Here is a 124,900-nt window from a genome sequence, read left to right as displayed (position 1 = left end):
TGCTGCTTCTGAAAGCTGTGAATCATGTACTAAGATACCAAAACTGCACAAACCAAAAGGCCCCTGATTTGCACTTAAATATCAGTTCCGTGCTTTACACAATGATTAGTCACCTGAAACTACTATTATATGGAAGATAGCGTATTTTTAAAATGTGAGCATATTATAGCATTCTATATATAGAACATTGAATTTGAAGCATCAGGATGAATGATTTGACTGTAGCCATTTTATCATCTATTTATTATTGGGGCTATGGTGTTAAAACTCCCAACACTATGGATTTAAACAGCACATTTTAAAAGGTTCTCTAAATTAGTTTATAACAGTAAACTCGGGAAGATCTCAATTTTAAACAACAGGGAAATTGAAGTCCAGGATGCTTCACTTCTGTGACTTGCTCAAATTAATAGTCAAAGGCATTGTAAATTTTGGGTACAGATAAATTCCACTTGTCATATTCACTAAGTAGGTGAATAAAATCTGTGTATCTAAGAAAATTACTCTCCCATTTATTGCAACACAAAGAATACTTCTTTATAACAGGCTGCACATACACCTTACAGTCACCTCTGTGAAAATTATGGAATGCTGATAACTCCAGTTTTTTTGTGCAGGAGCACAGCCTGCCCTGCTTTCTTTCTAGGATACACTTAGTCATCAGATACCTGGTACCCAAGCAAAATTCTTTCAATCCTGTATCACATTATGAAACTGCTGATATGCTGGAAGAGGATATCATGTTTTATTCATCAAAAACACCTTAAAGGAACATACTCTATAGTGGGAACACTGGGACTTTCTGATATTCAGTAGTAGAAACATCCAAATTTGTAACAATTTTTAGGATGAAGTATCAGTTATTCTACAGATGTAAAAAAAGCCAATATCTGCTATCTAATAAAACACCTGTTGCCTACCCTTTTTTTAGCTGTGCTACTTTCAATTCATCTTAGTTTCCTAGTATAAGTAGTATTTTAGTAGCATATGACCTCATTCATGCTAAAATGGTGTTTCACAGATTGCCAGTCAGTATTTAAAAATACACTTTAAATATTCTAGCATATGGAAGATGTTCCAAGATAAAATTTTAAAAAAATAAAAATGCTTTGCCTAAAACTGCACACCGAGCAAAAGCTTCATTTTATAGATTCCTCTAAGTACAAACAGAATCCCATTTTTGACAATTTTGATGAACTTGTTTCTGCAGTAAAATTTGTTAAAAATTCCACTGTGGGAGGAATTTGGTCCCCTTTACTGACATTGGGGCTGATCAGCGTGAAGCTGATCCATGCTACAGAGAATTGATTTTGAAAGCATAAACGTTGGTGAGTCACATCCTTTAACTCCACTTTACCTGTAGAATTTCCAATACCACTTGGATTGCATGGCTCAGAATTTGCCAAATATTAAAAGCTAGATGGCATATTCCATTTGTTTGCCGTGGTAATTGAATAAGTGCCCTCACACCAGCCACAGAAATAGAATTTCTTTGTTGACCTGATCTCTTCTGGCAGTCCATAAGGAGAACCATTGCAAGTCTGCATGGAACTGGATAGAGAAGTGTTTTTTTCTACAGCAGCAGTTATCCTAGGTGCGATCAGAAGAACATCCGATAGAATGTAATCAAATCACAATTTTCCCAGCCAGAAATCCAGAACCAGAGAAGAATACTTCTTTCCTGTCTTTCAGATAATGGAAAGGTATAGATCAAATATACATTATTTAGTCTTGTTGCGCCTCACTCACAACATAACATCCCAAGTCCTGACAAGTGAAGCAGCCAACAGAGCACTTCATTACTGTTCTTAGATACTACCTCCAGTCTCCTTGCCTAGGTAGTATTTTAACACAGGTAAAATAACGTAATTTCCCCCAAGCTCTACACTCACAGATGGCTGAACACTATCAGATTAAACTAAGTTATTAAAACCAGCATGAAACATACATTGAGCACTGGCTTAAAAAATAGCACATAAGAAACTTTATAAATAATGGCAAAATGATATGCAATAGCTGAATTCAGTTATACAGATCATACAGATCTAATGAAGGAGATTGTTGCAGAGAAATTAAAAAATTGGGTCAGTCAAGGTATTGTGGATTTACAGGAGTTGACTCAACAATTTTTACACCTGCCTTAAGAACATCGGGAAATAACTGCATCTTGAATCATTTGAAAATCCAGCTGGTGAAAAACTCCATCGCTTCCACAGCAAACTCTAGACAGAAATCATGGGAAGCTAATTCCACTGAGAGGAGGAAAACTGAAGCCTTTGAGATATGATGCTGCCAAAGACCGTTGTGTATCTCTTGCATGGAAAACAAGATGAAAGCTGAAGTTAGAAATATTACTGGAAAAGCCTTGCTATTGTCAGAAATCAACAGGTGCAAACTTATACGCTTCACTCACATCAGTGCAGAGATGGAAATAACCTTTAGAAACTAATTATGGGAAGAATAATGGTGGGTCATCTCAACAGGGAATGGTGAAGGAGGATATGGATAGACAGTGTGCAGCAATTCACTAGATCAGCAGCAGAATGTTCAAAGCTAGCATTGGCTAGCACTGGCTAACTGGAAACACCAGCACTTACTTGCAAGCACTTAAACACAAATGCATCAATTTTGCTTACCAACTGTACCACTAAAACATATCCAACTGTCCTAGGATAGAAAGATAATTCTCTCATACCCATGTAAAAGTGGAGTAATCACTCCATTTCAACTGGACTTGCCATTCCATAAAGGAATGCTTAGCTTACCTTACTTAAGAACTTACCTGAAGAGGATACTACAAGACATTACAGCCTCACTTGTTGATGATGGCTGAGGTCATCATGCTCTCATGGATACACACAAAAGACTTTCAAGTCAACACAATATTTCATGAAGCTTTGCTGCTCTAAGGAAGAAATCAGCATCCAGAAGCATGTGGCAAAATCCCCAGCAGCAGCTGGTATTTTGCCCTTACTTGAAACCTCACTGCTGGTTCAGCACCAAAACTGCCTTAGTTAATAGTGCCAGCTGCAAACATAAAGGAGAAGTTTAGAAACAATAAATGCTAGAATATTTATTAGCAAAAAATTGCCGTTAGTAAATGCAGCTTATAATAGTCCAGGAAATCTTCACACCTCCTCTAGATATTTATCTTCCCTCCCTTCCTGAAGAGAAAACATATGATATTATAACCAGCAAAAGCAGAGCAGACAGTTCAGCAGTGCGGTAGATGTATCAGGCACATGACTATCACACAATGACAGAATGTGTGTACATTAATTTATCTTGTTCTGTAGAATGAACTACATTAAACAAGAAATCATTATGGTTACAAAGTAAAAAACTGTCAGACTTATGACCTGCCTCCCTATTTACAGTTGGTTTGGAACCCTTGTGCATCTCTGATACGGTCTTTAATGATGGATGCTCATGCCACTTTCCCCCATGAACCCAAATTCAGCCAAAATTGCTTGTTCCAATGAAAGATATTATATTTTTATAAACCCAAAGATATTATCTTTTTATAGAGGCACACTAGGAAAAAAAAAAAGACTTTGGCAGATAAAGTATACAAGACAATTTCAAAGGCCATCTTACCGAGGGAGAGCTCCTGCCCAGGAAACAAGACTCTACCAATTTTCTGTTGGGACACTGACAAGACAAAGTAGGGTAAGGACAGTAAACTGCTTCTTTTTCAGAGGGGAAGAAGAGCACTTGAACTTTGTTCTTCCTAAATGATTACCCATGCCCCTGAAGCTGACTGCAAGTGAAGGACCAAGCACTACCATTTTGTCATTATTAATGTCACACTCTTCCTCTTATCACAGGACTTTAATAAGGAAGAAGCGGATATTCACGTGATCTAGTATACAGGACTAAGCCAGTGATATTAATACTCCAGAATATTCCCATATTAAGTCACCCACACAATACTGTTTAAGTGCAATACTGACAGGAAAGACTTGATATTATCTAACTAGCATTAGTTAAGATGACATATTGCTTCTAGAAACGACATAATATTGATATTTCTCACCAGAAAGAAAAGCAAAGAGGCTCTGCCATCAGTTTCTCACTAAAAAAAACCCTAACAAAATACCCAAGTTTTTTGTATGATTTTGAGTACTCCTCAGGGGAGAATTCCAATGGTTTTATCACTTAAACTGAAACATGTCTGCTACAGAATTTTTGACAGATTGGCAGTAATGACTCTCAAACATTTTGGTTACCTTTGAAAACCCGTAATTCCAGACAACAGCGAATAAGCACTAATTTGTTAGTCACACCTACTCCATATCATGAATAGAAGCAGACGCTTACAAAGAAACCTGCTCTTCAATGCTGCCCCTTAGAGGACACATTTGAGAAATTCATCCATCTCATGTCAGCCTTTGAAGACAGAACAAGAACTGGATCAAAATAGTATAATGTTGCACCATGTGCAACCTATTGACTATTTTGATACTGACTCTTCACCAGTATGGCATATTAATGTAAAACTCCCTAATCACTTTAAGAAATTGCTTTTGCTACAGCAATTTTTGTCAAAAAACAACCTTGTTTCCCCATATCACGTTTATGCAAGCCCCTAATGACATCCTGGTTTCGATTCTATGATTTTCCTTATGTGGTCATCCACAATTATCCAAGAACAAAATCAGATCTCCAAACTAAACCTGTACTGAATCTTTTTAAATGTCTTTTTTTTTTCTTTCTTTTAAAGCTCTGTTGGCAATACCAGCTAATTGTTTTAACACCATAAACTATATGCAGGCTGCTGTAGCTCCTGCTTAGGCTCTCTAAATCCTGATTCTTATGTGAGAGTGACAGGAATGCCACCTTCACAGAGAGGCAGCAGGGAATACTGATCTTTAAATTATCTGAACTACAGGCTCCTGATAAAAATGTTTAAGATTCTCATCTTGTAAAATACATCATCTCTATCTGTCTGTGAAGCTTCATCATACCCTGAATACCTTTCCTTTAGATAAGCAGTTAGATCTTAATGTCTGGTGACTGTCCATTTCGGATGAAATGTTATGAAACATAAGACTGCAGTCTCAAGTAGCCATCGATGGCATCATAAGAAAAGCTGTAAGATATGTGGGGCAGCACATACATTTTTTGGGGAAAATTGTACATTCCAGGTTACTGTTTAGATCATCAACTTGTCTGCTACTTGAGTATTACAAGTCTTCAAACACTGTGCAAAAGTAGAAAATTACTATTGAAATACCTAAAATGAAAATTACTCCCATTCCATTCACTTAGTTTCTACAGTTTTACAGCCATAAATAAATTGACAGTGGTTTAAAATGAACAAAACTAGCTATTAATAAAGCCACAATTCTTGAAATGTTAAATGCAGTAATACAGTGCTGCTTACTAGAACTGGATTGTTTGTATTGCCACAGCTTAGTGGTTGATGACATTTCAATTTTAAAGCATTGCTTTCAAAAGTTACAAAACCCATGGCATATAGACATGACGGACTGCTTTTGAATTTTAAAAATGCAAAAAAGTATGAAAAAGAAAACTGTTTCAAATATTTGTTCTCTTAAAACTTTTTTGCAAGCCATAATTTGCCATAATGATTACAAAACAGTGAAAATTGAGAAACATTGTCTAATTTCACTTGCTGATGAAACACCTTTTTTTAAAGTTCTGAATATCCAAATATAAGGTTTTTTCTATTCATCTTTACACTACCACTCACAGATTTCACCATAACCTCACTTAAGCCTCCTGAACCCAAAAAACAGACACAAAAAGTTAAAGCAGAAGGTTCCTATGAGACTGTAAGTTGTTATGCAGAGGATTCATTCTTTTCTCCAAGACTTCAGGGAGGAACACTGAAAGCACATATCTAGAATCCTTTAACACAGGCAACTAGAGATAGATGCACAACTGAAAACAACCTTTTCTTTAGAAGTGCTGAGAAGTCTGCAGGAGAGCTCCTGGGGCATTTGGAACCTTTTGGAACCACATATCATACAACAGGAAAAAAACTGTAATCCCACTTGTTTTAAAAGTTCTCTTATTTTCACCCTGTTGACAGTCCTGGAATAATTTATTAGAATTACTAAGTCTGACCATTGATTAGCTGAATAAGCCACACCATTACTAGTAACTTAACCTACATCATCAGTGGGTAAAATAATAAGAATTTAATTTTTTTTTTTTTTACAGTAAAAATACTGTACATGGCACCCTTAAAAGCATACATTCTGTATTTCACTGTTTCAGATCGGACTGTGATTCTAGTATGTAAAATCTATTATTAGCTCTCAAATTTGTAATCCTTTTTAAGTCTCATCAGATCAGAGCATTTTCTTTTGTAGTTCTCCTGTACGTGCCAGTGGTAACAGAAATTCAAGACTGCAGACAAATTGCTGGTTAGACTGTATCGTAGACGATTGGAGTCATGGAGGCACAATGAAGTACCCCACTAAGTGTGAGAGTTCAAATTTCAGGGATACTGAAGTCTTGAAAAGCAGGTATCAAACCACTGATGAGAGCAAAGGGAGTTACACTTGTGTTTTCAAAAGCATTATAAATGGAATCACACACTGCTGAATGACTGCTTTGGGTTTCCTGTCTTTCCCAAAGATATCTTTCTGAACCCTATTCCACTGTATTTTTTTGAGTTTGTGCACAAAGCAAGTCTAATTGTCACATGTCTGCTTTTATTAATAAAGCAAATTAAGTTCAAATGAAGCAAAACCACAGCAGTATGGTTTGGAATGCTGTACACTCTGCCTTCCACCACTCCTTTCTGTGAAGGTGGTGTCTTCTGGGCCAACCTATCCAAAGCCTTTGTAAGTGATTAAACAAGACAGCTGCTCTCTCTGTTTCTGCAGGTGCTGGGAACATAGAAGATCCCCTCCTAAACCCACAACATCCTGATGTTCAAAGTAAGAGAGTGGTGATATGGCTTGCTGCCACATATTGTCCCACTTCAAGCACTGGTTTAATGTCTTCTGCTGTCTCTTCGCCAGCTGGCTGACAACAAGGACATCTGTTAGTGGATCAGAATAACTGATGTGATGCTGTAATATGTGTTTTGGACCATTTTCATGCAAGCAAATGATTAGTAGAGAATCTGTCGTGAATCTCACACATGGCTTACTGATGCCCATATTTTAGTCAATAGAACTCAGAACCTGAACCATAAAGATGCATAACAAACATTTAGACATTCAATTCACTGCACTATGTTAAAAAAAAAAAAAGATAGAAACGAAGAAGCTCAAATACAACACAGATAAAATCTATTCTTTGCTAAGCAATGAACGCCTAGCCTGCAGAGTTGGTAAGATAAGCAGTACCATCAATGAAAAAGTTGGGACAATTATCCTTCAAAAGCAAAAAAGGCAGAGATTTCTTTACTGCTCAATTACTGTTTCAAGAATCTTAACCCCAATACAGGGTTTGGAATTAAATCTGGCTGATAGCCGACAATGAAAATTACTGATACTTCACCTTGGAACTTCGATGTCTGGTAACATCCTTTTGCTTCCCTCAGCCTAGTTCTCTCATTTTGGTTTCACTCATTCGTTGTGTAGTATGGAAAGCATTGGAGATCAAATACTTAGCAAATACACGCAAATCTGAGTGAACAAAGTAATACTGTATTTCGGTAGCTTTACATATTGTCGTAGCACAGCACAAACATTAGTTCCTCCTGATTAAATGTACATTGGGGTGATTTTCTTATTAAATAAACCTCCAGGACATTAACTTTCCCTTTGTTGTATGTATTACAACACCAGTACATTCATAATTACCTGTTTTAAAGTTGTTTATTACAAAATGTTCTCTGCTTATTCTTTATATGTAAAGTGTGCTGCATGCTTAAATGATACTTTGGTAAATGTCCATAATTATTTTATTCATATATATATGTTACTTTATTTTTCTCTACTGTGGAATTTAAATAGCAATGGTACAGTCTTCAACTTCACAGGTTTTTTAGGCAGTAGGTGATGTGTCTACTGTTCAGACACAAGAACATACTTTTGGGATTTAGCATGCAATACTGGGAACAAGTCCTGTGCGATCGTCCCAACTTTTGGCATGAATCCATCCTATGGCCTTTGGCTCTTATTACACTGTGGCATGGTTCCCTTATTTGTACAGTGTGGTATAGTATCTCCTGCTTTGCAGAGGTGCACAGCATTTATTCTTTAACATTTCTTTAAACACTTCAAGAATCACATAGGAAAGACTATGCATTACTGTGCGAGCTATGATCCTTAGTTACAGCTAGGAAGGTTATGTAGTGCAGAAATGAGGGGTGCAAAGGTGTCTTTGGAATTCTTTTGATTCACAACCAAGCACGGATTCAGGCCAATTTCCAAGCTGCTGGCAGATATATGGGGCTGATAGAGTAGCCAGGAAATAATAGGACACACAGAAGTTCCCCAGGTCATGCTGGTGGGTCATGCTCTGTGCTGGCAGGAGAGTGCTCTGCAGACCCTGGGCCTGATTCAGTGACAGGTGGGCCACAAAACTCCCACTGACCTGAATTCTGGAGAATTAATGGATTTCTTAACAGGTATATTCAGATGACACATGATTAAGAACCCTAAAATTAATCCCCAAATAAGAATGGGGACAATGTGAGAAACAAAATTTGTAGTTCCTTGGACAAGGTCTTTAAAATTATTTGGGTAGAGAAACAAAGTATTAAAAATTGGCAAAACCTCTGTCTTTGTCCTGAAGATCTAGTACTGGTTTAGACCATTCTTAGAAAATTGCAGATTGGGCATCCACATCAAGGCATGGCACAGTGAAGAAAGAAGACCACAGATCTCAATGGCCCAGGTGCCAACCAACGTAAGTTGTGGTCTTGATCTCAGAACCCTACCTTTTAGCCACAATTTTTTCTTTTTAGTGTCTGCAGAGCTGAAAGAAGTGCAAATGAGGTGTGGTAGCAGCTTTTTTTCCAGGAGTCTGCAGATAGTTGTTATTTATTTTACTCTTCATGACTTCCTTTGGGTGCTATTTCTGCAGAAGTCTTCATCTCTTCAATGCTGAGCCTGCCACCCTCTTCCACCTTTCTAATTACAGCCTAAAATTCCTATTTCCTTCACTCAGCAGTTTGATGTTCTCCTAGTTTCCACATCCATATAGGTACTGATAAATTCTTCCCACCCCAACAAGAACAGACGAATTTTCAAAAGCAGTTGGCTTGTATTTGCAGGCTCCTGTGCACTCCACTGGAAAAAAGTTCCCATATGACCACTTTGAAAACTGAAGACAGATGTTTCTCTAGCCCTTATCTGATACTGGATTTGACCTCATGTAAAACAGAACTCACCATCTAGAAGACATGCCATTTTTGCCCAATTATGCTTACTTTCTTATGACATCAAAAACCAGAAAGACCTCAACAATTTTGCTTTCTCTCATGAAGTAGAGGCTCTTGAATTGTATTTTGGTCTGTACTGTACCAGTGTCACAGCATGATTTTATACCTTGATTGTATTTGCAATACAAAATCAATACAAACAGCATCGATTCCTTTCTGAGACTATCATCTTTTCCAATCTTGTTTGTTCAGAGGAACCTCTGAACTCTTGCCACTTGTGCAGTTAGAATCAAACATAATGGATCCTTAACTGAGCTGGGGACTGTCACCACTATTTTAATATGTCAACATTTTCAAACAATTTAATCTACTGATCCCATGCAAAGGCAATAGTGCTCTAAAATCCCCAGAAGTGCTTTCCAGTGACTCGAGCTAACTGGATTACCTATAGCAGAAAGCACATACACTGAGGTAAGAATACACAAATGGTAAGAAAATCTTGCTTTCCTGTCTGGTTTGCAATCCTCTGCACCAGCAAGTGAGATAAGCCTGGGATGAGGGTAGCATTTAACCCAGGAGCTGTGGACCAATGACCTAAGAAGTACTTAGTTGATTAGAAGTACTCCATTTGATGAGAGTGCTCCTTCTCATTATGTCACAAGTGAGATAAGCACAATCTGGGAAAAGCTGATGTAACTGCTGCTGCTGTTACTAAGAGAATTATGTTCACCCTGAATGTTCAGCCCTATGTGGTTCACAATTCTCCGTTTCAGGTATAAGCATGATTCTCTGCAAACTAGGTATGGTCCTCAGGCTTCCCTCAAGATGCCACTCACTTTTTTTCATTGGCCAGATGCCAGTGCTGTTGGACAAACACAGTCAGATGTTACACTCACAACTTCAAGCAGATGACACTTTTCTATCCCTTCTTTTCCAATTGCTCAGGTTCCCACTGCTGAATAAGCAAACAGAAATTAACATTCTGTCCTTTTTATGAACTTCTGAAGATCTTATTAAAATTTTGCCATCCTAGAATTTGACAAACATGTGCCTACAGATAAGATGGGGATTTCCACGTGTACAGTAATAGATTTTGGCTGGTGAAAGGGCAGCCAACTGCCAATAGCCAACCCTCTGACCTTTGGATGGTCTTTTAGGATGGCAATGTCTGTGCAGAATTTAAATGGTGTAGACGAGTAGCTAAAAAAAGATCAAGGCCAAGTCAAAGTCATGATTAGCCAGTGAGTACCAAGTAACTCCTGATTATAACAGAAAGAGATGTTTTAGTGACTGTTTAATACAGATTAATATATATGCATATTGTATATATTCATAATCACAAATATACATATGTATTTTAGCTTTAGTGGTATTCTGACTTTAAAAAATGTAGCTAGCATAAGCTTCAATAAAAGCACTGTACCAACAGGGCAGTTTCAGCAATATCTGAAGATACCATAAGGCAGCACTGCCACACAGAGACTGCTGCCCTGTCTCCCTTCATCTTTCCTTGTGCCAGGCCAAGATTTTGCACAACCATGTAGTGAGCTGGAAAGCTGAAAGCTGGCCAGGCTTCTTTTGGGTTAATCTTAATGCAGATCTCTTCCCTAATCTGGTTCATCGCACAGGCGCACAAATGTTTGGCAAGAGAGGATTTGAGAGAAGGGGAAGGAGAATGCATAGGTGAAACAAGCAGCCAGAGATGGGACTGCCTTTGTGGCCACTGTCCTTGATTAAAATACTGGACCTGGAGTGTGGAATTGAGCAACACTGACTTTATGACTCTGCAATATTATGAGTAGAAACAAAATGGGTAAATTTACTTCTCCAAGCAAAATCAACACTTAGGAAGAAGCCTAAACTGGAGTGAACCGGACAGCTGAAGTGCTGAATAAGAAAGGTTGAATCTTTCACCCCCAAATTCCTTATTTTACTCAAACAGAGTTCACTTAACAAGAAGCACCATGCAATGCTGCAATGGTTACTGTTGGCCTGTGTGAGCTGACTTTTCTTTTTGCTGCAGTTCCAACATTATGCCAGCTACATTTCCTGTATATAATCACTTGAGAGATTAATTAAATAACAGCATTTTAATTATTGAAGACTCAGAACAGGAATGTCACCTTCTTAGTAGGATGAATGCTCACAAGGTTAACACACCACATTGCCAGGCAATAATAACCCTTGATGTAATTTCTGAGCTAACATTTACTAAGTTTCTGATGAAGCGAGTGCTTTGGAGAGGCCATCCCTGAAAAATCAGAGAACAGAGTTCAGAAGTTATGAAAAGATAAAAATTCAGCCTTTCTTATTATGGAAAGGTTATAATGAATGTAAACTTGAGAAGTGTTTGTAATAGCAAAATTCCATTTCTTTAGCATTCTACATACTATTGCCTTGATTCTTCTGTTATTTGTCTTGGTGAAAATCAAGAAAGGAGAATAATACCAATGTATACCAATGAGCTCAGAAACATTTTTTAATACAAATCAATACTATTTGCGGCATCATAATTTAAGTCCAGGTTGGCAAGCCACCTAGACAAGTGATAGGATCCTACAGGAAAAGAGCCATGGGCTTCCTAGTTGAAGACTGCAAAATTTCCAGGAAGCCATTTCATCATTTAACCATTCTATTTCCCATCTGGAAAAAAATGTACTCATGTTAAGTCCTGCAACGAGGTAGCTACATCCAGGTGATGGCATTGAGAATGCAAAATATACGGTAAAAAAATGACAAAACTTTTAAGTGTTGATGAATCACTATAGACTTGACTGAGGTCATGCAGGGTGTTAGTCACAGAGAGTTGAAACGCATCCTGCAGTGACTGATCAGCAGTCTAACCACTTGAACCATCTTTCCTTTCTGCCCTAAAATGAGTGTCTCTGACTAGAATGTATTCAACTATTGATATACTGCCCATGACTTCATGCTCATGACTATGAAAAGTCTTCTGCATTTACTTGGGAGTAAGTACCTCCTTTGATGTCTGTGGCTAACAATAGATTACAGAAGTTGCTTTATAAAATACAGTTTCTGGTGTCTTGGCTGTAGAACAAGATGAACATTTCCTTCTTTCCTAGCTGCACTGTGGTGCAGATACATTGGAAGAGAGAAGAGAAGGATAAATGGTGTTATGCCCCTACGCCAAACCCCAGCACTTCCATTTGGAAGTGCCCACACTCTTGGTCATGATAGTCAGGGCTGAATAGGTTCCGTCTTCTGCTGCAGGTGGCATCTGCCTCTAAGTACTTCTAGCAAAAGTGCATACAGTTTTTTTGAAGTTCATTCACATGTAGCTTTTCTTTCTATCACCACTCTTTTTTACACTGCCATGATGTGTTACAAGTTAAAACTGATTGAATTTTAAGAATTATAGGATGGTAAAACTAAACCAAGTGTGTCCTCTTGAGGTTGCTTAAGCAACACATATTAAGTGATTTAATTAACCTTGCAGGCGGCCTATCTGTGATGCAGAGGTGGAGCAGCTCAGCCTCTGCTGGGTTACAGGCTCAGATACTGCGTGGCCTAAATGCAGCAGTATTATTTCTAGGGCCTTGAAGTTCTTGTCTTGAATCAGTATGTTTGATTTTGTGTGGCACAGAAGCAAAGTTAATAAAATTTACCAAACCTAAAGCAGCTCCATATAAAAGCAGCTCCACTGTCTCCTGGCTGGATCCTGAGCTGATCTCTCTCAGCTGCTTGTAGAGATGTCAAGGTGAACCTCCAAAGTACTCTTCAGCATGTCCTGTAGCATGCGTATTACTTGAGATTACCCTGGATAATGAGGACTTGACTGTACTTAGTCTTCCTATCAGTACATCTTGCTTCCATTTGAACAAGTCAGGTATGTGCTAAATGCAATACCCAACTGGAGTCTGCCAAGTTTTATGACCAGTTTTTGCCATCCGTGGCAATGAAGGCTCTTCACTGTTTCCGGGACATGTATCACTAAATGTACTCAGAGAAATGCCTGGGAGACAGAATGCTGAACTTGACAGTGAAAGAAAGACTCTGAAGGAGTCAACATCAGCCACCGCCACAATACCGCTCATCACTTTACCACATGGACAACAACTCCTAGGAAAGGCCACCACCACTCAGCACCCCTGACAAAAAGAGGTGGTGAGTTGCACATAGTACAATGAATCAAGTAATGCTATCTTACCCCCTTCAGAAAAACATGAACTGGGCTCTTTTCCTTTTAAATAAATTACATAAATGTTACATAAATACTGTAAAAGTGAGATGAACCATCGACTTTGGTTGGTTTCGTTTACCTAAAGCAAAACACACAGCCACAGGACAAGCCAGTCACCCCTCAAGCTAGCAGTCTCTAAATGCTTCCCGTTCTATCAATCTTCACTCTCTTTTAGAAACTCAGAGGCCTTTACCCGGCGGTCAGGCTGCCGGCTAGGCGGTCTGCTGGCGGGCTCAGCCGGGACTGCGGGGAGAGGAAGATGTCAGGCGAGATGGTGTTTTACGCGACCCGGCTTTCAGGAAACCCTCCCGGCTGAAGAGCGGGGCTCCGCCGGAGCCGAAGTCCGCGCGCCTCCCGCCGCTCGTTCTGAGGAGAAGCAGGAACACCGACCGGCCGCCTTTTCCCTCCGCCGCGCCCCGCTATCGACCTTCCCTGGGCGCAACTCGTCTAGCCTGCGGCCAGCTCGGCTGCCTCATCGCGCCTGCGCGCCCCCCCCCCCCTTCCCGTCGTCCCCGGCGCAGCGCGGCGCGGTGCGGTGCTTGGCCGGTGCGGAGCGGAGTGGAGTGGAGATGGCGCTGCACGTCCCCAAGGCTCCGGGCTTCGCCCAGATGCTCAAGGAGGGGGCGAAGGTGAGCGTGGCGCCGGGCAGATGCTCTTGCCTCCGGATGATGGGGTGGGGAGGGGGGAAGTCTCAGCGCGGTGGCTCGGGGAAGGTTCTGGAAGGCGGCCGGGGCCGGGGGGAGCCTCACGCTCCCTGCTCCCCGCCCCCCGGCTTTGGTTCCCCCCGGCTTTTGGCCGTTGCGGGGCGGGGATCCGCCCCGCGCCGCCGCTCAGCGCGCGGGCACGGGGCGGCGGAGGGAGGAGGGCGGCGCCTGGCGCACGCGGCCTTCGAGAAGGCTCCGCCGGGGCCGGCGCCCCCGCTGCCCGCGGCCGTCGGCGCAGCCCCCGGTTCTCGCCGGCGCGGGGGTGCTGCGTGGGTTCCCGGGGGCGGTGCTCGCTCCCGAGCTGTGTGCCCGGCTCGTGCCTCGGCTGTGGAGGCGATGTCAGGAAGGCGTTTCGTTCGGAGAGCTTCTGTAGGCCGTGGTCCGCAAAATGCGACCGGGCCCTGTAGGTTTAGCTGTTCAGATGTGCGTCCCCCGCTTGTTCTGTACGTTCCTTGACGCCTTCTCTGCTGCCGTGCACGTAAGAAGAGTGCCTCGGCCAGCGCTGCAGAGTAACGTACTATTTTCCATACATTTCCTTTCCATAAATCCGTTTTCATTGTATTTCACATTAACGTAATGAAGATTTTGATAGTAGGCAAGGGCTGTGCGTGATAGAAGCTTTCTTTGAAAAAGTGGACAGAAAGCAAGCAAGGCAGTTTTTTTTTTTAATTGCATGGGAAAATAAATGGAAGAAAATTTCTGATTGCTGCTACTTAATAGAAAGGACAGTGAAGTTAGCAACTCGGAAAGCCCTCTATTTTTTTTTTTTTTCAGAATCTTTCTTGGAGACAAGGAGTGGCACATGTCAGGGGCAGGGGGAGAGCAGGGAAACAAAGCGGCCTAGATGCTGGTTTTCTAGTAGAGAATTCAAGGCTAGAATAGCAAGAGCAGACTTTTACAAAACAAGGCAGCAGGTGGCATTTTGAGATGTTTGTTTTGTCTTTAGAGACTATGTATTGTTAGAGAGTACTTTTGTTCGTTCTCTTATGGGCCACACAGTACGTTTTACCCTGCCCTTTCTGGGGATCCCTACTTTTCTTAAGGCTTCCAAACTGAAGCCAGGCTGATCAGCTTCTCAAACAATATTTTATGAATCGTTCTGCTTCTGAATTTTCAAATCGCACATGTTTGAACGTACAAGTGAGTTAAATGAATTTTGTGGAATACAGAGTTGTGAATAAAGAAGCTTGTACAAAAAAGCATGCTTACAAAACCCTTGCCTCTCTTCAATCTGGTATTGGTTATTTTCTGTTTCCCTTTGGCATGCCACTACATTTTTGGAAGACTTAAGGGATGCAAACTATATTGAAAATTGAGTCACACTTCAGATTTTCTGTTCAGAAGCTTATTGTGCCTGCTGAGCTGCCTAGTTGAGAAGGAGTACACAGTAGTTCTTTTCTCACTGTCTTTGGGTAAGGTTTAGTTTCTGTTTAAACTTTAAGTGAAATACCAAATCTAAATTAATCAAAAACTTTCATGGACTCAGTAGATTATTCATGCTTTGATGAGAAATGACTAGTTTATCCCTTTCTTTTTTGTTAGAAAGCCTAATTCTGAGCAGAACATTTTTCTTTTTAGCATTATTCAGGACTAGAAGAAGCTGTCTATAGGAACATCCAGGCATGCAAAGAACTTGCTCAAACCACCCGTACAGCTTATGGACCAAATGGTAAATAAATCCTAAAATTATTGTAGTGTTTTTGAGCAAAATGTTATGTTTGAAGACTAAACCTACCTTGACTGTTTGTTTGAAGAAGCAATGGTTTGTTTCTTGAGGAGATACATTGGACTTGCTCTAGAACTCTAAATATAGTCTTTGTGGCTATACAGATCAGACTTTGTTTGGTTAGCTCTTGAGTTATGCACAATGTACCTGCCTTTGCCAGGTTTTTGTACTAGTTACTGTGTCCTCTTTGCTGTCTTACTGCTATATGGAAGACCCACAAAAATTAAGGGAAAGAAAATAACTTGGTAGATAGTCATAACAAACATAACCATACCATGTCTGGTCAGATATACCAAAACAAAAGGTGTTCTCCAGCATCAATTAATTAAATGATGTATTAATATTTTTGAAGAGAAAACTGCTTATTCAGAAACTATTGATTTCTCCTTAATGTAACAGGCTCCAAAGTGTCATTTTGTAAAAATCTTTTAGGTTCTTAAATTATAAATAGGGCTAGTGTTTTAACGTGTGAGATATACCTGAAAGTTATGAAACGGTGTCTGTGTACAAAGTGATGTTTGCCTAATGAATGATTTTTAATTTTTTTTTGTTCCCCTTGTTAGGAATGAACAAAATGGTTATCAATCACCTGGAGAAGCTTTTTGTTACAAATGATGCTGCTACTATCTTGAGAGAGCTGGAGGTAAGTTTTCTTGCTCCAGAAGATGTCGGTTGTGAACTAGTGTTTCTGTTCATGGGCTGCTATGGTTCTGAATGTTAATAAAGAAATACATGTCACCCTGTCAGATAATTTACATATGTCATTTTGTAAATCATTTACATTTTTCACTGCATTTGAGTAAAGTCAATGAGCTATATCCACAGTGAGGAGTAGAAATCTTTTGTAAAGCAACATTAAGTAGTTGCAGGAGATGCTTAATAATTGCCTACTTTTTTTTCTGCCCAAACCACTGTAGATTTAGAAGAGGGTATGTCTAGACAATACAGTGTTTGGAAAACTCTGAAATAGCTGTTGTGTTAATCTCGCAGTGTTGGTGGTTGCCACTTTCTCCTGTCTGCTTAGAATAAATTAACTGGATTTAAGAAGCTTGAGGATATAGCAGCATCGTCCTGTGAATACAGTAAAAGTGTGGAAAGACTGACCTGTCCTAACTTTTCCATCAAATTCATATTTGTATCACAACACAAATAATATTTTACTGAATTCTATAGTTACTGATAGAAATAATGTAACTATTTCCTTACTTAATGCATTGTGTTAGTGTTTGGTATAAGTAGAATAATGGTGGAAGTCTCAGTTCTGTTTTTAAAAAATAATCTGCGGACTAGTTACTTAATCTGATGAGTTTTGCGTGTTACTTTCTGGGATAAAATGACAGTCGCTTTAGTTATATGCAAGAATACAGCATTTTTATTGCATTTCTTTTGAAAGAAAGGGAAAGCAGTGCAATTTTTAAGCAGAAAAAACACTAGAATTAAACTGTGATTTAGACGTCTATTTTGCATGTTACGCATATGAATTCAGCTTGGAGATCTAAACTTCAGGCAGCTTTCCTGTTGCAGAGCTTGATTATGAAGCCACTACATCCTGTAAAAATGGCACAGAACCAGTATCAAGGATGCCTAATTCATGTTGTAGGGGGAATGTTCAGTTCTCTGAGTTTATTTTATTTTTTTCATAACATTTGTACTTTCGCTTGTTAGGGAAGTTAGCCAATTAAGATAATCTGTGCTGCTTTCTTTTCCAATTTTGTGCATTCTTAGTATCTCTAGATACAATTTGAAATAAAAGAGCTTATACTGGATGCAGAGGAAAAACCTGGAACTGTAGTCTAGGTGGGATACTGGTAACTAAGATGTGTAACTTCTTTTAAAGGTCCAGCATCCTGCTGCAAAAATGCTTGTGATGGCTTCCCACATGCAAGAGCAAGAAGTTGGAGATGGAACAAACTTTGTCCTTGTTTTTGCTGGAGTTCTTCTGGAGTTAGCAGAAGACCTTCTGAGGATGGGGTTATCAGTCTCAGAGGCAAGTTATATTGTTACTACAATTCACATTGCTTGAATTCAGATTGCCATTGGTCAGTATTCTTGCGTCATGTTATGAATCGTCTGCTTCCTTCTGAACTAATGTTTTAGTGATGTATGGAAGAACAGTATATGTTTTGCTGCTTGTGATTGCTTGCTTCCCTTGTAAGCTTTTGCATTTGTTAGTGTTTTATGGCCCTTTGAAAAGGAGATGGAAGCAGTATGAATGCATAGTGAAATGGTGTAGTGACTATTTATTGTTTGCTGCACAGGTGATTGAAGGATATGAAAAGGCTTGCAAGAAAGCCCTAGAAATTCTTCCAGATTTGGTGTGCTGTTCTGCAAAGAACCTTCGAGATGTTGAAGAAGTGGCATCTTTGTTGCACACTTCAGTGATGAGCAAACAATATGGCAATGAACATTTTTTGGCAAAGCTTATTGCTCAGGCCTGTGGTAAGTGGACAAGAACAGATGAGTGCATGCATCTAAAAAACTGAGTAGGTTTGCTTATGATAATTACTAATGTCTTCATGGAAGATAAAAGGTATGGTTAGTTTATCAGGTTGAATTGGATGGAAAGCTTCAGCCTCTGAAATGAGTATAACCTTCTTTCTCGTTTTGAACTCTTCATTGGCGTTGTGGCTCAGGAAAGGTCTGTGTTTTCTACTAAACATTTATAGAACTAGCTTTCTAGTCTTTTTAAAGCAGAACCCCATCTTTCTTCCTCTTTTTTATCATTTGGAAGATGTATTACACTTCAGGTAAGCTGTTACTAGTCTCAGCCACAGAACAATGGAAGCAGGACTGTAGTTGTGTCGTTTCCTCCATTTAGTTTTCCAAGAAAATACTTTCATGTCTAGTTTAAGTGTTTTTTCAAAGTATTCTGGGTCAGACTTCGCTCTTGAATGTAAGTGGGTATTTGGACTTAATTAATTGAGCAGCCTGAATAGATATTGCTTTCTGATTACTACATTGTAAAAACAAAATTTCTGTTTCTCTTGATGCAGGTTATTAGCAGATTATAACTGCCTTAAATTTAGGCAGGCACCTCAAACCATTACATTTTAGTACTTCAGAAAAACTCCAGGCATTATTTATGGTGTCGTTGTTCTACGTTATTCATTAAGCAATACAAATTCATTCTTTTTTTTTTTTTTTTTTCTTTCTTCACCAAACAGTTTCTATTCTTCCTGATTCTGGTCATTTCAACGTTGATAATATCAGAGTGTGCAAAATTGTGGTAAGTTAGCAAGTAGCTAGCTTTGCTATATTATTAAGGTAAACAGTTCAATGAAAGTTAATTTTTAGATCTTTGAACTTTGAAAGTGTCTTTTCTATTCTAATCTCTGTTGTGTTGTGGCATGTGTAATAAGTTTTGGAAATTGGTGTTTACGTTCCTTGTTTAGTGCCAAGTAGCAGCTTTCAGAAACAAAAATCATTAATATTGAAAGTTTACCCTAAATCACATACATAAACTTAAATTATACACAGGGATGTTGATTGCATCTTTGTTATAGATGCAGCCATAAGATTAGGCTAAGGTGCAGGCTGCTGGAAATGTAGCGGTCTAATCTTGCATTTTTTTGTCAGGCCTCAGTATGGTATGTAGGTTTGGAACAAGTTTATATGTAGTATGAATTTCCGCCTGTGTTTTTTACTCGCTAGCAAATAAATAACAAGTTGAGCACAGCAAATCAATGTCACAGGCCTTAATCTGGGCCACCAACTAATCTTAAAATGGGAACCTGTACAACAATGTTTGATGTTGCTGAATCAGCTTAAGTCTTATTTCTTTATGCTGCAATGAAAACTTAGGTTGCTACATTCAAATGAATGTAAGGACTGCTTTTCATAAAGGGTAATGCAACTTTCTGACAGTAAATGATCATATTATTGATATGATATATTCCCCCATTCCGTTTCTTTCCTTTCAGGGTGCTGGTATCTCTGCTTCCTCAGTACTGCATGGCATGGTTTTTAAAAAAGAAACTGAAGGAGATGTTACTTCTGTCAAAGATGCAAAAATAGCTGTGTATTCCTGCCCTTTTGATGGTATGATAACTGAAACTAAGGTATGTTAAAGCTCAAAATAAGTTAGATAGCTATTTATGCTCATGTGCTCTTATTTTTAGACTTAACTATAAATATTCTTGACACTTGGTGATTGAGATATTTTTGTTAATATTGAGTTCACTAGTTTAAAAAAGTTGATAGAAAACGTCTGAACCTAATTTTGCTATACGGGGTTTTTGGGGTTGGGGAGTTGTTACTGGTTTTGTTGGGTTATTTGAACCAAACTATGTGATAGAATGTCTGAACCTCAAGGTTGTCTAGAAATGCTAGAATTGCCCTTTTTTGGACTTGTTTTACCCCATTGCCTGGGAAGGGTGGCAGTAGTATTAAAAATAAGATGACTTGAGGTTTATGGACAGGTTGGGAGACAAAATCATTTGTCAAAAACTTTTAGGCATGTAGCTAATGCTGAATTGTTAACAGTGTATGTGTTTTACTAGGGCACTGTACTTATAAAGAATGCTGAAGAACTGATGAATTTCAGTAAGGGAGAAGAAAATCTAATGGATTTGCAAGTCAAAGCTATTGCTGATAGTGGTGCAAATGTAGTAGTAACAGGTGGCAAAGTGGCAGACATGGCACTTCATTATGCCAACAAATACAATCTTATGTTAGTCAGGTAAGTACTAGGAGAGCATAAAAGCATCTGATCTACCAGGTTTATGAAATGTACTTGCCGTATTGTCTTTTGCCTCTCAAGTGAATTAGAAAGAAAATATTGCAGACTATTTGGTTTTCTAGTGGATCAAAACCTGAGCTGTGATTTGGTTGTTTCATAGCTTATGTTTCTTGATAGTATTTCACCTCTATATAGACAGCTAACTGGGGAGTTACTTGTGTATGTGATACTGTTATTCTGGTTTAAGTGCCTTTATAGCACAAGTGAAATCAAGAATATCAAAATTTGTGGATCTAATAAAGAGGGTTGTGGCTTCAAAGGCATATAAGACTAAACCATAATGGTTCCCTCCTGGTCACAGTTCTCATGTGATGTTTTAGCAATGATGCGATATGCCTCTGTGCATCACTAATGTATTGATGGATGGAAGAACTAATTCTTAATACTTTTCTGTCATTTTTGTGGACCTTGAATCTTCTTATCTATAAATAAGGCATGTTTGTACATCCTTGAATTACATTCTGCACAACATAAAGTCCAATTACTAGCAGCAGCTCTCAGATCTCACACAAATAAGTGGTCTTTTATTGAAAGCTGTAACTTTATTGGTGGTGTCCAAAAAGTTTGAACTTTGGAAATGGAGCATGATACTGTAATCTCTTGCATAACAAAGAAGGATCATTTTAGAGGTGTTGTAAACATCAGTTCAAGTCTTATGCACTAGAAGATGAAGTTTGATAATTTCCATGTATTTGAACTACTTACTTGTTTTTAAATTCTTAGAAAATAGTATTTGTATAGCTTCCCTGAAAATAGAAAATTATACCTTGAAAAAATAGATGAGTGGATTTTATAAGTTGATGCAGTAATTTTGATAGATGTCATTAGTTTACAAAATGCTTCCAGATTAAGAGAATGTTTAATCATATGTGTTAACATTTATTCTGGAAACTTGCTTTTAAAGGTTGAATTCAAAGTGGGATCTGAGAAGACTGTGCAAAACTGTTGGTGCAACAGCCCTACCCAGACTGGTATGGACTTTTCAAATGAGGAGCAGAAGGGAGAGAGAGCTGATGAGCACGTTCATCTCTTAACTCTTGTTTTTCTTTCCAGACTCCCCCAACTCTAGAAGAAATGGGTCACTGCGATAGTGTGTATTTGTCGGAGGTTGGGGATACGCAAGTTGTTGTGTTTAAGCATGGTATGTATGTTCTTTAGAACACCTAATGCTACTGTTCTAGAAGTGTGATGTTCGTATGTGTTTTACATCTAACAAATTTAATTCAGTAATGCACATGTCTGTCTGAACAGAAAAGGAGGATGGTGCCATTTCTACTATACTCATTCGTGGGTCTACAGACAATCTGATGGATGACATAGAGAGAGCAGTGGATGATGGTGTAAATACTTTCAAAGTACTCACAAGGGTAAGTAACCAGAACACTTCAGTTATCAAAACTGAGCTATGGATCAGTTTGAAGCAAGACTCAGGCTTGCTTTGTGCTTATTCGCTACAAAGGCGGTAGCAGATATTTACATTGTTAGCTTAGGAGCCCTTTTGAGGTGTAGAGGGCTGTGTAGAGAAGGTAGCTGCCGACATCCTTGTGAATACAGTGTACATAAAAGAAGGTGCTCAGCATGTACTGCATGCAATTTTCCAGTAATGAGGTGAGTTCTTGAAGATAGGTAAGTTTTATCACTTTCTAATGACAGTCAGCTCTTTGTTGACTATTTCCCTAAATGTTTTGTAATGTTCCTTGGAAACCAGGCACAGAAGAAAAGCCAGATAGCTTTGTTTGTCACTGGGGATCAGGAGGAACTGACTGGTTGTCACCAATGAAACAGCAATTTAGTTTGCAAGACACGCTTCCTCCGCATACTACAGAGACACTTTATAGATGGAAGAATTCAGTTCTTCAGAGTTTTTTCTGAACAGCTTTTGTGGACTTGAATACTCTTTTTTCCTTTTTTTTTTTTTATTTTTTTTTTTTAATGCAGAAGGAAATGTTTGTGCATTTACTCAGAAGGTGGCATGCAAAAAATGTTAAACTTTTGTTTGACGCTTAATGTCTTGTACATACCGACACGTGCACATTGATTTAGAGTACAGAAACAGCCATAGACACTGCATTTGATTGTCTCCAGGAGTTGTCCTAACTTCTGATTTATGATGATTACTTTTCTTTTTAAAAGACTGGGAGTTCTTAAGTGATGTTGGTTTGCCAAAGGATATACAAAATGCTTAATTTAAGAACAAACCAAAACAAAAACACTCAACACCTTGTGATACCTGTTGACATATTAAACTTAGTGTACATTAGATTGGTTTCCTGCATATTTCCCAACAAGTTAATGGAAAAGATGAGAAAATCTAGGAGTTCTATTATTAGTAAGCAAAGAGCTGAAATTACTTTTTTTAAAACTAACAAACAAAAAAACCTCAGACACAAAACCCACTGCATTATTATTTTCTTTTTTACAAAAGAAGCTATTTTTCTTCAAAGACATTTGGAATGAATGAGTAAATTCTGGTGAATTTCTCTTACAATGCATGTTTGTTCTGAAGCGGATTCTTAGTAAGTCTGCATGGGATAAAGTTCTATTCTGTTCTTCTTGATAGAGGATATAAATTCTAGAAAGTAAAAATTGATGTGATGCTTTAAGCAAAACTTTGCATTTTGGGATGGTCTGTTCACAGGATAAACGTCTTGTTCCTGGAGGTGGTGCAACAGAGATTGAATTAGCCAAGCAGATCACATCTTATGGAGAGGTATAGCAAATGGGCTTTTTGACTTTTTATACACAAACATATATGTACTTAAATGTATATGTGTCTTACAAAAATATATACAATTATATACATATTTTATACATTTTATATCAAAATACATATGTGTATTAATGCATATAAATCAATTAAAAATGTGGGGGGAAATATCGCCCTAAGGTTTTTGAAATGCTGATGTGGTTTTCAACTTCACTTTAGACTTGTCCTGGGCTTGACCAGTATGCCATCAAGAAGTTTGCTGAGGCATTTGAAGCCATTCCTCGAGCACTGGCCGAAAACTCTGGAGTAAAGGCTAATGAGGTCATCTCCAAACTTTATGCGGTGCATCAGGAAGGGAATAAAAATGTTGGATTTGATATTGAGGTAAATAGTCTCTCACATTAGTTAGTGCTCTGCAGTACAGGGTTATATTTAAACATGCTTCTATCAGTATGAAGTATTTACAGATTAATTGAAGTCACTGAAGCTCTGTGTTGCACAGTCTAGAAGAATAACTTCTTAGAATTGTAATACCAAAGTGGGTTTTTTTCATCAGCAAGCAGTTAAATTCAATGTAGTATAGTGGCCTTAAGTAGGAGGTAAAGTGAGATACTAAGCTAATGTGTGATGGAGAGTAAGCCTTTAGTAATTACTTATTTTGTCCTCCTGCTAATGGATTAGGAGTGAAGGTTTTCTGAGGAGAGAAGATTAGATCAGAAGAGTGATAATTTGTTCTAAATGTGTAACCTTGAAAACCCAATAACTTGCTAGGTAGAAGCCTGAGAAAGTTTTGAATAATGTTTTTCTCCCTGTCTGATAGGCTGAAGCTGCTGCTGTGAAGGATATGTTGGAAGCTGGTGTATTAGACACATACCTTGGAAAATCCTGGGGTATCAAGCTAGCTACAAATGCAGCAGTAACTGTCCTAAGGGTAGATCAGGTAAGCTTACAAGTAACTTGGGTGCTGAACTGAAACCTTTAACTCAGCATGCAGAACGCTAATGCAAAATACGTGAATCTTCTAGGCATGTAAGGCTTAAAAATAGGATACTTGAAAATGTGGTTTGTTTATTTCTGAAAGCCGAGAAGCAGTTTGTTCAAGAGCTCGCAATGTTGCAATGTTGCTGCTTCCATGGGAGTGCTATTAATGGTTTTTTTTCTTTTAAGATTTGACAGTTGATACTTGTATCCAGAAAGTTATCCTAACTTCTGTAGGAGCAAGATTTAACACAAGAAACCTTCTCTCATATATTGTTTTTACATGAAAATCAAACTTTTAGGAAAAACAGAGGTTATAATTTTAATGACAAATCTTAACTTTATATATCTTGTGGAACTTTAGCAAAAACGTATTTGCATGTAAAATTTCTGTAGATTATTATGGCAAAAACAGCAGGCGGTCCAAAAGCCCCTAAGCAACAAGGACATTGGGATAAGGATGACTGGAAAGATGAGCCTGAAAAATAGTATGCAGTAAGCTCTGTTTCTCTAGCAGAGAGAGGTATCTGTGTATGTGAGTGCATGCATGAGTATATTGACAAGCACATGGCAGATGATATCTTTCTTGAGGACATGTAGTGCTGCTGTCTTACATGTGCTGGTTGCTACATTTTGTATTTGTGCCTTTGCTAACGAATTTTACACCTAAAACTAAATTTTCATTGAAGGGATGACAAGCGCAGTTTTAGTTTTACCTTACTTGTCACTATAGCAAGTGCAGAAAACAAGCCTTTAACATGGTAGGACTATTGGACTTTATGCTTTTTGAAGTGTGATGTTTAGACTCAATAATTCAGAACAATAGCTCTGATAATTCTGCTTTCTGTAGTGTGCATCCTGTAAACCAGTCACTCAGTAGCCTTTTTAAGCATTCACTTCCTGTAGACTAACTGAAGCCTTAATTTGCATGCAAAAATGAGGTAAAAGCCATTTTTTTGGCTCAGCTTCTGCCATTTTCAAGAAAAAATAATTTGTGAATATCTCAGTTAGATGGGTAATAATATTTACTGGCTTAGGTTCAGAGTGGGGAGACTGCATGAATTTAGTCAATGTTGACAGTCAGCATCATAGGGCTGGAGTAAGTAAGGCTGGAGTAAGAGTCTGATTCTAACCTATCTTTTTCTACTTCCCTATTGTCTTCAAGATCATTATGGCAAAACCAGCTGGTGGCCCTAAACCTCCATCAGGAAGGAAAGACTGGGATGAAGACCAAAATGATTGAACAATTTAACTGTACTCTTTAAGTGACATGATTATGTGAGTTTTTTAATATTGCAGTTGGAGCCTGTCACAATGTTTTGCTCTATTGCCTTTAAGTTATGAACTGTGTCCAATGGAGTGCAGAACTTCAAATAAATGTACTCACTGTTAAAATGTTAACTGTCATTTTATTTGGACTTAGCATGACATGAATAATGCAGGTGCATGTGTGGGGATGACAGTATGTGGGTGTGGGGGGCTGACCTTGGCTAGCTGCCAGATGCCCCTTACTTACCAGGACAGAGTCAGAAAGTAAGTTGAAAAAGCTGATGGGTTGAGATAAAGACGAGGAGGTCACTTGCTAGTTACTGTCACAGGCAAAAGGAATTCAACATATGGAAAACTGGTTTTAATTGGCAATAAATTAGAGTTGGAAACTGAGAAACAAGAACAAAAACTAAAACACCTTGTTCATCCCCCCTTCTTCCCAGGCTCAGCTGTACTCCTTCATTCCAGGCTCCTCTACCACTTCCCCTACCGCATGGTGCAGGGAATGGGGGTCGTGGTCAGTCCATAACAGCTCCTCTCTGATGCTCCTTCCTTTGCATGCTTTTCCCCTCCCACAGGGTACCGTCCTTCATAAGCTGCTTCAGCATGGGGCTCCTCTGTGGGTTACAGTCCATCAGGAACAACTGCTCCTGTGTGGTCCTCCTTGGGCTGCAGTTTCTGGCAGGAAAACCTGCTCCAGTCTGGGCTCCTCGCCACAGGCTGCAGCTTCCTTCAAGGCACACATCCACCTGCTTTGGCCTGGGGGCTTCCACAGCTGCAGTGTGGAGGTCCAGCATAGTCATCTCCATGAGCTGCAGGGGGCAGCCTGTTCCAGTGCGGTCTCTCCAGGGGCTGCAGGGGATCCCTGCTGGGGCACCTCCTTCCCCTCCTTCCTCTCCCCTCGGTGCCTGCAGGGCTGTTTCTCACACTTTTCCCCTCACAGCCGGGCAGCGTTTTGCCCTTTCTTACACAGGCTTTCCCCGCGGCTCCACCGTGGTGGCTGCGGGGCTCAGCCGTGCCCTGCGGTGGGTCGGTCGGAGCCGGCTGGAACCGGCTGTGTCCGGCTCGGGGCAGCCCCGGCCTCTCCTCACAGAGGCCGCCCTGCAGCCCCCACTGCCAGGGCGTGGGCACCTACAGCCAGTACAGTGGATGAAGGAGCTCATAACCTCAGGAAAGCATAATCTAACTGTTGCAGCTCTTTGTGCTCTTAATTGTGCTCCTTACCCAATATCAAGTGTAAAAAGTCAAATGAATATTGAAGTAATTAAGTATGGCAGCAGGTCTGTAGTCTATGCCTATGCTCATTTTTGTTAACATGCATCTTATTTCATCCTCACCCTTCAAGAGTCTCCATGCTCTCAAAATGGCAGCCTGACAACAGTGAACTGCATCTCATTCTAATGGCCTTAAAAATAAACACCAAGCAGTGATAGCTAGCATGATGCAGAGTGCTGGAATCTTTCAGCTGAAGCCCCTGTTAAGATTCTTCTTGGAAAGTAAACAGCTTGTGTGTCTCAGAGTATCTGGAAAGGAGAACTGCACTTGAAATTCAAGCCACTTCAATAATTAATCCTTTTATTACTCTTGCCAGTGCTACTCTATTTCACAGCCAAAAGGGAGTGGAAGGCTAAATCAAGTCGGGAACTATCTTATGCCTAAATAAGGCTGCCATACAACAGCTACACTAATGCTCACTTTATAGTCAGTTGCTGGTGTGGCTGAAAAATAAACTCAGCAAGTTTTCAGAAGGATTGGCATACTGATATAGTCAGCTGCACAAGTGCTACTGCTGATGACTGTAAAGAAGGGTAACAAGAACACATAAGACTGCCCATTTTCTTAGTAAGGTTGTTGTGAAAAATGCACTGAATGTAAGCAGCTGCTGCTGTAGCATGGAGGAGCCAAGATTTTATCTGTATGAAACACAATGTGAAGCCTAGCCTGTGGAGAAGAGAACTTGAAACTTACAAGTCATTGTGGGACTAGTTTTCTTACCCCTCTAGTGCAGAAAGACTATGCTGGGGTGCCTGTAGTGAAAGGGAGAGCAAGCTGAGTGCTCAGCCTTGCCAAAATACCCATGTAAGGTTCCCATGCAAAATTCCTAGAGAGTTAGCAAACTGAGGGCTCCTCTATTGGACATAAACCAACAGTGGAAAGAGAGCTGATGCTGAATTTGTCTCACCTCTAAGATGTGTAGGAAGAAACAGCTTCTTATGCTTGGAACCCTGTCCTAAAATACACATGGAACAGATGATAGCCAAGATAACTATAGTTCAAAGTCATAGCTGGTCCCTTTAGAGCAAAAGAGCTGCTAAGATGTATAGGACCTGCAGGAAACTAAAAGTAGTGGTTGCTTGTCTGGGCCAACACACAAATTACTCAATAGAAGCTCAAAGCTGTAATTTTGAAAAAAAAACCAAACCAAAAACAAACCAACCTTTTATTTAGTGAAAACACTGGAAAAAGTATAAGTTAACCATTTGTCAGTGTGTCTTAAGAAGCATAAAGTATATTCCTGCAGTTTTATACAGTAGCTCCAACATTTAACAACATAATTTGTGAGTCTTTGCTTTCTTTCAGACCACTTGAAGATGGCTGCACATAAAAGAAGGCTTCTCAGATGAGTTACAGCAGTCGCTCATAGAACAGGAGATAGGCTTGCGAGCTCAGCACTTTTGATGCAGACACAGCTTGTACATGGGTATCACTGATGTGGAACCACTGCCCGTTTACTGGTTCAGTTGCTAAAGCTGTGAAAAGAAGAATTTAGGAGTAAAAGTTATTACAAAGAACTGAAGCAATCAATTGTGTTACTGTTCTACAGTAAGAAATAACTTGTAAAATATTTCTTATTATTATTTACCTTGAGGAGATTGTCCTCGAAGGACAAGATCAGAGAGATGGTTGTTCATACTTCTCATTTTAGCATAAGCAGTGTAGTGCCCAGACCTCATTGTTCCACTATGTTCAACAACTCCATAGAGAGAGTACAGTACTTCTGTATTCCCTTCAGCCACATTCTATAAAAGCAAAAGTTTAGGTATTCAGGTATGGGGTTTTAAACAAGGCTAGAATGTAAACTCTTCACTTTGCTTTGTTTGCTGATGAAAGGGAAGCTGGTCATTACAGATTCATGCAAGCACTACAGCTATGAACAGTGGAAGTACGCTGACACAACTACAAGTTGCACTTGTGAGTTATCCTGTATTATCACACAAAATAACTGAAGCTTGACAAGCGTTCTACAAAGATTCTGCTAAGCAGCTTAATTGTGAAAGCACATTAGACATGGGAAAGGAGAATCTGATTGTTTTTCCACTTACTTTACATTTAGCTGTACAGAAAGGAGCCAAGTCTATCACTTCTGGAAACTTGATATGCCTGTTAACTTTCCGTAGATTAAAACCAGCCTTAAAGAGACAAAGTAGAGGAAAACCCCATAATGTTAAAATGTTGCATATTAAAAGCATGCTTAGTTACTGCATGTTTCAGGTTAAAGTTTCAACAATACAAAATTAGTTTTACATGACACAAAATTAGAAAAAAGCAACTTTTTTTTTTTTTCCCCTCCAATGCCCAAGGTTTTCCAGCATTACCTCCTTGCCCTCATGTGCTGCACTAGAGCACAAGTTAAGACAGCTCTTCAACTTGCTCTTATGGTAACTTAATGGCAGCAGAAGTGGAAAAAGAATCAGCTCTAATGTACTTATATAACTATGAGGACATCTCTTACTTCTCAGATACTGTAATATGCCTGAGGATCTAATTTTATATCATCAAAACTGATGTAACTTCTACTCCCCCCTTATTCAAATCATCTCCCAGTATCAAACTGGAAAAACAAAAGGAGATGATGACAAATGTTATTTTCTTAATCATGTTACTGTCTCTTGGAATAGGCTACACATTTCCATTTTCTCTGTGAAATTGTTTTTCATCTACTTAGAGCCACCTCCCTTATCTTTCAAGTATTTTGACAAAAATACTGAACAGCTTTAAATTTAGAAGAAGCAATACCGTCTCCCATCCCGATTCCTTTCCTCTTTCTTTCTTGAAAAGCTAAAGCCCTAAATTAAAATTTTTCCTACAACTTGGAAAAAAGCTAAGCCACATTACTTTGGTGTCTATAAATAAGACTTAAGTTGCATTGCTTTCCATTCATCCCTTTCCCCACACCCACCCCCCCAGTAAGGCTTGGAATCCTCTCTTTTCCAATTCTACTGACCTATTTGTTACATTCATTTAGTAAGGGACCCTATTCTATCTGTACTGAAATGTAAGAGTCCACGAACTGCTGTAGTAGCAAGAAACAATGCCAAGATACTGCTGAATACGCTAAGCGATAACAATAACGAGGGAATATATAGCAAATAAGCTCAAGAAACAGTGTTTTCCAGATAATTAACGGAATATTCTTTCAGGAAAACACACTCCAACTCCTCAAAGACCACAAAACCCAACACTGTGCACCAATGCCTTCCAAACCTTGGGGAAAAAAAACCCAAAACAAAACAGGCTTATAGGAAATGAAAATATGCTAACATTAGTTCTAAATTAAGCTAGTACTATGTGCATACATACATATTAAACTGATACTATATACATACACATTTTTGCAATATTGGCCTGGTACTTACCTGTTGAAACCTCTTTAAGTGAAGAGTTAAAATTGGAGGAGCAAGAGAGATTAACATCTGCTTTTTGGCATTAGTATAAACATACTTCTTTTCACCTGCAGAAAAGAGAAAACACCAATGATTAACATCTAAACAAATGTTACAGCAAGAATTTCTTTAATTTTCACTATTTACACTGTTATAACATCATCTACTACAACTGAGAAACTGAACATTCCCCTTTGTAACATCACATTAAACGATGAACTGTACAACAGCTGCCATCTTGCAGATCCTGTATCACAAAAGTAACTGCTCACACCATGTCTGAGCAGTGTCAGCACAAGCAGTGCTTGTTCTCTGCAACTCTCACAATCAGAAATTGCATGCGGCTTTTATTGGCCTTTTCAGCAAACACCAACATGATTTCCCTATAACTGTCATAGCAGAATTTTCACATTTGAGGGAAGAACAGAAAAGTCACCTGCTAAACAGCTACTCCCTACAATCATCCACATAATGAAATTTTAGACTGAAATGCCCTTTCCGTCCCTCCAAACACAAACCCACTCATCTTTGCTCACTCTTCTTTTTCAGTCCTGCAGTATTTGTACCCAACCTTGTGAGCCTACTATGCTGCTCAATTAAGAACTTACTTGTATTAATCTGCGTGAAAGAGGTTCTCACAACCTACCCACTGAATACTAGTTCAACTGATCCAAGTTAAAGTTATACAAATACCACTTTAGGGACATTCCCCCCCTTACCCACCCAAGCAGCAGATAGGGACATATTTAAAGTTTTCTTTTAAAAGGTAATTTGTCATACTTTTTATGTTCTTCTTTGGTCCATAATGTCTTTGTGTACATACATCACAGAGTAGTTTATTGGTCTCAGTAAGTTTTTCGTTACGGGTAAATTGATACAAACAGTGATGGATTGAACCTTCTTCGGGGTTCAGACCTTCCCTGTTTGCAAGAGTACAAAATGCTGTTTCTGGATCTTCAGTTGATACTTCACATGTCTTGACAGGAACAGTTTGAAGGTCATCTAAAGTACTTGTATCAGATTCATCATTGGCACCCAAGTGTAGTTTTGAAAAGTCAGTAGCAAGCTCTTCCTCATCTTTATTTTCATCATCCTCATCTTTCAAAGATAGGTTGTCAAGGCCATTGACAAACTTCATAGGAGAATCTAATCCTTCCATAGGGAGATCCATGAGAGACTCACTTTCTATACACTCTTGTTCTGGCTTTCCTGTATTTTCATGCATGCTCTGAACTTCTGTACTACTTCCCTGTACACTCAAGTCTTTTTGAGTTAAGCAGTGATCTCTGCCATCATTCGATGATTCCTCTTCTTTCTTCCTATCAGGAGTTTCAGAGTTAATTTCTGCCTCTGATTCTTGGTTATACTCGATGTCTTTTTCTGATTGTTCAGTTGCACAGATATCTGTTAAGCGAAGCACCTTTCCTTGAAGTTTTTGCTGGCGGCGCTGGCTCTGCAAATTGGAATACATAATATACAAAAATACAAAAACCAGAGCAAGTTTACATGATATTTAGCATTTCTTACAATTACTTTATCAAAATTTTTGTAGCATGCCATGCCATAGATGCAAAGGGTGGGAGGGGGGAGCAAAATCTATGATTTCATGATCAGAGGTGATCACAATGCAACCAATACTGAATTTATCCTCACGCAGATATAGTTCCCACTGCTCCTTGTTACACAGTATCTTCAAAATACAACTAACGATTTCCTTTGTATCTTCCTGAGAATTTCTTATGTCTGTATTCTAAAGTTTTGCAAATATTCTTGCAATCATTGACTGGAGAACAGCTGCCTGATACAAATTAATACTACTTCAGACAGGCAACAAAAATTCCACATTCCTCTGGATATTACCTTATTCCTAGCACAGCAACTCTTAACAGAACATGTAACATCTTAATAGCAAAGACGCAGATAAAATAGGTCTTTTCAGTTGTGCATTTGAGTGAGGAGAAATTTTGAGCTGTCTCCTCCTTCATCTAAACTGAGGAAGCAGAAAGAATTTATTTTACCAGAAGTTGCAAGCACTTCAGTAATAAGAGTGAAATACTTATCAAAACCAACCTTGGCTTGTTTTTTGGCCTGTTTCTTTGCTTTTTTCTGAAGGTGCTTACTTGTACCAGGGGGCTCATCTCTCTGCTTAAGATAACAGTCATTGTTTTTGTCCTCTTCATCTTCAGATTCCTTTTCTTTGTTTTTTTTAATGTTTCTCTCATTTGTGATTTTTACTTTCTGCAAAAAACAAAAAGCCACAAGACAACTACAGAAGTAGAGATGTTACTGTCCTGAGTAACAAAATAGTATTCCAAAGAAAACTGCAGGGATGAAATGTTATGTGAGTTTTCAGCTCAAGATATAACATTCTAGTAACTATAACATACAACTAACTCATTTATGCCACCCTAATGTTTACAAAAGAGGTGCCTCACTCCAGAGGGAGTCCACATGAAACAATGACTTGCAGAAAGAAACAGTATGAAAAAGGAAGACTATCAAGGGCCAAATTCTGAACCTGGAAAGGCGCAACATTACCTTTGGCTCGAACAGACGTAAATCTCATTAAATGCACTGAAGAGTAACATTTTACACAAGTGGAGACATTTTCAGTTGAACTGCCTGCCACAGAATTTGTTTGCTTCTGCTAAAATGAAATTTGTTTGCTGCAGGAGACACATGATCCCTTTGGCTGAGGGGTTTTCATTTCCATATTTACTCAATAGCTTTTGTGTGAGCAGTGCTAAGTAACAAATCTGAAATATTACATATGCAGACTATCAATACGAAACACAAAGCAAATAAAGTATTTTGAGTGTCTAGGGATCGATCAAATAAATTAATATTGATCAAATAAGTATTCACACACTATTCTACTGTTTCTTAACTTTATTCAATAACCTGAGTATTATGAGAAGTATTCTTGCACTCAATGCAGAAAAACGGGTGAAAAAAGTAAAAAAAAAAAAAAAAAAAAAAAAAAAAAAAGCATTCTAGCAACCACTAGACGCCCATCACTGTCATGCAATTTAGTTCAGTTTTACAACAGTGAAGATGAATTCGGAAACATTGTTCTTTGCAACTCAGTCTTCTACAATAGTGAGACAACACTGGAACATACTAGATTATTCCCTAAGCCAATCTCTACATTAGAAACATTAACTGACAAAGCAGGAAGATCACCAACACACTACCAGTAATTTTCCAGAGACAATTTATGAGCCACAACTTACAGGAATGACTCTCATGAAAATCTTATTCTCTATCTTTCTGGGCAAATTTATAATTTTAACTTTCAAAAGAGACATTTAGAAGGATGCATAAATCCATTCCCTAGTGATTATATAATAAAGGTGTTTTCATATAAGCAAACAAAAACTAAGCCAAAAAGCAAGCACGTACAATTTCTTACCTGATCATCTAGTACAGGAAGTGACAAATCAAGGAAAGACTCGTGGACCAAGGATACCTTTAAATGAATATTCAAGAGACCAATTTAATTTTCTTTGGAAGTGGCTGGCTTGCTATCAATAGGTTTATTTGTATGTAGCCTTGTTTGCATTCAGTGCATGCTTTCACTTGTGCATACAAATGTAAACCACTGATAATCTACCTTCACAAACAGCTACCCCTGACCGAAATCTAGCAGTCATATTACCACAGAAATAATTTACAAATTACAGTTTTCTAGTGGCCCAGAATGTGAGAACCCAACTTAGGGCCTGTAAGATTGACATCTGCAATCAGTCAGGACATTCGTCTAGCCCACTCACTAATACCCTTAATTACTTCACTCTCAAGATGCATTATCGCAATAGTGCCTTCTTGCTTAACTATTCTCCTGGCAATCCCACGGTCATTGCAGTGTGGGAAAGGGAAAGTACTGCATCCAGTAAGAGTTCCTGTTTTCTCTCAGGACTTAAACAACTGTCTGAAGCTAAAAAACAAGCACCAACCTTGTACAGGTGCCCTACAAACAAAACCAATTTCCTCAAGTTATATTTTCAGTGTAGCACATGGTCTGAATTTAAACTTGCTCTTCATCTTCTAACCTAATCATCTGATGAAAAAGGAAAGGACCCTCAGCAGCAGACTTCTGGTAGCAGAACAATTCATTCACTCTACAATTTGTAGCACTGGAAGGTGTTTACTAGGAATCTGAGAGTGAATTCCTCTGGCAGAGGCAGCTTGCTGTTGCTGACCTCTTTTTCTGGAAGGCTTCTGAAAGGAACTGAAAGATTAGCTTTATAACACACAGGAAGAAAGATACCAGCCAAACCATGCCCCTCTTTGAAAAGTATGCAGCCAGCCAACTCTTAGAAGTGTATTAACTGAAGCAAACCTCTCCAGTTTCACTTATGTCTCCATATAGTTACTTTGGGGTTCTCCTGCAGATTACATGAAATTATACTCTAGGCTATTCAAAGCAGGTAGTTTACTTACGGTTCTGCATTCCTCACACATAATTGTACTGGTTAATTCTCCACCAAAGATTCGATCTACAACGCTTTGTATTCCCTTTTTCTTTTCATATTCTGAGAATTGACAAAGTATATAGTAAAGTTAATAATATTACATATAATATACTGGCAACCAATTTAGTTATGGCATACCAAATTAAAAAAAGAAAGAGAATACAGTATGCAAGATGTATGATGGAATGTGTTGGCCTGTTCTGGTTTCCTCAGGAAGTACAGCAAGATTGTTAAATTAAGATTCGTTTATATCAAAGGAATGGGGACGAAAACACATTTCCAGAAGACAGCTTGACTGAACCAACACCTTTACCTACTTTCTCAAATGCATTTCCCTATTTTCTCAGAAGTACTGCATCCAGTAAGCATTCCTGTTTTCTCTCAGGACTTAAACAGCTGTCTGAAGCTAAAAAACAAGCACTGACTTTTATAGGTGCCCTACAAACAAAACCAATTTCCTCAAGTTATATTTTCAGTGTAGCACATGGTCTGAATTTAAACTTGTTCTTCATCTTCTAACCTAAGTCATGTTGAAAACTTTAAAAATTCTTTTGTTCACTGTTTGGGTTTTTTTTATACCACCGTTAAGTAACAATGGACTATTAGGACTGAATAAATCATTACATTCATGTGCTAATATTTTAATTTCTTACATAATATTTGACTGATTAAACACTACCCAAACATATTTTAATGTATAATGTCTAGAGAATCAACCCTCTCTTACACTGTTAAGAAGGAAATGCCACCAAGTTCAGTAAGACATTTAAATAAACACACTAACCCATTGAGCCTTATATTCTAGATACACACATATTCAACAGATGGCATAAAGTTGTACAATTAAACATGTATCTTTTGATTGATACTATTACTTTGTGTACTTCAATGAAACAGAAGATTTTAAATTATCACAACATCAGTAACATGTATTTTACCTTTAATTTTCTTTTTAATTTCTTCTTCATTTTGTTTGTTAGAGTCAGTCAGCGCCTTCAGTATTCCAACACTTACTTGCTGAAATTTTCAAAACAAATACACACTGTAAAATTTCCTAAACTAATTCAGTTAACTAGTTCATTTTACAAAATGTTTCAGATGGAGGAAAAAGTTTAATCTTCACCAATTAAGAGAATCAATACAAACAACACAAACACCTGTAGAGATACAAAGTAGTTCCTGTGGATATTAAAAAAATAATCAACCAAGAAACAAGCTCACAACCGTAATGTTGCAATTAGTATGTATGAAAAATCAGTCGAAGGATGAAATACTTTCCCAAATTAAAACTGGCAAAAAAAAATAAAAAAAAAAAAATAAAAAAAAAAAGGAACTTCTACAAGTGAACTTTCAGGCATTTCAGAAATTAAGACAAAAGGACAATCTTTAGGGTGACTACACATACTCCAAACCCACTTTTTCTGTAGAAGTTTTGAACAAGTCAATCTATTTCTGAAGGACAACAGACATTTATATTAGAAGTGTTGAATTAACTGAAGACATTTAGAGCAAGCAAAATTGAATCCTTCTACTTAATTTTACTAGAAAAGCATAAAGAATTACCAGTACGCTGCTTTCCAAAAAGGCAGAAAATATTATTACCTTAGAAACCTAAACAATGTGTGCAATATATATAAGACACATAGGCCATAAACAAACTTCTCTCTTGGAATAGTTTTGTTAAATGAAAACAGTAATGCCTGTGGTTGCTCCTTCACAACCCCACTGCTTAGAGGCTGCCCAGTTTTATAGCTTTGTTGCTAATCTGCTTCAAGTAAGTGCTATGGGCAGCACAAACCACTCTACAGGGGTTGACTTATCTCAGAAAGAACGATCTTTCTCCCCTCAGCAGAGGAGAAAGTCTTGGTCTGGGGTATGTAGCAGAAAAGTATGTGCAACTATGAAATTAGCACTCACTTGGATTTCTTCTGCTCTCATTCCATCAAGTAAGTAACGAAGCAATTCATGACTGTCTTGCTGCTGATAACCTTTAAATCGTATTGCTCTGTTAAATGAGACAATAATTGTAAAATATAACTGAACTTAGAGAAAGACAAAGTAAAAACAATTCATACCAGACAAAACCACAAAATCTCAAGCAAGTATGTATATAAAAGCAACAAGTGTCTAAGATGGTATTTTCTAAAAATATGAAGCTAGCTAATCAGAACATCACTGAATATCTTCTATTCATTTATATTTTGCTCTTTATCCTCTTCTTTCAAAACTTGTTAAGTATTATACAAATTTTATATGCTCTGATGTGAGCTCAAGGAAAAAAAAAAGGGAGAAAACTGACCTTCTTTTTAAACAACTACAATTTTTCATACTCACTATAACATGCAATTGTACAGATACTCACTTTTTACAAACCTGAGCAAAAAGTTCCTTAGGAGTGACTACCCCTTTTTTTGTCTCTTGCATTTCTGTCAGGAACTGATACATGGCTAATGTCAAAGGACCTGGTTGATCTAGTTTTATCAGCTGAGGTTCCTGTTTTAAACAAAAGCAACAATGTTGTTTTGCCTTAATTTGGTGACAGACATTCTGCAGTAAGTTTTTCCTTATCTAAAACACTTCAGTCCTTGAAAACATTATTATAAAATAGAATACACAAAATTCCAAAATGGCAGTAAGTTAACCTGATAAAAACAATCAACACATGGTTTCTCATGAGATGATGCAAAAACGTTGGGCTAAGAATCATTAATTATTTATTGCTTAGTTGCAACTCTGTATTTCTTGCTTTTATTAGAAAAAAAATACAATTTCTTAAAATGCACAACCCTTCTTTCCCATCCAAATCCCTAACTGTAATGACAGGTGCGTTATTTAAGTTAGTGCTGCAGACATGCTCTAGTTTCCTATTTTGCATTTAGACAAGTGAGACCATAGCAAAAGTTACACATTTTCATCCTTTAAATAACTTAATCATAATGTAAATACTCCTTTGATGACAACTAATAGGTAAGAGTATTGAATCACTGCTCTTTTACTTTGAAAGAAAGACCTTCGTTGACTTCAGAAGTAGCTTTATGGTGAAGTTCCCACTAATTTTACATCCTAATCTTGTTAGTGTTTAGCTGAAATGGCTTTAAAATTCAGAGATGAATATTGCTTGTTTAACAGATTGGAAGGGCAGGGAGAAACATTATGAAGGTCAAAGCATATATACCATGGATAACTCAGGTGACTCGATCTTAACTGTTGTGCCAGGCATTTTAGCTTCTTTAAGCAGCTCCCTCAGGACTGGAGTTTGTGATAAATTCTGTAGAACAGAAAAGAAAGAAAAAGATTGGTAACTGGGGAACAAGAGGAAGGGCAGGTGAGTTCCACTGGTCATGGAATTTGTAGCAACCAGACTAGCAGCAATTTATTTTTCCCACAGAACTAGAATGGTAACTACCACTCTGGAAATTCTAACAGAGTTAACATTTAAAGGTACATTCCATACAGTGAACATGACTTCCAAGCGTCCTCTCTATGTATTACTTTAGATTGCAGAAACCCTAAATGTACTATTCTACAGACTGATCTTTTGGCAGTCTGTTTACTAGTGTCTGTTTCTAAAAATCAAGCATATTTGCTTCATTTAAAACATGTTTTTAAAAAAATGAAAATCAAAGTTTACTAAAACCTGCAAGTACAGTGGGAATTTTGTTCGAGTAAAGCTTCAGTATCAAGAGCCAAAGAGCACAAGATTACATGCGAGTTTTAATACACATGAAAGAGCAAGTTTATTCTATCCAAACACCTCTTAGTCGAGCAAGACACACAAGATGGCAATGCAATATGCTCATCCTGTTAATAATTTACTTTTATTTGATTTCCTGTTGCTGACAGAGACATTTTTGTTTCAGTAAACACCCACAGTCTTTGGGTATTAATCGCTTATATTTCAAGAGGTCAGCAAGGGTGATGTGCCAGACTATTTCTTTTTTTTTTTTTTTTACTAAATTAGGAAGTTGGCATGCTTAATCTACATCAGTGAAATACAGTGTCCCTCAAAGACAAGGCAGTTTGTTATATTTTCCCTTAGAGCATGTCTGAACCTGCAGCTCCATTTCTTCATATTTCTCTGGGCCAACACACTATTTTTAGAAAGAACCCATCATTCTTGGCAGATAAAAATAACATTCTAACTGGGTCATTGTAAAATACCGGGGGCAGGGTTTTTGTGGAGTTGTTTGTTGGGGTTTTTTGTTACTCAAAGTTTTTTTTAAGAGCAGCAATAACTACCATACCTGCATCACTGCATTAAAGAAACATGTATTCCCCAAGTTACTAAGTCCTTTCACAGTTACTTCCGAGTTAGTACTTGGATGAGAATTCTCTTCTTTAAGCGAGACTTCCTTTTCTTGCTCATTTTTGCTGTCTTTCTCTACTTTTTTATTTTCAAATTCTTTGTTCTCTTCTTGTTTTTCTACTGAAATGATAAAAAAAATACACATATTAACCCAGTCACAGCGAATGGGATAGGAAAGTTACTATAGGCAGCAGTAATCTACAGTGTTTAAAACTTAAACATATGATAATTAGTTCTGTAATTGTAACACTACTGGTTTAGGTTCTTAAACTGTCCAGGTAACAAGAGTTAAAAAATAAACAAAACAAACCACCACCAACAACAAAATAATCAAGAAACCCCTGAAATGCCATTTCAGATCAGCACAGAAGTTAAACATGCCAATTGGCCCACAAGCCATTCATGCCAACAACCTCTGAAACTCTGCATGTGTTATCTGAAATTTCATTCCTCTTGCAAAATCACCTATGTTAGGACTTTATACAACAAGACGGCATCTGAGATAATATCCCTTTTGACATGGCACTATTGTCTGAAATGAAATGCACAGGCCTCCCACTGTCAAAGCATTCTCATGTTCATTTCATGAACCTAAACAGATGAAACTGGAAGGTTTATATTCTTCAAGACACATTAAAGACATTTTCCCCAAAATTACTTTGGTGTATAGCTCAAACTTTTGATGACCTGTTTAATAAAACTGTAAGGGAATTCCAGGTAATTTTCAGAACAACACCCACACTGGTTAACACCCACACTGGTTCTGCCAGTTCGGCAGTCTACTATTGATTAGATTTCTGATAAAGAGGGCTGTGAGCCAAGGTTAACTTTAGAATAAAGTAACACCAGATCAGAGGAAGCAAGGAAAACAGACATTACAATCTTTGCAGAGGGACAAGAAACAGATGGATGGACAACAGAGGGAACACCTGAAACAGACAACCGCACCCAGGTATTCATCTGTTTTCCAGTTGAAACCTGAGAAGAAAATTTTGGCAACGAGTATGAAATTCAAATATCAGATGTAGAGAAACTACGTATCTGGGAAAGACTGACCAAAACCACTCAAAGATTCTGGTCCCTGTGGGAAAACCTCAGCTGCTTCCTGAACAAATATTCAGAGACAGCCCCTTGGCATTGCTGGATGGTTATGATCTATTTCTCAAGGAAGCTATGACTTCACCCAAGTGTAGGATGGTGTTGGCATTTTTTATAGCTATGAGTTACAGCATTTATTTTGATATGCAAATTATTCCAAGTTTTCCAGTGGAAATGCCTTGTATAAAAACAGTTTTGCCATTGTGGAAACAGGGGGTTTTGCTGGGTTTGTTTCCTTTTAAACAACCTTGTTTTGCAGATAGACTGCAGGCTGAACATGCTATTTTAGAGAGTTCTGAATGCACTGCAACTACCTATACTAAATGTACAGACCCAGCAGACAAATCTTCTTGTATACTCCTTCCATTAGGAAATGTACTGCAACAGCTGGAGACTTAGTCTTTCCAGCTGATACATTCACAAATACCTACAAAAATACTTAAAAAAAAAATCAAATCAAATGATCCTTAAGCAATGACAATTCTCCTTCAGATCAAGACAGACCGAGCAATACTGATGAATAAACACAGCACTTCTAAGTACTGAAAGTCAATTCCTTACTCACAGAACAACTGAACGTCACATTTAAAAAAAACAGTCACATTAAAATTGTATTTTTTTCCTCCTATTTCTGTATTTCTGGTCTGTAAAAGTTTAGAGGACACTGAGCAAAATCCTGGTCCAATTATGTCCACGGGCTAGGACATTACTTCCACTATCAGAATTCTGACAAAGGAAAAAAAAAAAAAAAAAAGGAAGAAATCAGCTTTTTACTTTTAACTTTTGGAGCACCTTATGGTAATCTAATTTAGTGTGCCTTCTAAATTTACAGTACTGTCTCCTACATTTAAGGGATTTTCTGATTTTCTGTATGTATACTATAATTACTTACCTGTACATGATGAGTCAATACAAACTTGTTTTCTAACATAATCCACAGTCTGGCCCAATCGGGTTGAAGTGCTATATGGAACTTCATTATCGCATATGTAGCACCTGCCTCCGCCCCGCCCCCCCCCCCAAAGAAAAACAATTAATTTTTTTCCTATTGTTTAAAAATCCTAAACTATTTGCTTGTTTGATGCAATTCATTACACAAAGTTACAAAACTACAAGTTTTATTTTATGATTTAGAAGCCTTAAAGAAGAGTTCAATCTATTCCTGATCAAGAAAATAACAAGTTTAAAAATTATCTTTACTAAATGATTTGAGTGACTGGAGATTGCAATTTACAAATATAAATTAGACTCTTAAAAGATGTGCTTAGAAATCTTGTTGCAAGAAAAATAAATGCAGGAAAATTTTACCAAAATCAAGAAACTAAGATATCGGGCCCTAAAGAAAATTACTTACAAATGTTATGGCATGGGAAAATATTCTGAGAATTCTAGCCAAGCAAGTACTTCATTATATTTAAATGGATAAGAAATAAATCAGTGTCCTCCATTAATCCTGCACACTTTTATTTGCTCTTCCACTGCTGATAGAAACATATTTGTTTCTTTCTGAGCAAAGAAGTGTGTGGTTAGGCCACTAATCTCTTTTAAACAAAATTGTGAGAGAAGCTGCAGTGATAAAGGCTGAAGTAAGAGTAAAATTCTGCCAGAACACATACAGCTGAAGGAGAGTTCTATGTACTGATTTTGTAGTTCTGCCCAATCAGCTCTTTGAAGAGGTGACAAAAGGTATTGAAGAGAATGCAAATACTTCTGCACTTTGAAACACACCAATTACAGTTCTTAGGCACAAATGCATTTAGCAGATTTCACAGTTACCATAAGTCAGGCTCTATTTTCTGATATGAAAAGCAGCAGAAGCCTGTAGCAAAGTGCTTCCTTAAATTCCCAGCATCCCTGGAATTAGCCGCAATTTTCACATTTCTTCATGTCTCATTAAAAAAAATTGGCTTGACTTTTGGATCCCTAAGTATGAATATTTTGTCTGTCTGGTTAATTATAAAAATAGTCATTCTCACTCCTGGAATAACAAACGATAGTTACTTCTATGGGCCATTTTAACATCATAACCTTTCATCCCTCAAAAAATTTGTAGGTAACCTTCAAGGAATCAAGGGACTAGAAAAAGTTTTTCAGCGATGGCTGTTTGACTAGTGGGGGAAAAACGTTAAGTATATCCAACTGCTATGTCATACCAGTACTGAAAACACATACAATAGCACTTGTAAACCCAAACCAGCAGAACTCCAGGAATTACTAGAACTCTCCTCTTTCTCCAAGTTCAAAATGTTTCTTTCAACTGTTTACAGGTACTATTCAAATCCAATTTCAACCACATATGCATGCACACCATAGAGAGATTTATTCATACATTCATAGCATTAATAAATTCTGATCAAAACTGCTTTTGCTTTTATGTACTAGGCCCACTGTGAAATACAGTTCTTGATTGCAGGTTTGATTTGTAACAATAATTTATACCCAATATATCAATCTCTGAATAATTTCTTGTGCAAGTTTGTACAACCAAGAGATTCTAGAAGGAAACAAAACATCTTGCTTAGACAACGTCCTCTCATTCTCAAGTACTTAGATTTAAAAGTTATATAAGTTTTAGAACAGAAAAAGTAAAGCACTCACTTCAAAACCATAATTTTAACACAAATTTAAATTCACAGAAAGAAGTTTACTACTTCATTAGTAATACGTGTTATTAATAACGTCCATTTCCATTCCAGAGTTCAATAAAAATACTGATCATTACACATAAAAGTGCTAAATATGGCCAAATAAAGAGATAATGTTATATAAAATGAACATAATGACAAATAATAAGTTTAAAAAAAGGTTACTAAGAAAAATTAAAACTCTAAGTCAGGCACAGTATTTCTATAGAACACAGTTTAGAAAATTAAGGTTCCCCCTTATATAGTAATGCACTATTCCTTTTAAGAGAAGGAAATACGACCAGGGAGATGGAATTTGTATTGATTGATCCAGTACCATCTTGTAATTCTACAGCTGTGCTTCTTAACTATACATATAGTTTTAAGAAGCCATATTTATTGAGAAAATAAAAGTAATTAAATTTGTCACTGTGTGCGCATCAGAAAGGAGCTTCTCCTAAGGCTGAAAATTAAGATTTAGAGCTACATATCAACATTAGTTTCCATGTGTCAGTATTGTGACCAAGCAAAAGCAGTAAAATATGAAGTCAACAGCATTTGCTAGTTGGTCAATTTCAACTTCAATTATGAAAAGTTTCTAGTTACGAATACTACAAGAAAGTAATACTTATTCAGCAAATCTCAGCAAAGACTGCTGGGATTTTTGTGTGTGGAAATGCTTCATATACGTCTAGAGATAAATCCTAGAATTCACAAAGAAAAGAAAACACAAATTACATCCCAGCCTCTGTTGCCCTCTAGCTCTATCTTATAACTGTTGCCTGACAAACTCACCACACACTCCAGTTGTCCAAACTGAGAACCAAACAATGGGGATCTGATCTTGGCGTTGCATAATGCTTTAAAGCATGCTGTTCTTGAGAATTTCTGCCACAGCCCTATAATGTTGATAACCAGAAGTGTCACAAAATCCAGTTGACTATCAATGAAACATACATAAAGTCAGAGTATAAACAAAGTATTAAAATGAAAACTGTTTAATTATGTTAACTAAGTAGGATAAACAGATGGGTCTCTATTTCAAGACACTTATTTCTGCAGAGAGAAAGGTAACTTACTGGGTGCAGAATAACCATAAAGTTGCTCAGGGACTGAACATCTAATTTACAAATTCCAGTTTGAACAGCTTGAAGAATGAAACAGAACAAAAACCTCTTCACCATGCAGAGTTCTAAGTTTAATAAACTAATGTGAGCATAAGACCTTTTTGTAAAAATCACAAATTAGGAACATTAACAGAAATTTTTATTTTCTTAGCAAAATAATTTAGACTTTCTAGGAGAGTAAGTCCTCAAGATTGTGTTTTAGCCTTAAGTCTGCTAAATGCCTTTGTGCCAAGCTTCTAAGTACTTCATCTGCAATTCAGAGCAGACATTTTTTAATCACACTAAAATATACAAAATCATTTATGTAGCACCACCTTTAAAATAAAAAAGTGATAAGAGTTTAATTAGAAGCTCTCTTGTTCCACTATATTATGAGGCACTGAAAGATATTGAGACAAATTAACAACAAAATAAGAGATACCCTGTGGCCACATTTTAGACATAACCATATCGAAGGGCTTTCATCAGTCTCCTCCTCAGATTTCTCTTGTGTCTTATTGTCTGCCTTGCAGTCCTGACAAACATGCCATTCCACGTTCAGCAGTGCCTTTTTCAGATGACCTTGTTCCAGTCCTTTACGAATATGCTTGCACACAGGTGCTACAAAATAAAAAGCACAAGAAGGATATAGGTATCATAACAAATGCAGATGTCTCTAGGCTTCAAAGACACAGGCAGCAATCCAGAAGCTAGGATAGCCTTTCTAGAGTCAAAGAAACATTGACAATTTAGCACACATCAGAAAGAAACCCTTTGTTACCCCCATTCACAATCCAGGGATATTGTTGCTGCATCCTTGATTACTGCATTACTAAAAAAAAGAAAAAACAACAAAAAACCCCAAAGTATCACTCAAATCTACATCTAGTCAGAGGAGTTGACAAAACCTTTGGATACAAACCTACCTACTGTGCCAGGCTGTGGGCTTCTATTATTGTGGCGTTACGATTCCCACACCTCCCAGGGAGCAGCCACAGCCCACTGCCACGGTTCCCAGTCACCAAGGCAGCACCTGGCTGGCCTATAAAAGTGGAGATTATGGAGGTTACGCTTCCAGCTGAGCTGCCTCAGTGAAAGTATGCAGCAGACTATGATAAAAACGAATGGCAGAGTCATCCTACCCATACCATTATCACTTCGCACTACAATACTACACCCTACTTGGAGCTGCACCTTCTGGGCCTGGTGTGAACTCTCATCTATTTAACCAAATTCTGCTAAGAATTGTTACACGGAGAACAGGCATCTGTTGCTATGAGCTTCTATCAGGAGTTTGTCTTACTTACTTTTTAATTTTTAAGTTTGTTGGTTACACCAACACTTGAGCAAAGAGAAGCTGCCTCTAAGCTTAAGTCATGTACAGAGAAATTGCGACTGACAGACAATGCATACGCAAACTGATTCAAGTTCTTCCAAATAAAAAATGAGGAACATAATTTTTTTTTAACCATGTAGGTTTCCAAGACATTTAGCATCAGCAGCCTACAGTTCTTCACTATTTGCAGTTAAAAATGTCTAAATTTGCAAATACACAGTCAAATATCTGACAGTACAAAGAATTACCTCAAAAGTCAAAAAGCACAGAGTAAACAAACCCATGCTAAAAGAAGAACACTGTATGTACTTAATATGTTAAAAAAAATTACATTTTTGCGAAACTACTATTGAGAAGAATTATATAGTTATTTACGTAATTCAACTGTCTTAAGTCCTTTGCTACAGAGATATTTTTACTGCTCAGGTAGCATAACAGCTCTGAATTTGTCTTTGTTGAGGACCATATGCTAGATTACAGCCTCAAGATAGCAAACTTTTCTTGGAATGAGCTGAAACCGGTCAAAAGTTTTGTACCTACAGTTCTGTTTCTGTCCAAGATTATAGGATTTTACCACAGTACAAATGCTAGCCAAGGAGAGCCAAATACGGATATTTTGATGCATTATTTAAGCCTTTTTAAAAAACACAAGCTTCATCTACAACTTCAAAACTGTGGTTTTTAAATAAACCTTTTGTATATTGGCTGCTACTGTACAGTGGAATTATTCACGATGATCAGTCTTAGTTTACATTTGTGGCTTTACAGGACTTTGTCAGGGTAAGCTAGCCTATTTTAAGCCACAGAAGTGCGATGCCATCAGCAATTGCACCAGAACTGATTTTTTTTGCTGGAGAAAAATGAGGAACAGTCATAGCAGATATTGATCTTGACTCCAGAAAACAAACAAACAAACAAACAAAACCCCTAAAAGCAGCTAAAAAGCTGTAGGAGACCGAAGCTACCACAAGACCAGGACAAGCAGGAAACCAAAGTAGAATAGAATTGGATTTAAGATAAACAGGCCATCACACTGAGCCTCTCGGCTAAAACTGTAAGTGCTCTTTCTTCCAGCTAAATTAGCATGGCTCAACTTGTTTCCCCAGTCAGGATCAACAAAAAAGATGGGAAAGACAGAATCTGTGACCTGGTAGACAAGGTGGTAGAAGAGAATGCTATGCAGCACAAGGAAACACAAGAGCTAGAATAACCAGGGTAAACAAGATAACAAAATTTCAATACAAGGGTGAGATCCAGCTAGAATGATAACACTAACAATTTGGGGGTTTCTCTAAAGGAATCGAAGGGCAAGGAAGAAAAAGAGGTTTTAAGGGAAAAGCACTATGACTAGAGAGCTGAGGTGTCCAGGGCTGGTATCAAGTTAGTTGCTAGTGTAAAGACAAATGGTTTCACAGAAATATTTTAATCACAATCTTTTTTGCTGGAGTGAGAACCTTCTGCAACAAAATCTGCATTAGGAAAATGCTACTTAAACTTATCATGACAAGCTTAGCAGCTGACTCTACTAACCCTTCCTATTCTGAGGAATTTTATATGATTCAACACGATCTGTGTACCAGTAAAGAACTGTGTGTCTGAGTTTCCTGAAAACCAGAAAATAATCCTGGTTTTCAAGACAGGATTATTATTTTCTAGCATACTTAGAAAAGTAGCAACATTAATATTTCTTGGTAGACTTCAGTTTCAATTATACGAACACATACTTTGTAAATGAGACTTCAAAGTCAGTGACTAGCGTAAAGGCCTTCTAACATTAATGAATTTTCAAGGCCTCTGTGAGGTTAAAACAAACATTAGGACCACAGACTTCTCTGAGGACACATACCCACATACTCCATATCCAGAGTCTCATCAGACTGTGCAGTTTTGCCTTTGATGCGTTTCTTTCCCATATTTGTAGTCTGTTAATTTTTCTTACATGCAACAGTGACCTAGCAAAGAGAAACAGTAAATTAGAAAGTAGGTTTTGGTTTTACTTCTTCATTGCTAAACAATGAATTATTTCTATGACCGAGATGTCCCTTGAGATGAATTAACTTGTTCTAATTTGACATTTTCAAAAGAAAATAAATTAATTATACATTAACATGAAACAATTGTAACTGTTGTAGAGGCAAGATCACAGTATGAATTATAAAAACCAAATGATTTAAAATCTTAAATCAAAAGCGTTGCACAAAAGAACAAGATGGGAAACTGAAGTATCAAAAATCCTGTAAAACTTTAGGACTTGTACTAACTAGTAACACAGAGATTTTTGGAAACAGAATTGTCTCTGTCCCAATTAAATCTTCAAGTTTTTTGCAATTACAATCTTTCAGTTTTCCTTACTGCAAATTCTTTGTATCTTTGATGAAGTCTGACACATGCAAATATGCTAATATATTGGAAAATATACAGACAATGGGCATTCCGATATTTCAATTTCTTCACTGGGGGAGATTTATCATCAACTTCCCAACATACCAAGCAAATAATTCAGATAGGGTCTGATATTTGGTATGCCTGTAAACCCTTCTAGACAAGACTGATCTACCACTACAGAGTCCTAAGCCAAGTGCTTGCCTTCAAAAAGTTGGCTACTGCACGTATGGTAAGACATTTTTAGCTTCTAGTCTGTAGCCCCTGTAAGGTCCTGTGCCTTATTGCACAAAAGATCAGGTAAAGTAAAAAAATTGACATATGCTGTAGAATGAAAACGTGCAAGCTGAAAGGGTTCAAAATCAAGTCTCTGCAGTCTTACGCAGTCTTTGCAGACTGGCCTAACCCTGCTGTCCATCCTTCACACAAACATGTTAGCACAGCGCTAAACCTGACTTGTAACATTCGTCCTTTCAAAACCATTTCTTAGCTCGTGCTCAGCAGCACGCCAGCCACAGAGAACAGCTGCCCACTTGCAGCTGTCATAGCCAAAAAACGAAGCCAGCCCACGAGAATCAGAGAGAAACTAAGCTGGGAAAAGTTTAGACGCGATACCCAGAGAGGCCTTTTTGTACGAAAAACCTTTTTAAAGCATGCTTTTAGGACAGATTACCCAGTCATTAAATGACAGGTAGGCAGCCACTTCGTTAAGAGTGGAATTAACAACTTTTGCAACTTAGCATTCAATCTGTTCACAAAAAGAAATGACGGTTCATCCAACAAACTCTGTCCACAGCGCATTTTTCCACAAAAAGCTACAATATTTTATGAACAATTCTAAACTGTTAAAATCCTTTCTAAAGTGACTTTGCTCCTGCCAGGAAAGCAGGAGAGCACGAACACATGTAGCTGTTAATTTAACCCACGCTGTGTCTGGACAGACTTGTCTGACAGGCTCTTCACCAGCCTTTTTCATGGAACGGCCCACGCGAGGAAACGCGCTGCAGAGCCCAACAGCTAAAGCAATGAAACGACCGTTGTATTTACTTTTTTTTTTTTTTTTTTTTAAAGCAAGATAGAGCCGCCCGCAAACGACCGAGAGTGCACCTGCGTCCCACGGAGACCCAGGAAAAATGCCCGCAGAGGCACGCCTGCGAAACCACCGGGGCGCGGCGGGCGCCCGCCCCAGGCAGCCGGCTGGGCCCCAGAGGCTCCGCCGGACACCCGTGGCCAGCGGGGAGCCGACGCTCCCTGTCCCGAGGGCAGCGATGGGGAGCAGGTGCGTCCCGGGGCTCGGCAGAGCCCGGCCGGGCGCTCGGCTCGGCCCGTCTCGACCCCGGCCGCCCCCCGCCCCGGGCCGCCCGACTCACCCCGTCCCGCAGGCCGGGCCGGGCCGCCCACGTGCTCCCCGGTCCCTCCGCTCACACACTCGCCCCGCCGCCGCGCACCCCGCCGCGCTGCACCGCCCCGCCTGCTTCCGATTGGCCCGCGCCCGCCTCCCGCGCCTTCACTGGCAGGCGCCGCAGGCAATAGGGAAAGCCGAGCGTCCCGGCCGGAACGGAGGCTGCGGAGCGCCGGAAGAGTGAGTCCCGGAGTGGGGGAAGGAGAGCGGCCGCGGTGGTAGGAGCGCGACGACAGGACCGCGGTGCTTCCGTCCCTCACCTGCCGCTGCCGCGGGGCGAACAGCTCGGTGGCGCATGGCTCCGTCTCGGGGCAGCCCGGCAACTTCACCTCATCCCCAGGCGGTTGAGCGACGGCCACCGGCTGCCATCCGCGCTTCCGGCGCGTTGCATTGTGGGGCCGTGAGGGCACGGCGGAGGGGAAGGGCGGTGAGGGGCACGGGCACGGGGACGGGGACGTGTCGGCGCATGCGCGGGCACCTGGCGCCTCCCCGCTCCGTCCCCGGTGCGGGGAAGGGGAGCTGCCTCCGGCCGGGGCCGGGGCCGGGGCCGGGGTCCGACCCCGACGGGTGAGCGGAGGCTCCCCAGGCGCGCTAACGTCCACCTCTGCGGCCGCCAGAGGAGCAGAGGCGGCCGCGCTCCGGGTGTGCGGCCCCGTAAGAGAGAACTTGGTTTGGTGACCCACCGCCAACCACATCCTGTCCCGCCTCAGGTCAATGGAAACCTCGTGGGCTGTCACAGAGTACCTTCGTGCTGCCAACTGCCCGACGAATACGAGTTCGTTTTTGATGGGCTTGGTTAACAAGGATTCGTGTGATTTCCGTGGGGATGGTTAATGAACTTTGCCCCATATTCAAGCCCTGTTTTTCATCCCTAATTTCCTCTTTGCTTAGGAAACAACAGAAATGAGTAACCGAGAAGAAGCTGAGATACAAATTTCAGAACTAGATTTACTCTCTAGCATGTTTCCTTATGAGGAAGAGTTCGTTGTGACTGACCAGCTGGCTGTAGCAGAACTGAAACACTATGCTGAAAACGAGTCTGCGGAGATGCCATCTTCAAAAGTTCAGTTTATACTGAATGTAAAGCCAGAGGTCACCAATGCCTCTATGGTATCATAAACACCTTTCTACTTTTTTTAATTTTTATTTTGTGGGATTTTAGGGCTTACTCAAACTGAACATTTGCTCATTTGTTTTTAGGTGGAATTCTCTATGGCCTGTGCTTTACCATTCAAGTATCCAACTGTTCTACCAGAAATTACTGTGAGGTATGGCATTAAAAGTACAGCTAATAAAAACATTTAGAAACTATGGTGTACTACATAAATACAGTTATAATAGGAAAAAGCAGTCCTTTTTTGATAGTTTACTGTCAAATTAAGCCAGATGGACAACCGTGTCGAAGAAAAACAGATCTGCAAGGTTATGATTTCTCTGGTGTCCTCAGCAAATAAGTGAGAAAAATGGGAAAAGTGTGGAGGCGTGCCATCTTCTGTACCAAGGGGTTACATGTAGATACTGTTCATAGGTCTGATGCTCAAGAAGAGAGACTGTTGTCCGTTTTGACAAGGCTTAACACTAAGTAAAGGAGTGAAAAGTTACTCAATGGTCTTATTCTTCCCTTGTCAAAATGCTGTTACCCCGAGGCTTCTGTTATTTTTTTATTGGAACATTTCTGTTTAAAGAAGTAGCCTTGAGTATTACAGGAAATCAGTTCAGCCACCATACTTACTTGTCAAGTACCTTTTCCTTGATTTTGATTTACAAATTGGTAGTACTATATGTGAACTCAAGAGTTAGCACACCAATTAAATGCTAATTAAGACCTTTTTATAGCTAATATGACTTAAATTTCAATAGCAAGTGCCTACCATCTAAATATGGCCTGATTTTTTTGGCAGCTTGAAGTAAAACTGTTTGAAAGACATGCTAAATCGTAAGCCTATTACAACTGCATTTGTATTTTTCTTTTTTTTAGGTCATCGGCATTAAGCCGCTCTCAGCAGATTCACCTGAACTCTGATCTAAAAACGTATTTGATGCAAAACTGCAGTGGTGAGCCCTGCATGTTGAGTGCAAGGGAATGGGTTAAAGACCATGCAGCTGCTTATGTTGACAAAGAGTGTTCGTCTTCCTCAGTGACAACATCGAATGCCATGCAGTCAGAAGACAAGACGTTCACTCGATTGTGGATCTATAGTCACCACATTTACAACAAGCAAAAAAGAAAGAATATTATTGACTGGGCCAAGGAGCTTGCTCTGTCAGGGTTTTGCATGCCAGGGAAACCAGGTGTTGTTTGCGTAGAAGGTCTACAAAGTAGTTGTGAAGAGTTCTGGTCAAGGTTAGTTTTTCTTTGTGCTTAACTGCCTTTAATAGTTAGACTATTACATTTTTCATGTTGTGTATGTGGCCAGAAGGTGGGAAATCCAACCACTTTCCAACCTGTAAAGGTCTGTGAAGTATTTGTGTTCTTCATAATGTATTTACAACTCTGAATATCCACCGTGCTGTTGGTTGCAGCAAAGCTACTAGTACCGCACGGTGCACATTTATTTCTGTTTTATCTTCCTCTGTCTTTCACTTGTATAGCAATGGATTGCAGTACCCCAGTCGTGTTAGATATGTATGCTGTTATATTGCTTTACATTCATGTTTTATTCTGCTCCCATCATTTAAACTTCTGGGTGGTGCAGACAAAATGAACATTGTCATTTGATTATAACAACTAAGAGAGTACAAGAATATGAGAATTCTTAGCACAGGCAAGGCAGAAGTGAGCACTGAAATTGAAACCACATCTTCATGAATTACTTTGTGAGGAATAACGGTAAGGTTTTTGTTGAATCCTCAGGAGATACAAAGAAACAAACTCCTGCTTATGGGAGTGTTTGCCTGTGAGCAATATTTCTATGACCAGCTAGGGAACCATTATCTCTGTCAAGATATATGTACAAATGGAATTTATTGACTTCTGTGATAATAGCTATTTCATAGTATTTTCTAAAACAGTCTTTATTTTATAGATAGATTCATATTTCTCTACTTGCTTTCAGAGTAAGAAGATTAACGTGGAAAAGAATTCTCATTCGGCACAGAGAAGATGTTTCTTTGGAAGGTGGAGGACATGCTGAGATTCAGAAACAAAGAAAGTTCTCCACTTTGGAAGAAAAATGTTTTGATGCACATGGTGCCAGAGGAAATCATATGGATTTGGGGCAGTTATATCATTTTTTAGAAGAAAAAGGATGTGCTGACATTTTTCAAATGTACTTTGGGGTTGAAGGGCATTGAAGGGATTGAAGATCACCACAGGTCCAAGTGCCTTCATTTGTAAGTTAATCCTTGTTACAAATCCTTAGCTGTTCTGCAGCAGTTGATTGGAGAGGGAATTAATAATTTGTGATTTATATGAGTCCAGTTTTCAATGAAAACAAATATCCAGTGAAATCCTGAATAATGAAAATGACTAAATGAATGCTTTATTACACTTTCTGGTTTTAAGTATATTTAGGGTATCTAGCTAACTAATTACAATGAAAGCAAATATGTTTGATAACCTACTGGGAAGTTAGAGAATTATAGATGAATGAATAGATGGAATTATGGTGAATGAATGTGTGAATAAGAAGAGACAAAAATGAGGAGTGAATATCTCAGGAGAGGAAATGTGATGTTTACATTATTTGTTACTGTTTACATACACTACATGAAGACTTTCTTGTAACAGTCTTTTCTTCTACTTTCTACCTGAAAGTATATTAAGTGCTGAGATTAATGTTTTATTTAGAAAAAAATAAAAAGGGAGGGAGCAAGTTCACAAAAGCCTTCTTCGCACAGACAGGATGAGCTAGGATGCCTACTCTGAGGCGTAGGAATTTTCTGCAGGTAAAAGCGTGTATGCAGGTAAGAGAGATACTGTGGTGGCTCCACCAGATCTAAGTGAGGAGTCTAGTCTGTTTACTCATGTAAAAGCAGAAGCTTACCAAGGATTGGTCTGCCTCACAGTGCAGTCCAAACCAGTAGAACAATCCTCATCCCACTGAGTCCGCAAGTTGGCAGTCCGCTAATCTAAGGTGTGTTATGCTGCGTATGCTTTTGAGTCCGGTTTCAACAAATTTGTATCAATAAATGCTAGTTTGTTTTTTTGCTTATGGGTTCCGTATGTAGATGGACACACGTCATAAAAAGCAGACTTTGGTTGCTTCTGATGTTGGTTAAGTATTTTTGTGTAGATCCAGTAAAGTTCCTGACGTTCACATCTCTGGCGGGGACTCGGACACCTTTTGCAGTGATGGCATTCGACGAGCGCAGATCTGTCTCTGTTAGAAGCCCTGCCAAACCATAACGCCCTGTACGAGTACAGCAATACCACGGCTTAATAAAGGGCCCAAGGCGTACGCTTCCCGTCTCCGCGCTGTGAGCTCTGGTGACGGGTACAAAGCTTAAGGCTCTTTCAGCTAGAATTACACCGACGTTATATTTCACCACAACGCGCTGGCGATTACTTAACCTGGCTGCACTTTTCCCCCCGAGGGCGCGGACCCCCCCGGCCGTGCCCCGCCACCGCCTGCTGGCCCCCGCGGGCTGAGGGGGAGCGCCCCGCGCCTGGCCCCGCCCTCCGGAAGTGCCGCCTTCCCCTGACCCGGCCGCGCGCCTCCTTTTTCACGGCCGGTGCCCGCCACCGTCGCCGCCGCCGCCGCCGCCATGGGGGGCAAAAACAAGCAGCGAACCAAGGGCAACCTGAGGGTAAGCGGGCCCCGGGTCCCGCGCCGCCTCCGCCGATGGCTCCGGCGGGGCCGGCTAGGCGGCGCGGCGGGGCCCGGGCCCAGGCCTGGGCCTTGGGGTCGGGGCTTCCGGCAGCGGCGGGCGGGTGAAGGCCGCCCTTCTTCTCCCGGTGCCTTGGGAAGGGGGCTGTGGGCCGCCGAAGCCCTCTCCCCGCTGGGAGACGGCGCTGCCTTCGGGCCCGGTTGCAGTAGCTGGGGCCGGGGCCACCGCCGGGCTTCGGGGGCGACTGTTGGCCTGGGCCGGTGCCTTAGGGGGGGAGTGTGGCTGCAACTTCCTGGGGCGTTTGTACGCGTTTTGCAGAGAGGGGCGAGGGTAGGAGGGTGTAACTGCGAAATCACCACGGGTGTAAGTTCGGCAAGGTACCCGTGGGTACATTTAGTGTGTTTTTCTGTGGAGGGTCTTAGAGTACACCTGTTGTGGTGTCTCTGTCTTGCCACCGGGCCTGAAGTGGTGTGACATCTGTCATATATGGTGCTTGCTCAGGATGGGAGAATTGTGGGTGAAGGGTTGTGTTCAAGTTATGCAATTCTTACAACTCTTCTCCTTCGCATGTATTTAGAGAAGGCTAGGGAACACAAAGAAGCATGTCCTTATAGGTGAGGTTTCACATGCAGAAAAAATGACTACAGATTACTGTAGATATAGTAGTAAGGTAAAATGTGGCTTACGTACTTCAAGAAGATCAGAAAAGTATGGTGAACTTCATCAAACTGTCATTACTTAAAAAAAAATGCAACAAACTCACATAACTGCAACTGTCATTAGGAAATAAAAGGTATTTGGACTATGAGGTGTCACAGAGAACATTAAAGCATCAGTCAATTTTGGGGCAGTCTTTTCAAAAGAGTGTGGTTGAAATAAACACGAGCCACTGATATGATGAGCAAGGTGTTGACTTAAGTGGGGCAAACTAGAAGAGATGCTGCACTCCAAAACACTCACTGTTGTATTAATGGAGTGGTATTATAATGTATTACATACGTACCCTTTTGCTCCATTTCTCAAAATGCTTCTCAGCCCCTTTGTTGCTGGTAGCATCCTTTGTTTTGTGTGTGTTCTTATTTTTCCCAACGATACAAAGAACATTCCTGCAGAGCTGTATTGGTCCATATGCAATAACATGAGAAGAACTAGTAAAAACAGGAGTAGTGAAGGAGGGTAAATGGTTTCTTATTAAATTGTTCACTTACAGAAGGACTTTTCTGTTATGCTTTTTTGTACATGTATAAAACCAATAGAACTTTCCGTAAGTATTCATGGATTATGAGAAAAGGGGATGCTGACTCTAAAGAGAAGAATAATCTCCTAGGTCAAACTTCTATGTTTAAAGCATAGGTGGCCTTTTTTTTTCTGAGACTTTGTTTTAAATAGAAGGTTAATTATACGATATAAATAGGATCATTATTTCAAATGTATGATGTGTACAAAATAAAGTGACTGAAATAGGTAACTGACTTAGGTCCCTGTTTTTTGTCAGCCTTCTAGCAGTGGCCGAGCTGCAGAGCTCCTCGCCAAAGAACGTGGAACAGTGCCTGGGTTTATTGGCTTTGGAACATCTCAGAGTGATCTAGGATACATTCCTGCAGTTCAAGGAGCAGAGGAAATAGACAGCCTTGTGGATGCTGACTTTCGAATGGTGTTGCGAAAACTTTCTAAAAGGGATATCACAACAAAATTAAAAGTAGGTGTATCCTTTGTCCCTCATAAAAAATTTTTATTGGAAAACAATACATTTTTCTTAAGGATGGGAGAGGAATATATCAAGGTAGCTAGTACTAATTTCATATTGATAAATTTGCTAGAACTGCAATCCAGAAGATATCTTGGAGGACTTACAAAAGGGTCCATCATGCAGTGCTGATGGAGCATTCATAAAATTAACTCTATAGATGCTCAGCTGCAAGAAATGAATTGGTTTTTGAAAAAGGGAGTTGAAGTGTCTGATAGAAGCTGGTAAATTACAGAACATATCTGTCTGACTTCTTAAATCATGCACTTGATGTCTTGATTTTAGGCTATGCAAGAGTTTGGAACAATGTGCAAGGAAAGAGAAGTGGAAGTAGTTAAAGGTGTTCTTCCTTACTGGCCAAGAATTTATTGTAAAATCTCACTAGTAAGTATTAAAGTATCTAAATGAAAAACTTCTCTGGATACTTCCTGTGGAAACCTCTAAGGCAGTCTTTATTGATATATCTGACTTTGTTGGAATTACTGGCTTGTTCTAGGAAAAACATGAAGTTGAAGGAAAGTAGCGTTCTTTATTGTGGAGGTGTTTCAGTATTGGCAGTGGGTGGAATCTGGAACTGTTAATGCCTGGGCTGTACTTGCTGGATGGAGGTAGCTCTTTGTTAGACCTTTATGTTAAAAAGATGACAAGATATTTCTTCTCATGAGAAGTTCTTTTATGTGGATTCCAGAACAGCTAAAGGGAACGTACTGTTCAGTTAACATAGTAATAAATCTTTTTGATCTAGGACTAATATCTGACCAGACTTAATATTACCCCCCCTCCCACCCCAACCCTCCCCCCCGCCCCGGACATGAAAAGGCCGTGTGTAGCCAGATAACCCATAGTTTTCTGATATATTTAATACATCTCCAAACATTCTGGACTGGCTACTGTTGGAAACGTGATATTGGACAAAATGAATCACTATTCTGATCCGTTAGAGCAATTCCTAGTATGTATTTCAGAAGCCAGGAGAATAGAAAGTTGTGATGTTGTAAATTCATACACAAATAATGGATAGCGATGCACAGGTTTATGGTCGTTTTAATCCAAAAATTGTCTTCAGAGCTTTCTGTTTCTCTTGCCTCTTGTCGTTCTGTTAAATGCTTGTATGAAATAGAAACTGTAGTTAGGAATATCAGGAAGAGGTTACAATTTTGAATGTACAACACACTGGGAATAGGGTGCTGCTAAGTTAGGAGTCTCCCCTCATCTAGGGATAGGAAGACTTTTTTGTCATTGTTGTTGCATATTTTCAAATCTATATAGCCCAATTCATTGTGAAAATGGCTGAACTGAGAGACAGCTTTTTTTTTTGTCATCATTTCTGCTTTGAAGTACCTGGCATCAAAGGTACATTTCTTAAAACAATGAACCTTTTTTTTTTCTTTTCTTTTTTTTTTTTTTTTTAAACAGGATCATGATCGCCGTGTTCGAGAAGCAACTCAGCAATCTTTTGAGCAACTGATTCTTAAAGTAAAGAAACACTTAGCTCCTTACTTAAAAAGTATCATGGGATACTGGCTGATTGCTCAGTGTGACACTTACTCCCCTGCTGCTTCTGCTGCAAAAGTAGCTTTTGAAAAAGCTTTTCCTTCTGGCAAACAACCTGAAGCCTTAGTATTCTGTAAAGATGAAATTCTTAATGTGAGTTTATACTTTTGTATTTCTTAAAGGCTTTGTGTTGAGTATATGTCAACTTGTAATAAAAGTTTAAAACTCCTTCTGTCCCCATCTGTTCTTCATGGTTAAATTTCTTTCTTCCCTGAAACTTCGCTCCTGCTAATATGAAGAGAAGACTGAGGCAAAGACATATCCTCTATTTTTTTGACTTCCGGTTAGAATGACTGGAACGAGAGGAATGAATATGAAGTGAATTTTCTTGTGTGCATCTCTATGTAATGATGCTCAGTCATCACGTAATGTTGCTGACAGGTAGAATAGAATAATGATGCTGGAGTAGTTTTGCTGCAGTGGTAAAGGATTAAAGAATGCTGAGCAGTGTTTCAGAGAGCCTCTACAAGTCTAGTTCTGATCAAAGGTAATGCTCTTCTGCCAGTCATATATGAACCCGAATTGACTGAATTTAAAAAGGTAAAAGTTTGCTGGCCTATCATATGCAAACTTAACCATTTTGTTTTGTCTCAGTTTGGCTTCTTTTTACCAGAAGTTGGCATAGGACTGCAACTTACAAAGTATTATGAAGTCTTGATTCAAACAGTGCCACAGCTACTAATGTTCAGCAGGAGTCAATTAAATTTTGTTCTTGTTCATTAGAATGTCTAAAATGTGTTTAAAAGACTTGACTTGGAGGTTGTGAAGTTTTATTGTAGAGCTGTTTCTGAATTAATGTATAAACTATATTGTTCACATATAAATTATGATTCTCGTGTATATATGTATTTTTTTTTTTTTCCTGTAGGTACTTCAAGATCACCTTCTGAAAGAAACACCTGATACGCTCAGTGACCCCCAGTATGTTAGCCTCCTTTAATGTATATGGTTTAAGTCTTGGTCTGTATTGGGCTTTCTGTCCTTGGAGGTAGTGGATTTAGTTTTGTTTCAAGAGACAGAATAGTTATTTGAGTCCAAATACCAGCAGCTTTCTTTGGGACTAAAGTATAAATGCTTTTGAAAGTGTTATCAGTTGTGTAATTCTTATTTCAGCTCTTTTAGGAGTAGCATTTTTGAATAGCTGGAAGATGAGATGACTTGAAACTCTCTTTTTCTAGCACTTTATAATGTAATTTGGTAGTGTTAGAAGCTATGGAAAGTTTACATATTTACGTTGCTGGCATCTGAAATCAAAAGAATACAGAAAAACTGAAGACAGTTTAGTTTAGACAGTTTAGAAGAGCTTGAGAAGCCTACTGATTTATTTATGGTTCACTTTAATTTTTTTTGTTTTGTTTTGTTCTGTTTTCTGAGAACTGTACCAGAGGAAGAAAGGGAAGCCAAATTTTTCCGGATTCTGACCTGTTCCTTGTTAGCTTTAAAAAAGTTGCTTAGCATGTTGCCAAAGAGAGAGATGCATTCATTGGAGGAAAAGTTAATGCCACTTCTGTCCCAAAACAAATTTTGGAAATATGGCAAACACAGTGTACCACAGGTGACTTTTTAATTTCTTCTTTATTTTGGTTGGTTTTAGTTAAAGATAATACACTGAACCTAAGCAAGTATTAATTACTTGTATTCTACAAGAATGAACTTTGTACTTCACTGAATTATGTTTGCAACAGCCTTCAGGTTTCTAGGCCTTAAATAGACAGTATTGCTCTAACATTTGTCCAATAGGTTAAGTTGTTATTTCCACGTCACCGTCATTTACTTGGCAATCTGCTGTCATTTCAGATTCATGTAAAAGATACAAACTGTGTCAGCTTACTGCATGTGGTCTTAGTGCTTTTAGATTTTCATTTTTTTTAAAACCATTTTATTGGTCTTTGGTCTGCTAAGACCAATAGTGCATGGAGTGTTGAGTTGATTCTGGTAGTATTTTGTTAAGTTTTAAGGTGCATTTCGGAAAACATCCCTTTTGAGAAGTATATTAAAATAAAATTTTTGATAACCATTTTATCAATAAACAAATTACTTTTAATATTTTAAACAGGCTTATCAAATAATTCCTTTATTTTCTTCATTTTTAATAATATTTAAGCCTTTGCTGATGTGATAAAATATAGGGATTGTGTGTTGTAAGTTACAGGGGCTTTAAAAGGAATGTTATAAACTACATGTAGTGACAAAGTGTTGTCATTTGACTAAAATTTTGTTTTTTCTGTGGCCTATGTCAGGTTCGCTCAGCTTTCTTTGAGCTGACTTCTGCTTTTTGCCAGTACTTGCCTGAGATGGTGAAAGCTGAAGCACCAAGAGTTTGCCCTGCTGTTCTTCTCAGCATTGACGACAGTGATGCAGTGGTGTGTCCTGCTCTTTGGGAAGCTGTACTTTATGCTGTCACCACTATTGAGGTAATGTGGGAAATGGAAGGGGCGGATATTTTACTTGAATTTAACTTTTGAACAAGTGCCATTATTCTCTGTGTAGAATTAGGAAGAACAGCTTGACTGGGTTTTCTTTATGATTAATAACATGAACTTAACCATGCTACATGCTCCTTCTTCCTCCTTAGGGTTTCACTGTAACTTTCAAATATATGGTGTCCAGCATGCCTGAAAATCAGAGTTGTTTTGTAAGTTTAATTAAATTAACCTGAATCCATTTGATTAAATATAGTTACTAATAAGTAAAATAATACTTAAAACCTTTTTCTTGGTACAAAATGGTTACAAAAATGACCTGCAGTGCATTTTTGGTTTGTCTGTTTCCCCTTCTAAGTTAATGCTTGGTTCTACAAATTTTTTTTTTCTTTAAGTGAAATACCAGCTTTGAATTTATTAGCGGGTTGAGTGGTATTGCCATAGACAGGGATGTTTTGAGGGTTTAATGCTGCAGATCTCTTTTGTAGCTGCTGGTATAAACTGTAACAGTTCATGGGGAAAAAAAAATAATCTTTGTTCAGCTTGCTAAAATATAGGTATCTGGAACTATGGTAAATCAGATCAGATGACAAAAACTTTGTGGTGTGTGGGAAAATTTCAAGGTGTTTTGTAACCATCAGAAGATTTTTGAGGGGACTTTTGAAGTTAGTGATGCTTCTAAAGTTGGGATTTTGAAATCATTGGTTATTCTTGATAATAAGAACTCAGAATTAAATACAGGACCAGTTACAATAATGATTTTTATGAAGCATTGTCCTGGTTTTGGCTGGGATAGATTTAATTTTCTTCCTAGTAGCTGATATAGTGCTGTGTTTTAGGTTCAGTATGAGAAGAATGTTGATAACACACTGATGTTTTCAGTTGTTGCTCAGTAGTGTTTATACTAATGTCAAGGATTTTTCAGCTTCTCGTGCCCAGCCAGCAAGAAGGCCAGAGGGGCACAAGAAGTTGGGAGGGGACACAGCCAGGGCAGTGTCCAACTGGCCTGGGGTACCCAAACTGGCCAAAGGGGTATTCCATACCATGTGGCATCATACCTAGTATATAAACTGGGGGGGATCGCTGCTCAGGAACTAACTGGGCATCGGTTGGTGAGTGGTGAGCAATTGCATTGTGCGTCACTTGTTTTGCATATTCCAATCCTTCTATTATTATTGTCATTTTATTATTGTCATTATTATAATTATTAGTTTCTTCCTTTCTGTTCTATTGAACTGTTCTTGTCTCAACCCACGAGTTTTACTTCTTTTCCCGATTCTCTCCCCCATCCCACTGGGTGGTGGGGAGTGAGCGAGCAGCTGCGTGGTGCTTAGTTCCTGGCTGGGGTTAAACCATGACAAATATCCTTAAAACATTAGTAAAGAGAAGCCTTCAATTGCAGTTTGCTAACAAGGAAGGTCTATTGATTTTAAACAATACAGAAACAGTTTTATCATGTTAACTTCTTAAATTCACAAGCTGAAATAGGGAGAAAGTGATTTTTAAAAATACTGGCAAGTGAATTTTAAATTTTACAATAACTTGTTTCAGGCACAACATAGGGAGTTAGATTAAAAGTCTAGCTTGGGAGTTCTTCCAAGGCAACATACTATTATTTAATTTACAATAAGTGTATTTCTTTCTGTAGGACTGTTGGAGTCATGTAAATGCCAAAAAGGGAGTTCTACCAAAGCTATGGACAGTGCTTCGAGAAGGTGGACGAGGACTAGCTACTGTTATATACCCAAATCTCTTGCCATTCATTAGCAAGGTACCTCCTGGCCTTGCAGAACCAAAGCTGGAATATTTCAGAACTTTTTTCAGCTCTATAATTCAAGGGTATGAACAACCAATTTATTTATTTATTTTTTTGAAATCAGTCTCTCTTACATTTGGGAATAGGTTAACTAATCTTGTTTAAGCATTTAAAGATAAGTAACGTATCATTTGGCTTGAGGATATTTAAATACACATTAATTGTTTATTTAAGAAAAGGCTATTCTCACTGTGATATTTGAAAATCTTATTTTTAAAATATTTTTAAATTTCCAAAGCTAGAGTTAGTCCTTTGTGGCTGTCCCTGTGTTCTTCAACCTTAAGCCTTCTTTTTGATTTTATTACCTCTTCCTTACCTAAAGCATTCTTACCTTTTTTTTTGGTCAAAGTTTCATGTTTATTCCATGATAATTTATAAAATGGGAAATTAATTTAAAATTAAGAATGGCTTTGAAGATATCATCCTCTTGTCACCAGTGTGTAATTATTACAGAGGTTATTGGGGATTAGCATTGTGATTGTGAAATTTCCTATATGCAGGAACTTTAATTCTTGTGATACTGATTTTTAAAGGATTGAAACTGCTATCATTTTTTTGCCTTTAAAATACATCAAAACCACCTTTCTATCAAATCTAATTTAAATAGATGCATGTGCATTGTGTACTCAAAAGCGTAGATAAGGTATTTTATGAAGCACTAAAATGTAACTTATTTAAACAAAACCCAATTCTTGATTGATGTTGGTGTGGCCATGAGCAGAGCTCTTGAAGAGATTTATGTATGGGCTGGTTTTGAAAAGTATATAGAATTTTATTACAAGTAGGAAAGTGGTTGTAATATTTGTATGGTAATTTGTGTGGTCTCATTTTCATTAAAAAGCAAACAAATCACAGTTGTTCAGACTCAAAAGTGGCTGGGATGAAACTGTCTTTTGGTGGTTTTTTGTTTTAGGTTTTTTTCCTTTTTTTCTGTAATGACAGAAAGTGACACTTGCTAAACCTCTGTGGTGTGTGTAGAAAATTGCAAAGGAGTTTTGACAAACAGCTGAAACAGTAGACAGTATACATGACTGGATATGTTTCCTCTATTTACATAGATATTTTTTTTATGAATGCTAAAACTAGATGAAAAAGTTACTTTAATATTAGTTATATTAAATGCCTAGATTTATTGTTTTGACCCTTTAAATATATTCTACTGAAATTGTTTTGATCTCCACTCCTATCAATGATTCTGTATTCTCCATATTGGTGTTTTCTGGATGAGAACAACATAACCAAGGTAACATTCGTTATGTGCATACTGGGTTTCTCAGAAGCATAGATGACTGAGCGTGCCCTCCCTCCAATGTTGCCTTTCAATAGGTTGTCAAGTGAGCGAGCAATAGCCAGCCCTTCAGAAAGTTCAGCAATTATAACTGCATTTATGGAATGTTTGCGCTTTGTCATACTACAGAAAACAGGTGAAGAAGATGACCAAAGACAAATTCATCAAATGCTTATATATGACCAGGTATTTGTTAGAAATGCTCAATATTGTTCTGTGTAAATTTAATAATTCAAAGTTAAGGAAAAACGTAAATTTCTGTGAGGATTTACTTCTCTGTTGAAAGTTTTACTAGATTTTATGGAAAAAATAATGTTACTGAATTCAGTCAATTTTTTCCTTCCTATAATATCATCCCTCTCATTGTGCAGTTTAAATTGTATATTTTTATTAAGTGCTCAAGCATGAGTAATTCTGATGTTTTTGGAATTGCTTCCAGAAGGTTTTTCAAAATTATAGAATTTCCTGGTATTATAAAGAATAAAATGATCATCTAATTGGATCACTGTTCTTTAATAATTTTTTTGTCTTTGTAGCTAATTCCTCTTACCGATGCTGTACTTAAGGAGCCCAGGTTACAAAATGGACCATTATTTTATCAAATAGCAGAAACACTGAGCTGCTGGGAAGCTAAAGCAGAACTCTCCAATGATAACGGCACTGATGAAGTTTTCAAAAAGCTGTTGTCAGATTTTTGGGGCCATCTTTTAAAAATGTGTGTACTTCACGTCGATACGTTGGATGCCGATGAGAAATCATTATTTGCCATATCTAGTATGCTAGAAATTCTTCAGAATCCAAAGCGTGCTACAAAACCAAACAGAAAATCTCTAAAAATCAGATTTAGAGATGAGGATGAATCTGAAAGAAACACAGAGAATGGAAGGCTCACAGAAGTGAGAAATATTGACTCTGAAATGCAGGCTGACTTGTGGCATAGTTCACTGCTAAGGAAAGAACCTTTGGAGAATTTAGTCTGCAACCTTGCTGAACTGAGTATTGTGTATGTCAATGAACAGAAGTCAGAACAGCATTTGAAATTTCTCTCTGCCCTGCTCAACTATTTTTCTTCAAACAGAGTTTTTCAGGTACTTTTAGAGCAGGGAAATGATGCAAGCTCTGCTCAAGCTGAATCCCAAAATGAAATGAAAGCTCATCATGAAAGTCCATCTGTACAATTTCTGTATATGAATTTAATAACTTGGCTGAAAGAAGATTGGAGGAAAGACACCCATTTTCTGGTTGATGTTTTGTACAGTGTGCTTAACTGTTGCAATAGTAATGATGAAAGGAAAATAATTCTTGATGATTTAACAAAGGTATGGCTCGTACATTTTGTTACTAGTTTTTATCAAAGTGCTGACTTTTTTGTGGGCTGTGATTGGTTAATCATTTTATTTTGGGGCTGTGCGATGGAAGATATTCTACGTGAACTTGGATAGGTTCAGCGTAAGGAAGGTAAATTTAGGAAAGGTTGGTATGACAGTGGGGTGAAAGGTTATAACATGCGTCCCTTTCTATATGGTATAAATAAAAAAAAAAGTAACATCAGGATTTCTCTGTTCTTGCTTCTTTATACAGTGTGCTTTTATACTAGTCATTGGTGGCCTTTCTTATAAATACAGTCCCTTATTGATCTGTGTGGTAGAGAGAGACTTGGAATCCAAAAGTAATATAATCAGTAACTTTGTTACTGAAACTTACTAACTTCTGCTTATCCCCTGCAGAAAATAAAGTTGTAAAACAAACAGTTAAAATGGTATTAAATGCTTCTTATTCAGCAAAGAATTTTTTAAAATTGTGGAATTTTGTTTTCCTTTTCAGATGGATCTGAAATGGATTATTTTTCTCCAGATAATTCAAAAGGTACCTCTTAAGACTTTTTATGTTCTTGTTTTGCATAGTTTTAGCTTTGAGAGTTACATGTGTGTGTTTGACTTTTTTTAAGTAGCAACAACTTACATAGTTTGAAGATCTTGTAGTAATAGTTTCAGAGTGTTGTTTGTTTTAACAGCATTTAAACCTGCATTTAAATTTGGGGACAGTCTTAAGTGAAATGATGATGCCAAAACAAAAGCATCTTTGTCCCTTCTATTTTTGGTCTGTTTGCTCTTTGAGCCAGAGGGATTCCTGATTTGTTTCTGGTCATCCCCTCTAAGCTAGAGAGAATGGAGTTGGGTATTAGACCAGTAATCTAAATGTTTATTTGTATCATCACCCTTACATCGTACTGACAAGTAAAAGACAGTATACCATTTTTTCACATGGGATATAGAGAGACTGACATTTAAGCGTTTGCCTGGGATAAAATATGACGTGTATTACAGATTTTTGGACAAGAGTTCATAGTGCTTCATTTACAATCCAGTGTGTTGACCATAGTATCTTTCCTCACAGATACTGTGTATTTTAGGGATCCTTAGTTTTTATGATTTTGGAACTTATAATAGCTTATCACGAAAATAATGTTTTTCTGATTTGTGACCTTCCATTTCTTTTTGGAGAAATTCAGGTGCTGTAAATAGCTTTTATGTTGTAAATAGGTTTTATTTCAGCCAACCTGCTCATCCAAAGCTTATCTTTCTAACTCAAGTGTAGGCATTCCCTAGGCTCTGTAGTTGGAGAAAAGGAAAAAGAAGAGCTTTCAGAAGATGACTTGTTTCACTCTAAAGTAGAGGTCTGACCTAGCCATAAGTTAGTATCTCTGACCAAAAAGAAAGTTGAAAGGATTGTTGTAGACATAAACACCTAGAGACTTACTGTTTATGACAGGTTATGTGATTCCCACTCTGTGTGTGCAGGTTTGACATATTAATCTGATGCTTAGTTAGTAATAAAAGTTAATACCCTCAAAAGATTATTAGAATTATTTCCTTGTGATTCAGGCATGCTCAAGCACAACAAAACTTTCCTTAGTCTCTGACTGGCTGAAAGGAGATACACTTGGAGAAAGACTTGTAATGCTGGCAGATGATCTGTGTCACCTGGGTTTAAAACCTACGGCAGCCTCGTCAGAATCACCCTCTTCAGAAAGGTGGACACTCCTGAGCTTAGTGTTGTCACAACACATTAAAAATGGTAAGCATATTTATTCCTTGGAGTTTGTGAAGTGTAAATACCACACTTGCGCTTTGTGGAAGGTTGAAAGGAATTCAAGATCTTCCAGAATACTTAATTTGTAACATCTAGGCTTTCTTCTGTGCTGGTTGTGGGTTTTTTTTTGTTGTTTTTGTTTGTTTTTTGTGGTTCTTTTTGGCGGTGGGGACACACACACACATGTGTGTATGTCTTTTTCTTTCTTTTTTTTTTTTTTTTTACCTGAGCCAATTAACCATGTCCACTTTAATTTTGTAAACACTAACTTGCAGCAGCGACACTGCAATTCTTTTGGTCTGTGTTGCTAAACAAAAGTCAGTTTAAAGAACTGATTCATATTTCTGAGTCTGAAAAACTTAAGTTTGATTTATGAGCTGATGTGCTGTAAAATAATATTAATTTTTAAATTATACCATCTGAAATTTAACTTCGAAACTAGAATATAAAAAAATCAATGGTTATGGACCTATGTGTGCGTTGGTAATGCCTTGTTACGGGGCCTATTAATTGCTTTGAGCCATTTTCAGTTAGATTCATGTATTTTAAAAAAACTACGTGTGTGCACTCATGCTGTATATGTAATCTAGTTTTTTTTAATAACACCCTATTTCATTTCTTCCTTGCATTTTGTGGTATCTGTGATACAGGCTTCTAGTGGAGTTCAATTTTCTTGATGTTTTCTGTGTAAACTTGTCATTTGTGTTTTGTTAAACTTAGCGTTTGCTTTGATGCCTGAGGTAACATACTTCAGTTTATCTGAATGCTGGGCAATTTTGTGCTGCTTTCAAGTTTCAAATAAGCACACAACAAGTTGACTGCAGTGGATGTTCATAGATAGTACATCCTGAAGGTGTTGTAAGATTGTTATTTCTGTTACTGGAACTTTTGATGTAGAGGAGCATCAGGAAAACCTGTTCCAGAGAGAGTTCAACAAACTTGCTTGCTTGTGAGTCATGGGTGTCCTAGGGCTGATTGTCCAGTGACTTTGCTTTTTGGCTCTAGAACTGGAGCTATTGTTGAGCTCGTTTTGTGCTGGGTGCTGTGACACCTGTTCTTAAGCATGTTGGATGAAGTCTAAGAGACCTTCAGGAGCTATGGTAGTTCTTGACTTAGTGATTTAGGCCAAAGCAGAGTATGTGGACTTTCAAAAAGATTTTTTTATGATATCTCTCATCTAAGTTTCTCAAGGTAAACTCATGGAGTAAATGGAAGGGCCTTTCATGGATCAGTAACCTAACAGATGATAGCAATTGAAGGGGAAAAAAGATAAATACTGAAAGGATGATAATTGTTTCTGATAAATTACTCAGAGTAATCAAAACTGAAACTCCACAGAGCCGTAGCAGTATGTTGTGATACTGAATGATTAACTGATGTAATTACAAATGAAATTCAAAACCAATAAATATCAGAAGTATACAAGGGAAAAACACAGTTGTGACTGTATCTATTCAATGATAGGCTCTGAGCTGTTAAAACTCAGAAGAGATCTTCAGTCATTGTGATCGTTCCCTGTAAGTGGCAGGTTGGTGCTCAGCCATAAAAAAGGAATACAGGTTATTATGAACTGCTGTGAAAAGAACAGAGGACAAATGAAAATTATTATAGCACTGGTGTGTCAGTATCTTGAATACTGCCTGTAGTTCTGGTCACTGCAATATTCTTGTCAACCTATGTACTTCTGAAAAAAAAGGTGTGATAGTATTAGCATATGCCCAAAGAAAGATGGTTAGGCAAATGCAGTGGCTTCTGCTTGTAGAGGCAATAAAACAGACTAGAATTTTTCAGCTTGCAATGGAAATGATTGGGGATGGATTTGTGGTAGAGAGCCATAAAATCATAATTTGTATGGAAAAAGCAAATAGGAAGAAGTCTGTCCATGTTTCTTTGAATGGAAGAGCCTGAAGTTGCTTACAGATGTTGAGATAGCAAGCTTGAGGAAAGTTCATAATTAAATAATGGAACTTATTGCCACAGGAGTGGAGTTTGAGGATAAATGGGATTAGCCTACTTGGATCAGGTGAGGAAGGGACTAAGCATATTCATGGAAGATTGGTCTGATTGGGTTAATTATATGCAATGGTCTAGGTGTAATCTCTGGCTCACAATTGATTGCCAGAAGCTAGGAAGGCATAAAAGGGGAGGGATCACTCTGGACTTGCTCTATTTTATATACCTTTTGTCAAAGCTGCTTCAGCTGGTTTAGAGAAAGGATGCTTGGCAATGTGAAATTTTGGCTAGGTGATCCTAGATGACTGTGGAATAAGAAAGAGAGTTTAGGTATACATTAGACTGAACCTACTTTGCACTTTATTTTGCATTCAAAATTAGTAAATAAAAAAAAAAATCCGTACCTATTAATGTCTTTGAATGATCATGTTTAACAAGTAATCAAAGCACGCTGTCTTTTTCCTCTCCCCAATAGAATCTTTGATTGGGGAAACTTTTGTTGAAAAGATTATTGATAAACTTCAAGCAGCTCTGTCTAAAGCTAAGGATCTTTCTGAAGCTGGAAATACTGAACCATCAGTATCTTTCATCTGTGATGTAGCCTCAAGCTTTTTCAGCTCAGTTAAAGGGTGTTTACTGATGCCATCCTCAGAAGATTTGCTGCTTACCATCTTCCAATTGTGTGCTCAGAGGCAGGATGCTATGCACTTAACAGGTAATTTGGAAAAAGAACTTCAGCCAAACTTTTTTGTAGTTGATGATTACATTTAAGTTCTTCTTTTTCATGAAACAGATTCAAGTATATAATAGAATATTGAGTTCACAGACATTGAGCACGTGCAGATGTAACTGATATGAAAATTTATGCTTTAATTTATAATGCCATTAGTTACTCCTGGACATCTTTACAAGGATTTTAAGCTTTTTTGATGTTAGTATCCCTGTGCTTCAGCTATCTTTGAGGCTGTGATATTCCACACTTTCTGGAGTGTTACATAAATTGTTTAAGTACGAAGAATGAGCTTTTTTTTTGTTCATTCTGCAGTGTGGGAATCCTATAAAAATGTGTGCCATCACTTCATTAAAGATACATCTGTTTGTTCTGAAACTATTTATATTGGTCAAGTTGCTGTGGCAAATTGTGACCCATTCTTCTTCTCTACCAGTGTCTCATTTTGAGACTGAGAACCTGACTTATATTCTTTGAATGCAGAATTTGAGAGTGATAAGTTGGTATATGCATTTACTGACATAGATACAAAGGAGGAAATGTTGCAGTGTTGTTGTAAAAGTGAAGTAGGACAACACTAGCCTGAAAACCACTGCTGCTTTGGAAATGGCTATTGATGTTGTGAATGTTCAGTATTTAAGTGTTTTAAAAAGTTCTGCAGTTTTGAAGACCGTATGGACATATTGTAGTAGACAACAGGAACATCACTCTTATTCCCAAATAAATATTACCTGTGTGTCAGTATTAATTTAAAATTGCTTTACAACAAGAAACCTGTATATTTGCCCTTGGTAGTTATTGCGTGTAACCACATAGAGAATTCTTTTCTTGGTCTAGGACCTTTAGACGTGATCGTTGCTGTATGCTGTAGGTTGTGATTTGAGTTTACCTGTTTGTGGTGGTTTTGCTTGTCTGTTTGTTTTTTTGTTGTTTTTTTCTTTTCTTTTCCCTACAATAGATTTACTTGTATGTAAATTAAAACACACTTGGATGTCTGGTGTAAGTTCACTTGTGCGTCAACTTTGGAGTATGCAGAAACAGAGTACCTTTTTGCATAAATCTGCACTGTGGGTCAAGAATCAAATTCAGTCTTCCTCTTTGGATGTTAAAAGGTAATTGTGATGTACATGTCCTTTCATAATATGTTGTTCTCCAAAACAAACTAAGCTCAGTGCTATACTACTCTTTATTTAATTGGCATCTGTGTTACTGAGAGTTTTTCAGTCTGTCAGAGGAGGGAACTGTGGCATAGAGCATAACTTCTTAAAGCGCCATTGGCATAGCACCTATATAGCATTGATACAACGTATATAGCATTGTATCAGTGTAAAATAAAGCAGCTTGCTTTTATTGGATAGTGCCAAACTTGTTTGCAGTGTTTTCTCGTTTTCTCAGCCTTCAGGTTTTGATCTCTGCAGTTAGTGATTTGTTGTCTAAGCTTATGGAAGCTGACGGACAGTCTGGATGTCTTGTGGGAGCTTACGTTGAGCACGTCATGCCAAACAAAACTGAGTGGGGGAAATTGCGCGAGTCTCTATCCACTGAGGTATGAAAATGGTAATGGACTTGCACGTGGTAGTCAATCTTACCTCAAGGCTCTGTCCTTTAGGGTAATAAGCATTCTTTATTTTGACATGGCACTGCAGTTATGAATATGTGTATGTCTGTGTAAAGGTTCTTTTCAGCCTCTGTCCATGACAGAGGACAAAATCTGTATTTATGGCCCCAACCCGTACTACTGGAGAAAATAAAAAGTTATGGAATTACCCTTTTCTCCATGGAACACCAGCAAATTACTTTACAATGCAGGAATTTTGTCTGACAGAATACACGTCATGAAGGTGTTCTTATCTTTAAGTTAATTCTTCTGTAAGATTCATTTTGTGAAAGACACCGATATCTGCAGAGGAACGTGGTATCTCATCAGCAAAATGCTGACATGCATGGAGTGGAAAGTGGGGAAGGACATAAATTTCTTGTCCAACCACCAATCTTCATTAACCTTAGTATTTCTTGTAAAATATATAGAGTTCTAAAGATACATATTTATTTCTGAGGGAGCAATACAGTTTCAAGTTACTGGTGTACATTTAGGTTTTTTTAATATGCTGGAGTGGGTGGTCCTCAGCATTGTGCTTTCGGTGTTAATTTGTATGTTTCATGGTTATTTTTTAATAATTCTGAATTTTCAAGGTTTAACAGATCATAGCTCTTCTATGCATCATTAAAATGTCAATTATTTGTTCATACTCTTTTTACGCATGTATTACAGTGGATGCACAAACCTCTTTTGGAAGGAAGGCTTAGTATGAATTGTGAACCTTTGCGATCATGTGTTAAGCTGTGTGGCACAACTAAACTTCCAGGCCATTTGTGTACTTCAGCCTTATTAAGTAAAACAGTGCTACTTGTATTGGAAAATGGTATAGTCCATGGAAATGATGATGCCGAAAGAAAGAAAATTGACAATATAAGTAAGTTACAATGGTAAAACTTAAAGGAATTTCATTTTGTAGTAGTTGTAAATTAACCTGAACTGGTAATCATAAATGAATAGTTAGTTTGACATATAGGTATAAGAAGTCATCCTTTTCCCTTTTGTTGTTGTTGTTGTTGGTTTTTTTTTTTTCCTTCAGTTCTCCTTTATAAGTATGCACAGGCATAGCATTTACATTTCTAGGACCTTTTGTGATTATATACATGCTATCTCAACAGAACTTTGAATTTGGAGAAGTTTGAATTTATGTTGAACTTCAAAGTTGTTCATTGCCAAAACACATGGTGCATTGGTATGAGTGGGCAATAGGCACTGTATGTATCCATGCCATCAAATAAATGCCCTGAGTGTTTAGCCATAATGTAAAGATATTTTGAGGCAGCAATTTTTCTTAATTCCACCAGGAGGAATATTGTTTTCTTTTATTTATAGAATGCTCAAATTAGAGCCAGCATTATCAAATTAACAATTCTATCTCCAAAAGTCTCACCATGATGAGAAGTGTAATTGTTCAGTGTAGGTCTTTGTAAGCTAATGAAGAAACCATATGCTAACTATTAGCATCAAATTTGTTAGTTTTTTTTTTCCTGGACTTAGATCTTGATTGCCTTGTCTGCAAGATATGTATATATTTAAAAAGAAAAAAAAATAGAGAGGAGTTAGAGTTCCTGTCATGCTTGATTTGCTTTAAAATTTCCTGAACATCTAGAATAGATTATTGTAGCTTTTTCTTCTCTTGTATTTTATGATGCAATGGCAGCTATCTAATTCATGCTCTGGAGCACCTGAGATTGCGTGTAAATATCATCTTTTTAATGCATTAAAAACTTGTTTAAAAAAAACCCAACAAAACCTTGACCTGAAACTTGTTGTTTATGCACTGAATATATTCATCAGTTGTTTGTAAGCAAAAACTTTTGTTGTTTAATTAGTTGCAGAACTGTTGTACTCATTACAATGGATTGAAGAATTGGAGAATCCTCCTTATCTGCTTCTGGAATATCATCATATGTTGGAACAAATGCACATCACATATGAGAAGTTCAGTACACTTAGTAATACACTTAGCCTTCAGCAAACAATATTTGATAGGTATGTAAGAACAAGTAAAACAACCCTTAACACTGTCTTCATATTTTGCATGGTATTAAGTGCCACCATATTTCCTTATGTGTATTGATTCAAATTTAATCCAAACTCTTGTTGTGAACTCTTGCATCTGTATATATTAACCAGGGTATTTCTTCTTCTTTGAAGATCAGAGGAACATGGAAGACTCTGGTCTTTAACCATGGCTAAAGTGATTCGTGTGGAAAATACAGTATCCTGTGAGAAGAAACAACTTTTTAAGACAACAGACGGGTATTGTAATACTGCTGCCTATAAACTTTTCGTTTGTTGCAAATGTTAATAATGTTAAATGATGCTGATTCTGATGAATGACAACCAAAGACTGAAAATTTGGTAATATATTTGTATGGTATGTAAAAGTGAGACTCAGTTTAGTGTGCGGGACTAGTTACGTCATAGGATATTAGATCATTATGAATCAGTTGACATTTTGTTTACAGTTAAATTTTTGGGTTTTCTTCGTTCTTGATGTTTTGCTTGTGTGAATAGGTTTCTGCCATTAACAGAGGGCAGATTGCATACACTTCAGTGTCTATCACCTTTTTTAATTGAGGAAGAAAAGAAAGAACTTGTCTTCCACTGTGTGGCCAAACTTATGACATGCACACAGACAGAGCTTTCCAGCACTGATGGTGAGTATGTTCTTACCTCAGTCCAATTCATTAGAATTTAAGAACATTCTTTTATAATAATGTTTGCTTTTAGATAAAATGTGTTAACTATATTATCATTCTTCCTAGAAAGAAATGTCTTCTCAGTTTGCATATTTCTACTACACTGTTTGGCGTAGCAGTTTTCTGTCTTATTAAGGAAGTACAAGCTATACTTCCTGATACAAAACTAGAACTAAAGGATTTAGGCTGATATTGTTAAAAGAATTTTGATATTGCCATACTTCTTGTTTGGTCTATCTTAAACGCATCTGTAAATATCAAAGTTTTCAATTAATTATTTAGGCTTTACACAGCATGCAAAAATATTACTATTGTCAACTGGTAGTGTTCTGTTTGTCTTTAGATGCTTTAGCAAGAAATCTTTCACAGTTTATGTATAATTTTTGAGTAGTTCTTGCAGTGCGGGTGATATAGTGTGCCGAGTCAGAATAGCTGTACATATACTTCCAGCAGCTTTTGAGAAATTACTTAGAGGTGATTGAGATGAGTTCTAACATTGCTTTGAATATCCTTCAGAAAACCTTTTTATTTTCACAAACTTTTTGCTTTTCAAGAAAATTCTTTGGAAATGCTCACACACAGTCCTTCTATATGTTTGAATTAGATGCTGTTTAAAAGAAAGAACTTCCTTCTTTTTCTCAGTACTGCTTTTGTGCTTTCTTGCACATACTCTTATTGATCGGTCTATATATAAACTTGATATTTGATTTTGTATTTTTTAACAGATTGTGCTTACTTAAATTGAAAAAAAACTATCTTTGGTGACTTTAAAATGTGGACATCTGTCCCTTGGCAGCGTCCTCAGATATTCAGATGAGTTCTTCAAATGGATGTCTTCAAAGTGTGAAAATTTTCAGTGTTAGTGTCATGCAGCAATTGAGAGGAATCTTGAATCTTTCTACTGTGGTAGTTTCCCTAACTCTTACTCTTTGGACTTAGTTAAGCTTTCCCAGCTTTCTGAGTGAACTGGTGAACCAACCAAATGCGTCTGAAACTTCAAACAGAAAATGGGAAAAAGAATCCTCATTCCTCCCCTGCTGTGGAGTGCTTTTGTTTGTAATCCTGGTCTGCATTTTCCTTTCTGCCGCTTCTCATTTTCTTAGGGATTCCTGAGCAGACAATATATACCCAAACGAAAGTAAGTGTGATGTAGGTTGTAGGCTTACCATTCAAGTTTTGATTCCGCCCCGCCCCCAGATCAGGAAAGTGCTGGTAAAGTTCTTGTAGATCATTGCACTGCCACTTAAGTAAAGTGGCTTTCTTGTTTGTTTGTTTTTTGCTATGCATATATGGTACTTTAATTAACTCAGTTCTTTGTCATCATGCTTGTAAGAAGTGTTCTTGTTCGCCAAGAAATCTAGATACATGCAGTTTTCCTTAAAAATGGAAAACAGTACTAATGCAACAGTAGTGCTTCACTCTGAAAGTAAAAATTAACACTCTTAAAATAATATTGGAATTCACAACTCACAGTTACATTTACTTAATTACCTGTCCAAATAATTGCTTAGCAAACTACATTTTCAGTACCACAAATAGATTTCAACCTTACTTTGTATTTTTCCTTTTTTTTAATTCTATAAACCAACAATTAATCTTACAGGAGTTTCTTGTTGGTTTGAGGGTTCTTTTTTTGTTTGTTTTTTTTTTTTTCTTTTAAGTTTGGGTTAGATACAGTATTTTTGATTTAACAATGTCATCTCTGGATTAAGTGTTCAAAGAAGAAAACTTAGGTATTATCCAAACTGTCTTATGATATTAATGTTAAGTTCAAATACAATGATCCAGCCAATTGACACACATTCTCATGTTTATTTTGTCTTGATAATTAAGACCTATTGAGTATGATATTTTTATATGTTATAGGAGCGTTTGGGTGTCTTTCCATTTTGAACTCCTGCTTGAATGATAGAAGTATTGATTGTGGTCATCTACTACCTGGAATACTAAAAATCATAATGTCTTGGAAAAACGATAATGAGGACAGCTTTCTCTTTAGCTGGTGGGTGCAACTTTGAGATAATTTAACTTTTTATTTAATTTCTAAAACAACACTTTAAAAATACAGGGTAGTTATTAACTCAAACAAAATCAATTTGTAAGTTACAATCGCCATCCACTGCTCTAATATTACATTTTTAAGCCTTTGTAGAACCACATCCCTCAGTTTAATATACCTGTCTTTTAAGTATCTAATATCTCATACTGAAGAAAATTACCCAGGTGGTTGAAGGCTGGGAAACTAGGAGCTTGCTTAATGCACCTAGATGTCAATTGTTTTCAAAAGCATTCAGAACTGACCAACTTTTGTTGGTGTTGCTGGATATTCAATTCCAAATTCTGATTGCTATTTAGGTAGCAGAAAGAAAACTTGGATACCAAACTTAGATGTGTGTTTTTTAAAATTCTGGACCTGAAAATGTAATTTGGAAAGCTTCCAGCAAGGAGTGAAAAATATACTGAGGTTTGTTTGTCTTGAGTATGGTGAGAAAAACCCAGGCAACAAAGTCTCAAAATAATGTACACTGTTTGGACACTAGAGGGAAATTAGTAACTTAAATGATTATTTTTCTTGCATTGATTTAGTTAAAATTGCTAAATTTCATAGTTTATATAAGTATATTACTTGAGCATATATGTAAATTATACAATTTTAGGAATCTGTATAACATGCAAATGAGCAAGTAGCTTTGTTGATCTGTTTTGTACCTGTTAACTGGCTTATTCAGACTTAGCAGCTAATGTGGTATTCTGACTTTGAAAAACAGAATATCAAAAGCACATGAGGCAGAGCCTGGTGCAAGACTAATTTGTCCAAAGAGGAGGATTGAAGGCAAGAATATAAATACTCGTGTGTACAACATGAAGATATGTAAGCTTTAGTTGTATTTCTATTACAGCAATCTGAAAGAAACAAGTGCTCAGTTGCTTGGTTTCAACATAGAGATGATCCGTTACCTTCCCTTGCTGTTGAAGTATTCCACAGCTCCTTTGGCCGATAATGAATGGGACTTTATCATGTGCTCCATGCTGGCTTGGTTAGAGGTAATATGAAAGAGACTATTACTAATCATTGCATTGCAGCTTTTAATAGGATATTCCTGATGCCCTCTGAACCTACTGGACTGATGCAGGGGAGGGCTAAAAAACTAGGCTACAAAATAACTAAATTTTTATAATCTTACTGGGCTGTCTGATTGACATTTCATCCTAAATGTTTGAAAGCTTTATGTTAAAAGTTCACCTATCTGTTTACAAAGTGGAATGCTGGGTATCAGGACAATACAGTAAAATAAGAAGCTATGCCACATAGCAATTAAATTTGAACAAAGATGCATGAGGATTGCCAAGAGGAATGGAAATCAGAGTGTTCCTAATGGTTCTTTGTTAGATTTTAGAACACAATGGTCTGAACAGTTGTAACTGTTTCATTTAATGTGTGTGTTAACTTTCTAGTACTTTAGAGTAATGATCAATATTAATAGCTCGGTACTCAGCATTTCAAACATAACTTATTTTAAAAAGCATCTCGATCAAAATATGGAACTAAGAAAATAAACTCTACCTACCACATGAGTGCTAATGTTGTATCTTCACTTTTGATGTACTTACCTCTTTAGATTATTCCCTGCATATGGCAGGGACATAGTCATCTCAGCTTAGCAAAAATTTGACACAGTGTTAAAAAGAATTGCACAAAAATCCTGTTTTCATCAAGCTTTGACAAAGGTCGTGTGTGGCTTAAAAGCACAAGCAATACTATATATCCTATTTATTTTTGTATATGGAGATGAAATTACCTCACTCTTGAGGTAATATGATGTTTAGTAATGGCATTGGTAATTGGAGAATAATTTTCAAATATATCTGCTGTAGGTCTCTATGTTGAAAAATAATATCCCTTTAAGACTGAAGTCTAACATGACATAAAAATGAACTGGATGAAAAGCAGTATCTGCATTTCAATATCTAACTGATCACATGAAACATCAAAATTATATTCTAACACTGTTAGAAAACAAGTCAGAGTAAACAGCTGACTACTTTATTAATCAAATAAAGATACAGAATCTCTCACCCTGTAGCTACTTTTTTTTTTTTTTTTTAATTATAGTGCCCTCTGTCACCACACACTTATAAGGGCAGGCTGGAAACTTCCATGTGGCCTTTCTTGGTCTCAGGATTAATCTTCTTACCTATGCTGTATGTGCCTCAAAACTGTATTTTTTTTATTTAAAAAAACCCCAAAACACCAGACAACAAACTCGTGTGAAAAACTTGTTGTATAGATTAAGTGCTTGGGAATATTTTTAATATTTGATGATATTCTTTTTTGGGGAAAACTAGTAAGATTAAAAATAAAAAGAAGGACCTGTGTTGGGGGAGAGAAAATATTCTCCTGATAGCGCCTTTGATAATATTCCAGTTCCCAATAATGTACTATCAATTTCCTTTCACAGTGTGGAAATACAAGTATGACATTGGTATGGCTTTTATGTTTGGGAGAGAAAAGTGAGAGCACTTCACATACTAATTTTGGCTCACTTGGCTGCACAAGTGCTATGGATAAGCTACAGCTGTGTACATTTCTATTTGAATCCACTTGGTGGCAGTTTCTTTCTGTCATTATAAAGAAGGTCATATAAGGGAGGCAATCCAGGACTCTAAATGTTGGTGAGACTTGGAAATACATTTCACTAAGTCTTACTAAAGTGTAGATTACATTTTTAAACTTTTTTTTCTCCCCCCCCCGCCCCGGGAGTCCCCCACGTAATTTTAAAATGGTCTTAGCAATTGAGTCTTCTTTGAAATTACACTTTCTGGTATAGACAGGGAATGTGAAACAGATACCTTAAAGCAAATTTATGGTTAAGAAATCTTCCTCTTATTTTTTCCTCCTAGACAACAAGTGAAAACTGTTCGCTTTATCATGTCCCGCTTGTGCAGATTTTTGCTTGTGTCAGTTGTGACTTGGCATCTGCCCTTAGTGCTTACTTTGAAGCTGCAGCTCCTGAAACTACTGAAAATCTTCCTGTGAACTTGATCAGTGAATGGAAAGAATTCTTTTCTGAGGGAATTCACAATTTGCTATTACCTCTGTTGGTGAAACTCACAGGCAAGTATATGGCAAGGAGGGTAATAGTGGTACCTGCCAGGCTATTCTGAAATACAACTTGACAGGCTGTATTTTTGATTTTATAGGAATATTATGTCAACATAGTTTATAAAGTCTCACTTTTTTGAACACCTACATGCTAATTAGTAAAGTAATTGCACTTAACATTGTGATTCTTAAGATTAGATGGATTCTGATAAGCGCAGTCTGAGTTGTTCCTAGTAATGGTTGCTTATATCATCCATATGTTCTGTATCACAGCTTGTCTTTCTCTATTTTAAATAGGAGAAACCAAAAATGCTTCTGAAGGCCCTTTTCAGAACTCTGTGTTAATGTCTTTGGGCGAAGCTCTAACTTACATCTCAAAGGACCAGTTGTTGAACCATAAATTGCCAGCAAAGTTTGTTGCAGGCCAGAAAACAAATCTTCCAGATAAACTCCAGACTCTACTAAATACATTATCTCCATTGTTGCTTTTCCGGGCTAGACCCGTACAGATTTCTGTCTACCACATGTTGTATAAGTAAGAATCAAAAAAATTTTCACTTCTCTCACCTCCTACCCCCTCTGGTTTTTGTTTTTGTTTTTGTTTGGGTTTTTTTTTTAAATGTGCTGTAGAACATGCACTTATAGATGTATGTTTAGCAAAGTCATGTTCCATTACGGGAGAAAATCCTTAACTGGGCAGTTTGTGTTCTGTATTGGAGGACATTATATAAAGCTATGAATGGTAAATTTAATTGTAAAAGTAGACTGAGAAATTTTACCACAGTATGTGAAGATACAATTTTATTTTCTCTACCATAGTTACATAGCTATCGTATCATAACTATAAAGCTATTTATTTTTAGCCCCTATTTGAACACTCGTATAATCCTAAAATGTAAACTGAAATATTCCAGGTTTGATCTGGGTCTGACAGTATCATTAAATAATATGACCTTTTTATTTTCACTAATTTAGATAAGAAAGTGAATAAAAACGTGTAGTATTCTTGTGAACTTTTTGGATATCTCTAATTCCAAAAGAGAGAATACAGAATTTGAAAAATAGTATGTGCATTTGGCTGCTCAAAATGCAGATTGCGAGACAGCTGGCTTAAGCATAAGAAGCTAACATTATCTTTCACATATACTAAGGCATGAAGTTGCAATAGCTTTATTCTGATAGAGAAGTTTATTTTAGCATGACTCAAGAAGCATAAAAGGTCTGGAAAAGAACTGAGCAAGGCTACGTGCTTGTTGGCTGTCGTTCAGGAACCATCGGTGCACTAGTGTCAAGTCTCTTAAAGATTCTGTATTGTTATTAAGGAATAATTGCCATTATTTTATTGCTTATCATCAATGTTGACATTGATAAGCAAAGAACTATGCATCAGATTATATTAAAATTGTAAAAATTAAATCCGATTTCTTTTCCATATTTATACAGATTAATGCCTGAATTGCCTAAATTTGATGATGAAGATCTCAAATCTTATGGTGACGAAGAGGAGGAATCAGCATTGTGTGTATTTTTTCCTCATGTTTTTTTTACAACTGTTTTCCATATTTTTAAAATGTGTTATAAGACTTGATCTGCAGCAGAGTAGTCGTCTATCAGGAGATGTTAAAAGAAAAAAAAAAGACATGGCTATGACAGTAGGGTCATAAATATTGAAAATATTCAATGTAATTGGTTAAATCTGCCTTTGTGCTAAAACTGGAAACAGTATTTGCAGTTGTTTTCTAGTACAGTTACTAGAATAAGTGCAACATACATGCTTTATATTGTAAAACCTTGACAGATTTTTGCTGGACTGCTGTATTCAGAATGTGTCCAGCTGAACAGTGTCTTGAGCCTCCAAAATTGACCTGGGTGTTTTATACAACTTGAATCTGATAAACAGTTTGAAGACCGAATGCGGTAACCATTTAAGAAAAAAAAATTTTGTTTTGCCTCAGCCCAATGATTAATATCTTTCCTTACTTTGGAGCTGCAAAAGGCTTTTAAATCCAAACCCAACACATTAAGTGATTAGGAGATCCATTGTTCAGTTGCTCCTTTGTTGGTGTGTCTTGACAAACAAAGTAAGCAAGCAAACCAGCTGTCCATGATGTAGGTTAAATCAGCTCAGCCATAGACCACTTTTAGATTAAGTGATCAGCATTTAGTTTGTATTTGTTTTGAAAGAGGTAAAAACACCAACTGTCCCTTTCAGGAAAAAAAAAAATATCTTAAAATCTAGCACTAATGTGTGAATTTGAAAGTAAATTTTCTTGTAATAAAAGGCCCCTTTTATGTTCTACATACACGGCTTTACTAACATGACTTTTCTAGGAAAGCTGTAAATATAAATTCAGTTAATGCTCTGCTCGAGTTTTGAGTTTACTATGCCAGATAACGTTTTTCCATAGATCACCTCCAGCAGCTCTTATGTCTGTCCTGGCCACTCAAGAACTCTTGCTAGAAAACATACTGGAATGCATTCCAGTTGGAGAATTTGCAGTTATTCAGCCCCTGAGCGATGAGTTCTGCCTTGTCCTAGGATATCTTCTCACTTGGAAGTTAACATTAGCTTTCTTCAAAGCAGCTTCTTCTCAGGTATATGCTCAGAGTCTTTTCCTTTTAACTGAATTTCTTAACATACTTATTTGGTTTGAATCTTGGAAGTTTCATCCAGCCTTTTTATTCTTTTAATTATGTATCTTCCTACCTCTTGTTTTTGTCTAATTAGTGGAATTCTGAAAGCATCAATAGACTTAGATTTCTGCACTGCAATAGTTAAGGATGGTAGTATTAAGAGTAATAAAGAACTAAGATCCATTAATAGATTCTTTCTTGCATTTTCAAACAAGCTTGCTACATTTTATGATCTTCTGATCATTCAAAATGGTGCAGAGAACTAAATCACTCATCTAAACACTTGTTCTGAATCACAGTCTTGCTTTTCTTCCTTTAAAGAAGATATTTGTATTATTTACAGAGTAAGCTATATTTGTTAAGTCTCATCGGTATTTTGTGTGTGCTTTTTTTTTTTTTTTGTAACACTATCAGCTGCGAGTTCTCTACTCACAATACCTTAGAAGAACTAAAAGCTTGAATAAACTGCTTTATCACTTGTTCAGGCTTATGCCTGAAAACCCTGTCTCTTCTGGGCCAACTTCAGAAGTTCCATATATAGACACAAAAACCTTCTTTACGGAAGAGCTTCATCTAGATGTCAAAGGTTAGTAAAAATTGTATTTGTGCATTTGAGAGAGTTTTGGTATTGTTGAAGTTTAAATATGCTTTTCTGCTTAAAAATACATATTTAGAAACTCTTAAATCTTATAAAATAGATACACACACACACAGAGACAAATCCATACATATGTTTAAAAATCTTTTGCTAACACTCCCCATTTGAAGCATAACCAAAATTGAAATGTTTATCAGAAAAATCAAGAAACAAAAAACAAACCAGGAAATGCTTAGATTATTCACTTAAGGCAGAAAGAATATGTTGCTACTACCTGAATCCTGAATGTATGCAAAGACTCCAAAATAATAAAAATGTGTGACCTATTCTGGGACTTCTCCATTGCTTCTAGACATTATTTTTTTAAAGCTAAATGGTATTTCTTTTTTTTTTCTCCTTCTATTTTAATACATAAATAAAACCAAATTAAAAATATATTTTAATACATATTTTTGAAATGTTTGAGATGTGAAATTGTGTTGTTTCATCATGCTGTTCAGAAGACCCAGTTAATCAACCATGATGAGAGAAGATATGCTGGTTTTTTTAGCTGAGAAATATGAAAAAGAGAATGTTTAAAGTTACTTCACTGAAATTGTCATTTTATGTACTTGTATAGATGTAAACAAGGATACTGAGTTTCCATTTCTTAATTTTTCGCTTGAACATCACTGTGTATTGCAGAACAATTTATCTGGATGACAGTAAGAATTACTAACACAACATCCCAAGGGAAAGATTTCCCTTATCTCTTTATGCGCTTCTATAGAACACTGCAACCTCAAACGTGCTCCAAACATCTTATTGTTTGCTCACTGCAAAGTGAGCATTTTCTAATTTCTGGAATATAAAATTATTCTTGATTTTTGTTAGTCCACGTAGAGTTCATCTCTATATTAGAAGATGAATTTCCAGTTGTGAAGTATTAGCCTAAGAAACAAAGAAACTGGACTGCTGGGGAAAGGCGGAGTGAAACAAGCACTTATAGTAGCAAATATAGAAGGAGCATGTACATGAAGTTCCAGTTACCACAGTTACGTTGGTATTAAAATTTTTGTATGTGGTGTGGAGGAACCAACATTTGTCACTAATGTGTTAAGAGTACTTCAACATCCTTTCTTTCCCTTCTAGGGACAGGAGTCCTCTCATCTCAGATTCCGCACTTGGCCTGCTCTGTCTACCACATAACACTGAAAGACTTGCCAGCCATGGTCAGGCTTTGGTGGAATAGCTGTGAGAAACGTGTCTTCAATGTTGTAGATAAATTTACAAGCAAATATGTCAGCAGTGTGCTTTCTTCACAGGAAATAACTTCTGTTCAGAATAGCACACAGTTACTTAGTGGCATGATGGTTAGTAAGACTTTTTGACCTTTTCTTGATTTACTTTAGTGTTTTTGTAAACATTTTGAGAAGTATTACTTCTTGGAACCAGACTGTATTACAGTGTTTTATATGATTGCATTTTCGTTGTTCTAAATGACTGATGAAAACATAATTTAGCTTGGTATTGATATATTGATTTTTATTAATATTCTGTTTGGGAAAAAATAGAAAAGAATGGGTTTTATGATGTTGGAGAAGTTGAGGTGGTAAGTGGAAGATACTGCTGTCAATATACTTTTTGGTTTATTAAAAAATTTAATCAGTAGATTGAAAAATGGTTGGTAGTGTCTTTTTGGTTTGCCAAGATATGAGTGGATTTTTGTTTTCTTTGAGAAGTGTTTTCCTGGTCCAAGAAAATTATTTAGTGTGTGTAGTAAAGTATTTATGGCTTTTATTTATATATATATATACACACACATATATATATACACACACACGCACATATATATATATATAAAGACTGGAGATGGTGTATAAGTCTGGAGTTTTTTAATATGTACATTTTTTTTCATAGGTAAAAGCTCGGTCTGCAGCACGGGAAGTCATTGCTACCTATTCAGTTGAAGATATATTTATTGAACTAATAATACAGCTTCCATCAAATTACCCACTGGGATCCATAACAGTTGAGAGTGGAAAGAGGGTTGGTGTGGCTGTACAGCAATGGCGCAATTGGATGCTACAGTTAAGCACATATCTTACACATCAGGTGAGTTTAGAGAAAGCCCCTAGTTTTGAAAACTTAGAGTCCTGATAATAGAAAAATGCAGTATTATTTAGATCCGTATAATGGATCTCATCAGTAGATCTCAAAGGACTTCATAAAATTGGTCACTGTTACCATCTGCTTTTCTCCAGCTGCTGAAACAGGTAAAATTATCAGCCTAACAAGTCCTGTTAAAATCCATAGCCAAAGTTGAAAATTTAGATCTCGAGACATGGGCCAGTGTTTGCCCCATGTGGCAGTGCCATCTCTAACTATAATTTGGACACCACCCCCCTCCCAAAAACCCACCCAAACAAACCAAAAACCAACTAAAACCCAGGATATTAAATTCTCTAAAAGATTGGTGGTTGCTGAAGTTGCATCATCTGTGGCTAGAACAAAACAAAACAGTGATTGAAAACTTTAAAATCCCCTTTTAAGTGCTCCTAAGTGCATTCTTTTTGTTGTGATGAATGCTTGCATTTTTGTAGATTAGAGTATCATCTGTATTTCGTGTGTTGGCTTTATAAATTATTCACTGCATATATTGTATATAACTTCAGATTGTAAAGCCTTCAGGCTTTGTTTCCTTCATGTGCTTGTGAATAACAGTAAGAATATTCTGAAGGAATTCTACAGTATTAACAGCTCTTTTCCCTCTGTTAGAATGGAAGTATTATGGATGGCTTATCTTTGTGGAAAAATAATGTGGATAAACGTTTTGAGGGCATTGAAGATTGCATGATCTGTTTTTCAGTCATTCATGGTTCCAACTATTCTCTTCCTAAAAAAGCTTGCAGAACATGCAAGAAAAAGTTTCATTCAGCTTGCTTGGTAAGTACCTAGACTAAATCTTTTTAAATAAGTAAAATATCCATTTATAGTTTGAACCAGGAACTTCTATTGTAATACCAGTAATTCTCCATTATGTCATTGGAGTATCTGGGATTAACTGAAACCATAAATTATTTGCATGGATTTTGTCCTAAGCTGTAAGGGCATGTAATGAGAGAGGGGTTGCTACACTTCACAGATAATAATATCTGTTTTGTGTTCATTAAGACATAAGCCATTACATCTACGTAGGGTGTGGCAACAGCATCTTGTTATCAGCTCAGATACGGGAATAGAAAAGGTTAAATTTAATTTATGCAGCATGCTTTCAAGTAAACCATGCTGATCTGGATAATTAACATTTAACTATATCCAAGTCATCATTGGCATTGGTTGTATGGTTACAGAGTATACTGGAACAGGTTGGCATCTGTATGGCTGTACAGTGAAGGAATTATTGCTGCTTTAAAAACACTAGCTTTTCATTCTAAAATGAGACTGGATGAGAATTCCTTTGTGTCAGGTTTTTTAGAATAAAACTTTATTTTGTGTGGGTGTGTAATATGTGTGTGTTTATATATATATACATGCATACATACACAAGTGGAAAGGGTTTTTTTTACTGTTTCTTGTTTTTTTTTTTTTTAAAGTATAGTTAATGTTTTGGTAGTTATATTCATTGGCAAATAATGGTTATTATTGGTGATAAACCAGTGTTCCTGATGCTCAGCTTGCATTTGTATATGAAACAATTGTATTTCTCCTTCAGTACAAATGGTTCACATCCAGCAACAAGTCCACCTGTCCACTCTGTCGAGAGACATTTTTCTGAAATAAAACGGTCTTTCTTCTTTCTGTGAGTGAAGATATAAATGAAGAGGAGACAATAAACTGTATGTTGAAAGAAGCTAACTACTTGGAAATAATGTCAGTTACTTTAAATGCTTGACTAGTGGGATATGACACATATTTACCTCTGGACTGTTTTTTGTAAGTTTGAAGATTCTTCTTTGATATAAAGAAATATATAAGAATAATTTATTTAAATTTGTATATTTTTAAAGATATTGAGATATATTAAAAACTCAGAAATAATGCAGAATTATGTCTGAAAAGTGGTGTTTAAGCCACAGCGTAGTTGATTAAAACCTCTTATTTTAGGTATATTCTAACGTGGTGTTATGCACTTAACCCAGGTCATGCCTCTTAACAGGTGAATTTAACATAGGTGGTATAAAGACTTGATTTCTGATTGTAGTGCGTTCATAATAGTTCCTCTTATGGGGGAAAAAAAGAATGTTGTTGCTGTTAGACATTAAGACATGGAACTAGGGTGATAACCTTCTCTTAAAGCATAAAATTTAAACATAGCATGCTCTAAATTAACATGTTTATAAACTGAGCTTTCACCTTTAACAGTCTCATTTTCCCAAAACCCCTCAGCCATCCAGCACCCTAAACCCATGAAAACTCAGAAGCCCAAGTAAGTAGAGAGAGTACAATCATTCCTGCATGACAATGAAAAACACTACCTATTTATTGCTGATTGGCTTTTAAAGAGAAGGCATACGCACTGATCAATCCTTGTTTTCATTATTTCAGTTAACGTCTTCGTTAGCTGGCAAATTAACTGTCACTTGAATGTACGTTGTACTTCCACGGTCCCATAATAATAAGGACTCTAAGTGAACATGACACATGTATCAGAATGGAATAGTCTTCAACTATACATTTTTTTTTTATGCTTTTTTTTTTTTAACAGCAGTAGCATACTAATATATTCTAACTTGGATGGTATTTGTGGTGGATTTCTTTGAAAAGTCAATAAAAGGGGGGGAATAAATGAATTTTGTCAGTCTCTGTAGTCTCTTCCTCTGTGTGATAAACTTTCAGAAATTAATTCAGTATAAATTTTCAGCTGCTGAGTTTATAGCATATTCAATTGGCTGTACCTCAACAGCTTTTTTTTTTTTTAGATTGTTTGTTTTCTCAAAGTTGGTCCCTTTTGAGATGACAGCTCTAGAAATGATTTTTAGCTGTTGATAACTTGAGTCTGTATTTTTAACAGGTAACACTGGGCTTCCAGAGGAGAAATTTCGTGATATTTTTTGAGAAAGAGAGAATGGAAATTATTTAAAACTGATATTGAAAAGGCCTAGCTGAAAACACAGATTAAGGAGCAAGCTGTCTTGTTTCCTAGCTACTGATACTAAAACTCCAGGATTGTTTCCGTTGCATCACTTTTATTATTCTAAATTACTTCTTTGCAAGTTCAATAACTGATTTGAAGGCCAGTTGTGGTTAACCAGGTATTGCTTGAAAAGAACCATCTTAAACTCTTCCAGCAGACCTTAACTTGCAAATTGTCTATTAGGAACAGCCATGTGGAGAGCTTTTGTTTTGGTTCTGCTAGAACAAAGAAGTGCAGGCACTTGCAAAGCAGCAGTATGTCTTTTGACTACTGACAGAGTAGTGCCTAGGGGTGTGGGCGAGCAGAATTTTTGCTTTCTTCCTGGTAAGTTTGACACTACATAGAAAGTCTGTACCTGCCGTGCAGCTTATTCTCATGCATATTGAATGCAGGAGTATGCTTCCTAAAACTCTCCAGAAGGCGTCGCTTTCTTTGGTCTTGTAGGAGAAGGGAATAGGTGTGCCCTGGCAAATGCTAAGTGTAGGTATGTGCAGGATGATGGGAGCATAATAGGAATCGCTTCTTACAGAACTCACCTGTGTTCTTAGTTGGATTGCATTTTGACAAGTGCTTCCACTAAAGTTGCAGCAGACAGCTGAAGCCAGGAGAATTGACTCATGATTTATTAAAGTGGACGCATATAATTTCCTTGTCTAAATATCCAGTTGTTAGATAGGCTAGTGCAATCGTTCTTTGTTGAAAGCATGTTGGTTTATTACACTTTTTGTTCTGATTTTCATTATTCTGTCCTTTATAATTTAAAACTGCATATACTGTTGAGCATTGTGATCTACTGTGACAGATGACTGCCTTTTTTTTATCTCTGATTACCTCTTTTAAAACTAATTCTTTAGTTATAACTAAAAGCTACACAGATTTAATTAAAACTTCCTTTTGATAAACCTGTAGTTTGATTCTATTACATGTTTTGACTAAATCTTAAAATCTTCTTTGATGTTACTGCTTTTGCTCAGCAACCTAACTTTGTTAGCCAAAATGGTTAACAGCATAAGACTTCTAGAGTGGTCTAAGGATGACAGCATTTCGATTCATTTGAACAGCCCTGCAGCTATGATTATAACCTCAAAAACTATGATTCCACATAAAAGCAAAATTGCTAAGCATAAAACCTCTTCTCCTTACAGTTTTGTAGGGGAAAACTAACAAAAAAAAAATATGTGTGGCTTAGCAAAAGGTCTGCCATCAAGTCAAAAAGGGTCTAGAAGTAGGAAGCAGTCAAATTGAAATATGACTTCTCAGAATTGACTAGCTGGTAAGCTGCAAGAACAAAACTTTGCTTAAACTCTTCAGTGGAAAACTGTGGGAACACGTTATTTCACAGATGGCCACAAAGTTTCCTCTCAGTTTCTCGACTTCGACATTCCTTAGACAAGTTATGCAGAAGGTAAGAATCAACAAAGTCCTGAGTCTAGCCTCAGTTTAGTCAATGAAATGCATTTTTTTTAGCCTCAGTAGTTTCAAGTACTAGAATTTCTTGTATATAGTAAAAATGTCAAGTAACATCCTTAACATGACTGCATCTTCCCTTTAAACCTTCCTACTGTGCATTTGTGTTCACATTCATGTTTATATAAAAACAAATTGACAGAAAAGTTACAGAAGGGGATGCATTAGATGTGTTTGAATTGTTGAATTGCAGTGTTGCTCTTCACTGGTTGTCTAAGCTGGGGAATGGTGACTCTTAGGATGTAAAACAATCACCACTGCACACTTCCTGCAAACCTACCCTTTTTGTATTTTCTTCAGGATGGTATAAGGAACGATTCTTATGCCAGACCAGTGTAAGTTGACTTTTGACCAGTATGAGTCAAAAGTAGCTTCCCACATTCCTTTGCAGTAAAATACCTCAAATCGTCTAGCTAGGTTTGCAGTCACATGTTTCTGCTCACAGTGCCTCCACTTCTTATGTGTTATTCTGCCTCTCCAAAACCTCCTTTTTTTTTTTTTTTTTTTTTTTTTTTTTTTTTTTGCAAGCTCCTAGGTAAGTTTTTTGGGTGGTCAGCTCAAAACATGGAAGAACTTTTAATGTTTGTGCAAGCTGGAGAAGTAGAGAGTCAGAAGTTTAGTTCTGAAGTCTTAAATGGAGTAGTCTTTTCAGTGCATCCTACAAGAAAACCCCTGTGACCTTAGTCCTCATAGAGGAGCTAGCTAATGGTTTATAACATCACTTGCCACAAACCCTTAAAGGTCAGTTTCTTTGAAAGCATTCTCCCAGACAGCACTACTGGTGCTGCATACTAGACTGTCTACTTTTCTGCTGCATGTGAGCAAAACATCTTCCTCACAGGATTGTGCCCACTGCACAGCATGTGTCTCAATGCCACTGGGGCAACGCTGTATTAGAACCTTCTGTGGGCACCGGGAGGGGGAGGAGGCTGCAGAGGAAAGCTCTTTTTTGGGATCTGGTGGTCAGGAAATAGCTTCCTATTTTGGATAGTGATTTTGAGGGAGGACTTTTATTCCACTTCTCTACTTACAGTCATTGTTTTCAGCTACCCAGTAACTAGCCTTTTTAATAACATCTCATATGCTTTTTTCCCCCCCCTTAATATCTTTTCATGGATGAGAATTCTTTATGTAATCTACAGTACTCCATAGTAGTACCCTCCTTGTAAAATGGCATAAAAGGGAGCACAGTCACCACAATGTTGCCTAGAAGACTGCAGGAGAGTAACAGCTTGCCTTTGTCCCAGCTCTTGAGATACACTTACTGCATCTTTGTATTCAGAAGTACGCTGTTTCCTTACAATAGAAACAAACTCAGTAATTGTGCCTTAGACGTGTGAAGTGCCTGATACTACATCAAAATGAGTAACACTGATTCCAAGTATTCATTTGATATAGACTAGCTATTAAAACAGGAAGAATTATATCAAGTACATTATTTTAATAAGCCACAATGACAAATATACAAATATGTAATTATAGAGGAAAAGGTCTTTAGTGCTTAAGTGCAAATGCAACAAGGTAGGGTATTTCAGTTTCCCCTCAACTGTCCTGAGAAAGCCAGAAGACAACTGTGCCTCTGACAGCAGGTAAGAGCTAGTTAACATCCAGAATAATCATAATAAATGCAGAGTCTTGCTTAGTTTCACTGCAGTAGTCAGTAACTGAGGATACACCTTAAGAGGATGAAAATCTTGGCTTAAAAATTGATTTGACAGCTTCAGTACTCTGTTCAACCTTCTGCGTGCCTAGTATCTGGAAGGGTAAGAGCAGTTATCAAGACTTCCTAAATTTGAGGATAGTAAGCATCTCTTGTCCAGCTTGCCTGGAAAGTACTCGTGTGCCTTCTAAGCCACCTTTCTTCATTGTTTCCAGAATTTCATCTGTAATTGAAAGTGCAGTGTTACAACTGAGTTTATATAGAAATCAGCTATAAAAGGCAGTGCTAATGTATCTGCCAAACATAAGCTATAAAGCAAAGATTATAAACTGTATCCTCTTACTCTTTCAGACAGTAGCTTTTATGCAAAGTAGCCTTCCACCAGGAACAAATAAAGTTTACAATTTACTAACTGAAGTTCTGTATTTTGGTATTATTTATAGCAATGAACAATTCAGTTATGAAGCTAACTTGTAGGAGTAACTGAAATTTGTAGCACCATCTCCCAAAAGCTGCCTATCAACGAGGTGTGAAAGAATAGTCTTTCTTCTTGAAATTACTTGGCAATGTATAGCCATTAAGTATTAGATCAGAAGGAGCAAGTCCGAATCTTTTCTCTACACATGTCAAAATGAAAGACATCACCTTTCCAACTAAAGGCTTTTGCCTTTTAAGTTTACAACACCATTCTCTTTCATGAGAAGGGGTTGGCCTGGCTTTGTTACTTGGTTCAGAAGATGTACAGTCACCTTTCAGACTTAGAACTGAAGTCTTGCAGAGCTGCTAGCGTCAGGACCTACATATTACCATTTTCTAAACTAGCTTAGGGAGTCCTTAGTTTTGGTAAGTTTGCTTCTATTTTTTGGTCTAGCTTACCATACACTGGATGCACAAGGCATGAATTCAGAAAAAGGATTCCAAGAAGCATCAGGTTATGTAAAAGTCCCTCTGTAGATTAGACACCCACACAAACTTAAAAGATGAGAAACACAGGACTCCACAGAGATGCCACGGTTTGTATGAAGCATGCAGATACACTCTAGCCTTCTACAGCATTTCTAAATAAAGCATTTCAATAATGAATAGATTCAACTGATGTTATGTATTACGTTTTCTTGTTTACTTAAGTCTGATAACCTAGAGAACATTGCTGTGATCAATATTTTGTTTAATACAGTGTTAAATCTGGTTTGACACATTTAAGGATCCAAAGAAAGTGACCACCTGGATTATTTTCTTTAATTGTGACCAAGTAGAATAATCCTCCTGGTGAAAGTAGGTCTGGTACTAATGGAAAAACTCTATCCATTACTTCTCTGCCCTTTCTGCCACCAGCCCAGGATGCCTCTATTCCACGGCTTTCCACCTAGGAAGAATGAAAGCAAATATTGTCATAATACAGAATGATAGAAGTGTCAGTGGTACTTATAAGAGAAACATCACCATAATCTCTAGCTTTGGGCATCTGCCATTAGAAGTCTGACAACTTTGATTCAGCAGATTAGTTTATGCAATAAAATTACTTCAAGACTACTTCCTACGTGATGAACACTACTTTTGTTTCAAGTTCTATTCTTAAACTGAATTAAAAGAGCTACATTTTGTCATGTGCTTTGTATGTATTTTCTTGTAATGTTTCATGAGTTTGTTTGCCAAGTGGAAGGTGGCCAGAAAACTGTTTAAGTGTTCATGGATCAAATTCTGAGAGTAGGAGTCTGCAGAAGCAGAGGATATTTATTTTGCAGGGAACAAATGCATTTTCCATTGAAAGTCTTCTATAAGAACACCTTAGCATGCCTAACAAAAGTCTTACGTGGTTTATACTTGATGGAGAAACTAGGTATTGAGAAGCAGCAGCTAGCAATCCTTATTCCCATGTAGTCTTTTAAGCAACTCTAGTAAATCATTTTCACTAAAACAGTGCTGGTCCTACAACATCCTTTACAATTTAAAAAAAACCCTGGAGTTTTCAGACCAGAGCTTATTGGAGTTACCACTTCTCCTATGACAGTAGAAATACCATTTTTATTGTGCATTTCAAATGTTTCCTACCTCTTCAGAAGGTGTTACCACGTATGGTGGATTAAATAGCAGTAGATCAACCTTCCCATTTAATCTTGGAGACAGTCCTTTGACCTATAGATGAAGTTCATGATTCTTTTGTTGTTGGTGGTTTTTTTTTTGTTTGTTTGGTTTTTTTTGTTTTTTTGTTTTTTTTTTTTCTAAACATAAAGAATGCAAACATTTTGTAAAAATACAGTTACATAGTACTGGATGTTCTGAGCATTTCAGCCTGACTCAGGAATACTAAGCTTGACTTTCTATGTGCAAGAGAAGCATCAAGAAGGACCCGTGCACAGCAGAACAATTTCAATAGTCTTTAGACTATGTTATGTAAGAGCAAGAGACACATATGCGGACGCAAAGGTAGTACTTTATTCTTGCTCAGTTCAGAATTTAAGTTAGATATAAAAGAATTTTGCATTTATCATCGGTTAACATTTGTTACCCCAAATGGCCAATCTGTAACAACCACAGTTCAGTTCTCAAGTATGAGCACTTGTTCATCCATTTTAGATCACATTTATTGTTGCCATCTTTTATAAACATATATATTCAGGTCATTTTAAATATGTTGCTAAAGAGATGAGAAACTTGGCTTTTCTCCATACCAAATTTTGTAAGAAATAAAAAGTAACAACATACACAGTTCCTAATTAAATCAGAGCTGAGAACCTAGAACTGCATAGCATTAGAGGAAGGGCTACGATAATGTCAGGTCAGTGCCAGGTTCCTTGTGCAGCATTTTTCAAACTACATCATCTATTTTTTTAAACCAATTCAATGAGTTTTTAAAGCTTAAATTTGAATTTTAGAACTTGAGTAGTTTGTTTTTCCCTTCTTTCAGAAACACTTGGGCATTTTGTTGTTTTCTTTTTGTCATCCATGCTTATTAAGAGAAAGTTTGTTCTAGACTTCATGGTTACTTTTCAGTATCTCTAGTGAGTATTAAAAAATTACAAAAACTATGAAGATATTGAAACATCTAACTTACCAAGTCAGTAATGACTGGCTGAAGGTGAACATTGTTAAGCAGAGCTGTCTCCAGCGTACAGTAAGCTGCCATGGGGTTGATATCTGTACATCTAAAAGCAAAATACTACAAAGTGTACGTAACTGGCTACTGTATCTGGAAGTTTAACCCTGTGAACCACATGCTAATTTATGTACTCTCAATGAAGATATCTCTTCCAGCATCCTTTACTTTGCAAGTAAATAGCAGAAAGCAGCTAGTAAAATACAATGTATCAGCAGCTTAACCATTGCAACACTACACTGGAAGATTTAATGACTGACTGAAAGCTAAGCATAGGATTTCTTTTTCAACACTAGCTCTGCATAAGCATATATGCATACAAGTCTCTAATAAAATTGAGTTACTGCCAACACCCAGGTAACTAATGTTATGTCATCAGACCTCAGCAAGGCGAGTCAGTGGCTAAAATTTAGGATTCAAACCAGCAAACACAAGTGTAAGTTTAGCAATTTGTCTAAGAAGTAGGAAGATGGAATTCTAGTCATGCCACTACTTAATTGTTACAGAACCTTAAGTAAATAGTTCAGGCTTTCTTTGCTTTGATTTCCACAGCTGTAGAATTGAGTTAATATTTCTTTGTGAAAAGACTAGTTTTTAAAATGTGAAAATGAAAAATATATGTGAAGGCCAAGTATTTATTATTGCATGCAACAGTTTAAGTGCTATTATACTTACATGTACAGTGCACTGGATCCAATAATGGAAGAAGCTAGAAATGTTGAAACCACACCAGACCCAGATCCTATTTCAAGGCAGATCTCAACCCTAACGAGAGAAAACTTTGGATGACTTTTATTTGTAATGTATAAGAGCACCTGCAGCAGACACAGAATCGGTCAAGACAGGATTATGAAACCTGCTGCCCTTCTCCCAAACATGCTCAAACACTTGCTGGTCCTACGGCCCTCAAAGCCCACGCTATGTCGTCTGTTCCATAATGGCTGCCAGGCCTACTGGTGCCCATACAGACAATTCCTGGTTATCACAAGCCACTTTGGGAAACCTGTGAGTTTCTCCCGTGCCTAACATGAACGTTTCCATTAACTACACTGTCTCAGCAGCACAGGCAACATTTCTACAGCATCTATTACACGTTTATTGCAGCAAGACTGAACTCCAACAGAAGTTACGGAAGATCACCGCAAAGCCACGGAAGGAAAGCAGGACTCGAGTGCAGAATGCCTCGGGAGAGTTTCAGCCAGCTCTGGACGAACAGCAGCGGCAGGCAATTTCGGAATAAAACCACTCGTAAGATTAACTCCTTCGGCGATTTCTAGAGCGGTTATAGTCACGCAGACACACTTCAGCCCGGGAGACGACAGCCGCCGACACCGGGCAGCGACGTGCGCAGCCGTGCAACTCCCACAGCTTCTTCAGGGCCGGGACGCCGGCCTTTTACCACGTTCCGACGCGCGCTGCTGCTGCTGCTGCCGCCGCCGCCGCCACCGAGGCAGGCATCGGCCCTCCGCGCCGCTGCGGGTGCAGCTCCCCCGGGGTGCCTCCCGCAGCCAAGGAGCAGGGGCCGACGCCGCCCCGGGAAGAGCCGCGGGCCCGGCCCGGCCCGGCCCGGCCCTGCCGCGCTCCCCTCAGCCCGCCGCCCGCGGGGCAGCCCGGGGGGTGGGGGGAGCACGGCCTCCGCCCGCCCCGCTCGCGGCGGGAATGCGCCACCCACCTCCCTCCGGGGCCCGAAACCCGGTTACCGGCCGCTCGGGGGCCTGCGGCCCCGGCCGCGGGACGCTCCGCCGCGGGGCTCTGCTCCCCCTCCCTAGCGCACCCTCCCCGCCGCGCCTACCGAGCCTGCCTGAGGCGGGCCGCGTCCCGCTCCAGAGCGTCCAGCAGCAGGAAGGTGTCCTCGGCCGGCTCGTACACATCCCGGAAGGGCCCCTGCGCTCCCACGTGCTCGTACCGCGGGGTAGGGAGCGGCGGCGGCGCCGCCATCGCTTCCCGCGGCGCGCATGCGCGGGCACGCCCGCCCCGCCTGACGTGCAGGGGGGCGGGGCCAAGAGCTCCCGCGCGGCGCTCTGACGCCGCGAGAGGAAAGCGTGTGCCTGGGGGGGGGGCGCCGGGGCAGGGGAGCGCCGCGGCACTCGCGCCACTGACACCGCCAATGGGAGGGCGCCGGCTTGGCCCCGCCCCGAACGCGGGTCTAACGGATGTTGGCCACGCCTTAGGGCGGTGGCGGCGTCGGCGGCGTCTTTGGCCTCGTTGTTAGCGAAACTCAGGCGTTAAGTTCCAGTGAAAACCGCCGTTCTCAGTGGAATTCCAACGTCGGGTTTCATCGTGCTGATTCAATTGGTCCAACGTTAAAAATCTTCTCTAAATCTGTGTAAGTGTGCACAGCGATCCCTGCAGTAGGTGGCCTGGTAGTCCGTGAAGATTGATGTGAAAGGGACCTGCTACTCCGGCTTTTGTGTCAGTATTTTTGTGTCAGCTTCCCAAATTAATTGCTTTTCCATCATGAGAAGTACCACCTTTGCATGGTGAGTTAGCAGGAAGCCAAACAGAAGAGGTGCTGAGGAGGTTTCTAAGTGGCAATTCTACAGCAAAGCACACAGGGGAAAGACTGACATTGATACTCAACTTAAATGAAGCTCTTTTTTGCAGTTACGAAAGAATATGTTTCTGTGATTCTTTGCCAGCAACACTTGACAGCATCGTTGGGTCCAACTCTATGAACTCCAGAATTCAAAGAAAAATGAGGCTCTGCAAAACTACGAATTGAGGGGAAGTTTCAGGGCACAGATGAGATTAATAATTCGCTCTACACAACAAAACACAAATGAGCAAACAAATTCTGATCAAAAGCAGGAGAGAGGTGTACGAGTTCTAATTCCCACAAAATGTCTGTGTTCAATTACTAATGCACTGAACACTCAAATTCTGAGAGTGAGATGCATGTCTAGGTCAATGAAGGAAAAGGGTGATGCTAATAAACAGGCCAGAATCTTAAAACATTATTTTTATAATAATTTCAAAGAACATCAGTTTTGGGAAAAGAATTAAAAAAAAAAAAAAAAAGAATGAATAATCCAGTAGATTAGTCTTTGTTGACTTAAGTGCATTTAAGGGTTGAGGTGTGTCTTGTTTGCTAGCCTCCATTTTTGTCTCTGGAACTAGGAAAAGATAACCAATTTCCATTTTTCACTTGCAACTGTAAATGGTCTCTGTAAAACAGAGGGTATCTTCCATTCCTACAGAACAACAACTCAATTTTTGAGCAGCTCGTTCATAAATGCAGCTAACTCATTTTGAAGCTAGGTTTATTCTGTTTATTTCTGTATCCACCATAGATCAGCTTTGCATAGGAATATAGGAAAACACAGAAAGGGAGTTCCTGCTTCATGGGAGCATCGCATCCTTTACCCTCCCTTGCAAAGAACTGTGAAATAGATACTTTGTCCTAAAAGTTCATAGTTTGTCTATTCCACATACCCATGTGAGGAACAAAATTATGTCATCAATATACTCAGTCACTGCAGTAACAAGAAATTTGTTTGGGTAAATTCTCTTAGAGAAAGGACTATGCCTACACACTGGAGACAAAAAAGAGCAGCAAAAGCTGAATCTCTGTGACTTACAGCAGGGGACAATTCCATTCTCACTACAGATATGGTGACTGGTGTTACCTGGCCCAAGTGTTGGACACCAGCTCACCAGCCCACCAGCCAGGTATCTGGAAGATTTAGCTGAAGATTCAGTATTAGTGCACCCTGCCTTACATCTGCTTTTAGCTGTGGCCCACCTTCAATGTTTCCAAGTAAAATCAACACGCTACTCTTTAGCCCCAAAGCCAATGTCTTTTCAAGTAGCCAACAGAAATTATGGAGAATCATAATTAACATACCAGAAATATATGCAAAGAATTATTATGAGTCAGTAGTAAGCAAGTGTCCTTTATGTCCAATCTTTTGGAGTAAGTCAATGCAATCAGATATCCAGAGATTAATAATCAGAGATCTAAAGATGAGCTTTTTAACTCAAGGATCATTTTTGTCCTGTCACAGAAATGAAACCATCAAGCTTTATCTTAAAACAGTTTAGGTTTCTTCCTCCACTGCCTAGCATGTAAAGCAATTCTAGAAACTAAGAATTTCAGAAAACTTCAATTTCCAGTGTGAATTTATTCATGGACCTTATCTGGTACTAGTGTTACCTTTTAGTTTAAAATGTTATTTTCTCTTAATTTGTTCCCCGATATGAAGTGTTGTCGTAATCTATCTCAACCTTCATTTCACCAACAAAATTAACCGTTGTTGCCTCCTAATTTATGTCCTTATCATGCTGTTTCGTGAACCTGTTCTGATAGGAGTTATTCTGTCTTTCAACATGGTACCCACATACAGGCTAAATGAGATCTTAGCCTGTGAGAAGATACTAACGGTTTCCTTTACTGGAAATCCCTTGGCTGATGCTGAGTAGGATTATCATGCTTGTGTCGGGATGGCAGGTTCTGACAGAGGTTAACATTAATCTGTCTGCTCTTGCTCAATTACCTCCATCATCAGTGGAGCGTGATAGGCTGCTTCAGGGGGCAGTAGTGAGCAGGAGCCTGGCTGGAGACAATACCTGTTTTTTAAATGCAAAAGGAAATCTGGTAGATACTCCTTCATTTCATCTGTCTTCCCAATGATTTGCTGCTGCACCAGAGGAACAAGTACTTGTAAACCATATTAAGCTTGCATAAAATTCCATTACTTTGGCAAAATGAAGTCATGTTAAGAGACAGAATTTTGCACTGTGTCCATATTAGGAAAATTAATTCTTTGGATGTATTTTTTTAATCACTACAGGTGGTCGGGCTTTGGAGTGCAGTAGAAGAAATGACTTCACCATCTTCAGCTGTACTGGTTATTATTTTTGGCTGCTTCATACTTCATGAAATCTGGTTAATTATTATTGGGGTTTTTTTAATACTTATAAGTCTTTCTGGGTGAATTTTATAAAACATTTATTTTTATTGCTTATATAACTACCTAAAATGTTTTTCTTGGTAGTCAACTGTACTGTTTTTGCCAAAACAGATTCTATTTCAATTTTGGGAAATTGTTGGAAAGCTAATATTCCTGTTTTCATTGGTGCCTGTGCCATGTTATTAAACTAGGCTTTATGGAGATGAAAAATTGTTCTTGACAGGAATCATAGCCATTTGTTTACACTAACTAAGCTGTATGGCTTTATCCCATTTGGAATTCAGTGCTATTCCTCTCATACAGTGATGCTTAACCCATAACTTCCTAGCTGCCTGTTAGCCCTCAGAGGTCTCCATTTTAAACTTCTCAAACATTTCATGGCTGCATCTGGCCCTCGGCGTCCCGGAAGAGAGATAGACCTGTGCTGGACCCATGAAGGTTCCTGTTTTGGTGCATTTGAGCAAGTGGAGCCACCAGGATCACTGCAAAGACAGAACCACTAAGAGAGGTCTGGAAGAAATCTCTTTAGCTGTGTAGTCCAGCAGACAACCACATCATATCATCTCTTCCTTAAACTGAGCAAGTATCTTCCTAAAAGTAGCTAGGTTTCTTGCCATCAATATTTCTAATGAAAAGCCATTATAACACTTCAGTGCTCTAATGATTAAAAACCTTGTAATTCCCAGCCTAAATGCAGTGGTGATAGGTTTTATACTCATTTAGTCTTCTGGCAAGTATGTAAGCTTAAGTGATTAATTTCATAGTTTTTGCTTGATGGATTTGTAGACAAAGAAAGGCTTTCATTGACCTTTGTTTTGCTTGACTAAATAAGACATGCTCTTAAAAGTTTCCTGTTGTAAGACATTCTTTTCATTTCTCTTACCACTTTTTTAGACTTTTCACGTATGAATTCAAGTCTGACTTTACCCTGAATGTGACTTGTTCAAAATACTCCAGGTAATGCCTTACTGATGCTTTGCAGAATTTACTGGCTGCATTATCTCTCCTGGAACTTTCCTGGTACGTCCCAGGATCATGGTTGCATTTTCCTCACAGAAATGGTTTCTTACCATTTTGTGATCGGCTGGTTTTCCTCAGTTTTTCCTCACTGGTTTCCAAATAACTGACTATAAAGTGGGAATTCTGTAGTGTTTTATTGTTTTTACTAGTCCACTTTGCATGCCTGTTGCTCACGTTCTGGTCATTTTGTTCCCCCTGCATGATGTCTCCTAACTTCATGTTGTCATCAGCGTGATCTCAAGGATATTGATAAAAACACTAAGTAAGATCAGCCCCAAGATTGATATTTCAGGAAGTCACCATTAGCGACTTCTAACCTGATACTATTCCTTTTCAGTATGATGTATGACTATCTAACCTTTATTCAGTTTCTTGTTCACCTCATGTTCCCTCTGCCAATTCCATTATCTCCAGCTTAGTTCATACTTTTCCACATAACATCACATCAAAAGCTGCATGGGAGTCTAAGTAGATTCACTGTGCTTCATTTTTCTTGTATAAAAATGGAGATAGACAGTGCAGTAATGTAGCAAGATGTACTGCCTTTGCCATCATGGCCAAAATCATCATCTGTCTGTTGTTCTTAATTGTTATCCCAGCTTAATGGTACAGAGGTCCTGCAGCTTTCCGTCTTGTCTTTTTGACATGTGTGTGAACCTTTTTGCTCTGTTTTAATATCTTCATTAAGACTATTTCAAATTGATTTTAACAATTCTTATTTTACATTGTATTTTCTAGCTTCTAAGACACAAGTTTTTTACTGATCAGTCTTTTTTTTCTATTACTTTTTTACACTCTGCATATTCATAATATCTTGCTTGAGATGGTTATTTAACCAAATAGGTTTGAAGCCTATTCCCACACACATTCATTCCCATGCTTCCACCTTTAACCACGATCAAATATTTTCATCCCCTTTTGACCTGAAGCAATTAAGACATCTTTCACAGTCACATCCTGAAATCCCTTCCATAGTTTGATTTATTTCATTCAATTATTCTCTTAATTATTAAAGCTTGTCATTTTAGAATAGTGATTTTTAGTTACAGACCTACTTTTGTTTATCCTTTAATTATATTAAATTGACATCCTTGAAGTAACGTACTCATTACTCAGCAAAGTCAAAAGTAGTATCATCTTTTTACTGCTTCCCTGACTATTAAGTGAAGAACTATGCTTACTGTTGATGTGAAGAACACTTGGATGTTACTCATTTCTAGTCTTTGGATAATTAACTTCTTTTTCCAAGTGTCACATTTCACAATTGCATTTCCCTTTCTAATCATATTACTGAGTTCCCTAACCATACCAAAAGCCAGACCTTGGAGTTTATACTCCAATAAAACTTTTCTACTTCCCATTCTCCATAGATACTGTCAGAAGAGTCAATGCTGGTTATTACACACTGTTCTTTCTTTTGTATTTCTGAGATGAATAGCTTGAATCTTTTTTCACTTCCTTGCATCCCTACTGACTGGTGAAAATTCTTGCCCTTACATCATGACATTGCTTCAATATACCATGGCATGGTAATGTTTAATCACAGCTGTGGAATTTTTAGACCTGCTAAGGAAAGGTCCAGGGATGACATATTAGGAGGTAAGAATGATGGATACTTGTTTATAGCCCTTCCTGAAAAGATCCCAGAGCACATGCTATACTTTACAAACCAATTACCAACTATTCTATTGAAAGAATTACATCACTCATCATTGAAATGCAGCTACCCCAGGGAGAAGGCAAGGAACTTTTTAATGGTGTACAAAAGTATTTCAACACTTTGGGAGAGAAAATGAATAATACCATAATCAACTGAGCAGAAAGAGAATGTTTAGGTAAGTAGTCATATATAGTTGTTTTAACTGGATGTAGGCCAGAAACCTAGGAAAAACCTACTGCTAATGCAAAAAATGGAATTGGGGTTTTTAAGTCACAGATGATCAAGGCCTTTGGTTTACATTTACATCTTAAAACACAACACCTCAAGCAGCAGAATCATAGTGGAGCTTTCTTTTATAACTGGGTTACCAACATTGCCTCCTTCAGTGGGTAGGAATGATGTCTGATTTCTCCAAGAACTTACAACAATGTGCCTGAGGGCAGATTGGCTCCTTCAGCTATTTTCAGGGCATTTCTGCTTTTTCTTGCCATTTTAAACTGTTAGTTTTTAGAGGTTAAAAAATGTTTTCTTGCATTGGTTTCTGACAAACAAACTACCAAGGTAAGAGTTTTGCTGACTTCCTGCGTGCCCAGATACTGAAGAGGAGTCTCTATCATGGCTGCTAGTTTTGAGTGTGCTTTCTTATTTTGTCTCCAAAGACTTTGAATGGGGAATTCAGAGAGGAAGAGAGAAAACAGGAAAATGATGTCCAGTCCCAAGGCAATATTCCTTCTTGACAATTGTAAAAGATCAGGAGTCCTTTTTAAAAAGGTTAAAAATAATGTGGATTACTGTAATCACTGTGTTTGTCAGCAGCACTCACGATAGTCTAAAATGTAGCTGTATTCCTTGTGCGTTTTAGCTAGAACCGTCACGTACAGGAAGATGTAAGGGGTTGATTTGGAATCTATTACAAATAGCAAAATTGCAATGCAATCAAGCTCAGTAGGAACACGGCAAGGAATTTACCAAAGAAATAGCTGTTTTGAATGTATGCATACATAACACAGAGACTTTTATTGTTTTTTCATTACAATATGAATGAAATTTATATATCTGCAGAGAGCAATGTGACACAGGAGAAGAACATACTGGCTAGAAGGGCATTCTCCTAAGGCTGTATACAATAGAAAAAATCTTCCAGGATACACGTTCAGCAAACGCGTGCTAAAACGGATGAAAAATCTCCCCTGTTTCAGAACTCAGGCTGAACTGACATTTTCATTACATGAATAATGGATAATTTCAATATGTGTCAGTCCACTGGAACTGGAGTGAAACAGAACTTACTGAACAGCTAAGCAGAAGTGACTGAATAAATTCAGAAGTTATCCCAAGAGGGACAGTTTTTCCTGCATCTCCTTAAGAAAGCTCTGTGGTTGCTAAATCTTTCTCTCCTCTTTTGATAGAACATTAAAGTCTATGAGCTAGCCAGAGGTAACACCTTCCTTTTTGGCTTAGAGAATGTTTAACAATGACATTGAAAAATATGTGCTCAATTTCCGGGATAAAAACAGGTTGACAAATTGCTCAAATTATCTGAAATAGTTCTGACATTGTACAGGACTGTATAGAGAAGCAGCAGCACTACAGTTGGTTATTTAAATTGGTCAGTGTTAGAGAAAAATAATAAACACCAATCTTGTCTTATCGTAGGCATCTGAGTAGGTATAAACACAGCAGATTAAATCTTTACCTATTTTAAATTATTATAAGTTTATTGACTTCAGCAGAGTCATAGCTACTCTAGTGTTCATAAAAAATCAGTGAAAATCTGTTTAACAAATGCAAGAGATACCATAGAAATAGCTTAGGTTAGAACAGGAGAGAAAATAAAATTGAGAATATTATAATACTATTATATATATTGGTGTTGATGTATATAAGCATATGTATATTTATAATGGCATTATATAAAAATGGTATTGCATACAGGTAATATATGCTATATATATGTTACTTGATGATGTGTATATATATTTCTATATACATATATAATAATATTAATTGTATATTTGTTTTGTAAAGAAGCTCATAAATGGGTGATGGAAAGCTGTTGAAGCCAGGGAAGGACTCTGACTTCCTAAAGAATATATCATGATGTTAGAGAAGGGAAGAATAAGAATAAAATGTGATTGAAGCTTTTAAAGCAGTGAATGCTGGAAACGACATTGTATGAACTAAAGAAATTGAAACTTTAAGTGAGTTCTCAGGAACTCATAAAACTTAAAGGCAAGAAAGACATTTTTTTCACAGTATATAATTAAGTAATAGAGCTAATTTTCAAAATACGTAAATGAAGCTAACAGTTTGAAGCAATTTATTTAAGGAACAGGCAATAAAAGATGCTAACACTTTTGCTTCAGATAAAAAGCAGCTGTCTACAAATGGGCATTTAGAGTAAGACTTATTAAACAGATTATTCAAACATTATGTACTTAGTTTTAATTCTGATGGAGTTACTCTACATTAAGAGTGACTAATGAGAGTCATTAGTAGAGAAAATGTCATTTTTTTGTTGACTCGCTGAAGCAGGTTACACCAGGAATACCAGGAGAAACTCACTAAGCAAAGTGATTCAGTTTGAAATGAGTAATTTTTAATGAAGAGGCCTAAGAAGAACCAAACATTGTGAGAAGGTTTGAGGTGATTTTTTTAAATCTTACTATTTCTATAAAAAGGCCTGTAATTACAGCATCAAAGAGTCACTCAGGTGGGAAGGGGCTTCAGGTCTCTGGTCCAACCTCCTGCGCAAAGCAGGGCCATCTCTGGCATCAGACAAGGCTGCCTGGAACTTTCTCCAGGCAGGTCTTGAAACCCTCCAAAGATGGAGCCTGCATAAGCTCACTGGCAACCTGTTCCACTGCTTGACTGTACTCAGGGTGAGAATGTTGTTCTTTATATCCAGCCTGAACCTGTCTTGTTTCAACTTGTGTCCATTGCTTCTTGTCCTTCCACCACAGAACTTGTCCTCCCAGTTGTTCATCTGAAAACTTGCTTGGGAGTCCATTATAATACAACGTGCTTGTAAAAACGTCAGGGAAAACACCCACCCTGGAGAAGATTTTGTGTACCTTCTGCTGATACTGACTACAGGGACACTGATACTAGATTAGGCAGGCTGTGGTTCTTGCATTTGTAAATGTTATGTCTCTCTTTTTGTCTGGATGTATTATTAACATTTTTCCAGCACCTTTTTATCCATACTATTTCCTGGACAATTTTAATGTGTTCATACAGTCAGTAAAGGAAAGCGTGACTATTAAACTAAACAAAATCTGCATGTAATTATGTTTTGGGTGGCAGTTTTCCCTGTGTGTATTTTAGTATGAAAATCTAATAAAGAGATATTAAAAAGGATTTTCACTTCAAAACAGCATTGAAATGTCTTTCATAATGACATTTGATATTCCATTACAGTCATGCTTCAAAAGCAGAGGGGTTAGGCAGCTATCTAAAAAAACACTGGATGTTGATGTAGCTAGCTTAGTAGGTACTGCATAGAACATGTCATCAGGCACCTCAGAGAAAAGATTTTCTTGGAGTGATATAAATAAAGCATCTTGACAGACTTAGGAAAGAGACACTAATGTTATGCAAAATATATGTTGTCTATAGCTGTATATATTGTAGATGATTGCTGAGTATACATTGTAGAAGTTCAGGTCATAAGTATTCACATAATGCTACTTTAGTAGAATCATTTCTGAAATCATACATTGTTCAGTCAAAAAAAAAAAGAGCAAAATTTGGCCCATAATGAAGGACCTTATCACAGTACAAGACAGTCAAGATAAGACTGCCACCAACACAGTCTAACTTAATGCTAAGGACTATGGATGGGAATCCACATTTGCTATGGCTTTCCATAGCAACAAACATCTGCTAGCACTTAATAAATAATGAAGCAGTCCTGTATTTCATGGGGTTTGCAGGTTTTCAATAACTTTATATCAAGACTTTAATTACATTTCCCAGTTTTTTTAAGGAAAAGTAAAAGGAAAAGATAAAAAAAGCATGACTGAAAGAAGAAACTAAATACATTGTGGGAAGGAGCCTGAAGATTAGCTTATTTTTGGCTGAGTTAGCCTGATCTACAATCAGAATGTGAGATTTGGGCAACTTTTTTTTTTGGCTTGTAAGGCTACATAGTGTAACATTTTCATTGGACTGCGCTCAAATTGAGTCTTTGTCCAGCAACAACAACCTCCTTAAGCTGTCCGTTTTTCACATGCACACCTGTTAATATATTTTAAAGGAAATATTAAAAATATGTTACAAATAGAGACATAACATCTGTCAGTAAGAATAAATGAGGTGATTTAGAATTGTATTAAAATCTTCAAGGTGCCTGGTTGGTGAGCCATGCTCCAAAGAGTTGCAGATTGACCTCAGCTGGAAACAGGATATAGCCGAGCAAGTCAAATTACTGCAACGGATCCTTGTCACTCCTGCTCTCTTTGTGCAGCACATCACACTCTCGCTTTGGTCTCTTAGTGTGGAGCTAAAGTTTGTAAGAAATGTTGGAAAATATTTAGTGATCTGTGGTGAGTTGGGTCAAACACAGTCAAAGCTCTGTAGATCTGCATCTATTGCACAGTTGCATGTAAACTTGGAGGACTGAACTCATAGATCTGTTTGGTCCCTTTCAGCAGCAAATCCCCAGCTGTGAGCAAAGAGGGAACTAATAGACTGCGGATTTAAAACTGCAAAGGCTTTTTTTGAAGTTGAGGAGTTTGAGAAGTTTGAGTTTGAGAAGTTGAGGAGGAACTCACAGGGACAAATTTCCCAGCAAGAAGAAACATTATAAAACAAAAGGCAAGCTCCACCTTGAAACAAGGAAAACTTTATTTGCTTTAGAAAGATCTAAATATTTCTTGTATTGTATAAGATAAATTGCAATTTGTTTTCCTTTTGCTGAGTCTTTATGTTTTTTCTTTAACTGTTACCTATATCAATGGTAAATTGGAATGTGCCAGAAGAGTTGGGGGACATTTGATCTCCTGTGGCACCTTTGGTGCCTAGACACAAAGACTGGTAGCACCTGGGTTTTTTGGAGACTTATTTCAGGAAAATGTTTGGGGGATTCTGCCCTCATGAAGCATGCCACTGAGCTGATGGCTGGATCCTTCCTAATCAGGGAGAATCTAAAGTCTTTTAAGCCCAGCATATCTGTATTGACATAGAAATAGGATGAATAACTACCAGAAGGATTAATTGGCAATGTAAATTCAAATACTAGGTGACCATAAATGCAAATGTGAATATTAGTTAGATATCAAAATTGCCATTTTGGTTTTCTTCTAAAGGGAGTACTGCTTTCTAAAGGGAGTAAATGCTCCCTAAATTGTAGACACCCTCTCATTATCTATAATACCCTCACTTTACAAACAACAATCTTTTGAAATGTCACTTTCAAAACTCTAATAACTTGAACAGATGTTCAGTCAAACAAATATTTTATGAGAGATGTCAGTAAGCTCTAGGAGATAAAATTTGGGATGGAAAACAAAACTTGTAAATGGATACATAAACAAGGTCACTATTTAATAGGTCCATAGCAATTACACATACAAGAAAAATTTTATAAATTCTTTCTGCCTGTCATAGTGCGGTACATATATTAAAGAAAGCAAAACTAATCAAACACTGAAAGGTGGGCTGGTGGTCTGATTAGCTAATGTAATTGTCCAAAATAAAATTAATTTTTTCTAAAATATGCTAGATGCTACAGTTAAACCTATCAAATAAAAATTCATATGGCCATGTTTTTTTCATTTCCAGCTTAAAATAACAATACTGACCTTGGTGTGGGGTAAATTCTTGAGATTAATGACCAGCTTGGGTTAATGATCTGTGGCTATGCTGCTGACCTTCATCTCCTCCCAGCCGCTCATTAATCCTCAGGAAATTTACTGCACCTTGATTGTTATTACTTACATAGCCCATGTACAAACCTCAGGAGCTGTGGCGAATATATAAGTGGTACTTCGCATCGAGAACTCTTACAACAGAAAACAAAGAAAAAACAGCTTTGAAACTTTAAAAAAATCAGAAAGGCAAATCATACGACTTTGATCAAAGTATTAGTAACAGCCTTCATTGTGTGCTGTTTTCTCTGTATGAGTCTTGGAGCAATTATTGAAGAATATTACAGAATACAAAAAGTGTAGCATTTGGCCTTGACTATCTGGTTCAGGCATATCTAATACAGCTATCAACTATGAATTTAAATGCCAAATACAATATTTTGCCTTGATGTAATACTTCAAAGTACCATTCATTCTCCTTTCACTGGAAATGGTGCAAATCAGAACAATGCTTTTATGAAGGTATGAGTGGGGAGGTTTTTGCTCATCAATTATTTTTCCCTACACACCTGTCACATAGTTAACTCTTGCACTTAGCTACATCTTATAGATAGAGATTACAAGGCAGAGAGAAGGTGTGATTTGCCTAAGACTGTACAAATAGCCATGTATGGAGTTAAAATTAGAAGATGAGATTTTTCTAGTTAATGCTGATGTTAGTGTTCATTCCTGAAGACCATTTTCCCTTTTGTGTCTCTGCGAAGGATGTGATGTTTATACACGTGATGATGGTTTATAAACCAGAGTTGCCTTTCCTAACACTAAGAACTTCATCAGAGTTCCAGATACAGAAACAAATAGGAACAAAAATAAGTGATATGATATTCCTTTCTACAACTGTTTCAACTGGCAGTTCTGGAAAAACAAACAAACAAACAACACAAAAACCATGACTGAAATCAGACATAAATACTTCATGGTGCCAAAGGTCTTACTGTTAAATTTGGACTTAACTAAACTTCCTTTTCCCTCCAAAAATGAACGAACAAGAAACCAGGAGTTTGAGTAGAAAGACATCCTAGAATACTTCAGACATGTAACTTCATGTCTGCGGAACTTATTTAAGCAAAGACACTTTTCTTTGCAAATTAATGGCTTTAAAGGCCAAGGAGGCTAATTGTAGCGCAGACCACCCTCCTGTAGAACAGAAGCTATATAACTTCAGATAGGGTATATGGAACATCCTTTATAAAAATACCCGTTTGATTGGCAGACTACTTCCTGCCTTGCATGTGGTGCTTGGAAAGAAGCATGGCGCACAGTAGCACGCCCTAAGGAGGGGTGAGGGAATGAAATGAGTAATTTCTTGGGTGAAACTCAACGCTGGCAGGGTACAAAGTGCACAAGTTTACACTTTTCTTTGAAGAAGTCTGCTTGGTCTCTTGGGTGCACACTAGTGGGACAAGTGCTAGTGCCCTCACTCGGACCCATGGGCTCCTGCCACGCCAGGTGTATGCTGGGGCAAAAAGAAAAGGTAGTGGGCCCTAGCCTGTGTTCCTCCTCCCAAAACCACTCACAAATAGATAGCCATGTGAGACACATCTTATTTAAAGATAAATTTGAAATTTATCCTGCTACTAATGCTGCAATAAGAAGTCGTACCTGGGCAAGGGTACTTATTCTCCATCTGTCTATGAGCATCTCCAGCACGCCATAGCAGGGGGAGTAGGAAAAAACGCCTTCCCCAGTCATCAGCAAGATGAATAATGTCAGCGTGGCTCTGTATCATGCTGGTAGCAATCAGAGGCTAGGCTTGGCATGGTTTGCTTCACTGTGGACCTACTGTTCCACTTGGAATGGTGGTGGGCTCCCTGCAGGTCTTCTGAAACTGGCTGCTCTTCACTCAGAAGTGATGGGACACCCATTAGAATAGGACTAAAACCCCCACCAAACCCAAAAAACCCCATTGTGTTCTTAACCCTTAGTCATTATTGGGTTTACAAACATTACATGTTTGTAAATGGTTTTGCTAGGAGACAAGATCTTATTTAATTTAAAATTGCACAGCATCCTCCATCCTCTTCCATTCTTTGTGACTTCCTCATTTCAGTTTTCTACCAACCTAGGCCCTGCATTGCCTACCAGCAGTGTTCTGGCTAAGGAAAATTGGATGAGAAGGTGTGGAATTGCTGTATTTTAACCAACTAAGAAGATAACCAGTGAAAGTTGTCAGGCTTTTTTTTTTCCCCTACACAATTGATCACAATGTCTTCCCAGCATTCCCAGGTCTGCCAGTCTGAGAGGCAAAAAAACCCAGGAACAGAAATAAACAGCTACTAAATGTTTTATTTGCAGTGTAATTTCTGGCTCTGTGCAGATGCGGATGGAGCAAGCGAAGGAGTGGTTTTCCCAAGAGAAGAAAAAGCATCAAAATGCAGTTACTTTATAAGGACTGTTGTTACGGCAAAAGCACTTTTTAATGAGAAGGAGAAGAGTCATCTTTCTTCACACACTATATATAACTCTCTATATAACTTTATAAACCCTCCCTTTGAACTATTTGCATGCAACATAAACTGTATCCAAAATTCCATGAAAATCTTTAAAAAGTTAACATTATATTGAAAGTTTCCATACTACATTTTCATAATACGAAAGTACAAAAAAATTGACTTTTCTCTAGATTGAAGAGGATTTTACTGAGATAAAACAAGGAGAAGTTCAGAAGTTAGTCAAAACTCTGGTTTAATGCAAATGTAAAATCTTGTAATGGAGGGGAAGAAGGAAGAGAACAGGTGAGGAACCGACACAGATTTTATCTTTTGAAGCCCCATGATCTGATATGGTAAAGGTGGAAATCTTCAGTCAGCAGCAAAATGTTCAGAAAAACATCTGAATTCAGCTAAGGACTTGTTTTCTGGTGACAGTGGTGGATGCTGGAGGTGGCAGTTGATTGCCATAACAAGGGACAAGAGGCTGAAAGGTTCCAGGGGTCAGCCAACCTGGCTGCTGGGAAAAGAAGAGTGAGCGGATGAATAATGAAGGAAGGAATAGGTGCTCTCCGTCTCAAATAGCCTGCAACACCATTTTAATATACCAAGCAGCTTGATGTACATCTTGGATTACCAGCTAAGATGCAGATTTTTACTTCTTTTCAGGGAGACTGAAAGAACTTAATAAGAATATATGCAAGTAACAGAACTTCATTGTTTTGGCCAATCCATAACATGAACTGAAATGTTTTTTTCTCCATATCTCTTTTGACCTTATGACATTTCACTAACATGAATTTTATCTAAAAATTCTTTTTTCAAATATTTTTTCTAGTGTCACACTGACATTGGAATATGTGATATTTTAGAAATGTCAGCAATACAGGTAATAAACATTAATGATTTAAGTAAAAGCAAAAAATTACGCATGGCTCATCACACTTTCAGCCCATTTCCAGCTCTGTCTCACTATCCCATACCTGAAGCAAACATCCTCAAATACTTGGCTATTGATTAACAGCAGCTAGCTTGAAAAGACTTCTAGAAATGGAGAGCTATTTTGACAAACAGACAATGAAATACACAGTTTCAGTATCTCAACAGAGATTTCTTTCTTTCCTCCTGGCAGAAAAGGAATATATTAGTGAAGAGCTCAGGTTACAAAATATATATGACATGCATAAGTTTAGTACTGACAGAAGTAGCTTAATGCCAACTGAGATTTTCCGAAGTCCCTACAAATCCTTGCTTAAAGGATTTTGATGCTTAAGTATGTATTAATGGAAGCAATTTGATGATTTTAATTAAAAAACACATTGAAGGAAGAAGATGCAGGACAGAATAACTGTCTTTGTAATAGATTAATGAGGGGATTGAATTAAATTGCCTAGGTGAATTTAAATTTTATAGTCCTTAACTTTTGAATGCCTCACTTTACAAGCAAATTTTATTTTTGTGTAGTTAAAATGCATAATGCACATGTAAAGGAAGAAGAAGATGCACTACATCAGTATGCTCTACAATCACCAAAAACCTGCCATAAAAGTAATAGATATCTCTGCAATAAAAGCATTTTGTTTGGAAATCTTCATGTTGATATTTTTCTTCATTGTTAGTGGTAATGTTTAACAGCCTCTGACAGCCTGCTCCAAACAGTACAGGTAAGTTTCATATTATCGCTATTATCATCTTGCTTAACATGTTTTGCTGTGAGGAATTCACAGAAAGAAAAAGCAAAAGTGTGATAGGAAACAAGATTCAAAGGAATAAAAGAGAATCTCACCTGACATTTGTGTGTTGAGGCTGCTGCCTCTATGCTACCAATTTATTCTGGAGCTGTAGAGGAGTTTTAAAATTAACTGCTTGCCTCTGTTTTAACATGCATTGATCCAACATGTGGAGTGGTTTCGGTATGTGTGAATGGGCATTGCTTTAGAGGAAACCAAACTGGAAGCTCCTCATCAGCTGCATGCCAGGCCTTGATGGCGATAGTGTGAGTCAGGGTGTAGGCTGCATCCCTCTGGGAGATCCTCCAGGATCTCTGCTCCCTGCCACTCACATCCACCACTGTCCTGTGCCAGCACTCCTGGTAGATGTGCAGCTTTTTTTACATGGAGTGGGAGGGGAGTGCTTGAGGATTATGGAGGAGTTGGGTCCTTTGGCTTGTAGCTCTGGAGCAGGGATCTATATGGCAAGTCTGGCTCCAGTCCCCCTGGAGATGTGGGCTGCAGGAGAGCCTTTCTGTGTAACTGCTGTGTACATCAAAGACAGCCCATGTGTTGGCCAGCCAGCCTGGGTGCCCAGCTCCCTCCTGGGGGACTGAGCCCATACAGCCCCCCCTAGACATCTCTACACAGATGCTGCTTGGTGGTCTCCTCCTCACCCCAAACATGGTGGGTGATGACCAGGGGAACGGTGCCATGCCCAGTGGCAGCACGGTGCAGATACTGTCCCTGTCGCCAGTCACGTAAGAGGCGAGCTCAGGCTGAAGGGTTTCCTAGTATTCAGTAGTTGCTGGCTGAGGAAGAGCAGCCAGTCATGGTAACTCTTTTCTCCCCCTCCTCTGCATTCCCACCAGCGCAAGTTACATGGCTGCCCACCTTTGGTGCCACGTGCAGCAGGAGTGCTGGCCTGCCCCTGCATGTCCTCTGCCATGGACAGCCAGCATGGCACCGAGCTCACCCCTCGGCTTTGAGGGACTGGAGGTTTGCAGGAGCTCAGCAGCCTGGCTGCAGGATTTCTTCCCTTCCCACTTTCAGCAGGTGCCCCACAGACAGGATCTGCAAGGGGGACCTTCCCAGCGAGCAGGGCAGATAGAGAAGAGCTGCTGCGTTCACTGATGGGCCGTTGCTGCCTGTGGAGCCCTGTCTGGCCATGCTGTCTCCTGCACTGTGGTGGTGGGATGGGTGTGCGGGTGCTGCAGGTAGAATCATAGAATCATAGAATCATAGAATCGTTTAGGTTGGAAAAGACCTTTAAGATCATCGAGTCCAACCTTCAACCCAACACCACCATGCCCACTAAACCACGTCCTGAAGTGCCACGTCTACGCATTTTTTTTAACATCTCCAGGGATGATGACTCCACCACTTCCTTGGGCAGCCTGTTCTAATGCCTGACAACCCTTTCAGTAAAGAAGTTTTTTTCTAATATCCAATCTAAACCTCCCCTGGCTGCATGTTGGCATGTGGGGAGGCAGCCCATGGTGTGCACTGCTATGTAAGACCACAGCTCAGTCTGGATGGCAGTAGCATGGCACAGCTACCAGGTAAGATGCCCCTGTCCTTGCTTGAAGGCAGTGTCAACTCCCTGGATCAAATCCCTGCCTCCAGCTGTGGACAAGAGCAGATGCTTGCACGGGGCAGATATGTAGGGATATTCCTAATACACTGCCTTGTCTTCCAGTACATACATGGGATGTGTTTTATTTTCTGACCAGCTCCTCTTGCTCAAAATTACCTGCCAAAAGCCTGAGCAGCATCCATCCAGAATAGGTACCCCAGCCTTCCCCTCCTGATGGTGGGAGAGCAGGTCCATCAGCACTGTGGCACAACTTTGGGCTCTCTCTGAATGACCACCTGCAAATTTGGGTGCACCAGAGCTGTGGAGGGTGGAGGGAGTAGAGTAGTGAAGGAGGGCTGCACATACTGCTGAGCAGATTCAAAGCTACGTGGAACACTTGACACAGATGAGTCTTGGACAGGCCTGTAGAGTTAGGGCCTGTACAGGGGTCTTCTCTGATCCGTTTTCTGGCGAGGGAGTAGAAAAAATGCTTACAATCTACCATTATGCCCACTTCCATCCACCTGAGGGGATCAGGCAGTCCATCTCCCTGTCCAAGGCAGGATCAACAGCACTGTGGTCATTCCTGACACATACCTACATGGTGTGTCCTTAAAGATATCTGTGATGCAGGCTCCATAGTTTTCTAGGAAATCTACTACACTTCTACATTTTCCTTAAAATTAGAAAGGGCTTTTCAGAATGCCTATCCTCAACAGCTTTCATTTCAGTTCAAGCCTGTGACTCCTTTCGTTGTTTCCACCAAAGACACAGAGAAAAAAGATTACTCCTTGCAGTAACCTTCAGGGACAGATTGTTACCATGTCTGTCACTTAGGGTACCTATCTTTGAGATGTCTGCTTACTCTGTATATTATGTCTTTTAAGGCATAATCTCTGAAAAAGCATTCCACTTGAGGAGTATGTGCTGAAATCTACAGCAAGGGCTGTACAAAAGTTCCTTCCCAAATAAAACTATTATTTAGTGCTTAATTATTTGCTACCAATTTGAATAGATGCTGCAGTTAAATATGGTCCCACCCGATTCACAACATAAGTGCCAGAACAAGAGGAAAACAATTAGTCCTTCTGTTCTATTCACATCACATTTACTGCGGAGAAAAAGTTTCTTTCTTCATGCAGGAAGATTTTTAAAAGGGTTTCTTTTTCTCTCTAGCCATGCCAACATTCCTTTCACATTAGAAAACATGAACAGATTTAAGCCCCCATTCAAAGCGGGGTTCGTAGTACAAACATGCTACAGTTGTCAACACACAATGCACAAACACACGGGGGCAAAAATAGACCGGGTGGAGTGGCCACTAGCCCGTATTGCTAAACTGCTTGTGGGAGGGGGGAATAAAACTATTTTTACAAACAGCCAGCCAAGCTCTTCGAAGTCTCAGAAAGTCTATATTTGGAGTAATTACATGACTATGTTACATCTTGGCTAATTATGGCAGTCATGTTAAATAATGAAATTATTCAGCCATTTCCCTTTGTGTGAGAAATGGCCCCAGATGGTCACCCTCATCCATTTCATACCAGTGTAGTGCAGCAGTACCACTTATTAAGAGCATATGGGGAAATATTTTAAGTACAGTGTAACTAGCTTTATACTGCAGTTCATTTTAAAGAAATAAACAAACTGCAGTAATTCCTTAAATTTTTTATTCCACAAATGTTCTATAAAATTCTTGTTATATCCAGGCTCTTACAACATAATTTTAGAAGTTGGCAAAGGAAGTAAGTGTTATAAAAGCAAATCACTATTCTGTATGATTCACGACATAAAAAGTGGTAAAACTAGTGTTGTCTATAGGATTTAAGACATATACTCAATAATAAAAAAGTTCAATCTCTATAAAATACAATTTACCTCAGCACACTTTTGCTTCATCTGCTTGGATTCCACAGGTTAGTTTTATAACACAACCAAGGAGACAAGAATTAGTATTGAAATTCCACCTGTCCCCAGTGGTATGTACCCCAAAATGATGCCAAGTCTAGCATGATGTCAAAATGAATTAACTCACACAAGAGCAGAATTAGCTTAACTGCAAGCATTTGATATTATCCAGACACTCTTAGAAAAAAGAGAAAAGCTAAACTGGGCTGAATTTTGATTGGGGAAAATATTATGCAAAACCGAGGTGCTAAGATTTCTGCTGAATATTCATCCTGAAAATTATTTCATTAGCCTTCTCATTTAGTGCTTATGTACACTGGGGCACTGTGATTCAAAGGGATGACAGTAGTATATACACAAGGCTATCTTGTTGCATCCTAACTGAACAATACAATAAACTCCAAGTGCTTATGCATATTGTTAGGGAGAATATTCATGGAACAGCTCCTGCAAGACTTACTTTCAAAGATGACAGAATAAAGCCAGAATCAGATAGATGTATTGCAGTGCCAGTCCCAAGCTGGTTTTCTAAGACAACAAAAATCTTTTTTTCACTTGTTTGCAGGTGGCCATGCATATTAGTTTTTAGCTCTTTGAGTTTTTGTGTAGGCTGTTTTTTGCATAGTGTGTCTGAAATAGGAGCCATTTGGAACAGAGTCCTGGGTTAGATTTTTCAAGATTTCTTAGACTTATCCTTAAAAAGAGTAAGTTATCTACATATAATCTGGCAGAGAGGGGGATCTGAAATTGAGTGGCTTTTTTTTAAGAAACATTTGGAATTCAGTGTCTTCAAAAGTATTGTTTTCTGTAAGTGGAAGTCTGTCTTCAAGGTATGGCCCATAAAGTGTTCTACTGATTCAGGATGCTGGGCCCTTCTAAATGTCAGCATCCTCTTCTTGCTACAGTTGCTGCTCAGTAATGTTGGCTGGCAGTTGCCTCCAGTCCCCTTCCGAAAGGAGCTCAGGCTCTGCAGCCTCAGCAAGTCATCCCCTCAAGTCCCTGGGGCGTGAGACCAGCCTCCCCTGGGAAGATGTCACACTGTGTGGGTGAGGGGACACTGGAGGAAGAGATTACAGGGGAAATGCAGGTGTAATTGGGGAAAATTGCTTTGTGTGTGTGAGAGAGATCTTGCAGAGGAAATGTCAAGAGCAGAGATGGAAATACATCAGGATGAAATTGAAGGGAGTTATGAGGTACAGTAGAAAACTTGAACAAATTTTGAAGAGGATACAGCCTCTCTTTTACCTAATGGCAATCATTTGGTGATTGAGGGAACAGCAAGAGTGTTAACCATTAGCACAAGTGCCTATACAGTGCACTGGTTTTTGTGGCAATGGTTCCTGATATTAGTGGAGAAATAGGTAACTAACTCATGGAAAGGCTGGAGATAACATGATGTATACAAGTCTTTTGCAAGACACAAAAGATTGTCACCACTGAATGATTTAATGGATGATTTTTGTAGGCTATTGTTTTGCATTCAATTGCCAAGTCATCCCTTTTAGCGTCCACGAGGTTTATTAAGGTCACAGCTTCTTTCTGGTGTCATATTGCAATTGAATTGCTTAATGTAGTAGTTAGCATGCAGTTCATGAATAGGTATTTTTCCCCTGAAAGAGATATTTAGGTGAGGGTACTAGGATACTCAATATTAACTTGGGCAGATTTATCAAGAGGATACAGGACAAAAAACAGAAGAAGAGAAAAAAGGAAAAGCTCCAGTATTCCCTGGCAGATAAATCTGTGATAGCTAAATGTATCTGATGGTTGTACTAGCATTTTGCTAAACAACTTTTAGAGTTCCTTTAGTGCACAGTTGGCAGAACACTGTTGTTCCTTGAGACCATAAAATTCATATGCCTAAATATTGGAAACATAATTAAAATTACTGCTTTATTAATAGGTGGTTTGTGAACTATGTGATACCCCACTCCAGGAAAATTGGAAATAGTACTAACAAACAGCTGTACTTGATGAACTGAAACAGGGCCTAGAAATTCAATGTAAGTACAATCTACTACAAAGTGGGAAAAACATCTGTATGGATCAGAGTATAAGTATGGGAATATAGGGATTTTGAATTAAAGCTCAAAGAATCTTGATTTCTAAAAATACAAATAGTCTTGTATTTTTACATAATTTTCTTTGCCACATTATACATGAGATCACCCTTTAAAAGTTCTTAGGAAGGCACTGATGAGACTGAATTTTCAGGGGGACCTGTCTTTTAAGATGTAGCATTCCTAACACAATTCCATTATGCAGGCAGTAGAAGGTGCTCTTGTAACAGCAAACAATGTTCCTTGATTGACCAGTTAGAGCTCAGAATCATCCTGCCCCTCATATAGCCCAGCATCCTGTATTTCAAAAGCCATGGAGCCAAATGATTGCACAACCTAATTGTTTTTAATCAAGCAAGGCCAGTTTTACTTACATTGAAGTGTACAGAGAGCTATACTTTTCAAAGTTTCAGTTGATCTCTCGGGTATCTTCAGACAAAGATTTCTAAATTGTATAAATGTATCCTATTGTTACTAGGATTGCATTTGGGTTTATGTATGAAGAATGGTGTGAGGGATTTGACTGGGAGTACAGAAATAAAGGTCGGTATCATACATGTATTTCATGCAATACTAGTGTTGGCATAGCCCCTATGGTCTCAGTACATGAGAGGCAAGTTCTGTAGGATTTCCTCACTATTGCCTGGGATAAGAAGTTATTGGATAATAGTTTTTCAAAGTCTATTCCAGGTCTTAACCTCACCTAGATCTTTCCATAGGGCTTAACCACTGTCCCAGCCCTTCTTCTTAAGCACTACCCAATGTCCTGATAAGATCTGCTTCTAAAACACAAACACTACTGGCTTTTCCGCCTTGCCTTGACTCTCCCAAAAGTTCAAGCCTTTCATAAATTCTTCAGCAGGATACTTTTGTGACGTGGGGACTTACCCTGTTGCTTTTGCTCACTTTCTCAAGTCCTCTATCTCCAGCAGTTGGCTTGTCCCTCACCCCTGCAAGTTCTGACAATTAAGATGGTGCACAATATTTCTCTTAAATAGAGTACAAAAGCTAATTTCTACTATGTATGGTTTTTCTATGTATCCATTAGGATAGATCAGTGTGAAGCAACTTTTACTGTTTCACAGTGTCAGCTATTTGGAAATCTATGCTTGTAGTCTTCAAGAACGGGAGCTATGGTTTTTTAATTAACGGTGATGGAGGAAAACTCAACCATTTTTTAGTTGTTTTAACACCCTATCTGGTAGTGGAGAATATGTTTGTATCTGAGCATTGCCGCAGTTCTACAAGAAGGCTGGTGCTTTCCAAGCCCTTTTATGTTCCTAGGTAAAATAAAGCGTGCAATTGTAGAAAAGAGCTTGCAACTGAACAGTTGTTGAAGGTTTCCGATTCCAATGATTGGGATGTGGATCTCGGCATTCAGAGAATGAGGTTCGTGGAAGAGAAACAGATAAGTATCACATGTTAAGTTATCCAGAACATTTTAAAAAAAAAAAGTTAACATTTTCTTTAGACATTAATGGATGAATTTAACTTCATCCCTCCAAGATCTAAAACAGCTTACAGCTGTTACTTTCTGGAGGAAGATGCCTCCACTATTTTAATTCTGACCATGCACTGGAAACGCCGGTATATTTTCACTTGCATTTAAGTATCAGTATACCAATACTACTATCATTATTCTCTAAGTAAGTCTCTTTTGTGGACTTTTATAGTTCATGATGCTTCCCTGTGTGAAGAAAGCACAGTGCCTTTTTGCTAGGCTTCAGTCTGCCGGAAGGTTTTAGCGTCATTTTGATATATATGAAACCCAAGCTAAAATTAAAACTCATCCTTCTAATTATGTAACAGTAAGTTAGAAAATGCTGGTAAATGCAATTTTGTGGGCTTAGTAGATAGTGAAAGGAGCCTGATTATTAGGACTAAGGTGTATCAGTTTGGGCAACTACATTTCTATTCACCTACCTAGACAAATGCAGCCTCATTTTCAGGGGTGTTCGAGCATCCATAATGAGGTGGAGCAGCAGGAGGTCAGTAAGAGTGAAAAGCTGACCATTTTATGGTGAGTGCAGATTCCCTATGAAAACCTGCATTACATTTTCGGCCCAAGGTGCTTATTTGCATGCAATTAATTAGGAAAAGTTTAGTTAAAAGATTATTTACATAACTTTTTAACTAACACCAATGTCTACCTGCAGAATGAAGCTAACCTTTCCCATTAAATGGGTTTAAAAAGGTAGAATAATCTACCTACTGTATTTTAATGATCTTGGACAAAGTCTCCTAAATTTATTGTAATATGAGTAATCGCTGGTGAGATTACACTAACAATGTGATCCTTTATTGGCTTGTTATCTTGTTCTGTTGTAAATTAAGACACTTGAATGCTGTAGAGTTGAAAATGGGCCATCAAAGAGAGTCACACAATTAGCAGCACAGATGTCTCAAAGCAGTTTGGAAAAAATCTGAATGAGGAGCTGGGCAATAGGTAAATTTTATCGTGTGTACTGAAATCCCAGACTCTCCGAGCTGGTGGCCACTGCCAGCTGGAGCAGTGTTGTACCAGGGACCTGCATCATATATGCTGAAGTACTGAATCTGGGCTGGCAATCTGTGGTAGACCCTTGGTCTCTTACCCAGGCTGCATGTAACTGTTATTGCCTGTATTTCTACTTACTTACCTTGCTTGCTTTTGGTTTTGTCTCTTATTAAACATGAATGAAGTAATACAACTTTCTTTTCTTGCAACTTCAAAGCAGTCTTACAGCCTTGCAAAAGTGACAGAAGAGTTACTGCAGAAGCAATTCTTCGTCTATTTTTTCCTAAAATTTAAAGCTACATATTCTTAGAATCATAAAAATAATTTTAGCTGGCACTATGTTACACTTTTTAAACTGATGCTCTTTCCCATTTGAGTAGCACCATCACAGAATCTATTTCAAGGTCCCTTATTCGATCAGGAATAATCTTGCCATGCCTCCGCTGTCTTTACAGCTGAGATCAAAGTATTTTGGGTATCTTCTACAACTGTATCTCCTGATTAGTTACAATATTAGTAGGAAGACAAATCAAAAGGATACATGCTTAAAGAAGCCCCAGACATTGCAGGTATTAATTAATACATAAGAACTTGTCAATGATATTTTAAAAGCAAAAAGGAAACTGATGTTTTGAAGTCAAGATTTTAAAAAAAAAAATCAGCGATTTTGGTGCTGCAGTTTCCACACATTATCAACTAGAGACAGTTTAAATACAGAATATTTTCAGGAATTGTCTAATAAACACTGTTGAAAGTGCCACAGTTTGTCCACTCGAGACTAATGTAATCTTAAAACCTGATTTCAGTAGTGGAATCATATCTAGATATAGTGAGAAAGCATCAATACACTTCTAAAATCCTTTTCTTTATGATTTTATGAGGGATTTAATTTTAAATAATAAATGTAACTATCTACAATTAAATGAAAAATATTAACTTGGCTTTTTGTATTGACACTATTTCATTTGAAAAGGGGATCTTTTCTGGGCAATGAAAAAAGTATCCTGAGGGGTACTGCAGGGTAAAACATTCAAGGCATACTTCCTTTTTATGCCGGGGAACTTGGAACAGTAAATCTAAGCATACAAAGTACTTCCATTTCCTTAAGCACTCACACAGTCTTCATTAATATAGTACTTGACCTCTCCCAGTCTGTGGTGCGTAGGAGTTATCCATGTGCTGGTAAGGCAGGGAAGGACCACTGCCCAGTGAGACCAATAGGGAAATTCAGGCCCAAAGAGGTGATCAGCCTTAGTTCAGGTTGCTGAAGACATCTGTGACAGAGCAGGGAACCGAAATCACTGCAGATCACAGATCAACACATAGTTAGGGAGATGTGGTTACTTTCTAAATTCACTTAAGTTTGTCTCATGTTTTCAGCTTCCTGTGCACTCCTACTACATACCTCTCACATAACAAAAGCAAACATCAGAAGAAAATATCAAACCTGTACTTCTATATGAAAGAATATTTTAACAATGGAGAAAATTTTACCTACCTTCTTATAGTTGTGAAACAATTGAATTTTCATCCTACTTAGGAATAAAGTAAAAATCCTACCCCAAACCTGTGAGAATATATACTGAAATCTTAGTCCATAAGGTGAATACTTTGAAATGTTCTAGTGCAGAATGTGCAAGTGATTGCCAATTGCAAATGCAGCATCGGTTACATTTAAAAAGTAATCTATGCTGACTTTTACATTATAGCTGGAAGATGAAACTAAGCATTTGCTAAACAACTTTGAGCTAAACTCATCCATTGCTAGCAAACAGGAAATAATCAGATTTTCTTCAATTATATAGTTTTAGGAAGTACTGCCAGCTGTGTTGTCAAAGCACTGAATAGTGCCATGCTAGAAGCCATGTAATTAATTGCACAAAAAGATCAGATTATAGCTTGTTAAAACCATTACTTTTTCACACCTGAGACTATTGCTCTTTGAATTAACAGGAAGAATAGGAAAGCCTGGTTTCAAGCACTGCTTTAAATCCTATGTTTGCAGCAGTATTTTATTATAAACACTAAAAATTCAGCTCATCTAGATTAAATAGGATTCTCTGTTGGGATGTTCAAAACAATTCATTAAAACAGCATCCAACATTTTAGCTTATCAGTGCTGATCCACCTAATTTTCTGTCCAAGGATCCTTAGTCTAAAGCCTGTTCTCTATCCTTTTATTTGTAGCTTTTGTCTCCTATAACCAGTTTACACAAGGATCCAAATAGTCTATTCCCTTTGTTGATAGTGATGTATTACAATGTCAGTTCTCCATATAATACATGTTCACTTTGAACACTGCCTGAGAGCTGTAACAAGCAAATGCGTCGAAATACATAACTTTACTGTGGAGATACTTTTACAGTAACCCAATTCTATCTCCCATAAGCTGCAAGAAAATTGAACAAAGCACCAGCTCTGTTGTCAATTTGGTGTGGCAACAAAAATGTCTTCTTGGGCTTGTAAAAGAACCCTGCAATGTTGGAAAAGGTATGGATCCATCACTGAAGCTAAGGAGGAGGCCACTAACATGGCAGTTAAACATGAGAAAGAGGCTTTCAAAAAACCTGGCTGTTTAATATGCCTTGGGAGAAAAAATTGCCAGCCAAACAGCATGCCCACTCCGGTTTGTGAGGAGCTGAGAGCATCCACTTCTTTCATGCTTTCATCCTCATCCAGTGCTGCTGTGTTTATTGCCATCCACACAAAGCCACTTGCAGATGAATCAAGGGAGATGGCAGTGGCTTTGGGGTCCAGTCGTACTTTGTGGTTTTGAGGGAGGAAGGAAGAGCGAGTCTGTTTGCATTTATGTTCTAAATGTGATTCTTTATTTACAGCCCACTGCAGTTGTGCTCATTAATGATGGTATGCATTACAGACTGAAAATCTGTGCCAACAAGTTTCCATAAAAATTTTTAAATAAAAAAGATATTTTTAAATAAAAATAAAAAGAAGAGAAAAGGAAATTTAGAATTGCATGATCACATGTCTAGTCAGTTGTTTCTTAACTGAAGCAAAGATTGGTGCTTTGCAAGGCACAGAATTCCAGATTCAACAGGTATTTCCCTAAATGTTCTTCTGCACAATATACAGACATTATCCCTTTAATAGCTTTGGCCTTTAGGATGGCACAGTAACCCACACATCTTCAAACAGTACCACCAGACATCCTTAGGTGCTTTGTTTGGCAGGACATTTGAACAGAGAAAATATGACAGCTAAAATGATAAATTCACTAGGAGAATCATTCCTGTCTCCTAAAAGACAACCCCACTCGTTACAGGTATAGTCACTGCACTAACATCTTCTAGTGGTTGAAGTTATGTTCATGCTTAAAGTAGCCTGAGCTTATGCAAATGATGCACTGCAATATGAAGAGGGCTTTGGCCTCTGCTGCTTTAAACACAGGACTGGTAGGGACCAGTACATCCCCACGCTCACAGCACAGTTTCTATTTGCTTTTTTCCATGCGTATTCTTTGCACAATTCACTCCTTAAATGGATCTCTCATTCCACCAGCCGTCTCTCTCCCCACAACAGATATCCGTCAGAGGACAGATCATCATGAAGGGAAAATAGCCAGTGTGGTTTTTTTCTTAGATGGATTTTTGGCAAATGGACAGACAGTTCAGAGCATAGATGTTGTGAAATGCAGTTACCAAGTCACAAGGCATTTTCCTTTTCCTGATCAGCTTGCTCCTTTCAACCCTGTCTGATACAGAGGTTGTGGCGCAGCTACCTCATGATGTCTGTCCCTTCTAGAGCCATGTCACTCAGACTGCCATCTTTGCCATGTTGCAGCTGATATGTTTTGCTTGTGCTTCCAGCATCCTCCTCCTATTTTTGAAAATTACTTTCATCATCCTGGTATCTGGGTGACCAGTGTAGTTCTGGTGCTTTGAGTCTGCAGCCTGTTCTAGCACCAGCACAAGGGAGGAGAGGGAGCACCAGACAGAGGAGTTTAAGGAAGATTCATTGGCCTTTGCAGACCAAGCGCAATGTTTTTTATGAACAGATGTAACTAATAGCACTGGTCAGAGGCAGACAAGAGTCAGGAGAATCAGGAATTGTGTAAGCACCACACACATTTATGTCACAGTCAGATCCTGATCTCCAACACCCCCTTTGACCTCATGTTGAACTTTCTTTTGAGTACAACCTGCCAGTCATGTTCCACTGGGCAGTGTGTTTGCAGTGTGCAGGGTGACTTCTGAGGACATTGATGACATAATTAAGATATCTCAAAAACTGGGCAAGCTTTAAACCTTCACATCTGGAAGCACTAGATGTATGCTTGAAAGTTCTCTGATGTCTTGCAGAAATCCATATTCGCTGTATCCTGTCTCAGTTTTCCAAATCTTGCTTTAAAGTGAACAGAACAGGAGGAAGTTTATTTTGCGCTGAACATGGGTATGAGTCTAGTTCAGGACTTTGTAATTAGTTAGCTTATTTCACAGAACGCTGCATGTGGCGGGCAGCAAGTGATTGCAAAATGAGTAATAAATTAACCTGTAAAAAATGTGAAACTTTGGCTCATGACAGATTTCCAAACAAAAGTGCTGGACATTGGATGTTATTTTGATTTTTAACACCTGCAAGCACATGGAGATTTATTTCTCCACCACACTCCTAGCCTGAAGCCACAGATGTATTTTGCTCATATTGCAGACAGGCTTATCTGGAGTTTAGGGATTAACTTCTGATTAAGCTTTCAGGTGCTAATGCAACAACAACAATTATTTTAAGATGGGTGGTTGTACCTATTCCAGTTAGGCTGTGCTGCTTCAGCAAATTTTTAATTCTCATGTATGCATTTCTTTTGTAGTTTATCTTGGCATTACAAGAAACATTCTTCATGAATCTCTTGAAATCCCAGCAGTCTTCTCCTATATACATCTTTTACATACATTCTTATAGGAAAGAGTTTCTGACAGGCTGTAAGAAGTCTGGTAATTTTATCTCTGACCTGGACATTAAAGGTTGTGCAAGTGTGCTGTGAGAGGCTTTTCCTTATTTTCCTATTCCTTTTTACCCAAACAATTGGCTCAATCAGCTTGCAGAAAGCATCATGGAACTACCACATATAACGTCTGAATTTAGGACTCCCATGATATTGGATAGAGGGTGAATTAGTGAATTGATCTCACTACAATAATACAGTAGATTTTTGTTTGCAATATATTAAGACATACTTTTTGTTTTAATATATTTTTGTTCTCCTTTTGCATTCAAACTGTTCCCAGCAATTAGAGAAGAACATTGTAAATTCTCTTCTGATTTATGGAACCTTAAAGAATTTTCTTCAGTGGAACTTATCCTGCTGGTTGTATGGTCAACACATGTTAAACACTTGCTCTGTAAAAGCACTGCTAAGCTCATTAAACTCAGAAGAAAACCCCAAGAATTTAAAAGAAGCTAAAGTAGTAATCTAAGTTTAAAATAAATTTAGTGGTTTTCTTTTTCTTAAAAATGTGGTGTTAAAACAGAATGGATAACTTAAAAACATCTAATTTTTGGTAGATTATGCTTCAGTTTTTTAAAACCAGAATTGTAGTTATCATAAATGAAAATCTATAATGCACATGCACATTTAACTAAATATGATAAAGCTTACAGAATCACACTGTGATGGATGTGCAGACACACATGGATGGGCAGAGGAACCCAGCGCTGCCATGCCATGTCTTTGTATATGCAGGCACTCAAAAGAGTGCTTGCCTTTTAGGGGCCATTTGGGAAGTATAATTTGCAGTCTTCAGGTGCCCACTCTGTGGCCGCAGGGATGATAATTTGGTGATATTTTGGTCATCCTGTGAAACAGAGTCAGCAGAGATACTGGGACTGCTGCCACATAAACATCAACATGTAACCTGTAATAAATTAGCAGTAACTTTCATAGGAGAGACAAAAATAGCACCCCTCCAGTCTTTGAAATCACATGAAATACATGATCACTGTACAGATAGTTAGGTTTGATATTTGGTTAGGTTTGATACATATTTCTAGGTCCCAAATCAGTGCATATTTAATAGCAGCTATAACTTCTGGTAGCTCTCAGTCGTTTATGGGAAAGAATTTGATAGTGTTACTCTAGTTCCTGGGGGAACGTGTGCTTACATCTGCACCTTCCCCTCGTGCCTTTGATGCTATGCAGTGGTTTTGGAAGATGCCACGTTGGCTGAATAAGCAGCGAGTGCTATGCCAGGACATGCTTAGGATTTGGCTACTGGTGGGCAGCAGTGTAGGTACAAGTGCCTACCTCTAGTTACAGTGAGGGCCTCTTTCCCAGGGGTCTCTGTCAGTACCGTGAATCTTAAATAGTAGCACAGTTAGGCAAACTCAGCCCATGATGAGGATGCTGGCAATTCTGGGCGTTCACCTCGACTCAGATGGCTCCATTTGAATTTTGAAAATGCATACAGCTGCCTTGTGCATTATAGTTCTCATCTGCAAAATGGAGGTAGCACTGTCTTCTCTTGCCCACTCCAAAGCGGATGCTGAAAGAATGTTTTTTATCTTTGCTCTATTGCTAGGATTTGTGCTTGTTATTTTAATTACTGTATCTAGTTTAAGTAGGGACTTTCCTCTCTATGATCAGGCCTTCTATTATTTTTTAAAAAAACAGTTTATTTTCTTGTCTTAAATTTTGTTTAAAAATGCTGTTCAGATTTGTTAACAGTTGATCGCTTATCTTGGAAAACGTTTCAAAAAGACATCCAAATAAAATGTTTTTGTGCAACTCTTTAGACTGCAGATACAAAGTGAGTGACCTGTAGCCTTTAATTAATAGACACAATTCACTACTTATTGAATTGCAAATTTAATTGTCAGTGCTGTAAGAATTCCAGAAATAACTGAAGATTTAAATTCCTACAAAAAT

The 124,900-nt window shown here is 38.1% G+C and overlaps 5 protein-coding genes across 20 annotated transcripts; 3 read left to right on the top strand and 2 right to left on the bottom strand.

Annotated features, from left to right (window-relative positions):
- Window positions 1-13,996: 13,996 nt before the first annotated feature.
- On the top strand, window positions 13,997-25,762 carry CCT8 (chaperonin containing TCP1 subunit 8). 4 transcript variants are annotated; one of them, XM_030020426.2, is made up of 16 exons: window positions 13,997-14,143; window positions 15,797-15,887; window positions 16,508-16,587; window positions 17,782-17,931; window positions 18,203-18,383; window positions 19,109-19,170; window positions 19,865-20,002; window positions 20,444-20,622; window positions 21,587-21,653; window positions 21,736-21,823; window positions 21,934-22,049; window positions 23,321-23,392; window positions 23,609-23,773; window positions 24,210-24,329; window positions 24,764-24,855; window positions 25,533-25,762. In XM_030020426.2, coding segments are annotated over exons 1-16 (1,662 nt in total). In that variant the 5' UTR covers window positions 13,997-14,083; the 3' UTR covers window positions 25,534-25,762. The 4 variants fall into 4 exon arrangements, with proteins under 4 accessions (XP_029876286.1, XP_029876283.1, XP_029876284.1 ...); XM_030020423.2 differs by having other exon boundaries at window positions 24,764-24,862; XM_030020424.2 differs by having other exon boundaries at window positions 24,764-24,890.
- Window positions 25,763-28,062: 2,300 nt separating this feature from the next.
- On the bottom strand, window positions 28,063-49,402 carry USP16 (ubiquitin specific peptidase 16). Of its 4 annotated transcripts, none has more exons than XM_030020777.1 (18): window positions 49,290-49,402; window positions 47,092-47,197; window positions 44,352-44,530; window positions 43,599-43,702; window positions 41,072-41,175; window positions 39,020-39,201; window positions 37,951-38,043; window positions 37,138-37,268; window positions 36,693-36,780; window positions 35,714-35,792; window positions 34,744-34,835; window positions 33,713-33,769; window positions 32,371-32,538; window positions 31,081-31,753; window positions 30,274-30,368; window positions 28,960-29,046; window positions 28,500-28,656; window positions 28,063-28,386 (listed from the first exon to the last, which is right to left on the bottom strand). In XM_030020777.1, exons 2-18 carry the CDS (start codon window positions 47,156-47,158, stop codon window positions 28,262-28,264), a joined length of 2,481 nt encoding a protein of 826 aa, XP_029876637.1. In that variant the 5' UTR covers window positions 47,159-47,197; window positions 49,290-49,402; the 3' UTR covers window positions 28,063-28,261. The 4 variants fall into 4 exon arrangements, with proteins under 4 accessions (XP_029876637.1, XP_029876639.1, XP_029876638.1 ...); XM_030020779.2 differs by having other exon boundaries at window positions 39,020-39,198; window positions 49,290-49,396; XM_030020778.2 differs by lacking the exon at window positions 49,290-49,402 and adding an exon at window positions 48,998-49,063.
- Window positions 49,134-53,240, top strand: RWDD2B (RWD domain containing 2B). Of its 5 annotated transcripts, none has more exons than XM_030020784.2 (5): window positions 49,134-49,247; window positions 49,921-50,139; window positions 50,230-50,297; window positions 51,008-51,373; window positions 52,086-53,240. In XM_030020784.2, exons 2-5 carry the CDS (start codon window positions 49,933-49,935, stop codon window positions 52,321-52,323), a joined length of 879 nt encoding a protein of 292 aa, XP_029876644.1. In that variant the 5' UTR covers window positions 49,134-49,247; window positions 49,921-49,932; the 3' UTR covers window positions 52,324-53,240. The 5 variants fall into 5 exon arrangements, with proteins under 5 accessions (XP_029876644.1, XP_029876646.1, XP_029876645.1 ...); XM_030020786.2 differs by having other exon boundaries at window positions 49,192-49,209; XM_030020785.2 differs by lacking the exon at window positions 49,134-49,247 and adding an exon at window positions 49,491-49,739.
- A 400-nt stretch (window positions 53,241-53,640) lies between these two features.
- LTN1 (listerin E3 ubiquitin protein ligase 1) lies at window positions 53,641-87,059 on the top strand. Of its 4 annotated transcripts, XR_005932906.1 has the most exons (32): window positions 53,641-53,778; window positions 55,295-55,498; window positions 55,832-55,930; window positions 56,963-57,193; window positions 57,969-58,021; window positions 58,475-58,655; window positions 59,341-59,514; window positions 59,676-59,735; window positions 61,172-61,362; window positions 62,666-62,813; window positions 63,164-63,946; window positions 64,452-64,493; window positions 65,513-65,705; window positions 68,149-68,388; window positions 69,362-69,515; window positions 69,799-69,949; window positions 70,676-70,877; window positions 71,833-71,992; window positions 72,158-72,262; window positions 72,521-72,663; window positions 74,572-74,707; window positions 75,606-75,750; window positions 77,608-77,821; window positions 78,107-78,344; window positions 79,253-79,327; window positions 80,218-80,404; window positions 80,858-81,029; window positions 82,173-82,393; window positions 82,941-83,135; window positions 83,799-83,966; window positions 84,736-84,956; window positions 86,035-87,059. XR_005932906.1 is itself a non-coding variant. In XM_041125015.1 (31 exons), the coding sequence occupies exons 1-31, from the start codon at window positions 53,737-53,739 to the stop codon at window positions 84,824-84,826; spliced, it is 5,307 nt and encodes a 1,768-aa protein (XP_040980949.1). In that variant the 5' UTR covers window positions 53,641-53,736; the 3' UTR covers window positions 84,827-85,813. The 4 variants fall into 4 exon arrangements, 3 of the variants coding, with proteins under 3 accessions (XP_040980949.1, XP_040980948.1, XP_029876636.1); XM_041125015.1 differs by lacking the exon at window positions 86,035-87,059 and having other exon boundaries at window positions 83,890-83,966; window positions 84,736-85,813; XM_041125014.1 differs by lacking the exon at window positions 86,035-87,059 and having other exon boundaries at window positions 84,736-85,813.
- A 1,991-nt stretch (window positions 87,060-89,050) lies between these two features.
- Window positions 89,051-94,354, bottom strand: N6AMT1 (N-6 adenine-specific DNA methyltransferase 1). 3 transcript variants are annotated; one of them, XM_030020787.2, is made up of 6 exons: window positions 94,174-94,354; window positions 93,057-93,146; window positions 92,340-92,430; window positions 91,337-91,420; window positions 90,509-90,650; window positions 89,051-89,507 (listed from the first exon to the last, which is right to left on the bottom strand). In XM_030020787.2, exons 1-6 carry the CDS (start codon window positions 94,317-94,319, stop codon window positions 89,401-89,403), a joined length of 660 nt encoding a protein of 219 aa, XP_029876647.1. In that variant the 5' UTR covers window positions 94,320-94,354; the 3' UTR covers window positions 89,051-89,400. The 3 variants fall into 3 exon arrangements, with proteins under 3 accessions (XP_029876647.1, XP_029876648.1, XP_029876649.1); XM_030020788.2 differs by having other exon boundaries at window positions 94,183-94,354; XM_030020789.2 differs by lacking the exon at window positions 91,337-91,420.
- Window positions 94,355-124,900: the final 30,546 nt, after the last annotated feature.

Source organism: Aquila chrysaetos, chromosome 7 (genome assembly GCF_900496995.4).
Source record: "Aquila chrysaetos chrysaetos chromosome 7, bAquChr1.4, whole genome shotgun sequence".
Taxonomy (NCBI): Eukaryota; Metazoa; Chordata; class Aves; order Accipitriformes; family Accipitridae; genus Aquila; species Aquila chrysaetos.
Note: the sequence above shows the minus strand (reverse complement) of the source record. Positions and strands in the feature narration are given on the sequence as shown.

What these genes read in the sequence shown, in the direction of transcription:
- LTN1 (XM_041125014.1), top strand. Translation starts at nt 53,737, where the DNA reads ATGGGGGGCAAAAACAAGCAGCGAACCAAGGGCAACCTGAGG. An exon ending in GTAAAGATGAAATTCTTAAT is followed by an intron (nt 57,194 to 57,968) that starts GTGAGTTTATAC and finishes TTTTTCCTGTAG; the next exon opens with GTACTTCAAGATCACCTTCT. An exon ending in TCAAAGCAGCTTCTTCTCAG is followed by an intron (nt 80,405 to 80,857) that starts GTATATGCTCAG and finishes TAACACTATCAG; the next exon opens with CTGCGAGTTCTCTACTCACA.
- RWDD2B (XM_030020784.2), top strand. Translation starts at nt 49,933, where the DNA reads ATGAGTAACCGAGAAGAAGCTGAGATACAAATTTCAGAACTAGATTTA. An exon ending in CTACCAGAAATTACTGTGAG is followed by an intron (nt 50,298 to 51,007) that starts GTATGGCATTAA and finishes TCTTTTTTTTAG; the next exon opens with GTCATCGGCATTAAGCCGCT. An exon ending in TGTGAAGAGTTCTGGTCAAG is followed by an intron (nt 51,374 to 52,085) that starts GTTAGTTTTTCT and finishes ACTTGCTTTCAG; the next exon opens with AGTAAGAAGATTAACGTGGA.
- N6AMT1 (XM_030020787.2), bottom strand. Translation starts at nt 94,319, where the DNA reads ATGGCGGCGCCGCCGCCGCTCCCTACCCCGCGGTACGAGCACGTGGGA. An exon ending in GCCCGCCTCAGGCAGGCTCG is followed by an intron (nt 93,147 to 94,173) that starts GTAGGCGCGGCG and finishes TTCTCTCGTTAG; the next exon opens with GGTTGAGATCTGCCTTGAAA. An exon ending in AATTAAAGAAAATAATCCAG is followed by an intron (nt 89,508 to 90,508) that starts GTGGTCACTTTC and finishes TTTCAATTACAG; the next exon opens with ATGAAATTCTGGAAACAATG.
- USP16 (XM_030020777.1), bottom strand. Translation starts at nt 47,158, where the DNA reads ATGGGAAAGAAACGCATCAAAGGCAAAACTGCACAGTCTGATGAGACT. An exon ending in GTCTAAAATGTGGCCACAGG is followed by an intron (nt 43,703 to 44,351) that starts GTATCTCTTATT and finishes TCAACATTATAG; the next exon opens with GGCTGTGGCAGAAATTCTCA. An exon ending in TGTGTGAGGAATGCAGAACC is followed by an intron (nt 33,770 to 34,743) that starts GTAAGTAAACTA and finishes ATTCATTTAAAG; the next exon opens with GTATCCTTGGTCCACGAGTC.
- CCT8 (XM_030020426.2), top strand. Translation starts at nt 14,084, where the DNA reads ATGGCGCTGCACGTCCCCAAGGCTCCGGGCTTCGCCCAGATGCTCAAG. An exon ending in TACAGCTTATGGACCAAATG is followed by an intron (nt 15,888 to 16,507) that starts GTAAATAAATCC and finishes TCCCCTTGTTAG; the next exon opens with GAATGAACAAAATGGTTATC. An exon ending in GTATGATAACTGAAACTAAG is followed by an intron (nt 20,003 to 20,443) that starts GTATGTTAAAGC and finishes GTGTTTTACTAG; the next exon opens with GGCACTGTACTTATAAAGAA.